Here is a 144,179-nt window from a genome sequence, read left to right on the forward strand (position 1 = left end):
CTGTATGAGGGCACACTACAAAGTTGGTCATAAATTATTGACAGGTGAATCCATACACAGTTGTGAGATGAGCTTTCTTGGGTTTTTGTGCTTCTGATTTGAAACCTGTTAAAGTATAATAAAGCAATTAAAACAAATATAAGAAATACTGTCTACTATCTACACAATGCTGAAATAAATTAGCAAGGATATGGGCAAGGATTTTGGTGAAAAAAGTTCCTAAGTGGTTATGTTATCCGAAAAGGAAACTTGAACTTAGGTTGCATTAGTTCTCAAATGGGAACAGAAGAGCCTTTATTATTAAGGCATAAAAATGACTCAAACATTTGTTAAGAAAAATACTATTAGTTACATAAAATTAAATAAAGCTTCTGACAAATAAAAAAAAAATCATTTACTATTCTATAGATAGTTCTTTATCTTTCAACCTCTTAACTAGAAGTATATTTATCAAATAAAACAACAGGTTCATGAAATTATCTTCATGTATATTTAGTGAGTAGACCAAGCAGAAGAGTTATTATTGAGAAGAATTTAGAACTAAATGAAGAATCATAGGGGTGACTGGGTGGCTCAGTCTTTTTAAGTATCTGCTTTCAGCTCAGGTCATGATCCCAGGGTCGTGGGATTAAGTCCCACTTTGGGCTCCCTATTCAGTGGGGAAGTCTGTTTCTCCCTCTACCCACACCCCCGCTTGTGATCTCCCTCTATCATGCTCTCTTTCTCTCAAATAAATAAATAAAATCTTGGGAAAAAAATAAATGAAGAATCGTACATATCAAGGCCATTTAAAGACAGGGAAAACAGTATTATATATATATTTTTTCAGCATTATATATTTTAATGCATTCTGAAGATGGAATTATATTACAATACAGTGATAGACAATTATGATAATTATCCTGGGGAAGTGGGAGTATGACTCTGTTCTATTTTCTCTTCAGTCTCCTGAAGGAGTGGTGATAATTAGTCAAGCTTAAAAGGTAACACTGAGCTTCACTGTAAAGGCTATGGACTAGTACTCTTCATCTTGTGTATCTAGCTCTACAAAGGCCCTGGGACTGGAGGGTTGAGAGAATTCTTTTGTAGAAATGGCTAGGCTAAAAGTATGAGACAACTTTGATTCAGGCCTCAGGGAGAATTTTGACTGGTGTTCTCTAAAATTTTCCTTGACGTTGAAGAGTTTTTTTGAGTATGGACAGAGCTACATGAAGTTACTGCCACCCAGGAAACCAAGGCATTGTAACATATCAAAGTGTCAATTTGGGCCCACTTCTGTGATTTTAGAAAGTGTCCACTAGTCATATGTTTAAATAGCAAAAGAAAACTCAAAGACAAACAAATGCTATAAAAAATGTAGGACATATACTTTGTTAAGATTGTTAGTAAAATCACTGTGCTTAGGCTGGTGGAAGTGAAATAGTTAAAAATCAAAATGTAATCATACTCAGCAGTTTGTATTATTAACACTCAAATAATGCCTACCAGAAGCAAATAAAAAGCCACTCTGTAAATTTCAAATCTACAAACATTTAAGATATAATGTTAAGCACACTATCAAAAATAATCAGGCATAAAAACAAATAATCTGATTAAAAAATGGGAAGAAGACATGAACAGACATTTCTCCAAGGAAGACATTCAGATGGCCAACAGGCACATGAAAAGATGCTCAATAACTCTCATCATCAGGAAAATCCAAATCAAAACCATAGTGAGCTATAACCTCATACTTGTCAGAATGACTAAAATATAAAATTCAGGAAACAAGTGTTGAAGATGTGGAGAAAAAGGAACATTCTTACACTGTTGATAGGAATGCAACTGGTGCAGCCACTGTGGAAAATGGTATGGAGTTCCTCAAAAAATTAAAAATAGAACTACCCTAAGATCCAGGAATCACACTACTAGTTATTTACTTAAGAATATGAAAGCACTAATTCAAAGGGACACCTGCACTCCTATGTTTACTGGAGTTTTACTTACAGGAGCCAAGTTATGGAAGCAGCCTAAGTGGCCGACAATAGATGAATAGATAAAGAAGAGGAAATATATTTATATGGATCAAGAAGAGGATATATAGTGGAATATTATTTAGTCATAAAAAGAATGAAATCTTGACATTTGCAATGGCATGGATGGAGCTAAAGAGACAAACCAAAAAACAGACTCTTAACTATAGAGCACAAATGGTTACCAGAGAGAATGTGAGTTGCAAAAAGGTAATATAGGTGATTGGGATTAAAGAGTTTACTTTATCATGAGGAGCAGTGAATAATGCATAGAATTAATGAATCACAATACTGCACACCTGAAACTAATAAACACTACACGTTAATTTTACTGGAAGTAAAATTTAAAAAATAGTAACCAAATAATCAGACATATAAGAAAAATCAACATGAATGAGAAATAGGAGTAAAACAATACAAACTGACATACATGAGTATAAGACATTGGAATTACCAAACACAAATGCTTAAACAGCTATATTCAGCATATTCTAGGAGTTAAAAGATAAATTCGAGAATGTTGGAAGAAAGCTAGAAATTATAAATAGTGACAAAGTAGATCTGACAAAGAGCCAAGTTTCAGTTATAGAACTGATAAAACCCACAAAACAAAATTAAAAACTTAATGAAGGCTTTTAACACCAAATTAGCCACAGATGAGAAAAAAATTATGAAATGGAAGATATATGAGAAGTAAATATATAAAGAAAAAAGGATTAAGGATTAAGCAAACGAGACATACAAAATGTTATGAATGGGTCTATAATGTATATAACTGGTATCCCAGAAGGGAAGAAAGATAGGATAGAAGCAACATCTGAAGCAATTTGGCTGAGAATTTTCCAAAGCTGAAAAAAGGCACCAGATTTAAAACATATATTACCTTCAAACATCTGACCTTTCAAAAATAGTAATAAAAAATGGGAAGACATTAGAACAACATCTTTGAGTGATGGGAGAAAAAAACTACATATTTCCAATTTTATCATCAAAGAAAAGTTGAAATAAAAATAGTATTAGATACAGAACTAAACTCTAAAGGAAATAGTAGAGAGTATTCTTCAGGTTTAAGGAAAATGGTTGAAATGGAAGGTAGGAGAGACAGAAATAAATAAGAACTAATGCAAATCATAAATATGCGGGAAAATCTAGATGAATTGTATATAAATCTATGTAACTACTGTTTTCTAGGACTATATTTTTACTAAATCTGAGGTGCCTTGTGGATAGATCATTTATTTAACTAATACTGTGAAATAAATTCATCCAGGATGGAATTTAGTAGAAAACCCTGCAGAACAAAGGACAATTCTTGTGTAGGAGTAAATGAAAACTAAAAACTACAACCAGAAAAGAGGAACCATGAGACGTGCCTGTCTCAATCTTGCCCCCAAGTGGAGGATGGGAGAAAAAAATTACATACTCTGAGAAGCTGAACCACAAGCTGGTACTTACAGGTCTTCTATTTGAATCCATAATACCAGTGTATTTAAAAAACAAAACAAACAAACAAACAAACAAACAAAAACAGGCAGAGTGTTTTAGTAATCTCAGGTTTGTGGTGCCTTTCATTGTCTGGCAGAAGCAAACACTAATCCTTCTTGACAGGGCTTGACTTCAGTTCAGACCTGTAGTGATGATAAAAGACCAGCAGCTGTAAGACAGGTGCCAATGTAGAGATTTAAAATGTGGGAAAAGATGTGAAAGCATTAAAGTACACAAAAATAATAGCATGTAAATTGGGGAGGGAGGACAGAGAGTAAAGAAATATTCTAATATATTTTTAAATTGCCCAGGAAGAACATTATAAAACAATTAATATTAGACTTTGATGAGTGAAGAATATGTGTTATAATCTTTAGAGAAACTTCAAAAAATTAGTAAGAGTAAATTCTAAATTGATGTAAGAAAAAATGGAGTCACAAAATTATTAAACGTTTCAAAGAGAAGAAAGACAAGAAAAAGTACTTTGAATGGCCTGTGTACTGTATGGTATAAAAATTCTAAATCTATATGTGCCTAATAGTACACCATCAGCCAAACAAAATCATTACAGAATTGTAAGTAGAGTCACAGTGGGAGATTTTAATCTACTTTTCTCAACAGGGGAAGAAGAAGCAGATAAAAGTCAAAGGATTGCAATCACATGTACTATGTTCTCCGACCACAATGGAATTAACTAACACCTGAAGCAAAGGGATAATTATAAACACACAGATATTTATAAATTAAGAAGTGCATTTGGAAGTAACTCATAGGTCAGAGAACAACTCACAATGGAAATTAAAAAGTATGATAATAATAAAAAAACATTGAAATATAGCCTTAAATAAACATACTTTAGAAAAAGAAAGGGGAATTTCAGGAGTCAAACATCCATAAAAGAAATTAGAAAGAAAATAGCAAATAAAACAGAAATTGAATGGGAAAAAGTAATAAATATGAGAACAGAAATAAAAATATATATTTTTAAAGGACACAGAGGAAAGAGAGAAAGAATCAACCAAACCTAAAATTCTTTCTTTGAAGAGAGAAATTGAGTTGGAAAATAAACCTACTGAGAATAATGGGAAAACAAACAAACAAACAAAAAAACAGACATTTGCACATATATAAACATGCTAATAACAGAAATTTAGAAGGAGAATATAATTTCATATTTTTCAGGTATGAAAAAGAAAATAAATGACAATTACAATGAGGAGGACCTCAACATTTTGTGATGGTTAATTTTCTGTGTTAACTTGACTAGCCACACCCAGATTCCACATTATTTCTAATTATATCTTGAGGGTGTTTCTGGGTGAAATTAGCCTTTGAATCAGTGGACACAGGAAAGTAGACTGCCCACCCCGTGTGGGTGGGTATCATCCAATCCACTGAGGGCTTAAATAGAACAAAAAGTGCTCAGGAGGAAGACTTTGCCTTTTCCTGCCTCACTGTGTGAGCTGAGGCATGTCAGTGTAGTTCATCTTTTTTCTTTCTACCTGAGCCCTGAGTTTTACACCATTAGCTTCCCTGGTTCCCAGCCCTTCATACTTGAAGGGAATTTATAGCCCCAGGCTATCCTGGGTACCAGCTTGCAGATGGCAGGTTATGGGCCTTCTTAGCTTCCATAATCTTGTGAGCCAATTCCTCTTAAGAAATCTCCATGTATCAGTTATTTCTCATTGTGTGGATCAGTCAGGGGTCTTCAGAACCAATAGATCTCTATAGATCTTCTTCTCTAAGGAACCCTAGCTGATCCACACACAATAAGGGAGAATTTATAATGTAAATGAGAAATATGTTTAAAATAAATTTATAGAGTCTGAAACGTGGTTGCTTTCAAAATCAATAGTAACGTGTGTCACAAATTTAGTAGGTGTTGGATGCTATGCTAAGTGATTTGACTTTTATCTCCTTTACCTTAAAATCCTAATAGAAAGGTTTTATTTTTATTCTTATTTACAGATGAGGAAAGAGGGGCTCAGGTAGGTCAAGCACCTTATCCAATTTCACACAGAGGGGGCCAATCATTGTCTCAAGCTGAGAACTGACTCCAAAGCCCATGCCCTTCACCTCAATTTTACACTAACAGTGATGACTCCTAACTGAACTACTTCAGACAGGTGCCAGGTATCCCCCTTGTAAGAAAGCTGAGAAACATTTGTGCTGCACTAGACGACCACTCAACTCATTTTGACTGGAAGGTTCTCCTCTACCTTGTTTCCTTCCTTCCTTCCTTTCTTTCTTTCTTTCTTTCTTTCTTTCTTTCTTTCTTTCTTTCTTTCTTTCTTTTTCCTGATTGACTCTTTTTCTCTCTATCACCATTTCTCTTTCTTTCATTCTCATAAGTGGCCCACAAATCAGGTCCTTAACTGCTTTGCATGCTCTTATCCTTCTGAGAAAGGGTATGAAGTATTGTCCTTCCAGATACTTACAAGTTAGAAGAGAACACTGAGCCATCCTCCCAGAGCCATGGTCCTTCAGTCTGATGGCGAGAAAGTCCTATCCAGAATGAATTATCAGGTTGAGAAGACAAGTGCCTTACTATAAATTCCTGTAGGAAAACATAAATACAAACACATGTCAAAGAGTCATGGAGAGAGCGAGACAGACAGAGACGATAGAGATAAAAAGATGGAGAGAGACTCTCATAGACATTGAGAGAGACAACAGATTGAATCACCTTGGTGAAGAACGCAGGCATACACTGGCATCAACCGAAAGAGAAGTACCAACTACTGATTGTCATTGAGTGTCTCGAAAAGTACATTTCATTTCTTCAAAGTCATTATTGTTTAGTTTTCCAATAAAAAAGAGACCTATAATGTCAAAATTATAATGCCTCCATGCAACCTGCTTGACAAGACCCATGAATGACAGACCTCCGAGGCAATTTTCATGGAAAACAGGCCACTATCTTCTCCAATTGAATATATGAATTTGTAACACTTTTGTCAAGAAATGCTCTGCAGAGTTAGATAAAAATATAAAAACAACTCCGTTCCACTTCATGTTCTATGAATAAGTAATTTGAGGTTTAATGCTGACATTTGACAAACAACAGGAACATCGAAAAGCCAGACAGACTTCCAGTATCATTCCTTTTCTTTGCTACACTCTACTTCCGTTCATTTTCATGAGAACTACAACTGTTGGGTAACACAAGACAGAAACACAGAAGTTGAAAGGAAATGAAAGTAAATGTAGGAGTTACAGAGTGTTTAGATTTATAGTGTAGAGTGTTTTCTGACTATTAATACCTTCTCCTAGCCCAAATGAATTCTACCCTTCATTCAAGATGCATTATAACTCTCACTTTTTCTGTAAAACTTTATGTATCTGGACATCTCTCTCTGAATTCCTATGTCATTGATTGCCAAAAGCAGATATTTAGCTTTTAGCACCTGTTGAGTTGTTTCTTTCTTCTTAGAAACTATGTCAGCATTGAATTAGCAAGGTTACTTTTTAAACCTCTTTGCCCTTCCCAGTATCTTGCAAGGAGTAAATGATTTATAAATGTATATTATTATTGCTGCTTTTTTCCTTGATAATAATGATGACAAGGGGGAGAATTTTCTATTTTACTCAACCAGATTTGAGAATTGAAATCCAAACCCACAAAAATGAGTAGTGGCCTGATTGTCATAGTCATGCAAACTTGTAGTGTGTTTGGATAGATTTGTTTTAAAGTAAAACACATTGGGGCCCCTGGGTGGTGCAGTTGGTTAAGCATCTGACTCTTGGTTTTGGCTCAGGTCCATATCTCAGGGTCATGAGATCAAGACCTGCATCAGGCTCTGTGCTCAGTAGAGTCTTCTTGAGACACTCTCTTTCCCTCTGCCCACTCTCTGCCTCATGCACACACACTCTCTCTCTAAAATAAAACAAATAAAACCTTTAAAAAAAATAAAGTGAAAGTATTCATTTTTTGAATTAATTAAAAAACCATATATTTTACCCACTTAATACATGCTGTTTTAATTATGGAGGATATTAAGTGTGACTTTCTCTTAGGGAAAAATTTTTTAATATTTTATTTATTTATTTGAGAGAGACAGAGAGAGAGAGTGCTAGAGATAGAGAGCGTCAGTTGGGGGGGCATAGAGGGTGGGTAACTCCTCACTGAGCAGGGAGCCAGATGTGAGGCTCCATCCCAGGACCTTGGGATCATGACCTGAGCGGAAGGCAGACACTTAAGTGACTATGCCACCCACGTGCTTTCTCTTAGGGAAAATTATCTTTACCTGGAATTATGTATTTTTCTGCTCAATATTGACCACAGATAATTATAACTGAAGTCCATACTTACCAGTTCTTCTGCACTGTCTATCTTCAGGAGGTTAGAGTACAGTTGAGAACACTGACTTTTACTTCTATTCCAGGAAGTTAATGATGTGCTAAATAGATAACAGTTGTTCTTGTGTATGATCCAATAAGGAGGACAAGAGCTGGAAAAATCTCCTGGAAATAAAATGTAAATACAATGAGGTTCATAACAGTTCATAATAATAGGGATGTGATTTTTATAGAAGACACCACATTGAAATCCCCTCATTCATTTAAAATTTAAAAATGAATTAACCATAAACAGTTTTAGAGAGTCAACCATCCTTTCCTTCTTGGCCTTTCCTCCATTCTTTCACCTTCAGTCCAGAACTCCCTTTCTTCATGATAACTTTTAAAATAAATCAATTCAAAATCAATCTTCAAGATATACAGTCATTTCATGTTAACTTATTTTAGAGTTGTGAGATCCATTTAAGAATGCAATTTTCCAAATGAAAAACATATAAGAGCAATTGTTCACATTATAGAGTATATCTACTTTCTATTTTTAGCTACTTGATATAAATAGTGAGAAAGTATGGGTCCAGAGATGGAAAATTGAAATAAAAATATTGGCATACTCAATTTTGATACAATGAGAAAAAAGAGGTCGTGTATATGAAGTTGCAATAAAATTAATGAAATTGTATGATTAAAGAAAAACAAATATAACTAGAGTTTTCAGGATTATATCTATTAGGTCTATATCTTTTGTGTATGTTTAATTCACATACAATTCTTATTTCTTAGCACATTTTCCCTTCTTTCCTTTTCTCTCCCTTTCTTCCTTTCTGACATCCAATTTCCTATTCTCTCTCTGTTACTTTAAAATGTCAATTCTCAAGGGGGGAGAACATATTTCTTTCTTTGCATCAAATTATAGAGCCTCCCACGGGTCTAAATATGTAGAGAGTGATATATTTGTTGCTGATTTGAAAAAAAAAAAAAAAACAACTTAGAAATGGTTGGCCAAATGCATGGGATATTTATATGACTTTATTGCATATATGACAGGGTCATACTATATACTGAGGTAATACTGATGTGTGCTTTTGTGAATACTCAATCCTTGCCTATAAAAGTATTGTCTTTACCCACCCTACTCCAGGTCTTAGCCCCAGTTATTAACCTTCCTGGATTAAGGATTCCATTCATCTTTTAACCCTGTCCTTGCCTGTGGTTCTGAGAGACTTGGTAGGAGTCACGTGGTCTTCTAAAGATGATTGTGTGGGTAGACTGTGGTTCTCTTTTCTTGATGGAAAGGTGTCGTTCTTCAATGGGTTGCTCCCTGAATTGGATTTCCAAATAGCTTCATATACCAACAACAATTATAGTGACAGGAAAAAAAAAGTCATTCTACTATATTTGAAATTATAATTCCAAGTCTATTTTTTTTTGGAATACAAAGGGGTATATTTTTACTAACAATAAATAGATAGCACATTGCTGATTGAGAGGTAAAATTAGATGGTAGATAGAGAGATAGATAGGTGATATGTTATGGAATAGATGATAGATAAGTAGATGGAAAAAAAAAATTACTTCCATGAAGGTGTAGTAAAAATTGGGAGAAAAACAAAGCAGATAAAGAAAGAATATGAAAAAGAAAGCAAGAGGCACATGAAATACCATCAACTGGACCCATGATAGATTTGAAATAGTAATAAATCTTCTACTTTTCTTCTGTTATTTAAAAATGAGAGCTCCTTGAGGAGACTCCAAAGGCGCAATAATATCTTATTGACAATAGAACATGTGAGATACAAAATCTAAAGGAATTCATTCACCCATCACAAAATATCTATTTAGTAAGTTCCTCAGGTAATCCCTGGTATTATTCAGAAGAGTTTAGATTAAAGATTAGGTATAAAATAATTTCCTTGGATCATAAAATTCGTAAAAATAGTTTGTAGTCTTATTAGGGATTTTATTTCATTAAGAAGATAAGCACCTTATTGTACTTCCTTCTTCACTTCCCCTGGTTTACTACTGTTAACGTATCTTGGGAATTTCACACCTTTAAAACAAGCTATTCAAGGAAGACAATAGAGCAATATAGTTAAGAGTATGCATTTTTTTAGGGGTGCCTGAGTGCTTCAGTTGGTTAAGCCTCCGACTCTTAATTTCAGCTCAGATCATGATCTCAGGGTCATCAGATGGAACCCTGTGTCAGGCTCTGTAATGAGTATGGAGCCTGCTCCAGAATCTTTTTCCCTCCTTCCCTCCCCCACTCATACTGGGATCTCTCTACTGGGAGAAGGAAGGGGAAGAGGAGGAGGAGGAGAAAGAGGAGGAGAGGGAGGAGAGGGAGGAGGAGGGGGAGGAGGGGGAGGAAGAGAAAGGGGGAAAGAAAAAAGAATATGCCTTTTTTCAGTCTAATCATGGTCTTACCACTAACTAGTTTATGGCCCTAAAAAATAAAATGCAACTGCCCCCACCTCTCACTTCTCTTATAAGTAAAATGAGAATGTGTAACACTGATTCAATTGGGGTAATATACAGATTCTGCATGTCAAGCTCTTAAGAGTGTCTGGCACATAATAAATGCTTATCGAATGTCTGTTATAGTTGTTGTTGTTGTTTTGTTGTTGTTGTTGTTGTTGATCTCCCTCACCAATACTCACCCATGGTACCCAAGATCACAGCTATGACCAGTTTTAGCAAGCATAGGATTCCCAAAGTCAGAGCAATGGAACGCCAATGAGGAGATGTAGCACAAGTTACTAAGAAGAGAGAGGGAAGAGAAATTAAAATGAAGAAATATGATAAATCACAGAGAACTTCAGTTCTACAATGCACCAAAATCTGGAAAATTCTAAAGTGAATTACTAAGCACTGACATACAGATAATCTAGTCATCTAGGATTATCTGAATTTTCCCTCACATTTGGCATACCTCCTTAAGCTCTGGAACTGCAATTTCAGCACAGTGCCCTGATATCAGCACACTCCTAATTTCAGGTTCACACTGATGGTCCTGACATTACCAGAGTTTCTGAAATCCCACTCATTTTTATAGAAGACAGCTGACTGTCTTCTATAAAATTAGAAGATAGCCCTGGTTACTGAGGACAACCTTCTCTTTTCCCTTATTCGTTGCACAGCCTTGGGAAAATTACTCCCTCTGTTTATGCATTTCTCTTTGTGAAAAACTGAGGTAGTAATACTCCAGAGTTTCGTTGTGGGAACCAAATGAGCTAACACATAAAAGCACCTAGTCTAGAGGCTACTAGCACATTATACATAACTTACTGTTTGTCAACAAATACATAGAAACATACATCTGCCTCCCTACCTCTTGCATCATCCAGTTTTTCTAGTCCTCCTCAACTGGTTGAGCAAGAAAAGAATTGCGTACGTGGTAAAGGGAAAATAATTGTGCAATGTGGATTACCACAAAGCAGAAGAGAGCAAATTCTCATGTCAAGACTTAGGAATAATCTTTCTCCTGATAACAGGGAACTCATTTTATGTTAATACCATTGCACCAAGGATATAGTTCTCCCTTTGAGAATAAGCATTACAAGCATTTCAGAGAATTGTCAAATAAGAGAGCCATAGAGGAAACCACATGACTCGTTCTATTAAGGGAAAGAGCTTGTAATGCCTTTCTCCGTATTTTATTCCTTTTCTATTATGTTTAAGACTCATGTTCTGCAAATGGAATCTTTTCATCCAGCACATATATTTTCCTTCACTAGTATACAAAAGACTCCAATTTGATTAAGAAAAACATCTAAATCAGTGTCTTACCTCAAAAAACACATTTTGTGATTCCAAACCCTATGACTTCTGAAGTCCCTTTGGCCTTTACCACAAAATCACAAATCTGTTTCTTTCCTCACCTATCTCCTCTCTTTTCATTCTTCTCTTTCTTATCTCCAATATCCTGGTGTTGTTCACATATATTTCTTTAAGTTTCCATGACTTCCATTCTATGAGTTATTCCTTGTTACCAAACAAACAACAAGTCACTCCTATTGAAATTCTTACATCTTTGCATTTCCTCACACTTATTTACTGTTCCTTACTGCTGAAGGGTCTATTTCTACAGAACAGAGAAATTTTATTTTCTTTTTTTTTTCCTTAGATTTTATTTATTCATGAGAGAGAGAGAGAGAGAGAGAAGCAGAGCGAGAAGCAGGCTCCCTGCAGGACTTAATCCCAGGACCCTGGGATCATGACCTGAGCCAAAGGCAGAAACTTAACTGACTGAGCCACCCAGACACCCAAGAAATTGTATTTTCTGCTATGATAATAATTAATTTAAATACTGATAGTCACCAAATGCTTGCAATGAGGAAAGATATTTCAAAATATCTTCAGTGAATTCTGAAAATTTTTTCAAAGGTTTTCAGCCTACATATCATAAATCTCTCAAATTTTCTCCACATAAGTGTTTTTGTTGATGAGAACAAGAACATTGAAGGTAGAAAGAAAAGATACCTTTCTCTAACACCACACGTCTCCCAGTGATGCCTTGAGAGTGGAAGTCTAATTGAGTATAACCATCTTCATCCAAATTTTCTAACTCAGCACGGGACTCCATTGTTCTACTGAGTTCCTGAATTGACACTGCATTTGAGAGTTCTCCTTTTCTTTTCTAAAGACTACTGTCTGTGGACAAAAGAGGATGTATGGGTCAAATCATGTGGGGTAGGCATTTACTGAGTTTTAACAAGTTGAGCTCAAGTAAGTAGTCCAACCAGATATAGCCAAAGGCAGGAAATGAAAACTATGCTGTGATAAGTTCCCATTTGTAACTTTAGATCTTGTTTCTAAGACTGATGAGTCTTAAGAAAAGTATAAGGCAGCACAATAGACAAATCTTTGTTTCAGACCAAATATAAGAAAAATAAAATGTGAATTCATACATGCATTCATTTATTCATGTACTTGTTCATCCACTAAACATTTATCAAATGCCCATCTTTTCAAATGGCAGAGCTGAGGAGCTGAGGATATAGGGATAAAAGATATCTGTGAAGAAGCTCATTGTGTAATAGAGGAAACCTACAGACAAATATGTAAAGAATGCGATAAGGAGGCATTGTAACAACAGAGAGGAGAAACAAATTTCTTTAGAATTTGTCAGGGATTGATAATTCAAAGTAGTAATTATTTATTGAAAATTACTCTGAGCTAGGTACACCCATTGTTCATATTTTCTCACTCAATCTCAATTTTCCAATAAGTCCATACGGTATATATTTATTTTATTTTTTAAAGAGTTTATTTATTTATAGCTTGAGAGAGAGAGAGAGATCACAGAGGGAGAGGGAGAAGCAGACTTGTCACTGAGCCTGATGCCAGGACCCCAAGTTCATGACCTGAGCCAATGGCAGAAGCTTAACTCACTGAGTCACCCAGGTGCCCCTTTATTTAATTTTCAAATGAAGACAAGGAGATATAGAAATTTTAGTCCCTTACCCAGTTTTAAGAAGCTAATAAAAATATTGAAGCAAAAAATCAAACCAAAGTGCACTTTTGTTGCAAAATGCATGATCTTTTCATACACTTATAAGTACATAGTCTCCCCCCTTTAAGTGTGGTTTTTGCTTTGCATGGTTTCAGTTACCCCCAGCCAACTACAGTCACGAAGAAGATCATCCTCCTGATGTATCATCAGAAAGTCAGTAGCAGCCTAAACCTACCTCACAAGGCCTATCACATAGGTACTTATGTACAAGAAGAAGAAAAAAAACAGTATATATGTAAGATTCAGTACTATTCTTGGGGCAGGCCTCCACAGGGGATCTTGGAACAAATCCCTTAGAGATTAGAAAAAATGAGTGTGACAACTTATGGAGAATTCTGGGACTAAAATATTATGCAAAATACCCCAATTAATGACATATGGAAAACACTTATCTTTACTGGAAACCAGAAAGTTACTCAATCAACTTACAAGACTATGAAGCAAGCAGAATGAAGGAGACATCTGAAACAAACCCAGACACTCATTAAGGCAGGGAGGACAGATTTCATTCAGTTATACAATTACAATGGAGAAGAGGGACCAGCATGAAGGAACTCAACCTCTCCAAAACAAAGTATTAAAGACTTTCTTTTTAAAGGCATGCAAAAGGAGAGACACTGAGTGGTATTAAGGGGTCTTAATTCATGTGAAGATTTGTTAGTTGGTACCTATTTAGGAGAGAAATAAACTTCTCTGGTCTTTATGATGGTGGCAGCCATACATGTCAAAGCAAGATGGTGCCCCTGGTGAAATTAGATCTTTATGCTCCCATAGGGACAGGGAGAGTGAGATTCCTCTCTCTTAACTCCCTGGATGTTTGCATTTCAGAGAGATGGCTCTCAGCTCCTTGAAGAAATAGCTTCAATTACTTTTCAAAGGTCAGAGAAAGGAATTATAGTTGCAAGATTTCTAAGGTAACTGCTCTAAGAGGGAATTAGAGCCCTGTCCTTCACCAAGTTTTGACTGGAACAAGCAGTACATTTTCCTGGAAACACTGAGCTTTCTCAGGCAAGCATTTCAGGGGATGGGGGTGGGGGGGTGGGGTTTCAATATCATCTGAGGGACATTAAGGAGCCAGATGATGTCAAGTCTGTTAGTGCAGAAGTTTGGATGGAGATACAACCAAGAGCTCTGAGGTTCTTACTAACACATATCAAAATGGAAGAGTTCAATGGAGAGTAAATAAGTGAGTTTCCCCCCCTCACTTAACTTGCCATGAAAGTTTTGCTAACTTTTTGTAGATACCTTGCAAAGTAGTCATGTGGATCTTAATCTCAATGTCCATCAGCCTCCCTGTTCTATAATGCAGTCTTTGCAAAACAGGGGATTTTTCACAGATTGCTTATCTGGTTCAAGGAAAAAAGGTCAGCCAGCTAACAGAACAGAAATGAGGCAAGCACCTTCCAGGCAATAATAAGAAGCTGGCTTCCTACTATCAATCCAGGCCCCTCCATTGGGTGAATTTTGTATAATAACTTTAATTTTCTAGGAATCTCTTCCTCTAATCACAATCCTACAATAAGGAGAACGGGCAGTGTACATAAATAGATAAACAGAGTTGTAAAACTTAACAATAATTGCAAAAATGATTCAAAACCTAGGGTAGCAAAAGGTATTTTCAGGGAATATTTGATCATTGGCATTGTTAAATAATGTTGATGATAAAAAAACAGACTGACTTTTTAAAAAAATTTTATTTATTTATTCTTTTACTTTTCAGGGTCCCAGAATTCATTGTTTATGCACCACACCCATTGCTCCATGTAATACGTGCCCTCCTTAATACCCACCACCAGGCTCACCCAATCTCCCACCCCTCCCCCTCCAAAACCCTCAATTTGTTTCTCAGAGTCCACAGTCTCTCATGGTTTGTCTTCCCCTTTAATTCCCCCAACTCACTTCTCCTCTCCAGCCTTACTGGTCTTCTTTTTTTATCACACAAATACACCGATTTGCTCCTGTCTGAGAGACTTGGCCCTTCCACTTTGGATATGTGCTTTGCCTCCAGAACTTTGCATGTGAGATTCTTCTGCACAATCAGTTCTCAGTTCAAACATCATTTTCTCTGGGCAGCCTTCCCTGATTCCTCAGTCCGAAGCAGAATACAACCAGGGAGCCCTCCCATCAATCTGAGTCAAATTGTTCTTTACTTTTTTCTTCAAAGCACTTCATGCTATTTGAAAATCATTCATCTGTTTATAATTATTCTCCCCATATTCACAGGTCTGTAAGCTCCATGAGTAAAGAATTTTGTTTGTCTTGTTCACAGAAATATCCCAAGAACCTACACTAGCTTCTGATTCATGGTGCATTAGCAATAAATACCTGTTAGGTCAATGTATAAATTTATTAAAAACCTTTGAAAGTAATAATATATGTGCAAAATATGTACATTTCCCTTCATATATTGTAGCCTAAAATTATCCAATTCTATTGTCTGATCCAGTTTATAAACTCCAAAAAGACAGGAATTCTGTCTATATGGGTATTCTGGGTCCAATGTCTACTACAGTGCTCCAGAGTTGTGTCTAATTGGAGGTTGGGGATAGAAAACAAGCAATTATAAGAACGAAACTACTGGCAATTCTAATTTCTAGTTCTGAATCACAGCCAAGTTGTCTTTAAATTTCCTTTGGAGAGCAGAGGAAAACAAAAGGCAGTGGGTGTCATTTTCAAGTGGGAAGTTTTTCTTCTGTGTTTATTCATTTGTGATGACTATGGCATTGTCCCTCTCTCTTCCACGCATGGTGGCTCTTATTTCTCCATTGTGTTTACTTTTACATTGCTACACTATAATGTACATTTGCTACATGTAATTACATTGGTATATTGGGCATTCATGTTTTAGTCAAACATGTCTGCATTGACTATATTTTCATTTTCTCCTGTACCCTTGAACTCATCATCTTTAATAGGGAGAAAGATACAGCAAAATGTGATACAGGAGAGGGTAAACGGGGAAATTTCTAGATTGCCCCAGTATTGATACAACCAGAGTATCTCTGATTTTGCTTGTGGTTGTTGTTTAACTAGTTCGAGTCCCATGACAAACAATGGGACTTGAACTCAGGACCCTAAGATCAAGAGTTACATGTTCTACTGCCTGAGCCAGCCAGGTGCCCTTGATTTTGATTGTATTATATGTAGGAACTTCATACATAATTTCATTTAGAAGAAAAGCAATTGAACCCACAAAATACTTAGAAGCTCTTCACCTGGTATATCCTATTTATCTATTTATTTATTTATTATTTATTTATTTATTTTGGAGAGAGGAAACAACCCAAGGTAGGGGACTAGAATTGCATAGGAGGAAAAAATCCTTCTCAGAAATTCCTATTGGCAGAAACTTCTTATTGGCCTGGCCACTCCTGATTCTGTCACTGATTGAATTTAGTATTTTGTTTAACTATTTTTTTTTAATCTGCCTTTTTCACCAATAAAATGGGTATGATGGGTCTTCAGGGCGGCCCTGCAGACGTGGGGCACCCGAAGCAAGTTCGCTGGGCATCTTCCGGCCAATTCTTGCGAACGTTCTGCCCAAACCATGTTGTGGCCGGCGTCTGCCTCCGACTTTTCGTGCAGATGGGGCACGGATAGTTGGGGCTTGCCTCAGTGGGTCATGAAGGTTTCTCTCGTTCCAAGGTTTTTTCTCAGCTCTGAAAGGCACCGTTTCCGCTTGCGTGGCCTGTGGACTCGTGGGGTTGGCCTAGAAGTCCCAATCTGGAAGGACAATGTCAGTGTGGCTTCAAACATTTGGAGGGTTTTCCCCGCTGCATTAGTAGTCTGTGGATGGCTCGGCAGTGCCGATTCATGCCACTGGAGGGCTGGTGAGCTGTGGTGCCCTAGAGCATGGTAGGGTGCAATGCTGCTTGCCACCACTGGGGCAGCGGTGAGCTGCTGTGGCAAACACACCAGATGAGGAGCCTGTGCAGCCTGCTGGCTCTGAGAGCAGTCTTGATGAGCTGGGTGAGAGACTCGGAAACAGGCACTGCAGCTTGTTTTTCCATGACAGAGTGTTGAGCTGAAGACTCTGTTTTCCCAGGCTCAAGAGTGGTGGTAAGAATTGCTGGAGCCAGGCCCCCACTCAGTCAGCACTGTGCCCTATTGCCCCAGGTTGGATGGGAATGTGCGGTCATGCTGGTTCAGGAGGGTCCTCCCGGTGGGGGTCTGGAGCCGGGGGAACCAAATTCAACCCATGGCGCCTTTGGAACCGAGGAGTAGTGTCTGTTTGGAAGAGTCTATTTGCTTCTCCAAAATGGACAAGGGCATTGGCTGGCTTGAGAATGAAGTGAATGACCACTTAAGAAACAAGCATGTGTCTCTCCTTCTCCCAGGAGTCAGAACAGGTGTGTAGGCTTTAGGTGGAAGGCGCCTACTTATCTGCACCTGACAACCCTTCTTTGCTATGGCTCCACGAGACCTGAAGATTGCTAATCAGCGTCTGAATCCATCATGCAGTTTGTCCCAAGACGTCAGCATTCAGAGAAAACAGCAGGCCCGTGGGGCACAGTGGCACATCCCTGCCAGCATGGGAGGTAAAACTTCTCTTTCACCCCAAACATCCTGGGTTTTCTCTCATCTCCAGTGGAGCCAAAAAGTCACACGAATGCAGCTGTCAGCAATGGAGAGTGGGTGCTAGGGTTCCTGAGTTTCCTTGCAGGGAGCACGTGGCAGGGGATCTCATTTTCTCTGCTTATTTCTGGCTCACAGAGGTATTTGGAACATCTCTTTCCTAGGCAGTCCCTTGGATTCTAAAAGGAAGATGAGATGGACTTGGTGTGTTTTTGGGACCTAGAATGCATTCCTTCATTGAACAGTGTTGATTCCATGGGTTCTAGGCTGTGGTAGAATGGCCAGCATCTAGAGTGAAGTGGCTGTTTGTGGTCAGATAGAGGCTTGGAGGATGGCTTCTAATGGATTTGTCTTTTTTATCCAAAGAGTTCCGATGAGGGCAGAGGGAACATTCAAAAGGATTCCTAGGAGCCTTGGACGATTGAAAAGGGAAGTTTGACTTTCTAGTTTCCCTTGGTGGACCCTCTAGAGAGTTGGCCATGGCATCCTTTCTCTGCAGTTTCATGGGTGGTGAAGTCAGAAGGAGAGTCTTTGGGAATTCCACTGGATAGAGGCATTCTGATGACTTCCCAGGGCATGGCGTCAGGAACCCTGGGATGAATTTCTGGGGCTGCTTGCCGGACGCTGTCTGAGTCATGTTATCCCCCCGGTTTTCTGTTTCCTCCTTAGGAAATTGCTGGCAGGGAATGTTCTGCTTCCAGTGGAACCCTTCTGCACTCTCGGTGGGCATACGGGTTGTTGCAGCCACTCTGGAAAAGAGCATCGTGGTTCCTCCGAAAGCTAAGAACTGAACAACCCTAGGATCCAGCAGTTGTCCTCCTAGGTATTTCCCTCAAGGGCACAAAAATGCACATTCAATGGGGTACAAGCACCGTGATATGGACACCAGCATTATCAACCATAGCGAAACGATGGAGGGAGTCCCAATGTCCATTCACTGATGAGCAATATGTGTGTGTGTGTGTGTATATATATATATATATATATATATGAACGTAGTTATCTAATCTCCCACATATTCTCAATGGAATAGGAGCCAGGTTCAGAAAGAATGAAATCTTACCATTTGCAAGATGTGGATGGATCTAGAGTGGATTTAGCTGAGCAAAATCAGTAAGAAATGACCAATTGCCTATAATTTGTCTTCTATGGAATTTCAGAAAGAAAACATGAACATAGTGAGGGGAGAAAGATAGGTCAATGAGGAAAGAGACTCAAACTTAGAGCACAACTGAGGGCGGCTAGAGAGCAGGGGTGTGGAGGGAAGGGTTCAATGGGTGACAGCTCTTAGGGAGGGCACTTGTTGTGATAAGCTCTGGGTGTTCTGTGCAGGCGAGGAATCATTAATCCTACCCCTGAAGCAAAGGAGTGAACACTGCATGGAAACAAATTGGAATGGAAGTCAAGGAAGGAAAGAAGAAGACCATGTTCTACTTCATGAAGAGTGAGGTAAAAATGGAGTGATTTTCTCTCTCTTGTTCTCTTGATGATCATTTGCAAATACATTGTGGTATGATACACTAGATTCGGTTTGCATAAGAAGCCCTCAGAAAGCTGCCAGGAAGATTCAGATATCAGAGCACGTCCATGTTCCATGGATATGTTCCTTCCAGTTTGCCCAGGTACAAAGGTAAGTGGAGAGAAATAGGGCAGAAGAGGAAAGGAGGTGTTAAGCAGTCAGGAGGTAGCCTTCCCCCTTTATCAAGAAAGCCTTGGGCTGATGTCAATTGAGAAGAAGGAGTGAGGATCCCAGAGCTTTGCGGCAGGCAGGGGAGTTCCAGGTCTGCCTAGAGCTGACAGGGGTCCCTGAGGAGAGCTGAGGTAGGGGTGCAGGATGCCTGAACTGCTGGTCTGGAGGTGGGTTCCCTGAGGAGTCGAGTTGAGGATGGTGGACAGGCGGCGGCACATCATGCTTAGGGGACTGCAGAACGTGGGGGAGTACTCATGGAGACATGCAATTTTTCACCAGTTCTGAATGCCCTGTGCAGCTCCAAACAGACTGATTACCTGCTGGGTGGCAGGCGGATTCCTATGGTGTGACTCCAGGGTTCCCAAGCCAGAGAGTTTGCGGGAAAGGCCTCTGTAGAAGGAAGCCTGAAAACACAATTTAGGGTTAGGGTCATGGCCTTGGGGAATGGCTGCTCTGATTTGCCGGAGCCAAGGCGGGCTCCCCCTGGAGTTGACTTGAGGAAATGCGTCCTGCAGTGTGTCAGAATCTGGCTTTCTGGCCAGGGGGCCCAATGCTAGTGGGGGTGGTTTACGAGGGAGACCAGGTTACTTCCGGTCCAAAACCGTGATGGGTTTGGGCAGAACGCTTGTGAGAATTGGCTGGCATTGGGGAGCCCTGTGGACCGCCCATAGCCAAGGGTACTTTCTCGCTCGGGGCATGTCACAGCCACCCAGAAAACTCCCCAGACGACTCAGCCCACCAGGGGACCCCAGCACAGGGGAGCTTTCCCAGAGCAGAGTTGAGGGAGGGGTTGTGGCCGGTCATCCGCCTAAGGCTTTTCGAGCGGCTGGGGTGCCTAAAGATGCGGCTGGCTTCAGTGGGGGCACAAAGGTCTCTCTCACTCCGAGGCTTGTCCGCAGCTCTGAAAGGCTCCATTTGCGCCGAGGCGGTAGGGGGCATCGTGGCGAGGGACTCAAGAGTTCTCCAGTTGGAGGCCCCGAGGGACAGGACCCTGGAAAAGGAAGGCTGAAAGCAGGTGAGGGTGCGAGCCCGGGCTTCCGGACTGTCCCGGCCCCATCTCCCAGCGGCCGGGAGGGGAACACTGGAGCTGAGGAGCGGGAGGCACCCGCCTCGCCTGCACCTGACTCGCGGAGGGCTTTCTGGCAGGGTTCAGACGCAACCACTCGCTATCCCAGGCCAGGCCCAGGGGGCGACCCTGAAGACGCCCAGTACCCAAAGCGAGTTCGCCAGGCGTTTTCCGGCCAATTCTCACGAACGTTCTGCCCAAACCGGGATTGGTTTGGAGAGAACGCTCGTGAGAATTGGTCGTCGTTGGGCAACCCTGTGGACCACCCTGTCCCCCGGGGTCGGGGGCCTTTCTCGCTCCGGCCATGTCGCGACCACCCGGAAAACGCTTGAGACAACGTTGTCCCAGCCCTGGCCCAGGCGCAGGGGAGCTTTCCCGGAGCAGATGAGGGAGGGGTTGTGGCCGGGTGTCCACCTCCAACTTTTCAGGCGGCTGGGTCGCCCAAGGATGAGGCTGGCCTCAGTATGGGCACGAAGGTCTCTCTGGCTTGGGCTTGTCCGCAGCTCCAAAAGGCACCATTTGCGCTGGGGTGGTAGGGGGTGTTGTGCTGCAGGACTCAGGGTTCCCCAGTTGGAGGCCCCGAGGGACAGGTCCCTGGAAATGGAAGGCTGAGGAAGCAAGCAAGCGTTCGTGCCTGGGCCTCGGGGCTGTCCCGGCCCCATCTGTCAGCAGCAGGGAAGGGAACCCCAGAGGCTGAGGAGTGGGAGGCATTGGCCTCACCTGGGCCTGACAACCGTAGGGCTTTCAGGCGGGGTTTCCACTCACGATCCTGGGCCAGGCCCAGGGGGTGACCCTGCAGACGTGCGGTACCTGAAGCAAGTTCGCCTGGCGTTTTCCAGCCAATTCGAGCATTCGGCCAAAACCGGGATCAGTTTTGGCCAAACACTCGTGAGAACTGGCCAGCATTGGGCGGCCCACGGACCACCCTGTCCCCTGTGGCCTAGGGCCCTTTCTCGATTGGGCCATGTCACAGCCTCCCAGAAAACACACCGAGATGACGCGGCCCAGCCATGGGCCCAGGTGCAGGGGAGCTTTCCCAGAGCAGAGTTGAGGGAGGGGTTGTGGCCGGGCATCTGCCTCCGACTTTTTTGGGCGGCTGGGGCACCCAATGATGGGGCTGGCCTAGTGGGGGGATGAAGGTCTCTCTCACTTGGAGGCTTGTCCGCAGCTCTGAAAGGTACCGTTTTCGCTGGGGTGTTAGTGGGCGTCGTTAGCGGGACTCAGGGTTCCCCAGTTGAAGGCCCTGAGGGACAGGACACTGGAAACGGAAGGCCGAGAAAGCAGTCGAGCATTCGTGCCCGGGCCTTGGGGCTCTCCTGCCCACATCTGGCAGCACCATGGAGGGGACCCCCAGAGGCTGAGGAGCTGGAAGCTTTGGCCTTGCCTGCACCTGACTCACGAGGGATTTTTGGCGGGATTTGGTTGTGACCACTCGCGATCCTGGGCCAGGCCCAGGGGGCAGCCCTGCAGACGAGTGGAGCCCGAAGCATGTATGCTGGGTGTTTTATGGCCAATTAACACGAGCATTCTGCCCAAACCAGGATTGTTTTCGGAAGAACGCTTGTGAGATTTGGCCGGCGTTGGGCATCCCTGCGGACTGCACTGTACCCCGTTGCCGTGGGCCCTTTCTCCTCGGGCCATTTCAGGACCACCTGGAATACAAGCTGAGAGGACACGGCCACGCCGGGGGCCCCGGCGCAGGGGAACTTTTCCAGATCAGAGTTGAGGGAGGGGTTGTGGCCAAGTGTCCATCTCCGACTTTCAAGCAGGTGAGGCACCCAAGGATGGGGCTGGCATCAGTGGGGGCACAAAGGTCACTCTTGCTCGGAGGCTTGTCCGCAGCTCTGAAAGGCACCGATTGCACTGCGGTGTTAGGGGGCATCGTGGCGCGGGACTCAGGGTTCCCCAGTTGGAGGCCCCGAGGGACAGGACCCTGTAAAAATGAAAATCAAGAAAGCGGGCGAGGGTTCATGCCCAGGCTTCACGGCTGTCCTGACCCCAACTTCCAGCCCCATGGAAGGGACCTCTGGAGGCTGAATACTGGGAGGCATCGGCCTCGCCAGTGCCTGACTCATGGAGTACTTTCTGGTGGGGTTTGGAGGCGATGGCTTGCGATCCCAGGCCAGGCCAAGGGGACAGCCCTGCAGACATGCAGCGCTCTAAGCGAGTTCGCTGGGCATTTTCCGGCCAATTCTCACGAGCATTCTGCCCAAACAGGGATTGGTTTGGGCAGAATGCTTGTGAGAATTGGCCAGTGTTGGACAGCCCTGCAGACCACCCTGCTCCCCGTGGCCGAGGGCCCTTTCTTGCTCGGGGCATATTGCTGCCACTAGGAAAATGCGCCGAGACGACGAGGCCCACCCAGGGGCCCCGGCGCAGGGGAGCGTTTCCGGAGCAGAGTTGAGGGAGGGTTTGTGGCCGGGCGTCCACCTCTGAATTTTCGGGCGGCTGGGGCGCCCAAGGATGGGGCTGACCTCCTTGGGGGCAGGAAGGCTTCTCTCGCTCTGAGGCTTGTCCGAAGCGCCCAAAGGCACCGTTTGCGCCGGGGTGGCAGGGGGAGTCGTGGTGCGGGACTCAGGGTTTCCCAGTTGGAGGGCCCGAGGCACAGGACCCTGGAAACGGAAGGCTGAGGAAGCAGGCGAGGGTTTGTGCCCGGGCCTTGAGGCAGGCCCGGCCCCATAGGACAGCGCCAGGGAGGGGCCCCCGGAGGCTGAGGAGCAGGAGGCGTGGGCCTCACCAGAGACTGCCTCCCAAAGGCCTGGCGGGGTTTGGCGGGGTTTGGACGCGACCACTCGGGATATAGGGCCAGGCCCAGGGGCGTCCCTGCAGATAAGCGGCACCCAAAGCGAATTCGCTGGGCATTTTCCGGCTAATTCTCATGAGCGTTCTGCCCAAACCGGGATTGGTTTGGGCAGAACTCTCGAGCGAATTGGCCGACGTTGGACAGGCCTGCGGACCGCCCTGCTCCCTGTGGCGGAGGGCCCTTGCTCGCTCCGGGCATGTTATGGCCACCCGGAAAACGCCGAAGCGACACGGCCCACCCTGGGACCCTGACCCACGGAAGCGTTCCCGGAGCAGAGGTGAGGAACAGGTTGCGGCCGGCCATATGCTTCCGACTTTTCAGGCGGCTGGGGGGCCCAAGGTTTCTCTAGCTCTGAGGCTTGTCTGAAGCACCGAAAGGCACCGTTTGCACCTGTGTGGGAGGTGAAGTCATGGTGCGGGACTCAGGGTGCCCCAGTTGGAGGCCCAGAGGCACAGGACCCTGGAAACGGAAGGCTGAGGAAGCAGGTAAGGGTTTGTGCCCGGGCCTCAGGGCAGGTCCGGCCCCATCGGACAGCTCCAGGGAAGGGACCCCCAGAGGCTGAGGAGCAGTGGCGGCAGCCTCCTCGGAGGCTGCCTCCGGGAGGCCTTTCTGGTGGGGTTCGGGAGCCACCGCTCGGGATGCCGGCCCGGCCCAGGTGGCGGCCCAGCAGACGTACAGTGCCTGAAGCGAGTTCGCTGGGCGTTTTCCGGCCAATTCTCATGAGCGTTCTGCCCAAACCGGGATCGGTTTAGGCAGAATGCTCGTGCTAATTGGCCAACGTTGGGCAGCCCTGCTCCCCGGGGCCGAGGGCCCTTTCTCGCTCAGGGCATGTCGCGGCCACCCGGAAAACGCGCCGAGACGACGCGGCCCACCCGGGGGCACCGGCGCAGGGGAGCGTTCCAGGAGAAGAGTTGAGAGACGGGTTGTGGCCTAATATCTGCCTCCGACTTTTCGGGCGGTTGGGGTGCCCATGGATGGGGCTGTAGTCCGTGGGGGTACAAAGGTTTCTCTCACTCCAAGGCTTGTCTGAAGTGCCAAAAGTCACCGTTTGTGCCAGGGTGGGAGGGGTGGTCGTGCAGTGGGACTCAGGGTTCCCCAGTTGGAGGCCCTGAGGCACAGGACCCTGGAAACAGAAGGCTGAGCAAGCAGGCGAGAATTCATGCCCGGGCCTCGGGGCAGACACGGCCTCATCGGACAGCGCAGGGAGGGGACTACTGGAGGATGATGAGCCATAGGCATCAGCCCGACCGGAGCCAGCCTCCCGGAGGCCTTTCTGGCAGGTTTCAGACACGACCGCTCGTGATGCCAGGCAGGCCCAGGGGGCAGCACTGCAGACGTGCGGCGCCCGAGACGAGTTTGCCAGGAGTTTTCCGGCCAATTCTCCCGAGCGTTCTGCCCAAACCGGGATCGGTTTGGGCAGAACGCTCGGGAGAATTGGCCGGCGTTGGGCAGCCCTGCGAACCACCCTGCTCCCCATGGCTGAGGGTTCTTTCTCACTCAGGGCATGTCGCGGCCACCCAGAAAACACACCAGACAACGCGGCCCACCCGGAAGCTCCGGCACAGGGGAGCGTACCCAGAGCAGAGTTGAGGGACGGGTTGTGGCTGGCGACTGCCTCTGATTTTTCCTGTGGCTGGGGTTCCCAAGGATGAGGCTTACCTCCGTGGGGGCATGAAAGTTACTCTCACTCCAAGGCTTGTCCGAAGGGCCAAAAGGCACCGATTGCACCTGGTTGGGAGGGGTGGTTGTGGCGCGACACTCAGGGTTCCCCAGTTGGAGGCCCCGAAGGACAGGACCCTGGAAAGGGAAGGCTGAGGAAGCAGGCAAGGGTTCGTACCTGGACTTTGGGGCAGGCCTGGCCCTATCGGAGAGCACCAGGAGGGGACCTCCGGAGGCTGAGGAGCAGGAGGTGTCGGCCTCGCCGGAGACTGCCTCCCAATGGCCTTTCTGGCAGGGTTTGGACGCAACCACTTGGGATATTGGGCCTGGCCCAGGGGTGTCCCTGCAGACGAGCGGTGCCCGAAGCGAATTTGCCGGGTGTTTTCCGGCCAATTCTCATGACCGTTCTGCGCAAACTGGGATGCGTTTGGACAGAATGCTGGTGAGAATTGGACAGCGTTAGTCAGCCCTGCGGACCGCCCTGCTCCCTGTGTCCGAGGGCCCTTGCTCTCTCGGGGCATGTCGCGGCCACCCGGAAAATGCGCAGAGACGACGCGGCCCACCCGGGATTTCCGGCGCAGGGGAGCATTCCAGGAGCAGAGTTGAGGGACAGGTTGCTGCCGGGCGGCCGCTTCCGACTTTTCGGGTGACTGGGGATTCCAAGGATGGAGCTGACCTCAGTGGGGTACGAAGGTTTCTCTCACTCCGATGCTTGTCCAAAGCACTGAAAGGCACCGTATGCACCAGGGTGGGAGGGGAAGTCGTGGCGTGGAAATCAGGGTACCCCAATTGGAGGCCCCGAGGCACAGGACCCTGGAAACGGAAGGCTAAGGAAGCAGGCGAGGGTTCGTGGCCGGGCCTTGGGGCAGGACTGGCCCCATCAGACAGTGCCAGGGAGGGCACCCCCGGAAGGTGAGGATCAGGAGGCTTCAGCCTCGCTGGAGTCTGCTTTCCGGAGCCCTTTCTGCCAGGGTTCAGGTGCGACCGCTCGGGATGCTGGCCAGGCTGAGGTGGCGGCCTAGCGATGTGCAGCGCCCGAAGCGAGTTCGCCAGGCATTTTCTGGCCAATTCTCAGGAGTGTTCTGCCCAAACCCAGATTGGTTTGGGCCGAACTCTCGTGCGAATGGCCAGCGTTGGGCAGACCTGCGGACTGCCCTGCTCCCCGTGGTCGAGGGCCCTTCCTCGCTCCAGGAATGTCGCAGCCACCTGGAAAACGTGCCGAGACGACGCGGCCCACCGGGGGCCCCGGCGCAGGGGAACGTTCCCGGACCAGAGTTGAGGGACGGGTTGAGGCCGGCCATCCGCCTCCGAATTTTTGGGTGCCTGGGGTGCCCAAGGATGGGGCTGACCTCCATGGGGGCATGAAAGTTTCTCTCGCTCTGAGCCTTTTCCTAAGCGTCGAAAGGCACCGTTTGCACCAGGGTTGCAGGCGGAGTCGTGGCGCGGGACTCAGGGTGCCCCAGTTGGAGGCCCCGAGGAACAGGGCCCTGGAAACGGAAGGCTGAGGAAGCAGGCCTCGCCAGGGAGGGGACCACCTGAGGCTGAGGAGCAGGAAGCGTCAGCCTCGTTGGAGTCAGCCTCCCAGAGGCCTTTCTGGCGGGTTTCGGACGCGACTGTTCGGGATGCCGGGCCAGGACAAAGGGGCATACCTGCAGACATGCGGTGCGCGAAGCAAGTTCGCCAGGTGTTTTCCGGCCAATTCTCACGAGCGTTCTGCCCAAACCAGGATCGCTTTGGGCAGAACACTCCTGAGAATTGGCTGGCGTTGGGCAACCCTGTGGACCGCCCTGCTCCCCGTGGCCGAGGGCCCTTTCTAGCTCGGGGTATGTCGCGGCCACGTAAAAAATGCGCCGAGTCAACATGGCCCCCCCCAGTGGCCCCAGGGCAGCGTGCGTCCCGGAGCATAGTTGAGGGACAGGTTGTGGCCGGCTGTATGCCTCCGACTATTCAGGCAGCTGGGGCGCCCAAGGATGGGGCTGACCTCCGTGGGGGCACAAAGGTTTCTTTCCCTCCGAGGCTTGTCCGAAGTGCCGAAAGCCAATGTTTGCGCCGGGTTGGGAGGGGTGGTCATGGCGAGAGACTCAGGGTTCCCCAGTTGGAGGCCCCAAGGGACTGGACCCTGGAAACGGAAGGCTGAGGATGCAGGCGAAGGTTTGTGCCCAGGCCTCGGGGCAGCCCAGCCCCATGGCACAGTGCCAGGGAGGGGACCCCCGGAGGCTGAGGAGCAGGAGGCGTCAGCCTCACAGGAGCCTGCCTCCCGGAGACCTTTCTGGCGGGGTTAGGGCGTGACTGCTCGGGTTGCCGGGACAGGCCCAGGAGGCATACCTGCAGACGTACGTCGCCCGAAGCAAGTTTCCTGGCATTTTCCGGCCAATTCTCTCAAGCCTTCTGCCCAAATCAGGATCGGTTTGGGCAGAACACTCCTGAGAATTGGCCGGTATTGGGCAGCCCTGCGGACCACCCTGCTCCCGGTGTCCGAGGGCCCTTTCTCGCTCGGGGCATGTGTGGCCATCTGGAAAATGTGCCAAGACGACACGGCCCACCCGGGGGCCCTGGCCTAGAGGAGCGTTCCCGGAGTGAGCTGAGGGACGGGTTGCGGCCCGGCATCCGCATCTGACTCTTTGGTCGGCAGGGTCTCCCAAGTATGGGGCTGACCTCCATGGGGGCACGAAGGTTTCTCTCACTCCGAGGCTTGTCCGAAGCGCTAAAAGCCAACGTTTGCACTGGCGTGGGAGGGGTGGTCGTGCAGCGGGACTCAGGGTTCCCCAGTTGGAGGCCCCGAGGGACTGGACTCTGGAAACGGAAGGCTTAGGAAGGAGGCGAGGGTTTGTGTCCGGGCCTCAGGGCAGCCTGGTCCCATCGCACAGCCAGGGAGGGGACCCCGGAGGCTGAGGAGCAGGAGGCGTCAGCCTCACAGGAGCCTGCCTCCCGGAGACCTTTCTGGCGGGGTTAGGGCGCGACCACGCGGGTTGCCGGGACAGGCCCAGGGGGCGTGTCTACAGACCTGCGGCCCTGGAAGCGAGTTGACCGTAGATTTTGGGCCAATTCTCTCGAGCGTTCTGCCCAAATCCGGATCGGTTTGGGCAAAACGCTCGAGAGAATTGGCCGGCGTTGGGCAGCCCTGCGGACCGCCCTTCTCCCGGTGTCCGAGGGCCCTTTCTCGCTCGGGGCATGTGTGGCTACCCGGATAACGCGCTGAGACAACTCGGCCTACTGGTGGGCCCCGGTGCAGGGGAGCTCTATTGGGAACATTGGATCGTGACTAAGAAAGGTACAGGATAACTAAAAAAATGAAAACAGATTCCATGGGGTGTGTGATCTGAGCGAAGTCAGGACAAACTAATCAAAAATATTTAGCAAAATTTGGCAGAACTGAACGAGGTAATGGTGCCATCTGCTACTTTGTATTAGGAATTTCAAGACAAGTTAGAAGAAGTGAATCTATTTCATTCACTTTTAAGTAAAACTGAAGAATTTCTGCAGGTTGGACCCGATTCATAATAAAAATGTGACTTTCACTCTGCTTAAAGGCATCTGTATTATTGCCATATATGCTTATTTAATTTTTTTAAAGATTTATTTATTTTTTAGAGAGAGATAGAGCATGAGGACATGAGAGCATTGCAGGGGGATGGGGGGTGGTCAGAGGTAAAGAATCTTCAAGCAGACTCCCAGCTGAGCAAGAAGCCCAACTCTAACAAACCATGAGTTCATGACCTGAGCTGAAACCAAGAGTGGGATGCTTAACCGACTGCGCTACCCAGGTGCCCCTAATTTTTAACTTCTTAACTTTTGCCACTGTATCATAAGTTCCCAGAAGGCAGGGACCTTGTCTTTTTCACTACTAATTCCCAACATCCAAAATAGTGCTTGCACATGTTAAATACATGAATAAAATTGTATACATGTAGCTATTTTTTTTATTTGTTATCTTTCTTTAGCCACTCTAGACAGTAAGCAGCATGAGAATAGGCTCTATGTATATTCATTACTGTTTACATTGTTAGTATTAAAGAAAGAAGGCACTCAAGAGAGCTGTTAAATAAATGAATAACCAAAAAAATGTAAATGAGAAAAATATTTAATCCACATCTCCCTGTGAAAGTAAATTAGAATAACTTGGAGAAAACAAAATATCCTGATACTATTATTTTGGTATTTCAGTTACTGAAATGTATAATCAGCTATTTTAAAATTAAATATTAGGTATCCTACATTATTTCCAAAATGTAACACATGTGCTTAATATCATGGTCATAATATTTGGAAAAATTTCTCACTCAAATCTTTTTCATAATGTTTGAGATTTGTTGCAAACAAATAGAAGACTTGGTCCCATATAAGCATATCTCAGAAAAGAGCTTAGTGAAGGCAGATCATTTGACATTTATGAATGTATTGAGGTGGATTTCTGCCATCAGTCTTATAGGCTACTTTACTGAACTTGAATAATTTATACTACTACTGGATTGTCTATTCTCTAATGGTAAAATTATAAATGATCTGTCAGCTGTGCTCTTAATGGAGTAAAAGAGCCAAGGAAGAGCTGAGCCTTGTAACTGTTCACTGATGTATTATATGGACCATTAAGTTTAATTGTGTCCCAACTAAGAACCAACTCAATAATGTTCAAAGCCGCTTAGATTTTCTTATGGTCCAGGTACAAGCCAAATGGCTAATACTCCTACTTAGAATTCTGAGTTTCCTAGCTATGCAAATGCTCAGAACCACTTACTTCACTCATATTTAAAATTTGCTTCTAGGAAACATGGTCCATCAAGTCTCTGGTCCATGGAATCCTTGGCAGATTAATACCATGCACACTATGGGGATGAAGATAAATGATCACGGTGGGGCTGAAGTTGGAAGTAAATGTAGGTGCAAAGATGGTACGTTTGGAGATACTAAGTTATGAAGATTGGATATGTAAAATTTGCTCATTTTACTCACTAAGATGTAAAAACTTGAGTGGTAGATTCAGGAAAGTATACATATTCTTCTCATGTCTCCAACCCAGCATAGATAGTCTAACTCTGTGAAGTACTCTAAGGTAACCCAATATCTGAAATAATATTCACTTATATACACCATCTACTCTCATACTGACTCAAATGCCTTGCAGAGCCCTGATTAACTCAGAAAATCTCTACAAAGTAGAAAGAAAGAAAAGTTGAAGAGTAATTTTTAAATTTAATTAATTATTTTTTTTTTTAATGGCTAAGGAAATAAGTGCCAAGTCAGGGTACATTCTACAGCACACTATTTCAAGAACAACAACAACAACAACAACAATAAATTCTAAGCAATGTTTACAAACACAATTAAACCTAGGTTAAGAAAGTCTTTAAGTTATTTGGCCAGAATTTATTGTAAGAGGTTGAGAACCTACTATTAGAAACACTTGTAGCACTTTATAAAGACAGGAAGAAAATGAACTAATAATATAAACAACTAACATTTCTTGAACTATTGACAAATCTTGGGCATGACGTGAAGTTTTATGTAAACATTATCTCATTAAATTCTATCTATAAGCTGCTAGATGTGATGTGAAGATCTATGAGTTACTAGTATGTTATTTATATCTTTCAATTAAGGAAATCAAGATAATAAGATATCAGTTAAAGATTTCAATTAAGGAAATCAAGGTACTAAGATATCAAGTAACTTGCCTTCGTTACAGAGATGGTAACAGACCAGGATTTGAACTCAGGTAGTCCAAATTCAGGGTCCTTGTGCACATCTTTAATGAGAAATAAACACGGCATAAACATTAAGTTTATATCAGGAGTCAGCAAACATTTTTATGCAAAGAATGAGAGTAAATATTTTAGACTTTGTGGATCCCTTACAGTCTTTGCTGTGTATTTTTTTTTAATAACACTTTAAAATGTAAAAACCAGCCTTTGCTGTCAGGGTATACGTAAATACGCTACAGACCAAAGGTTGTAGTGGTTTAGCAACAACTTTATTGATTAAAGTGGTTCAAAGGAAGCAAGAAACAGTCACTTAAACTAAGAAAGAGAGAGAGATCCCAAAATTGACCAGATTAGGTCAATTACCTCTAAATCTAAGGTTTAGGAAGACAAGCCACCAATGTCTGTAAGAACCCAAGACAGAAATAGCAAGTGTGACTGGTCGGGTGACTCATAGGCACTGTCAGCTTGGCTGACAACGACAGCTCTGTCATCAACTTGGATATAGAAACTCTACTAGACACAGAGGCAAGAAAGTCATGTTCTAGAATTTTTTTCCCCAGGGATTCTTTCAGCTCAAACTATGTTCGTTCAGAGATATCAGTAGCTCCAACAGAAAGAAAAATGTAAGTAATTAATTATGAAATCCTTCTCTTGGACTTTTACTTAAAGCCAACACGGATTTACCTTTTCACTTGAAACACAAACAAAACCAGGCAAATCATAAAGCAGCAGTTCTCAAAACACTGCTTATGAGACAACAAGGGACTGTGATTCATGGCAGATGGAAAACAAACAAGGTAAGCTCTGTTGCCCGTCATGTTTACAGTTTGCAGGCCACACGCAGGGAAGGGGAAATGAGGAGGGTACTCGAAAACACCTGAATTGAGAAAGAGAAAGATAGGAGTTTGGAGAAGGGTGAAAGAGAAACAGATGCCCAGAGAGAGAAGACATTTGCAGAGGGTCCACTGTGAGCAATCAGCAGGGGACAGAGCAGAGCATGCCTGTGAGGGAACTTCCAGGAAACTGGGAGAAAGAACCCTCCAAGAAGAAGAGGGGAAATACTACACAGTGTTCAGTCAGGGCAGGCAATAATGCCCTTTCTCAACAGCAAGGCTGAAAAAGAGCACAATTCATAGACCACTGAGAAGAATCCTCAGAAAATCTTCCCTTGGTTATGGAGAATAGTTAACCCCAGGGTGAGAACTTCTATGGTGCTGCCCAACAATCATAAAAAGAATAACCAGGAACATTGTACTCTTTCTATATAACTCAAATGCCTCTCACAATAAGATTTGGGAATACTTACAGGAACACAAAAATATCTGGCATTGACCTAGGTAAAATTAATGATGCCTGGCTTTCAAATGAAGATTAAAAGTCATGCCAAGAGTCAGAAAAACATGACCCTTATGGGAGATGAGGTCAGGAGGAGAAAAATAATCAAAACCAACTCAGAGGTTAGAATTAAAAGGTCCAGACATTAAAATAGTTCTATGTTCTTATTCATATATTTAAAAAGCTGCATAATGACATGGAAGATATTTTTTAAAATGATAGGGGCACCTGACTGGCTCGTTGATAGAGCATATGACAACGCTTGATCTCTAGGTTGTGAGCTTGAGCCTCACAATGGGTGTAGAGATTACTTTAAAATAAAATCTTTAAAAACAACAACAACAATAAAGCACACTTCTAGAAATGAAAACGATGAAGTGTAAGAAGAAAACCACACTGAAAGGTATTAATGACACATTCAGCAGAATAGATTAATGGATTTGAAGATATAACAATAAAAACTATCAAACGTGCAACATGAGAGAAATAACTTTAAAAAGGAAGGACAAGAGAAAGAAGGAAGGCCAGGGGGAGGAAGGGAAAGTGAAAGGAAAGAAGGAAGCATTAGGGTACTGTGAGACATCTTCTGGCCACCTAATATACATGTGATTGGAGTCCCTGGCAGGCAAGAGGGGTTCAGGGTGAAGCAAAATACATATTTGAATAGATAATAGCTTAATAGCTTCAATTTTGTCAAATGTGTTCAAAAAGCAGAAAAAATTCCTCACAGACCTTCTCAACAGGAAATGATAAAGGAAGTCCTTCAACACAAATGAAAATGTCACATGCTGATAATGTAGATCTAGAGGGGAAAAGAAGAGAATCAGAAATAGTAACTACATGAGTAAATATGTCTTTAAAAGGTGATTTACTCCTGGGGTGCCTGGGTGGCTCAGTCAGTTGAGCAGCCAACTCTTGATTTTGGCTCAGGTCATGATCCCAGAGTTGTGGGATCAAGCCCTGCGTCTGCCGGGGATTCTCTCTCCTTCTCCCCTTCTTTCCCCAGAGCATGTGCTCTCTCTCTCTCTCTCACACAAATAAATAAAATCTTTTTTTTTTCAAAAAAAAGATTATTTACTCTTTAAGTAAAAATAATAACTATGTATTTTAGTGTTCATATTATATATGAAAATGAAATATATGGTACCATTGGCATGACAGCTGGGAGAAGAGAAATGGAAGTATCCTGTTGTCGGGTTCTATTCCTATACATGAAGTTGCATAACATCACTTCAATAAGTCATGATGGTATTATAAATCCTGAAACTACAGAAATAACATAATGAAGAGATAGCTGATAAGCCAAAAGGGAGATAAAATGGGATAGTTAATTAATACAAAAGTGGGTAGCAAGGGATGCCTGCGTAGCTTATCAGTTAAACATTTGACATCGGCTCACGTCATGATCTCAGGATCCTGGGTTGGAGCCCCACATTGCCCTCCTCACTCTGAGTTCAGCAGGGAGTCTTCTTCTTGCCCTCTCTCTCTCCTTCTGCCTCTTCCCCTGCTCTTATGCAGGCACTCTCTCTCTTTCAAATAAAGGAATAAAATCTTTTTTTTTTTTTAAAGGAGGCAGGAAAAGGAAAAGGAAACAGAGGTTAAGTTGAAACAAATGGAAAACAAATATCAAAAAGATTTAAATCTAATTATATCAAAATCATATTAAATGTAAATAGTTTAAACACCCAAAGGATAGAAATTGTTAAGTTGTATAAAACAACAAGACTCAGGGCACCTGGGTGGCTCAGTCCTTAAGCCTCTGCCATGGGCTTGGATCAGGATCCCAGAGTCCTGGGATCCAGCCCCCCACCGGCTCCTTGCTGGGCAGAAAGCCTGCTTCTCCCTCTCCCACTCCCCCTGCTGTGTTCTCTCTCTTGTTGTGTCTCTCACTGTCAAATAAATAAATAAAATATTTTTAAAATAAACAAATAAAATAACAAGACTCAACTATATGTCACCTAGAAGAAACACATCCTAAGTGTAAAGAGAAAAAATGTTAAAAGTAAAAGCACTGGAGCACCTAAGTGGCTCAGTGGGTTAAGTGTCTGCCTTCAGCTCAGCTCATGATCTTAGGGTCCTGCCCTCAAGCCTTGCATCAGGCTCTTTGCTCAGCCGAGAGTCTGCTTCTCCCTTTCCCCCTGTGCTCTCTCTCTCTCACTCTTGGTCTCTCTCAAGTAAATAAATAAAAATCTTAAAAAAAAAAAAAAAGTAAAAGGACTAAAAAGGATACACCATGTTAACATTACTCAGAGAAAACCAGGAATGGCTATATGGCTACATCAATTTCAGACAGATAAATACACAGCAAACATTATTAACAGAGATAAAGAAGTTCATTTCATAATGACATAGGGGTTAATTCCTCAAGAGGGAATAACAATCCACAATACTTACGCCTCTATTACCAAAGCTTTAAAATATATGATACAAAAACTGATTGAACTACAAGAGAAACAGGTAAGACTATAATTTATAGTCAGAGGTTTAGATATTTCTCTTTCAATGATTGATAGGATAATAAACCCCCCAAAATCATCAAGGATGTGGTAGACTTGAACTAAGTTATCAACCACTTTCACCTGTTGCACATTTTAGAACACTCCACTGAACAGCAGAATACACATTCTCCTTAAGTAGACATGAAAATTTTAATAGGCCTCAATATATTTAAAAGTAAAGTCATAGAAAGTTTGTTTTCTGCCTAGAATAGAATTAAATTAAAAACCTATAGCACATATGGTGAGTGCTGTGAAGTGTGTAAACCTGGCAAGTCACACACCTGTACCCCTGGGGCTAATAATACATTATATGTTTATAAAAAAATTTTTTTTAATTTAAAAAATTAAAAAAAAAAAACCTATAGCACAATGATCTCTGGAAAATCCCCAAATATTTGGAAACTGAATAACACATTTCTAAATAACCAGTTGATCAAAGAAGTTGTTGGGGAAGGTTATTGGGAAAAAAAAATGTAACTCTTAATTGGCCTGTGAGCTCACCCCTGGGAAACTCCTCACCCCCTCCTCTGTTTCCGGATATGATTCCTCTTGCTTCCCCCATGCCCAGAGGCTGCTCCAAGATCATAGGCTTGAGATAGTGTGTCTTGTTGAGAACACCTGCATAGTGTAGGTGACTGGACCTAATTAGGGTCTCTACACAAACTTTTAAATTAGGGTCTCTACACAAACTTTTAAATTGGGGGGTTTAAAATTAAACTTTTTAATTAGGGGTGTAGAGACCCCTAATTAGGGTCTCTACACAAACTTTTCACTGTCTTATAACAGCCCAAGACGAGCTTTATATCTAAGTTTCCTTTGCTTATTAAACCTGCCCCCTACCAATCTGGAAAGGCCTGCCTGTTTCCTTCATCTCTCTCTGCCCTTGGTGAATATGGGTCTGGTTTCAGGGTACACGGAGGAAACTCCCAAGAGGGTTGCGAACCAACCACTGGTGAGCCAGCAACGAGACTGAAGGAACAAGCCACGGGAATGCGGGATCTCGTGGGTTTCCGTTGATTTTTATGTGGGGAGGGGTGGTCAGTACATCAGGTGCTTGTGGACCAGTGCATGACTCCAGGGACCACCCCCCTCCCCGGGAGTGCTGACTGCTGTAATGGACTTATTGGAGAAACTGCGGACAGCGCCCTCTGGCAGAGAAGAGAAGCACATGGGTGCCGCATCAGGCTAGTCTCTACAGTAGGCAGCTCGGCTGGCCACCAATGCCCAACTAGAGGCTGAAGCTCGGGTTAGAAAGTTGGAAAAGCAGAAGTTAGAGAAGGGTGTGTGGGTGTCCACTAGTCCGGCTAGCGTGGGCCAGCTGCCAAAGTGGGAGAGCAGGATAATCAGTTGGAGTGCTTAGCATGCTCTTTTGCAAAGCTAGGAGGGTGCATGCTGCCTCTGATTAAGATCCAGGCAGTGGTGACAAAGCCTGATTAAGAGGTGGAATTTCTGGGAAAGATGAAAATGAAGAGGAAGCTTTTATGGTGATTGATGAGGGAACAGACAAAATATCCCATGACTTGAGATCCTTTATACAAAGAACATTTTAAATAGCAATCACCCCAAAAGCCCCAAGAGAAAACTTACATTCTTTCTGTGTCCTTTTGAGTTGTAAACCTTATCATGTTTTTGAAATGTAAACAACCAGTAGATAACCTTTGCCCACAGAGACTGAAGGAAAAAGGGGGGAGAAGGTCTTTTTAAAATACACAGTGCTGGAGAAGTTCCCTTGCCCCAAAATTAACCCTTCAAAGATCACAAATATCCATGAAAAGCTTAAGCCATGGGAGTGGGTACCCAATTCACAGCTGGAATTTTGGAATGACAGTTGAATGGGTTTAGAAAGTTGTGGAAGGTTTGCGGAAAAGGAGTATTGAGAAAAGAATTTTACCTGTAGTCAAGCTAAGATTAGATTTGATTTCTGGAAGGCTTTTTTGTTTGTTTTAGAAGAGAGTTTTGATTTCACAAATATACCATAGTAAAATTAAAGTTTGGTTTTCTCTCTGTTAGGAGGAAAAAATTTTTGTAGATTAGTGGTCTGCTTTTAATAAGAAATTATAAACAAATTTTTTCCTTTACTCGTAATGTAATTACTGCCTAGAAAATAAAGATTCCATGTTTTTTCTTTACCAGGTTTTTTATTACTTAAGAAACTGAGTCTTATCTATTAAAAAAGTTAAGTTTTTTTTTTAACAACTGTTTAATTTTTTGTCTACGTTAAACTTGATGAGAAGCATTGCTGACTCAAAAGTGGTGCTAAACTTTCTTTAGGACATATTTGTATACAATTACTAATATCTGATATGTCCTGGTTTAAAGTTACCAATCACAATTTTTTTAAGATTTTATTTATTTATTTGAGAAAGAGAGGGAGATCACAGAGGGAGAGTGAGAGGGAGAAGCAGGCTTTCCACTGAGCAGAGAGCCTTATAAGGGGCTTGATCCCAGGATCCTGAATCATGACCTGAGCCAAAGGCAGACGCTTAACCAGCTGAGCCACCCAAGTGCACACCAATCACAATTTTAAAATGTATGTCATAGAAATAACCAAGTTCTCTTGTCAATTTCATCATAATGACCTCTCCTCCAGTCTTTAAGCATGGCCATTTTTAAGTTTTTTATCATTTGCAGTTATTGTTTTACTCTGATGCTTGGTTAAAAAAATAATAATAAAAAAATGTCTTGTAAAAGTGCTTCACCTTCAAGGAGATTCATGGGAAACACTTGGATAAGCACATGTTTCTGATAACTAAGATCAATTTGTCTTCATGTGGGAGAGACAATGATGAACTTTTCAGTGCTCCCTCAAGTCTGCCTACACAGCACTACCATATATGGGATGGTAACTGGGACCTGTCCCTGTTGTCCTTCCCCACATCAGTAAAATTGGCCCCTTAATGATGGTACAATATTAACGTGGGAAGACTTGCTTCTGCTGCAGGGCACTCGTAGCCTTTGCTAGAGCATCTGTAAGGGAGGAGATGGGTAATGGACCTACCGAAAATTGAAAGCCCAGGCACTGCTATAACATTTTGGATGTTGCTGGTGGGGTAAAACCCATGTTGCCCCAAAAGCTGTACTTAATAAGGTACAAGCCTTTGTAGGGATGATGGGGTTCTGGAAGACTTTTATTCTCCACCTGGCTCAGTGCCTCCATTCCTTATACCACCTGGTAAAGAAAGGGTACATATGGGACTGGAGATCAGAGCAGCAGTGAAAAAGCAAAAGTTCAAGTTAAGTAGATTAAATCTCTGGGCATCTCTCAAGCAGGGCTTCCATTTGAGTTACATGTGTGTATGACTCCAGAAGGGATGAGTTGAGCACTGTAGCAGAGATAACAGAATAGGGAGTGCCCCTAGGATTTTGGTCCTGGCTCTGTAAGGGGACAGAAACCCATTATACCCCAACAGAGCAACAACTCCTAGTGGTGATCCCTGTGTTTCTCCAGGGAGAGCCTCTCATGCAGCCAGTGTGCTGAGCTCAAAGCAGTTTGTCTGGTGATCACTCATGAGTCCTGGTCATTAACCCTTTGTACTAACAGTGGGGCTGTTTTCAGAGGGATTAATCCTATGACTTGGACAATGGGAAGCCAAGGGATGGATGATGATATATAAACCCTTGTGGGGGCTGGATATGTGGAAAGACATTTGGGTCCATCTGCAAGAGCCTGTGGCACTCTTCGCTGTCCTCCATGTCCCAGCTCACAAGGAACTGACACCCCCTGGCTGTCACAAAGCTAATACTCTAGCTCAGTTACAAACCCTAACTACTGACCCTTCAGTAGATACAGCAGATGGGGCGCATAGAAAGAGGAACCACTGGGGCACCTGGGTGGCTCAGTCGGTTAAGTATCAGCCTTCGGCTCAGGTCGTGATCCCAGCGTCCTGGGATCAAGCCCCGCCTCAGACTTCCTGCTCAGTGGGAAGTCTACTTCTCCCTCTCTCTCTGCCTGCCATTTCCCCTGCTTGTGTACTCTCTCTCTTTCTCTCTCTGTCAAATAAATAAAATAAAATGAAAGAGGGACCTCCACAGTGCCTGGTGGGATGGCATATTGCCGAGGATGCTGGATTGCCCTTGAAATACAGTGACTTGGTTCATGAAGTAACAGCACACCCTGTGTATTCTTCAACAATGCCCAGGACAATTGCCAAAAGATTCTGGAACCATCCACTGAAGTTTCCAAGCCGTAAGGGACTGACGAACTGATTATATTAGCCACCTTTCTCCAAGTGAGGGTTCCAAGTATGCCTTAGTTTGTGTGGACACTGAATCTGACCTAATCCAAGCTTTCCCCTGTCACTGGGAAACCAGACTACCACAGTTAGGAGATGAGAGAAGCTGAGTATTAGGAGAGATGGTAGTGAGGGGTTGGTCACATTTCAAAGGTCATGATGTACAAGACTGGGCAAAAGAATTGACATTGGCTATTCCATGTCCTCTATAAATGGCAAGCAGCAGGGTTGGTAGAAAGGAAAAATGAAATATTAAAACAGCAGATTAAATTAACAGGTAAAACCACCTTGACTGAGTGGACTAAAGTACTATCCCAGGCTTTAATAAATTTGAATGATCAATCAGTAGGGCCTGTCACCCCACATGCCAGACTGGGGACCCTGGCTGAGGCACAAATACCATAAAGGTATGGAAGTCCTGGGAAACAGCCATTGACTTGATTCTCACTGAGGATCAATGTTCCATGCTGCTGAGAGCACAAAGCCATGTTATGACTGGGGACAAAAAAATTATCTATTGGAATTTGCCATGGTATATCCCCCAAGATGAGTGAGCTATTTTCACCCTCTGGGTGAAGGGAATTTTTTCAATCTCCACTGAAATTCTGTTGTCCTGATGCAAGATGGACCATGTTGAAATATATACATGGAATAGAACACACATCACTGAAAGAGAGGAGAAGATAGGGGTTCTGGTCTGACATATCCTGTCCCCAGGCCATCTCCTCATGCCTGGCAGTGCTGCCTCCCGCAGAGGTATGTACAACCAGGTCAGGTTCCTAAAACTGCCAACCTTCCTCTCCTCAAGCCAGGTGGGCACATTCTGTTTTCTACTGGTTTCTGATTTGGATGCTATCTTTGCTCCCCATTGGTTTAGAGGAGGTTATGGAACACAGAGAAGCCCTTACTAAATTCACCCAACAAGCCTTAAATGATAGTCAACACAGCCTGTTCTTACTGAATGCCAAAATGACTCTAATGAGAGTCTTCAAAAAAATAGAATGGCCTTAGACATTATCCCTATGTCTCAAGGAGGCACCCGTGCCATTATCCAAACAGAATCTTATGTGTTCATACCTAATACATCTGCTAATGTATTATCTTTATTAAGTCACAGAATGATAAAGAAAATGCCCTAAATGATCCAACTCCCAGCACAGGGGACTTAATAAACCAGTGGTTGGGATCTTGGTCTCTTGGTTAAAAAAAAAAAAAAAGTGTCACTGATTTTGGACTCATTGCTTTCTCTTACATGTACCTGTGTTATTGCTGTGGCATCTGCCTCCAGGACAGCCAGAGGGCCACCAAAGGAGCCACCTGCATGCTGATGAAACCCCTTGCTGACTGCTCAGGGCACACTGTAGAAGAGGGAAGTACGTGAGATTATAAGATAAGAGACAGTCATAAAGGGTGGAGTTTTGGGGAAGTTCATGGAAAAGGCATGACCTTCAACTGACCTGTGAGCTGGACCAGCAATGTGTAGGTCCTCATACCCTTCCCTGTCTTTCAAATGTATGTTCTGGTTCACCTGGGTGGCTCCATGGGTTAAGCCTCTGCCTTCAGCTCAGGTCATGATCTCAGGGTCCTGGGATGGAGCCCAGCATTGGGCTCTCTGTTCAGCAGAGAGTCTGCTTCCCGCTCTCTCTCTGCCTGTCTCTCTGCCTACTTGTGATCTCTATCAAAAAAAAAAAAAAAAATTAAATCAAATGTGGGTTCTGTTTGCCTTTCCTGCTCCCAGGAGCTGCTCCAAGGACATGGCCTTGAGACAGTGATGTGATGAGAACACCTACCTAGTGTGCATGGTTGAGCCTAGTTAAGGCTTCTGTATAAATTTTTAATATTTGGAGGGGGGGTAGGGGATTAACTAGTCTTGCTGCTGCCTGAGACAGGCCTTGTATGTAAGTTCCCTTTGCTTATTAAACCTTCCACCTAGTAGCCTGCCTGTCTTTGGTCCCCCTCTTGCCCTCTCAGTAAGGGAGATGAGGGTGTTTCAGATTTCAACCAAAAACAGGAAGCTCCCAAGGGCGTTATGAGACAACAGAAACTAAAGGAAATTGGGAAGTATTTTGAACTGAATAAATATGAAAAATAAATCAGAATTTGTTGCATACCACTACAGTTAGTGCTAAAGGGGAAACATAAAGCACAGCACAGATATATTTAAAAAAGAAAAAATCTGAAATCAATGAACTGAGTTTTCATCTTAAGGAATTAGAACTAGAAGAGCAAACTAAAACATAATTAAGTAGAAGAAAGAAAAAAATCATTGAAACTGAAGTTAATAAAATAGAAAACAAAAGTAATAGACTTTATTTTCTACAAAAAAAGTAATTTCAATGAAGAAAAGAGTTTCATCAAGAAGAAAAATGAACTTTTTCTTCTAAACCAAACTAATTTAAAAAACAAAAGACAAAAATGAACAGTATCAGGAATGAGAGAAGTTGCATTAATACAAATTCTAGAGATATTAAAATGACAATAAGAAAATACAAAGAAAAATGTCAGGTTAAGAAATTAAATATTTAATAAAGTGGACGAATTCTTTGAAAGAAACTAATGCCCAACAAACCACACTCAAGAAAGAATTCTTTAAATGGTATTACATCCATGAAACTGAATCTGTTGTTAAAAATCTTATAAAAAAAGAAAACCTATGTCCAGATGACTTCAGTGATAAACTATATCAAACACTTAAAGAACAAATAGTACCAGTTCCACGGAAACCTTCCAGAAAATTGACATTGAGGAGTACTGCTCTAAAATGTAAACCAGACAAAGCCACTACACAAAAAGCAAATTACAATCAATATCCTTCATTAACACACTTGCAAAAATCCTAAGCCAAAGTTTAGCAGAATTAATCCACCAATATATTAAAATGATAACAAATTCCAAGAACCCAAGGTTGGTTTAACCTTTTATAATTATTCAATGTAATTCATCATGTTAAAAAATTAAAAAAACTAAAATATCGATCATCTCAATAGATGTAGAAAAAGCAGACGTAGACAAATCAATACCCATTCCTGATGAAAATCTCTCAGCATTCTAGGAATAAAAGGGAACTTTTTCAAATGAATAAAGAGCATCTATGAAAAATATACAGTTAACAGCATACTTAATTGTATTAACACGGATTTCTTGCAAGATCAAGAACAAAATAAGGATGTACACTCTCACCACATTCTTTCAATGCTTACTAGTGGGTCTATTTAGTATATGAAATCTAGCAAGGAAAAGAAATAAAAATCATCCAGGAAGGAAGAAATAAAAATGCTTTTATTTGCAGATGACATGATTATCTATGTAAAAATCCAATGGAATACACATACACACACACCACATACAAATTATTAGAAAAAATAAGTGTTTCAAGATCTACGGTTGATATAAAATATTTTATTGTAATTCTATACACTATCAAGAGACATTTGGAGATTAAAATTACAACTGATGACCATGCCATCTCTAGTAGCATCAAAAATATGAAATATATGCTGATAATCTAAGAAAATATGTAAAACATCTATACAGAAAAAATTACAAAACCTTGCTTAAAGAAATTAGAAGAAAACAAGTAAACGGAGAGCTATACCTTGTTTATGAGTTGAACAAATCAGTATTTTTAAAATTTCAGTTTTGCCCACATTTTTCTAATAGGTTCAATGCAATCACATTCAAAATTTCAACAGGATTTGTTTGTTTGTTAGGTTTAAGAAATTGACAAGCCAATTCAAAAGTTAACATGAAAATACAAAGATGTAGATTAATTGAAACAGCTTTGAAAAAGAACAACATTGAAGGGTTACATGATTTCAAGAAACTGATATTCATGGTGGTGTTGTAAAAATATATTAAGTAAGTCAACAGAACAGAATAGAGAGACAGAAATCGACCCATCCACATATGGGTAACTAATTGTTGACAAAAGTGCAAAGGCAATGTAGTGAAGAAAGAATAGTCTTTTCAACAAATGTTGCTAAATTAGTTGAGTATTTAAATGCAAATAATAATAATAATAGAGAGAGAGAGAGAGAGAGCACTTTAATACGTGACTCACAAACTAACCCAAAATAAGCTATAGATTTCCATGTAAAACCTGAAAATATAAAATGTCTAGGAGGAAACACAGGAGAAAATTTTGTCACTTTGAGTGTGGTAACAAGTTCTTAGAAACACCAGTAAAAACACGAAGATGGACTTCATCAAAATTTAAAACTGCTTTTCCAGAGAATTAAAGTCAAGCCATAAACTGAAAAACAAACAAAAACGATCAAAATGAAATCTGATAAATTTAGGACTTTTACCCAGCATATACAAAGGGTTCTCAAAATGTAACAATAAAAAAAAAAAAAACCTCAAAACTTCTCTGAAGATTTGTATTAACTTTATCAAAGAAAATATGTAGATAATAAATAAGCAATATAAGAAAATAAGAAGACCTCAAGATGATTTTTCATTTAGGAAATGCAATTTAAACCACAGTAAAATAGCACCAATTACAAGACTGACCATACCAAGTGTTAGCAAGGGTAGGTGGAATTGGAACATTCATACATTGCTGGTATGAATACCAAATGGTACAACTTTAGTAAATAGGTTGGCAATGTCTCAAACAGCTGAACATACACCTACTGAGTCATCCTGACATTAAACTCCTAAGCATTTACCCAAGAGAAGAGAAATTCTATGTACAAACGAAGACTTGTACACAAATGTTTATAGAACCTTTATTTGCAATAGACAAATACTGAAAACAACCCAAATGGACATCAACAGGTCATTTATCAACAGATTGGGGTATAATCATATAAGGGAGTAATACTCAACATTTAAAAAGAATGAAAAATTGATGCAAGCAACAAGATGAATGAATCCCAAAATGGTTATGCTAAGTGAAAGGAGCTAGACCAAAAATAAACAAAAAGGCATGCTGTTTGACTCCATTCATATAAAATGCTACAAAACACAATCTGAAAGCTAGCTTGTGGTTGTCTGAAAGAAGGGGATGATCAAAGCTGGAGGGATGATGGAAATATTCACTATCTTAATTGTAGCAATGATTTCAAAGGAAGATGTTCATATATACGAAGATTATTGTGTAATTCAAGTATGTTCAGTTTGTTATATGCCTATTAAACATCAATAAATGTGCTAAGAAAAGAAAATATCTCTTGTCTTCCTAGGAATGATACAATTTTTTGGTTTTTTTTATAAAGTTGGTACTGGATTATGTACAGTAAAATGGAAAGACTTCCTTTAAAAAGGAAAAGAACCTGTGAAGGAAGGTAGCAAGGGAATAAAAACACTGAAAATAGAGGGAATACTTCTGATTCCACCTGTTTCTATTCAGCTATATTTCCATACCTGGCTCAGTTTGTTTTTTAGTTGAGTATCTTCCTATTTTTGTCCTGTGTGTTTCTGCACTAACACAACAGAGTTGAGAAGAACTCATTTACAAATGGTGTGTACTTAAGGGAAAAAAAAAAATCTACTATTTTTACCTCAGGCCCCATGTTTCTAACAAAACTGTTCTGAAGGATTAAAGAGATTAAGCTGTCCTTTGATAAAGGATGAAAAAATAATTACAGATTTCGAAACCAATAATGAATTGTGATTAATTCGCTGAAAAGATCATTCAATTTGTAATTACCTCCTGGGACATCGCAAATGCCCCCAAAATGTGATGATGTGGGGGAGGGGGTGTTGTGTGTGCATGTGTGTATTTAGTGGAATCCAAAGAAAGATCACAATTTAAAAGACCAACAAGTGGTAGATTTTAACATTGAGAACCCAAGTTTCTGGATTCCAGCATGGCCTTTTCCCCTTTTCTGTTTCTTCGCGGGCTGTGTTCGCATGCATTTTTCCATGTATCCACCAGGTGGGCAAGTTCCATCTTCTATGTGGTTCAAGAAGGTGAGGGGAAGATGGTACTGAGGTAGAGGATTGAAGAGGAGTAAGACTTTAAAATAAAAAAAGGGAAGAAGGCAGGGAGACTTGGGACAAGCTAGGTGAAAAACACAGAAAGAGAGAAAGACGGAATTAAAATTTCTGATATCAAAGTGCTAGGCAGCCGAAAGCCCAGTCTCTGCTAAGGAGTTGTGCCGTCAGCTAATAACAAGCGGTTCTCGGGCCTCTCATAGTTTGCACCTCATTAATGAAGGACAACTTAAATTCCAGAAGAGAATTCTCCTTCTCTTCTTCTTCCAGAGTCTTTGACTTCACTGTGGTCTCAATAGATTGGCCTTCTTCTGACATATACTGAATGCCGTTAAAATGCAGTTGTCAGCAAAAACAGCTCCTCTTTGTAGATAGGCACAACTGCCTGAAGGATAGATCTGGGAAACAGGACCCTGGAGTCTGAACCTGCAGATGGGGGGAGGGGGGGAGAGGTAAATTGACTGCCACCTTGTGTCAGAAATTTAGCCTTGTCTTAAAGCTTCAGATCCGTAATGAATGTGGGAAGATAAACTGGAGAGAAGGTCTGAATGGCTCAACAGGCAAGTCCTTGTCTGACAGAGGTGGAGAAGGAGATGTTCCTGAATTTCCCCCAAGCTTCTCCCTGACAAGAAGAGGACATTATGTGGAATGTGGAAGCAACGTCACTAACACGTTCAGCAAAAAATAGGAAACTTACAAGTGGGGCATCAAAGGAGAGCCGTCCTCCCAGAGCCATGAGCTGCTGGGTTTCCTCAGAGACAACCCCATCCAGAACGGAAAATTGGAATGGGCACTCGCTTGCCGGATGAATTCCTGTGGGGAGGAATGTTTATCTAAAGTGATGATAAAGTCAGTGTGGTCATTTTACATTAGATTCACAAAACCAAAGAACCAAAAGAGATCTTCGACATCCTTTCCATGGTTTTACAGAACTATTTACTGAAGCCTAGAGATACTATGTAACCTCTCTATCTGAGGTCATGCAGTCATTAGCCAGATGAGGCTAGAAAATAAGTAATTTGATTCTCAAATATGTGCTCCTCTGCCAAGGGCGTAAACCCGATTTATTTCCCTATAATGCACTACTTCAGCCCAATGTACCACCATAAAAACTCACCAAATCATCTGTGCTATTAATTTTCAGCATCTGGGCATCCAAAGACAAGCAATTCTCCTGGCTTTTTTCCCAATTAAATGGGCCAGAGGAAAATCGGTAACAGTTTTCTTCATGCCAGAGCCAGTCTTGGGGACAAGGACCTAGGAAGTGTAGCATATCTCATCAGTGAGTGATGTCTGAGTAAAAATATTTCTACAATTCTTAAATCAATTTTCCCCTCAGGACTGTCATGTGCAAATCATCTATTCTTAATTAGAATTATGGAGTGGGGGGGCCTGGGTGGCTCAGTCCTTAAGCGTCTGCCTTTGGCTCAGGTCATGATCCTAGGATCCTGGAATCGAGCCTGGCATTGGGCTTCCTGCTCCACGGGAAGCCTGCTTCTCCCTCTCCCACTCCTCCTGCTTGTTCTCCTTCTCTCTCTGTCAAATAAATAAATAAAATCTTTTAAAAAAATTAGAATTATGTCCAGTCTTCAAAGACCTCAATAGATCCATAGTCTTTATTTCTCTTAAAGTATTCTGATTTAAGTAAATTAAATGAAAAATAAGGCTGTTCCAAAGCAAAATTTGAGCTGAGACGTAACTATAGAATGTGACCTATTTTTTATAATTATGTTTGGAAGAATGGAAGTAAGACCTCAGGGAATGGATCCATTAATAGTTACACTGCTATTAAGAAGATATGCTCCGGGTACTGAGCTGACTCACTCAGTGAAGCATGCAACTCTTAGTCTTGGTGTGGAGGCCCATACTGGGTGTAGAAGTTAATTAGAAATAAAATCCAGGGTGCCTGGATGGCTCAGTAGGTTAAGTGACCAACTCTTGATTTTGGCTCAGGTCATGATCTCAGGGTGGTAGGATAATGCCTCTTGGGCTCTGTGCTCAACACAGTCTGCTTCTGGATTCTCTTTCCCTCTGCCCTTCTCCCCCTCACAAAGTGTGTGCGCTTTCTCTCTTTAAAATAAAAAAAAAAAAGAAAGAAAATCTTTTTAAAAAGATACATTTACACATTTTAATACTTCAGGTTTTCAAATAATGAATTTATGCTTAAATGTTGTGTTTCCTGTTCCTAGGCATGTCTTGTCCAATACATAGCATATGTGGTATTCAAACTACCTATGTTTCTTTTAATTAAAAAAAAAAAAAACTTGTTTTAAGTAAACACTACACCCAAGTCCCCAAGGTGGGGCTCAAACTCATATCCCCAAGGTTAAGAATCGCATCCTTTATAGACTGAGCCAGCCTACGGTCCTTTTTTATTTATTTATTTTTTTAAGGAACATAATATCACTATGTTGGCAGTACTTTTCACACATTAACACATTTAATCCTCATAACAACAGGATGAAATAAATTCCATTCATTTTCTTCATCTGGCAGATAAAGGGGACCATGAACCTTGGCGGGCTTGCTCTCGTATCCACGTGTTTAATCACGACAGGCACTGCCTCTCAAACTTCCAAGTTTGAATCAATTGAGGAAATATCTTTTGGGGCCCTTCAAGATGTTTTGATACAGAATCTAGGGGTAAACCTGGAAACCGCCATTTTTAAAAAGCTGCCATAGTGATAATGTTGTCAACCAAAGACTGACAACCACCACTAATTTCCATCCTGAACATAAAGTCCCTGACTGAAGACTCCACGCCTTTCTGGCTAGACGACCTTCTGCAAACCACTTGTTTGGTAACTTTTCAGAATCTCTCTCTCTCTTCATATCTACACTGTGGACTACAGACTTGTTAGTAAGAAAGATAAAACTTGTCTCAAACTTAAGGAAACCGGTCTGCTTTTTTCCCATGCGGTATTTTATTATTAATATTTTTGAGAAACTTCTCAAAGCTGCTTGATGAAAAGCAGTACTTTATCTGCTATCTCTACTAATTGGCCTTTATCTGACACTGTCAAGGAATGGAACATGTTACCTGGGACATCTACCAGTGAAAAACATATTACTTAATATTTTTGATTGGTTGCCCATGCCTGGAATCTCTGGGAGATGGTTCTGGATGGTCCTGACGTAGATGTAATCTCATAAAACTGATAAAAAAATAAATTTTAAAAAACCTGTTTAACAGCCCCATCGGGGGAATAAATCACTGGTTGGTATGTAGCTATGTCTGTTTATATAAAGATTCCTATCTTTGCTAGATTAGTCTCCCTCCTTTATACCTTCTTAGAGACACCACATTCTTTGGTTTCCTCAATAGCTCTCTCCTTAATAAAGACATTAAATACAGGTTTGATACTTGCTAAAGGTCAGTTTGTCTAAAAATCTCTGCTTCTTTTGGAAATTTAAATAACCCTATAAATATTGAAGGGATTTATTAACTCCAAAACTTTATTTAAAAAAAGGAAAACTACAGGGGTGCCTGGGTGGCTCAGTGGGTTAAGCCTTTGCCTTCAGCTCAGGTCATGATCTCAGGGTCCTGGGATCGAGTCCCGCATCCGACTCTCTGCTCGGCAGGGAGCCTGCTTCCTCCTCTCTCTCTCTCTCTCTCTGCCTGCTTCTCTGCCTACTTGTGATCTCTCTGTCAAAAAAATAAATAAAATCTTTAAAAAGAAAGAAAGAAAGAAAGAAAGAAAGAAAGAAAGAAAGAAAGAAAGAAAGAAAGAAAGAAAAAGAAAAACTACTTATCATTATTATCACCACTTAACTTCTCTGGCTATCAATTTTTTTCCTCTATAAAATAAAGACCTGGGGTATTTGTGAACTGTTACTATATAATCCGTTTTCAAAGAAATTGCGTAGTTGAGATCAAGTGAGATGTGCAAGCAAGAAATTGGAGAAATCTCTGCTTATTAGTGGTAATTAGTTACTAATGCTGAGAATAGGTTACTCATTCATACACTGCCAAGAAAACAATGCATCTTTGAGAATAATTCCATCTCATATCCCTTAAATCTCCCTGTGATGAAAAGCATATACCTGATTTAATCACATGTTGTCCAAGACTAAATGACACAGATAACACTGTAATAACATCAGAGTTGACATCATCATCCCCTTCTTATAGATGCTAGTATTTCTACCTGCCTCCTAGATTCCTAGATTAATTTAATTCTTACATAAACTGACTTCCTGGGCTCTTTATATTTTTTTCTTACCTAAAGTATCTACCCAACACTTCCAAGTCAGCCTACCTCCATTCATTTTATTTAAATTGATTGTTGTATACTTTAAGAGATAGGGTTACAGAATAAAATTAATGTAGACCTTCCCAGAGACAAAGGAGACCCCATAGGGAAAGAAATCAATGATTAAGATATATTGGAAGAGAAAGAAATAAGAATTGATGGGTAAGGGCAGGAGAATTCTTCCAGAAAAATCTCAGATCTAGATTTTAAAAACAAAGAAGAGGTTCTTATGAGGAAAGAAAATTTAAATCTGCCAAAAAACTGCACTTAATTAAATCAGGTATCTCAAGAATTTAGCAGAGGGAAGGGTGGGGATGATAAAAATAGAGAACTTCTGGTGTCATACATTATGAATATATGTCGATATGTCAATTTTGTGCCTAGAGACATTTTCAAAACACAGTTAAGTTTAAACAGAGCAGTTTCTACTACTTCTTTTTACCTCTCCATCCCTCATACCTGAAAAGTTTGCTGCTTTCCTCAGAGCCTCTTGGAGATTGAGGTTCTGCTGATGAAGTTCCATCTGTTTTTTGGAATTTTCATCCAGCTTCTGGGTAAGGGTTTCTATCTTTTTTTTGAGTTCCCTTTCTGACTCCTGGGAAGCTTTTTCTGTCTGGCACTGTGCTAAGATCTGTCCCTCCAGTATCATTTCCTGGTTAGTGAGGTTGGCTTGCTGTTGCTTTAGGCGATCAGACACCTGTAATACTAAATGACAGCTGAAATAAGAACTCCATTACCAATCCTGAATAAAAATCCCTCCACTGGATTTTGAGGAAATCGAAGAATCAAATCAAATAATCCATTTTGACAATGATAAACTGCTGGAAAATTACTCAAAACTTATGGATTGAAAAGTTATTTGATATTCCTATACTATATTTTTTTAATGTCAGTAACTGTCACAGACACATTTGATTAAAACAACAACAACAATAACAACAGGATTTTACTTGTTACTGATGGTTCCAGACAAGTTTAAAAGCAATCATAAAATAAAGGTATGTCAATGGCATAAATAAAATGCAGACAATCTGAAATAGATGCCAACCAGACTCAGTGATTATTATTAATAGTTGTCATCAATGACTTACTCTATTTGTGTTTTTATTCCTCTGCTAACTCTCTACAACTCCAGACTTCCTAATTTTATTTAAAAACTGTGACACCCCTTTTTTGAGACACCCTCCCACAGAATTATTTTAAGTTGCTATGTCATAACAATTTCAAGAACTATTTGTTTCTTTCTTTTTTTTTTTTCCACAGTACATTTAGGAAGAGTGGGGATGAAATGAAGTTTGTGAAACCCGGCAGGCAACTAATGTTAAGGGTCAAATGTCTCAGTTCTAGAAGCTTGATGGTTGAGTACAAAACAGACCCTTTGGCTTGAAAGCTGGATCTGAGACTGTTTTAAAGTGATTCTTCTCATGGGAAGACTCATCCAATCACCACCACTGAGTCAAGTGCACTTCTCCTAGTTGTTAGGGAAGGCCCTAAGTGTTAACAGATTGAAAAAATAAACGGTTGGTGACTTTAACCAACAACTGAGAATCAAATAGCACTTCAAAGGCCTTAATCACCTAGATTCTAGATGGACAAAAGAACTCAGATCTACAACCCGAATACACAGGCAGATTATATGATGATCAATATCATTTTCATTCCTTTTTGGCCACTCTCCTTCTTATCACTTCTTTTCCTCTCAACATCCTCTTTTCTAAGTGGTCATATTATAAATTTGAATTACAGTTATTTTAAATGTCTCATTTATTGATAGGGTATTTCTTTAAATTGGTATTTAATCATCTCTATTAAAATTCAATGTAGGGGTGCCTGGGTGGCTCAGTAGGTTAAGTAACTGACTCTTGATTTCAGCTCGGTCGTGATCTCAGGGTGGTCAGATCAAGGCCTATGTCAGGCTCTGTGCTCAACATGGAGTCTGCTTGAGATCCTCTCTCTCCTTCTCCCTCTGCTCCTCCCCCCATGGATGCTCTCTCTCTTAAGAACAACAACAACAACAACAAAAACAACCTCAATGTGAACTATATAACATTTCTTTTCCTTTTGGGTCTCTCAGGGGATCTTGTGGCTTAGGAGTTTCAAATTATTTTCTTTTTCATCATTCCAGGATTTAAACAGACTTTGTCCACTAAGTTATAACAACAAAACAGAACAAAACCTACCATTAATAATCTTAAGTCCGTGTCCCAGTCAATTTGAGGGACAAGCACAATGTACTTATTCATGTTCCCACTCATTCTAAAAAGTTTGCCTAAAATGTATCTGAATCGAGTTTGTTTATAGTTATTATGAAACCAATTAATAAACCATGTTTGTAAGTTCTCACTTTTTCCCTCTCTCCAGTACTTACATTGCATTGTCAGTATAATAAGGGTTACCAGTAATCCCAAGCAAAGGATCCCCAGGGTCACAGCCATAGGGCACCACCACCGAGAAGAAAGAAAATGAAGACCTAGAGTGACAGAGGATAGAATCAGAAAGACATAAAAGATGGAAGCAAGTCATCAAACAATTCTTTGGAAACTATACCTTGTACTTTGCATTTCTTACCTTACTAGTCCTCCCAAGGACGACTCTGCATATAATTCATTGTCCATACTTACAGATGAAAAATATAGACAGAATTTAATTAATTTGCTCTTGGTCACACAACTGACACAATTTAAGAGCCAGAATTCAGTATCAGATATGTGATATTAAGTATCTGATTCTTAAGCTTATACTTTATCTACTTCTACCATAATGACTCTCTAAGAAACTCTCAGTACAGCTTGGCTGGATCAACTTCATCCAAAGAACAGACAGCCTGGTACTTTTAATAGAGACCATGTCAATGCACGCACACACATACACACCTCATACACAATATGTTTTATAAGCAGTATACCATAGAAGAATGTCAGACACCAAGAAAATAAGCTTTAGTTAGTTAATCAACAGATCACCTCAAAGAATTTAATTTTATGTTTTCAAATTTTATTCCACTAAAATTACATCTTAGAACTGAGGTTATTGACTGAAGAAAAGTAGGGATTAAACTTCAATATTCATTTGACTCATTAATGTCATGTCCTATACTTACACCAGCTACGGCTCTTGTTGTTATAAAAGTTCACCATTATTATAGAAACAATAAGTCCTATAGCTCACAGCTCCACCACTACAAAAGCACAGATATTTTGGTTCAATAGGAAAATATTTCATATAATCTATGTGAACTCCTCACCCTGTACAATAAACAAATAGAGTACTGGTAGTGTTATCCTCTACATGCAGATAAGGAAACCCCAAAGTCTCAGTGAATTGTATAAGATGACACTGATGTTAAGATACAAACAGAGGTCTTTAATCCAACTTTAATCGCTACATAGCTTGGAACGTTACATCACAAACTTTCTAGTGCAAATGTGTAATAATCTAAATCAATGAATGGTCAAATATATTCACAGAGTCAAAAGCCTTTCTGTTAGACTCTAGAGAAGAGACAGAAAAAATAGAAATTTTAACAGGAAGAAACACAGTTCATTCACTGATTTAAAAGTCATTAAGCTCCTGGAGTGTATGTAGCAAGCTGGCAGAAAAGTAGAGAATATTTGTGTCTCTTGCTTAGAATTCTAGCTTGAGGGTAGATATTTGTGTAAATCTGTCAACCAGTATTTCCCTCTGGTCAATATTCATTCTATACTATAAGTGTATGCCTACCACTCTTGAGTGAAGAAACTTCTGAATTTTTAGAAGCAAATCACAACTTCCACACCTGTGCAGGAAAGGTGCAACCCCCATTTTCTAAAGGACACCCTTTGTCCCATTTCTTCCGTAGGTAGAGACCATTAATCCAACCTGTTCCCATTAGTGATTTTCTGATCAGAAAGCAATTGGATTATTTTCGGTAGGTGACTGATCTAATCAGATTCTGAGAGATTTAGCTTCATAATTGTAGTGAAATTCGGGCACTCAATATTTACAACATGAAGAATGAATGAACAAACAAACAAATGACTCCTGTTAACTTGGATGTCTGCCTATAAATGCTGATTCAGAGAAATAATGCATGTAAAGTGAATAGCATAGAACCTAACCTATGGTAATGTTTAAAAAAATTATCTGAATCTATACATCATCATTCATACCAAGTTAGTTCATTCACAGATCATCATCATCATCATCATCGTCGTCGTCATTATCACCATTATATCTGAATTGTTTTTCTTTTAAGTAAATGTTATTAATTCTACAATATTTTTCCATCCTTGGGCATTTCAACTATCTAATCCTATATTCAGTTAATTTACATTTTTGAGCTAATCTTAGAATTCTGTTGCTGTGCTCATTCACCCACCCCTAGTACCTTTAGCTTTCTTTCCATTTGGCTCCTGATCAGGTTGATCCTTCATAGTCTTGTTCTTGAAGTCATCAAAAGTCATTTCTGAATTCATTCCAAGAATGAGAGAGTGAAGCAGTCAAGGACTTCTGCAAAGTAAAAATTTGTGAGCTTCTGCTGGAGTGTTTAAATAGCTACTGCTATCTAATAGAAGAATGACTCAATCATTGGTAGGAGGAAGAAGAGGTTTTGCTTCAGACTGGGAAGTTGGCTGACGCAAATTCTTGGGTTATGCCTATTGCAGGTGGGGAAAGTGGTGATTCTGCTAGTATTTCAGGATGTTTCACTAGGTAATTTATGAAAGGGAAAACTGTATTTTCTGTGAGCATTAGAGGAGAGGCATTTGTATTCACTCTTCAGATAGGGAAACTGAAACTCAAAAGAATAAGTCACATTAAATTTGTGGAGGACTGTGCATTTAAACCAGATTACTTAATTCCATTGTCCATATTTGTTTACTGCACTGTAGCAGACCCTCTATACTGTGGCTCTTGTGAGCCTCACATTTTCCTTTTTAATTTTGACTGTTTAAATCATCATTAGATTAGAAATTTTGGAGTTAATCATGTGTGACTCATCTTCAGCCATGGTGACGTGGGTAATTTTAGAAGTTAATTAGGAGAGCTGTTTCATACAGTGGCAGTATAACATAGCAGGAGTATAACAAAGCAGCAGAAATTTGAAGCCAGATGGAGCTGGTTTCGAATCTTTCCTTTCCTAGTACCTTAGTCTATAATCTTGGGGAATTACTTAATACTCTTATGTCTTTGTCCATAAATTGGGACATTGGAATTTCCACTGGATAATGTTGATAATGTTGCTATCAGGATTCATATGAAATAGTGCATGAAAATGCTAAATACTATACTTCAAACATAAGAACTCAATAAATGACAGTTATTAATATTAGTAGTAGTAATACTCAGCACAATTGAATTGCCCATCAAAGGATACATTTTACACATAAATAACTGAAGTCTCAAAGACTCTTCAGCGAGCTCCCCATAAGACTGTCTATATGAATTCATTGATAGAATTCTCACCTATTTTCCCTCCATAACCTCCTAACCAGAGAAGAAACATCTCATTGCAGTTATACATGCTTTAAAAAAAAAAATGTGTATTAAAGATATTTTCTGAAGTATTTACAGCCAAATGATATGATATCTGGAATTTGCTTTAAACTACATGACGAGGGATGCCTGGGTGGCTCAGTCGGTTAAGCCGCTGCCTTTGGCTTGGTCATAATCCCAGGGTGCTGGGATCGAGTCCTGCATCGGGCTCCTTGCTCGGCAGGGAACCTGTTTCTCTCTCTGCCTCTGCCTGTCTGCCACTCTGCTGGCTGGTGTGCACGGTCTCTCTCTCTGTGACAAATAAGTAAATAAATAATATCTTTTAAAAAATAAAATAAAATAAACTACATGACGAAAAAATAAAAGGAGGGGATCCATAAAAGAACATTGGAGAAAAACATACAAATAAAATATCTAGGAAAATATTTAGAAAAATCACTGATCTTGACAGCCTACTTAAGATTCCATTTCCCTCCTCTTTCCTGGATTACTTGTATTACCTTTTTCTGTGCAAGTATCTGAGACCAAATGGAAAATAGGTCACCTGTCATTTAAAGTTTTACTCTATGGGGTGTTTGGGTGGTTCTGCCTGTTAAGCGTCAGATTCTTGATTTCAGTTCAGGTCATTATCTCAGGGTCATAATCTCAGGGTCGTGAAACCAAGCTTCATGTCAGGCTCTGCACTGAGTGTGGAACCTGCTTAAAGATTCTCTCTCTCCTGGGGTGCCTGGGTGGCTCAGTGGGTTAAAGCCTCTGCCTTTGGCTCAGGTCATGATCCCAGGGTCCTGGGATTGAGCCCCGCATTGGGCTCTCTGCTCAGTGGGGAGCCTGCTTCCTCCTCTCTCTCTCTGCCTGCCTCTCTGCCTACTTGTGATCTCTGTCTGTCAAATAAATAAATAAATAAATCTAAAAAAAAAAAAAAGATTCTTTCTCTCCTTCTCCCTCTGTCCCTCTGCTAGCTTGCTCTCTCTATATAAAAATAAATAAATAGATAGATAAATAAATATTTTTAAAAATTAAATATTTTTACCCCATGATACAGTTCACTAAAAAAAGCTCAGCCTATAGCAAGTATATCCTAGTCAAACCAGCTTGTAACAAATAAATGCTACTTACCTTTATCACTCAACACCTCCCTTGATCTTGAGTGCCAGGAAGCAAAATTGCTACCTGCATTCACCATGCTGACTTTCACATAAGTAGAATCTCAGGGAAGTGTTTTTATTATTTATTTATTTATTTTTAAAGATTTTATGTATTTATTTGTCAGAGAAAGAGAGAGAGAGAGAGCACAAGCAGGGGGAACGACCTGCAGAGGGAGAAACAGATTTCCCGCTAAACGAGGACCCCAATGCAGGACTTGATCCCAGGACTCTGGGACCATGACCTGAGCTGAAGGCAGATGCTTAACCAACTGAACCATCCAGGCATCCCAGGAAAGTGTTTTTAATAATGAATTAATACTGAAATCATGTCACAGTGAAAAGAACACTTTTTCATTCCCCAGTGACTCAATTATTTTGCATGCCATTAGTATTCTAGTGGATTAAGATGTGATATGGAAGCACACTTGTTGATATGACACATTTTTTTCCTTGTGAGCTCGTCACTTCCTAGTAACCTTTTATGGGTTGTCCTAGGAAGAACTGTCTTGGAAGGACACATATGACAATATACCTAAAACATCCAAGGATACACACAACACTAGAAATAACTACATTCTTTAGAGAAGGTCTCTAAGATTGAGCTGGATCTCTCAGACTTCAGTTATTCACATTCATACCCCACCCATGAAACCCAGGAGAGAATAATCATCCATTGTGTTTTTGGGCCCACACTGATAAAAACATCACTAAGCAATCCAGGACCTGGTGATAAGGTCTACAAATCCTGTACTCCCTTCAAATACAATTCATTTTTTTTTCTTTAAAAAATCCTCTGTATTCAAAATCTCAAGGTAGGATTGCCAGCATTTTTTACTCTCTCATTTTATATACTCTGATAGTGCACTCTATTGATTTTCAATTCCATTACAATTATTCCCTCTCTAAAACCAAATTACAAGTTCTTTAGAAATAGATAGATCTCCTTCTATCAATAAAAACTCATTCTTTCCTATCACCTTGGTGTACCATATAAATTGTAATATTCTGTAATATTCTGCAAGCAGTAGATAGTTAACACTTGAGATTCTTAGTGATTAAGACATCACCCAAGTAAGTTGGGTTTTAAAAATATAAAGAAATTTAAGGAAAATATATCTCTGTTCTTATTTTGAGAAGGTGGAGATGAAGCCCAAAAAATGTAAATGATTTACTGAACATCTCTTTTCTATCTGATGCCAATTAAGAACTCAGCTTACTATTCTTCTTCTCCAACTAAAAAATCTGTATTCATTAAATAATAATTCCTGGATGTTTAGTTTTCTGTGTCAACTTGTCTGGGTCATGGGGTACCCAGTTATTTGGTCAAATATTTTTCTGAGTTTCTCTGAGAATGTTTTTGGGTGAGATTAACATTTTAATCAGTAGGGTAATGATTTCCCTCCATAATGAGAGTGGGCTTTATTTAATCAGTTGAAGACCTGAATAGAACAAAGACACTGATCTTCCTCCAAATAAGAAAACATTCTCCAGCAGACAGCCTATGGGCTGGCACTTCATCACTGGTTCTCTTGGGACTTGAGCTGGCTGATCCACATAACAGGTTTGGATTTGCCAGTCTCTATAGTTGCATGAGTCCGTTCCTTATATAAGTCTTTCTCTATAAATATTCACATCCTTTTGGTTCTGTTTTTTCTGGAGGACCTAATATAACTCTCCATTCTTTTTTTCTCCTAGTTCCTGGAAACCACCATTCTATTTTCTGTGTCTATGAATTTGACTAAGTACCTCATGTAAGTGGAAACATACAATATTTGTCCTTTTGCATCTGGCTTATTTCACTTAGCATAGTGTCTTCAAGGTTTATCCATGGTGTAGCACGTATCTGAATTCTCTTTATTTTTAAGGCTAAATAATATTCCATTGTATGTATATACCACATTTTGTTTATCCATTCATCCATTGAGGGACATTTGTATTTCTTCTGTTTTAAAAGATCCATGGGATAATTTCTATAATCCTGATGTAGCAGATAGTTGGACAGGTTTTACAGACTAAGTGGTTCTCATTATCCCTGCCTCATGATGTTCATGCCCTTGTGTAATCTTCTCCCCTTGAGTGTGGGTGGTATCTGTGGCTTGGAATGTAGCAAAGGTGATAGAACATATATGATCATGTATATCTGATTACCTAAGGTATAGTGCCTATCTTGCTAAAGGTGCTCTCACTCCTTTCTTCCTCTCTGGCCAGATTTAAAGAAACAAGCTTACACAAATCAATAGCCATAAAGAAATGAATTCCTGCCTGACATAGCTTGGAAGTATATCCTTCCCCAGTTGAGCCATCTGATGAGAACACAACCCAACAGCCATCTTTATGGCAGCCCTTGAGATTCTAAACAGAGGACCCAACTAAACTGTTTTTATACTTCTGATCCACAGACACTGTGAGATAAACAAAAAATGTGTGTTGTTTTACATTGTTACTCAGATAATTTGTGGTAATGTGTTAGATGGCATATAAAACTAATAATCTTGTGACAAACTTTATCCTTCTGTTTTGTTGAATTTCATATCTAATCCTGATGGTCAACACCTCTGAGGTTGTCACTCAGTGCTTATACTGCAATCTTGATTCATAAGATAGAGGGACTTCCTAGTGGAGAAGTTGCAAGATGGAACTGATCTCTTCTGCTTTATTATCTATTTTTGAAGCCATGGATATGGCCTAACTTATTGCTCAACACTCTATAACTCATGTTTGATGACTCACAGTGAGGGTAGTCCTGACCTCTATTTCACTGAGGCACAGAAATAAAAGAAATTCTTAGTTGGTCACCTGATATAGACAAGGTCAAAAGGAGAATAATCAAAGGGGCCAGAAATAAGTAATTTTTTAGCTTCACTTGTTACAACTTTTGTCTAACAATTTCCTGAGACATAGGTGAAAAGGTCTATGTACATGCACCCTCCATTGGTTCCACTCCAAGTCCTTAAAAACCTGGGTATAAGCTAATGATTCACTAACTTAATGGAAGTACAAGATTGTGTAGGATTGAAATGAGGTCATTCCCCTCTCCCTCAGCTACTTGCCCTTCCAGTGCGTACACTCTTCAATCTTCCTACAGGGACCTTTCCTCAGTCATCATTCCTGACATGGAGGCTTTGGCAGGGACTGAACTCAGCATTAAAATTGACACAAGCCATGATCACTTGCATTAGGATAAATAGGAAGTTCTATTCCTTCAAGGAATAATTCAGTGAGAACAACAACAAAATGGCAGTAATAATTCTGAGAAAGAAAAGTAACAAGGAGGTCATTAACAGAATCCCATTTTGTTCAAACCTGTTAGAAAGCTAGAGGGCAAAACAATTATGGCAATCACATGCAGGAAAGTGTAACGGGTAAAAATCTTGTTAATTGGCAAACCTGTTCATGCAGGTTTGGCTGGTATGATTGGGAGAAGATATGACCAGAACAGCAAGGGGAAATATTCAAGAACTGGAATACCAGGAAAGTTAAAACATGGTCATGGTAATAATACACTGAGAGGACTTCAATTATTCAGCATATTGAAGGTGAAGGTCATTGGCAAAACTGAATGGAAATCAAGATAATGCTGATTAATGCTTATAAAACACTTGTTGAATCAGGACAATTGTACGCATTTCACACACATTAATTTACTTAATCTCTATAAGTCTATGAAGTAACTTGAAGTAATTATTACTACCCCATTTTGAAAGAATGAAACTGACCCAACAGAGATATGGTGACTTGCTCAAGACTGCACAGTGAATATGTGACAGAGCAAAAAATAAATAAATAAATAAAAATAAGTGACAAAGCGAGTATTTAATCCCAGATAAACTAGCTGGATTCTTAGCCATGATGTTTTCCTGTCACTCTGACAAGAGAAAGAGCAGGGAAAGATTAGTGATGCTACTACCATGGACAGGCCAATCTAAGCAGAAAGATTCTAATCAAAATGACTTCATATCTCTGGTAGTATTTTTTCTATGAAACAACACCTAGGGCAGGTCAAGGGAGTATTCCCCTCCTGTTTTATAAATGGGACAATGAAGGCTTGGAGAAACCACAGAGAATTTAGTGGAGGGTCAGGATTTTTCTGCCCTGTTTGTCCTAAGAAATACCTCCCACCTTGTCAAGTTTTCTGTTGAAATTTGGAAAGTACTCTTCATCCTATCTCTGTCTTATTTTACATTAAAAAGAAAAATAATGTAGTGCTCATTTAGTTTTGGAACTTAATGATGTCCAATCACCAGTATCATACCGGGCTTTTCTGTCACTATTTGACTCCCTTAGCTAAGAGGAAAAAAAGATTATATTCACCATGCTGATATCATATTTTAATGCTGTGTGAGGACTCTTTGAATCAATCCCACACAACAGTTGCCTTCAACAACTCAGTAAAATTAGACTTTCAGAAGTATATATGTTCTGAAAGATGGTTTTATTCAGTTCTTCTGAGATAGATCAATCTTCATAAACTGATGTCTAATTTTCCTATGAAATACTTTGGATTTTTAAAAAAATTTTGAAATACTTTGCATTAAGCAAAAACCTACTGACTTAAGTATAAATCATTTATACAGTATTCACTCATTCCTGTAGGGATGTGTCTTGACAAATATTCTCTTTCCATGTGTGCTTATTATTACTCTGACCTTAGATTTTATTTGAGAGAGAAATCTAGAGACCCATAGATCTTGGAACCCAGTTTATTCGTTATTTTTTGGAATCCAGTTTAAAAAAATATGTGTGTCTGTCTGACTAATGTGTTTCAAAGGAAACTAAAGTCAGGGTAGAGGGGACCTGCTTTCCTCAAAGGTGGGAGTGCTTTCCAGTCCATTTGTCAACCTCTCAGGGCTACTGCAATGGTTAAAATAAATGACCCAGAACCAGGAGAGTTGATTATCAACATAGCGAAGGGGAGGGTTTCAAAGAGCAAGAGAGGAGGGCTAATCACATGGAGAGGGGAGGGAATGGAGATTGGCAGTTACTCAGTGGTCCCCCGTGAACTGCCTTAGCAAAGGACCAAAAATTTTACTCCTTTTTTTGATGGAGACGAGAGAGCTTGTTCTGTCACCAGCTATTTGCCTTTGAGCTTCCTCAAGTCAAGTTTCTCACCACTGTCTATAAGAATACCTAATTCTGAGGACTGATGTGTCCTCCCTGAATGTTTTCCTTTTGGGGACAGTTGGGAGAAAGTAAAAGACAAATAGAAAGAACTGCTAGTAGAAGGCAGAGAGAAGTCGATGTGGAGACCATAACAGCAGAATAGACGTAGAGAAAGAAGCCAGGATGGAAGGGGAGAGAAAGACCACAGAAAATAAAAGCCCAAAGGAGTAAGGGGCGAGAGAGAGCAAAAGATATATTGCCGAGATAAGTTTGTCTCCTTAAGTCTTCCAGGTCAAGAAGACAGACCGACACAGAGCATGGAAAGGAGGCAACAGACGTGGACACTCTACACCTGATCCTGGAGAAGCTGTTCGGCCCCATGGGGGTGCGAGCTCAGGCCGTGACAGCCTCTGTCCTGGTGTACTGCATCCAGGTGAGTTGAGAAAATGCAAAAATAAAACTTTTGTTTGTTTCTCAGACAAATCAACTCTCAGAAGGACCATGGGGGAAATGAATGAGGGGAAGGACATAGACTGAACCAAAGAGGTAGTGGGGAAAAGAATTACTAGAATGTTTCCTTAGTGTGATAAGGATTCATGGCCCCTGTGTGGCTGATGGCATTGGTGAAATGGGGGAACAGAAATTAGGGTAAACATAGATACATGTAGGATAGCTATGGTAATTTAGAAGTGCCACCTATCTATATTTCTCTCTTTTATAGGGATTTTATTTATTGATTTGACAGAAAGAGAGAGAGATCATAAGTAGGCAGAGAGGCAGGCAGAGGCAGAGGGGGAAGCAGGTCCCCTGCTGAGCAGACAGCCTGATGCGGGGCTCCATCCCAGCACCCTGAGATCATGACCTGAGCAAAGGCAGAGAGGCCCAACACACTGAGCCACCCAGGCACCCCCATTTCTCTCTTTTAGCATCTTACCATTCATCCCTCAAGATCCCAAATAAATGATCAAAATGAACACATAATTCCCCTCAACAGAGTTTCCACATCAGCCCTGATACAATTCTAGCAACTTACATGCTTCCAGATCATGTAACTCTTAAAACTCTTAAAAAATACTTCTGACCTTTTATTTCTCCCCACCAAAAATCAGAAGGCCCTAGGTAACTCATTAGCTGAGAAAAAGGTCAGTAGGGTGAGGATTCTGGACAATTGTCAAGGGGAAGTTTACACAGCGATGAACACTAGTAAAGAGGAAAAGCAGGGACACCTGGGAGGCTCAGTCAGTTAAGCGTCTAACTTGATCTCAGCTCAGGTTTTGATCTCAGGGCTGTGAGTTCAAGCCCAGAGTGTTGAGCTCCATGCTGAGTGTGGAGCCTACTTAAAAAAAGAGAGAGAGAGAGAGGAAAAGCAAATGAAGCACTGTCCTGTATCAGATTTCTGTACATCTCCTAGCGGAGAATGGACCAACTGTTTTGCTTTCTATATCCTAGTTAAATTATTGTCTGTAAATCCATTTCTTCTTGTATTTTCCTTTGCTTCCTCTTCTTTTCCTTGCCCTGAACTTTCTTTCTTTTTAATTTTCTTTTTTTTTTCTTTTTTGGCAATAGTCACAAAAAGAAGTATTTTCTCTGTTTAGCACTTGAAGCTTCTCTTAACTTTAGTCAGAAAAGAGAAACAGAGAACCAGAGGTGGGTTAGAGGAAGTACACACTTTGTCATCCTTAGTGGCCAACCATTTTAAATTAAAAGAAAAAAAAAAAAGGAGCTTCTCAAATGCTCCCTGCTTCACCTGGTATGTCTTGAGTTTGTGTGTCCCCTCTTCCTCCCATAAACTCTCAATAAGTACAAATATCTGTCCCTTGTGGGTCCCTTGTTGTTGATTTCCTGAGAATATTAAGTCATTTGATTTACTGGAAGAGAGATGCAGTTTCTAAACAAAAGTTCCTCTATGTGAGGGAAAAAGTCAACTGAAAAACAAGGTAAAAGAAGGAGAAGAAGCTTTCATCATCAGTCGCAGGAGGGGTTTGATAGCAATATCAAGGTGTTATCAGAGCAGATTTAGCTCTTGTCCTACTAATTCATTCAGCGCACATATATGACAGAGTTGGATTTGAATTCTGGCTACATCAATAGGAGCATGCGTTTGCTCATGTTAACGTAAACCCTTTTGCCTCTGTCATGTAACCTTTCAAAATAAGGTTAAATATACCCACCTACATGATTATTGTGATGAAATGTTATGACCTACTGAAACTTCTTAGCAGCCTGACTGGCATAAAGTGGGATATTCAATAAATACAATTGTTCCCCTCCTTTTTCTCCTTCTTTTTTTGGGGGGCAGGGGTGGGTTATTGATGAACTAAGGGAATAGAAAAGAGGAGCGGGGTAGAATTCAATTTGTAACTGGGAAAGATTTAGGAAGGTGATAACAATATCCTGAGGGATAGATTAGGACATTTCTAGGACAAATTGATTTAAATGTTGCCTCTGACTCTCATTCACAAAAGTTGTAATGCTTACCCACCGAAACAAACAAACAAACGAAAAACCCCCGACAGATTAGATATTTGCCCTTCTAGTTTCTCCCACTTCAGATATAATAATCCACAGGCATGAGAGCTATGAAAACAAACAGGGCTGACCCTATGACCTTGTCCTCATATTTTCTCGGCTTTCACCAAGTAAACTAACAGAGCAGAGTCATGGGGAAGCGATGGCAGGCTGCTGAGCAGAACAGATGAGACATTTCCCTGTCTGAGACTATTTCCCTTCTTGCAGCTTCCCCCAGCAAGATGTGAGGAGAACTGCGTGAATCCTGAACAGTAAGTATCTGAGACCAAACTGAAGAAGGAGAAACAGACAAAAACATTAGTACCCAAAACAGGAGGTCAAGAGGTCATTAAATATCTCTGACTTCCCTTTATCTTTACTTAAATGGACATCAACCCACCAGTCTGGTAGACGGATCATGCAAAAATAAAGACATGCCCTTGTGTCATCCTAAGTACTTAAAATAACATCACTGAAAGCATTTTTTCCAAAGCCTATCTTCCCATTAAAACAACAGAATTAATCTCAATTCATACAGTCACAGAAATTTGCGAATGGTTTTCCTTCCCATGCTTCTCAGTGACTCATCAGGATCCACTGGATTTAAAATCTCATCCCTGGCAGATATGTTTGGGTAATGCCAAACTAACCTCACCATCTTAACTATGATGAGCATTTTCTGTATTTTAGGGCATGTCAATACTTCCTGCAGACTTCATGCAGCTATCACATTGAGGCTGTAATCCCTTAATCTAAACCTATCACTATTAGGTCTTACACAGATACAGAGGACATAAAAGGGGAAGAGATTCATTCCACTTGGAGGTAAATTATTAAGAAAGCAGGGGCAGTTGGAACAAAACACTTGCTCAGCCTGAAGGAAAACAAATATTTAGCCATGGGAAGGGTTTCTCAACGGCCAAGACTGTTAAACCCAGGGGAAATGGTGGTGACCTGGGCTGCTTGTCACACTGTCTGAGGCTTTAGACACCTACCACTTGGGAAGAATCACTTTTAACAGACTCAGAATCATAACTCTAGAACTAGAAGAGGCTTTAAATAAATGGAGAATGTGAGAAACCTACAGGAGACATTGTTTATTGAAAAACAAACTGTATGTTCTACAACTGTGCAACCAAAGAGAGGATGTGAAAGAGAATTTCAATAGATTTCAACAGTTCAATATATCAGAGAGTATTATTAAGTTTGTTCATCTTCGAAGATAAATATTTCCTTCCTCTCCCCTTCCCACTCCTGAGTTATCCCATACTCCTTCTTCCATGCAATCCATAAAATTTTGCCATCTCTATAGAGAAAATTCAGTTAGTTAACTTTTAACATGGGGAAACTGGTTTCTACATTTTTCCTCCTTCCTATTTGGCTTAAGTGGGTGTGCATATCAGTTTTGATAATGGATGTGAAAGTTTAGGGGTTTTTTCATGGTGAGAATTTTTATGGTATAATGGTGACCCTTTTTGCAGCAATTTGCAAGACATAAATTATAAACTTCATTGTATTACTTTCATGCTTATAACTGAAATTTTCTTTATGTTTAAATTTTACTGATCTCAAGTATATATACAAACCTTAACTTTCATACCCATTTTCAAACTTTGTAATTTTACATTCCAAATTCTTTCCTGGTAATTGTCATCATAACTGTTTATAGTGGTCATGGTTATATTTTCTATTAGCACCATTTTCATAATCACTAGTCTATCTTAAAATGATTTACAAAAATATTTACACAATGCCATCTATAGTATTAAACACTTAAGGCATCCCATTTTACAATAGATTCTGCTGGTTATATTAAAGTTAGTATAACTTGTTGTATGTTAACTAATGGGAATTAAAATACAAACTTAAAATATATATATATAGGTTGTAATGCTATTATTATAACAAGGTAGCATACTATATTGTAACTCATATTCCAGATTATGGAACTACAATAGGCACCGACTATGTTTTCATTGCAAAAAAACTTTATTCTTTCTCCATAGTTGCCTGACCACAGATTGGGTACATCTCTGGTATATATGGTAAGTTTCAGCTATCATACCCAGAAAGACATTTCAAAGGAACTTTATTTTTCTCAGGGGCATTCATTTTTACTTTTTTAGCTTTTAAATAAATTGACATCAGGAAAAAAAAAAATGTATGAGACAGCCAGCCTACTTACTTAGTATCTCATGGAGTCAAGTTTCTTTACCTCATTTTTAACTGTGTGACAATATGCTAGGATTTCCTGTTTCAATACCTACCATTTCCTCAGCCAACATCAAAAAGTTATTATGTATTTTCTCAGTTCTAGAAATGTCTATAGAGAGGAGAATATAGAGTAGAAAGCAGACCCTCCAAACCATATTAGATCTCTTATTGTTTTAATGAACTGATTAAGTCTTGCTGACAAAATAAGTATGCCTGTGAAGTGAAAGTGTTGGAATTAAAATCTTATGATTATTGTGTAAAATGGTCAAACAAAGTCAAAATGTAGACACTGAAGACCAGTTGGGGCCAGGACTGGGAAACACACCAGATCACAGAGCTCTCATCGGGGGGCGGGGGGTCTTCCTGCAGGCTGCTGGTGGTCATCGGGGCGCTGCTTCTCCTGTGCGGCCTGACTTCTGCGTGCTTCCGCTGCTGTCTGAGTCGCCAGCAAAATGGGGAAGATGAGGGCCGGCCTCCCTATGAAGTGACAGTTATAGCTTTCGACCATGACAGCACTCTCCAGAGCACAATCACTTGTGAGTACTCTGATATTATAACCTGAGTGGGGGTTTGAAAGGATGATCAAGGAGGTGGATGTTTGGCAGTCAGTTAAGTGTCTGCCTTCCACTCAGGTCATGACCCTAGAGTCCTGGGATTGAGTCCCTGGTCAGGATCCCTGCTCAGCAGGGAGCCTGCTTCTTCCTCTCCCTCTGGCTGTGCTCTTTCTTGCTGTCTCTCTCTCTGTCAAATAAATAAATAAAGTTTTTTTATAAAGGGTATGATTGGGGGCGCTTGGGTGGCTCAGCTAAGAGTCAGACACTTGATCTCATCCCAGGACTGTGAGTTCAAGTCCCTCACTGGGCTCCATGCTGGGTGAGGAGCCTACTTAAAAAAAAAAAAAAAAAAAAAGACAAATAAAAAGAATGATCAGGACGATGAAACAATATAGAAACATGGATTGAATTGCATTAAAGATGCTAGAACTCAGGGTTATTTTAATTTCCAGAAGCCTGATGGTGTGGTGACCTGGACTCTCACTGATGCTGTGTTCTCAAACATTGGTCTAATGATAGAGTGAAGAAAAAAGTAGAATGTTGAAGAAAATATTGGAAAGGTCTTACAGGAAGAATTACCCAGTTCATAAAGTTATTTTGATAAAACTATTTTAAGCTCTGAGTGTATCCCTTTTTCAAGAATGTCTTGGATTTTGTGAGAACCTGTATTTTTTTTTTAAGATTTTATTTATTTATTTGACAGAGATAGACATAGTGAGAGAGGAACACAAGCAGGGGGAATGGGAGAGGGGGAAGCAGGCTCCCCACTGAGCAAGGAGCCCGTTGCGGAGCTCGATCCAGTACCTTGGGATCATGACCTGAGCTGAAGGCTGACGCTTAACCGACTGGCCACCAGGCGCCCCGAGAACCTGTATTTTTTATTACCTATATATTATTTTGTATCTTTGAAGAAATTAATCATGTGTACTTTCCATTCTTTGTTCTGTAGTGGATCTGTTGATACATTTAAATGTTAGCCTAACATCACCTTGATGATTATAAAACACCTCCTTTATGTCCTTCTGTTCTCTTCTTCATATTATATTCTTTCCTGAAATGGGAGAAGAGAGACCAGGAAAAACAGCAGTGGCACAACATTGTGAAATTTCTTTTGAAAAGAGGATATATTGCTGTCCACCTTTCCTGCTTCACTAACTGCCCTTTGGGAAAAGATAAATAAGACAGAAATAAATATTTCTAAGGAGTCTGCGTTATCAGTGGGTTGACATAAAGGGCCCCGATTCTGTAAAAGGGAAGGACAAGGTGTGAGATATGGGGTCACAATTTAGATTAGCTGAAGACCCCAAAGAAGACAGGATCTCTCAGCAGAGTGAAGCGGTTTTCCAAACAAGCTTCACAGCATTTTCATAACATTTGTGGCCGAGAGTGACAATGGTTTGGACACGCGCTAAAAATGAAGGGGAGTTAAGTGTGTTGTAAGTCCCTGATTTTTGAGGATGTCACAGTTACTTTAGCTCTATTCCTTCTTTCCTCCCTAGCCCTGCAGTCAATATTTGGCCCTGCAGCTCGAAGAATCCTGGCTGTGGCTCACTCGCACAGCCCCCTCAGCCAATTGCCCTCCTCTTTGGACACCCTCCCAGGGTACGAAGAAGCTCTCCACATGAGTCGCTTCACTGTGGCCAGGTGTGGACAGAAAGCACCTGACCTCCCCCCCGTGCCAGAGGAGAAGCAGCTGCCTCCAATGGATGAGTTTCCTCGGGTAGAACACCCTTCAAACTGATGGCAACTCTGGTTTTATAAATGGGGTGGGGGTTTCTCCGCCTTTGCTACAGACAGACAAATGTAACTTTTTTTTCCCCCTAACTTTTGGAAGATTTAGGATGAAAACTAAACATTATTCAGTGAAAAGGATGGGTTCCAACCCTTCATTTCCAGCCGCATCTATTTTCTAAGATGAAATTGCTCTAATTGGAAACTCTTATTCTTTATTCAGTGACCAAAGTTTGCAACTAAGCTCTAGCAATGCTGATTACAACTGAACCAAGAAAGCATCAAAAGTATCTTGAATTCCTTTAGCAGTTGAGTTCCTTCACCCATAGGGTACTGCAAGTGTTTTTCCCTCCTACCAGCTATAGCACAATAATAGATCGTAATACACAATAGCGTAGGCACAGCCACAGACAGGAATGCACCAAAGTCATGAATTCTTCCTCTTAAGAAAACATTCCCTTTTATGCTGAGTGACAGTGATACTCTTGGACATCATACAATACCTATGTGGACGTCCATGATCCATCCTTACAGATACGGGCTAAGAGAACACAGTATAGTATCAAAGAGCCAAATAATCAAGGTCTTTCTTTCACTCTGGTCCTACCCACTAGCAGTGTGAGAAACCGCATAGGGGGCAGTGAGAGTTTCTATTCATTTTTCAGTTCCTCTGCCTAGCAAACACATGTGTGTGCGCGCACACACACATACACACGCACACGCGTGCTGGCATGCACATGCACACGCAGTCTTTTCCTAAGTGTGAAAGAATGGCATTGTTTTGCTTTTCTCTTTTAGTGACACATTATAGCGGGGTGGCCTTCACTGCCACCTAGTGGAGACATGGTAGAAATGGCTGTCCGCGCCGCTCTCCAGTTCCTAGAGCAACTATAGAGTTCCTGGAACTCAGCCTGGAGGGGATCCTTCCCGCCCGGGACACATTCCTGCCGTGTATGCTAAGCGTGTAGTGCTAAGCTGTGCACCCCATGTAATACTGGACATACGAGGATTTAATGTGTTTTACTGGACAATTGAGGAAGTGATGTGTATCGGGGAAAAATGACTTGCCAGTCACCTTAGATAAATCACTGAAAATCTCTAAAGCAGTTTTCCCACTTGTAAAACAGGATTGTTGTGCAAATCAAGTAAACTAGATATAAATGACAAGATTTGTAAAGTATTATGCACACGTATTTGGTACTCTTACTATTGACATCAAATTTTCCCCTTTTTGCTAAGATTCTCCTGAGAGTTATGGTCTTATTTTTCCTTTCGCCAGTCAGCCTGTTATGTTATCACTAAGTCGCACCGAAAGTCACTTTATTTCATCAATAAAGATTTGTTGATACAGGTTAACAACTAAAGATATGTGATTCCTTTGAAAATGGTCTGTGTAGAGGTAAGGAATATTTGAGAAAACACGTTTATTCGGCAATTAGCTTCAACACTCATAGAGAAATAGACCCAGGGAATGGCTGGTTAGTATAACACCTCATTAAATACGTTCTTGGAATGCTCCCTTAGCCCAAGGGGGAACATGTTCTGAGTATAAGTTGCTGGTGATCTGAATTTATCCTGAGTCATTTATCAAATTGCCTCTGGAAATTTTAAGATGCTTGAATTGTCGAATGACCCTGTGGTGGCCTTGTTTTGCTCTGGCCAAATGAACCACTTCATTATCACACATTCCATAAAATATTCTAGGCTCTTTTGTCCTTCAAGACACCCAGTCTTGAGGAAGTTAAAACATCATTTGGTAGAAAAAGATCTTGGAAGAAATCCTCCCGTAGGTATCTTATTCTGAAGACATCTCTCAGCCCCACCTCTCTCCTCGACCTCTCCCTCTCCTCAGACACCTGGATACTTGCAATCCTGTAATCCTCTCATTTGGCAGAATATTAGCAGCCGTTTGGCTTTGTCTCTTTCTCTCTACTCCATCTAAGATCTCTGTTAATCAGTGCCATCACTTTCACCACTGTTCTCAATTTTTTTAAATGCCTTTTTACTCCCTTTCCACCTATCCTTCAAACTTTAAACATTGGTTCAGTGAAGCTGATTTCTCCCCAAATCCTATGCTGTGAGCAGTGCTGCAGAAACTCTCAACTCTACTAAGAGAGGTCATGACAAGATCCTGGTCCCCAACACCACCTGTTGAACCACCTGTCATTTCTTCTAGAGTTTCTTTTGTAATTCTCCTACTCTTTTTATTAGTTATTCAAATTTCAGTGGCTCTCAGGATGCTTGGGTGGCTCAGTTGGTTAAGCAACTGCCTCTTGATTTTGGCTCAGGTCATGATCTCAGAGTAGTGATACTGAGCCCCGCCCAGGGTTCTGTGCAGAGTCGGCTTGTCCCTCTCCCTCCCTCCACTTGTATTTTCTCTTTCCCTCTCAAATAAATAAATAAGATCTTTTAAAATTTTTTCAGGGGCTCCCTTCAAAACCCATACCCCCTCTTCTACTCATTAATTCTAGGCAGGGAACTTGTTCTCATTCAGAAAGGAAATCAAGCCTTCCCTTTGATAACTTCCTACCCCAGAACTATAAGCCCTTAAGACCTTCTCTTTCCTCCTTCTTTCCAGTCTCATTAAAATAAATGTCCTTACTTCTTCCCACTATAACACTTCCAATTAGGTTTTGCATCACATTGATTCAAAGTTTCTGTGTTCAAAAGGTACTGTTTAAAAAAATTACCTGCTGGGAATAGTGCAGAGGCAGCTGGGGGTAAAAGAGTGGGCGAGACAGTCAGGGACTCTGACTCATGGTCATCACAGAGCTTACGAAAAAGTCACAAATTAAATGATAGCATCATGAATAGCGCAGAAAACTCTTGGAAAAGGCAGAGTGAGGGGAGGATCTTTTCAAAGATGAGGGAAAGTTTGATAAGTTTGAGGAACTGAACAAAGAGTAGCTGATTCTGGTAAGCTAAAGAGAGAACTCCCCAAATGGAGTCAGAGGGGAAAGGAGTCTTGGGGGCAAGGAGTCTACACTCTATTTTACACTGAGAAGCCACTGGAAAATTTTAAACATAAGTCACTTGATACAAGTTGAATTTTTTTTTTTTAAGATTTTACTTATTCATTTGACAGAGGGAGAGAGAGAGACAGAGAACATGCATAAGCAGAGGGAGTGGCAGGCAGAGGGAGAGGGAGAAGCAGGCTCCCCACTAAGCAGGGAGCTCAACATGGGGCCGGATCCTAGGACCTTGGGATCATGAACTAAGCCGAAGGCAGATGCTTAACTGACTGAGCCACCCTGGCATCCTCAATGCAATTTGAATTTTAAGGCAAAGATTCTTGAATCTATAGAAGAATGGACTGGAATAGGACAAGTATGAAAGCATGAAGACTAGATGGGAGATATTAAGGAAGAGTAGACAAGAGACAAGAGGTGATTGTGGCTAGGAATTGCGATTGTGGATAGTCCATGACTGTGGACTAACATGGTGCTGTTAGAAGTGGAATTAGAGATAAATGTAGGAATTTTAAAGATATGTTGGGGATAGGATCATCCACATTTGCTGATGGATTGAGTAAAGTATGTAGTAAGGGAAAGGAATGAAAAATGACTCCTTGAGCCAACACATGGAAGGTGTAGCTGTTGATTAGTGTTAGGGAAGGTGTAGCTATCTGTTGATTAGGGAAGACTGCACAAGACTAGATTTAGGGGAAAATTCAAGGTAGTGATTTCTAAAATGGGGAAAAGGCATTTCATGACAAAACATACACAAAGTTAATCTAAGGTAATGCCTACTTCACTAAAGCAGCAAAAAACATTCAGATGTTCCAGTGGGAAAAATCAAAGTTTTTCTTGAGATTAAATGAGGAAAGTCTCAATTTGTGAAAAAGAAAATAAAAAGAAATTTCATATTAGGCCTTCATAATTTCAATATTTATAAAATAATCTACTGGAAATGGCAGAGATTATAGGATATACCTATCTGGGACAGTGGGGTCTGGATAGGAAGGTGCAAGTTTAGAAGCCCATCAAGTTAAAATGTCCATTTATAATGTGGAAATAAGTCCAAATGGAATTCGGAAGTCCTGAGACGGGAGCTCTCAAGAATGTACCCTTCATTATAGCCTACAGAACCAGCAGGAAAACGGAAGATAAGAATTATTTTCACAAGGGAGGACATTACAACTCCTGATTTTTAAAAAAGGAAGGGAGAGCCCTCCCTGCCCCAGCAACAACACAATAACAACCACTTGTGGACAATGAAACACCACTACAACCTTGAACTCTTATTCTTCTCTAAACTTGTTCAAACAACTATTCCCAGGTTCCTCCTAAAACCTAATAAAAGCTAACCTTCCCTTTGTCTCTTCAGACCTCCCTACAGTTCACCATAGCTTCCTGTTCTGAATTGTAATTCCTCCTCTGTTCCCAGATAATCTTGTTTTTTTTTTTTTTACTTAAATAAAATCATCTTTGTTATGTTTAAGCTTAATAATACACAGTTGACCCTTGAACATCAGTTGGAATTGTGTGGATCTGCTTATACATGAATTTTTTTTTATATGGTGTAATACTATAAATGTATTTTTGCTTCCTTACGATTTTCTTTCTTTTTTTATTTTTAAGATTTTATTTATTTATTTGACACAGAGAGAGAGAGAGATCACAAGTAGGGAGAGAAGCAGGCAGAGGGGGAGGGGGAAGCAGGCCCCCAGCTGAGCAGAGAGCCTGATGTGGGACTTGATCCCAGGACACTGGGATCATGACCTGAGCTAAGGCAGAAGCTTAACACACTGAGCCACTCAGGCACCACACTCCTTACGATGTTCTTAATAATATTTTTTTTTTCTCTAGCTCACTTTATTGTAAGAATACAGTGTATTAGATATATGTTAGATAGAAACATAGAAAATACACGTTAATCAACTATTTATGTTATTGATAAGGCTTCCAGTCAATAATGGTCTATTAGTAATTAAGTTTTGAGGAAGTCAAAAGTTAAACATGGATTTTTGACTGCATGGGAATCAGCACCCTTAACCCTTCCCCCTTCGTTGTTCAAGGATCACCTGTTTATGGGTATAAATGAGGTAATTAGTTCCCCATCTTTATCATCCTCCTTCTTCTCCCTTTTTCTTATTCTGTAATTATTTACTTACTACTGGCTTCCTTCCTTTGTTATATAGTATTTTAGAACAAATTACATATTGCAAAACATGGAAGCTTGGAGTTAAAGAAAAATGTCATATTGTTAAGGCTTAAATTAAGTAATTCAGATACTGAACTTGAAGACAATGAGGACTACTTAATGTCTTAATAATGAGAGACTTTCATAACGTGATCAATATTTAGAAAGATACTCCAGTGAAAGTCTGAGGTCTTGGGTGAAGTGTAAGGAATTCAAGTCTTCATTTCAGCTAGGAACATATTGTAAAAATCCTAGTTAAAGATGGTGAGAGTCTGGAAAGGAGCATTGCAGGTGCTGATGAAAAGGACTACAGTTATTTCTTTTCGTCAGCAGAATTCTAGGTTCTTTCGGTCTTTCTCCAAATCTTTCCTCTGATTTTATTTTATCTTTTTAAAGATTTTATTCATTTATTTATTTAAGAGATAGAGAGTGTGAACCGGGTGAGAAGCAGAGGGAGAGGGACAACCACACTCGGCACTGAGTGCAGAGTCCAATGCTTGGTACCATCTCACAACTCTAAGATCATGACCTGAGCTAAAATCAAGAGTTGGATGCTCAACCAACTGAGATACCCAGGTGCCCCTTTCTTCTAATTTTAAGCAGTAGAGATTCTCTCCTACCTCTTTCTTAGCCCAAATGACACAAATATGTGTGAAACCTTCTGCAGCCCGGCAGTGAATCTGCACTATCCACCCTCTACTGGTTACTTTGGGCTTGTTGGGGTGATTACACTGGACAAACCACCACCCCCATATTTTCCACAGTTGTTTTCTTTTTTAACTTGGCCCAACTACAACTCTTGTAAAGGGTAGTGTCTAGTGGGGTATCACTATCTGGGAGAAGGTGTCTGTACCTACGCAGTGGAAGGAATTGACTCTGATAGCACAAAGCTTCCAATACAAGAGGGAGACCTGAAAGATGGACATGTATTGATTTACAGAAGAGCAATACAGATTCTCCCTCCTGGGCCAGGTGGATGGGTCTGAGAAATGATTGACTGTGCTATGCTGACTAGTTTATCTGTGGTTTGGAGGCAAATAGAACTGTACAGGTTGCTTTGCAGTGGCTTGTGGAGAGAAGGACAAATAATTTTGCCTCTATGTTTCTAGGTTCTTGGCTGAGACACCCCAGGGGTAAAAAAAAATCAGATTAACAAGAGAAAAGTAGAAATTTAATAATATGTATACCTACTGTATACATGGGAGAGACCCAAGAAAATTGAGTAACTCCTTGAAATGGCCCAAGCCATCATCTTGAATACCATCTCCAGCTAAAGATAAAAGAAGATTGGGTGGGGTAGGGGGTGTATGAGAGGTTACCTGGAAAAGCACCGTAATCAAAAGTATGGTTGTTATGCAGATTTAAATCAGGGTCTTCTCCATTGTTGAGAGTTTCTAGAAATTTAGTCATCCTCCTTTTCTTGGGAAAGAGGAGACACCCTTACAAATGGAGATTTCCCTTATAAATGTAAATGTCTCTTACAAAGTTTTTAGAATTTCTCCTGTCTGTTGTTTTTAAAAATAATCAGTTTAGGATAATCCTTATGCCAAAGAAACCTATTTTGAGGTGGCAATTCCGCTACCCTTCATCTGTCAGGAACTACAGTATTGAATCTTATTGAGTTAGTTTATTAAGTGTGGTCTGTAAGAGTTTACACATTAAGAGTATACTTGATTATGAGAGTAAGGAAATAAAGCAAAAACGGGATTTATGTAACGAATTTAAGAGGTTGAGGAGAAAAATTGCAGAGACAGAAAATAGCAAGTTTTGTTTTCTTTTCCTTGGGTAAGCAGATTGTCTGGAAAGCAATAAGACCAGAATAGGAAGTTTGCCCTTGAGCTGGCAGACTGACTGGGAAAACAATTACAGTGATTTATGGACTGTCCAAGATACACTGAGAGTTCAGTTGTGGGAAATATTTTACATGCTGTCTCTGAATGATGTTGGCCAGTGTCTCTCTTGGCACCTTCACCTTAGTTAACCCATAATTGCACTATATGCCACCTCAGAATTCCTCATAACATTAAACGTTTGGAAAGGGCATTGTGAACGTGGTAATATTTGAGTTGAACCCTACAGGATGATAAAATTTTAAACGTCGAATATACAGTATAAGAGCATTTTTTTTTTCTTTTTGTCTGTGAATAAAGAGGAAAAATGAAAATGTGAAGCATGGAGAATGTTAAAAATACCAGGAGTGATATAATGGGAATGAATCTGGAAGGACAGGTTAGCATCTTTGTGTGGAAGGCATTACATGGGAGCTGAAGCACTTTGATCTTTATCATGCATTCTCTGAAAGCCATTGTAAAGTTCTGAAGACAGAAAAGAGATCCTGTAACTTGTAAAATGGTTTGGCTGTGGATAGAGCATAAGTAAGAGGGGAGATCTGTAAAACAAGGAGACCATTATAGTCCCGAACTACCCCAAAGACAATACTTCTTCCCTGTGTTTCATAAAAGGTTAGTTATAAGCAAAACTATGAAATAAGGCCAACTAAATATTATGACTCTTCTCTATATTTCAGCATCTCGGTACTTCTTCTTCTTCTTCTTTTTTCCCTGTTCTTATTCTTTAATTGTTTCTGTTGCCCTTTGGTTATTGTGATCCTTATTTGACAAATGTTAGCATTGTTCCAAGTGTCTAGAAACTTTCTTGAGTCCCAGTTTGTATGTCAATGGGTCATCTCCTGTACCCCTTCTTACACTAAACTTAGAACCTGCTGTCCCCCCATGATGTTAATACTAATTACTATAGTTGGTAAAGCTGGGCATTGCCCTTTCCCTCCTCCAAAACGGTCAAAAATTCAAGTAAATAAATACCAAAGTAGATCATAGAAATTCAATTTAAAGGGGACAAAAGTCCATCAGGAGTCAAATAACCGGTAAGTAATCATAACTATTTGAATGCCTGAAGTGCAGCATTTAATTCATTAATCATCAGCTTTGGAGGCTGAATGCCAGAGAAGGGATACACCCTGCAGAGAGCTGAGTTGACTGGACTGGTTTTATACTCAAATTACTTAGACCTCAAACTCCAAATTGAAAAAATCTGCTGCTCTTCTTTTATTTAATTAAAGCTTTATTCCTTTTAATCAAATTTAGCCTTTTATACAGATTAAATTAAGGATTTCCTTTCTGAAGTCTGTTATTGGTCATTTGTCACTCTTCTTTTTTAGACTCTAAAATGGTTTTCTATTTTCTCTCTTTCTCTCTCTCTCTCTCTTTTGACTTTTTGAGTTTTGACTTCTTTTTCCTTGTACAGTCTTTACAGTCTGTATTTGTTTCCTCCAGCTGTAGGATGCTGACACCAGCTCCCATGCTTGGGTTTTTCCCCCATACCAAGCAATTCTCTGACACCAACACTGTGTCTTGAAATTCAACTCAATTCAGATACTATAGTCATCTGAGAAGAGTGGCAAAACTGAAAAAGAACAAAGGTCTTTATTTGAGGCCTCTGAATTGAAATTTGGGGAGCAGACCCTCAGGTAGAAACCCAAGTACTGTCCCACTGAAGGAGTGAAATTGTCACTGGCGAGTTCCTAAGACCTGACTGACTTTCACTGCCCACCCGCTAGTACTCACTAACCTGTGTTTTCCTTAAGCTCTCCTTTCCAGCTCACCTCTTAACTCAGGCAAACAAAACGTGAAGCCATCCCTCAGGTGATGTTGCCTGCCCTGACAAGACCTCCCCTGGCCCCGACCTTTTGAGCTAAACTTGTGCTGCACAGATGGACCATGGGGTAACCCCAGAATGACTGGAAATTGCCTTTACGTCATTATAATACTAAAAATAATAATAAAATGAAAAAATGAAAAAATAAAAATCTCCATACAAGGAGGAGCCTCAGCCTCATTTACATAACATACAATGTTTGTAGAGGCATGTTTCCTTAAGGCACACATGAGACCTTATGCCCACCTCTACATATGGTGACAAGGCTTCCTTATCTAAATATTCATCCTAGCCTTAAATAAAAGGAATCCATTCACCCTTGTGAGGGAGTCGCAGTCTTTGGAAATTATTCCTTGTGATCTCCTTATTTGTTGCAAGTAAAGTTTGTTTTGTGGGATAACTTGTCTGATGTATCCGACTCACTGAAGAGCAAACTCACATTGGTCCGGTTATAAAAGCAAGGGGTTGGGGTGCCTGGGTGGCTCAGCAGGTTAAAGCCTCTGCCTTTGGCTCAGGTCATGACCTCAGGGTCCTGGAATGGAGCCCTGCATCTGACTCTCTGCTCAGCAGGGAGCCTGCTTCCCCACCTGTCTTTGCCTGCCTCTCTGCCTACTTGTGATCTCTGTCAAATAAATAAATAAAAATCTTTAAAAAAATAAAAATAAAAACAAAAAAATAAAAGCAAGTGGTTTTTATCAGAAAAAGGAAAGAGGGCAATTATATGACCTAGATTAAAAAAGAAAAAATAAGTCAATTGGCACCAACAGGCTGAGCTGCTTTTGTTTGCACATTGATGGACTATTCTATTGGTGCTAAACAAAATTATTCCTGGTATGCGTTAGCTAACTATCTTCTCTTCAGAAAGTCTGCAATCAAGTCTTACCATCAAGATAACTCTGGTCCTGTTGACTTTTAAAAACAACTCCTTGTAAAAGAATTGTTGCTTCTGGCCCAGTTCAAGATTCTTTTGGCCCAGTACAAGAATTCATTAGTTTTGGAAAGGACAACGGAGCTTTTCTCAAAATGGAGTCTCTCATGTCCCCAAGTCTCATACAGTTTTATTCTATCTGCCTGGAAATGGTGTGAGAACATATAGGTTAAGGACTCAGTTATGTAAGACTGCTCTCCTCAACCCCAACTTCAGATGCCAGTTGCAAATCCAGATTGTCACCTGAACTTCTGTAGTTTGGAGGTTCTGAAGACCTCCTCCTTGGGTGATTAATTTGCTCCAGTGGGTCACACAAGTTCGAGAAATATTTTACTTATGGAATTGATGCAAGGGGAGGGTATGTGGGAAGAGGTGCTGAATTTCCGTGTTCTTTCCAAGCACGCAACTCATCCAGGACCTCCAGGAGCTCAGCCAACCCAGAGGCTCTGAGAACCCTGTCCTTTTGGGTTTTTATGGAGTCTTCATTATCTAAGCACAACTGATTAAATAAGTCATTGGCCATTGGTGACTGAACTCAATTTCCAGCCCCTTTCCTCTCTTCGGAAGTGGGGAGGTAGGGTGGGACTGAAACTTCCAATTATTTAATCCCTTGGTTTGTTGCTCGGGTGACCAGCCCCGTTCTTATGTTGTCTAATGGCATTCCAAAAGTCACTCATTAACACAACGAAATACACCTTTATTGCTTTCCTCACTTAAGAAATTCTAAAGGTTTTTAGGAGCTCTGACAGGAACTAGTTAAAAGACCAAATATATATTTATTATTATAAATCACAATATCACAGACTTCCATAACTAAGTACCACAAACTGGACGGCTTAAACAACAGAAAGATATTCTCTCTGTTCTGGAGGCCAGACATCTGAGATCAGGGTATAGGTACAGCTGGTTCCTTTTGAGGTCTATGAGAAAAACTATTTCCTGCCTCTCTCCTTACCTCCTGGTAGACTCCTGAATTTTGGCTTGCAGATGGCATTATTCCTGTGACTTCACCTACTTTTTTCACTTATGAGTGTCTGTCCCTATATCTAAATTTTTCTCTTTAAGAATGACATCAGTCGGGGTGCCTGGGTGGCTCAGGGGGTCAAGCCTTTGCCTTTGGCTCAGGTCATGATCCCAGGGTCCAGGGATTGAGCCCCGCATCGGGATCTCTGCTCAGCAAGGAGCCTGCTCCCCCCTCCCCACCACCTACCTCTCTGTCTACTTGTGATCTCTGTCTGTCAAATAAATAAATAAAATATTTTTAAAAAATGACATCAGTCATAATGGATTAAAGCCTACCTTAACAGCCTCATCTTAATTTTATCATCTACAGAGACCATTATTTCCAAAGTCACATTCACAGATACTGGGGCTTAGTATTCAGCAATTTTTGGGGGGATAGAGTTCAATCCATGACACTGTTGCTTTAGGAGAGTTTCAAGAGACAGCAAAAGCAAATATATCATTTTTCGTCTGCTATCTTAAATTTAAAAATCTACCCTTTGTTCTCTTGACTATGACATACTCCACATTTTTTGTCCTATTTTGCGTCCAAAGCACTCCGGATATAAACACAAGTAATGTTAGCGTAGATGGTAGTTAGTTCAGGTCGAACAGGATAACTGGAGGCCAGCAGAGAGGAAGCCAGGGCCGGGTATCAGGAAAGTCAGAGCCTGTCCTGGCAGCACTCTGCAAGGACCCAGATCAAACTAGACAGGTCCAAGATGGCGGGTGCCATGATAGGAAACCCTTGACCAAATGAGGGAGAAAAGGTGCAAAACCCTCTTTTCAAGAAATCCCTGCCCCAAGTAATGAGTATTTCACCCCTCTGTTAACAATTACCAATAAAAGATAGAAACCCAAACACAAGGGTACTCAGCTTTCTCTCTCTCTCTCTCTCTCTCTCTTGAACTTCCCTATTCTTTCATCTCAAGAGTGTACCTTTGCTTTAATAAATTTTAATACTTTTGTTGCTTGTTAACTGTGCTGTGTCTGTTCTTGAATTCTTTCTTGTGACATGACCAAGAACATTCCATGACATCTTTGGGATGGGGGGTCATAGCCCCAAGGCTTGGCATCTCCCTAGTTCACTGGGCAGCAGTAACATGCCATCAAATAGCACAAAGTGGGGCACCTGGGTGGCTCAGTGCGTTAAGCCGCTGCCTTCGTCTCCGGTAGTGATCTCGGGGTCCTGGGATCAAGTCCCGCATTCGGCTCTCTGCTTTGCAGGGAGACTGCTTCCTCTATCTCTCTCTCTCTGCCTGCTTCTCTGCCTACTTGTGATCTCTGTCTGTCAAATAAATAAATAAAAAATCTTAAAAAAACAAACAAACAAATAGCACAAAGTCTACTGGGAAAGACGACCTGGAGCTAAGGATTTAGATGCCATTAGGACTCCCTCTAACTCTGTATTTATCTCTCTATATCCCTTGCATCTCTGAATGTCACTTTCTTAGTCTTATCTCTGACTGGTACATTTGGACTGCATGAAACTAAAACGATGCCTATTGTAAACCTCTGATCTTATAACATCCAATTTCATCACCAGAGAAGAAGCTTACTTTGTTAAAAAAGAGACAAGCCCCGGATGCCTTGGTGGCTCAGTTGGCTAAACGCCTGCCTTTGGTATAGGTCATGATCCCAGGGTCCTGTGATCGAGTCCCACATCGGCCTCCTTGCTCAACAGGGTAGCTGCTTCTCCCTCTGTCTGCGACTCCCCCTGCTTATGCTCTCTCTCTCTGACAAATAAAATCTCAAAAAAAAAAAAAAAAAAAAAAGAGAGAGAGAGAGAGGGAGACAAGCCCCAAATGGTGTGACTTGTACTAAGCCCACATCACCATAGACTTAATGCCTAACCTAATTGCAGTTTCACCTTCTCCCAGGAATATGACCTTTCCCCAGTCAATCTGGAACTACCTGGTAACCACTAGTGACGTAATCTGCCTAACAGACTCCCCACTTTCTCCCAAAGGAAGGTGACCTTGCCAACACTAACCCCTCTTTGTAAAAAACTTTTTCTTCCTCCTTCTGCCATAAAAACTTCCTACTTTATACAGCTCCTTGGAGCTCTGTTCTATCTGCTAAGATGGGATGGGATACAGCCTGGCTCAAAAATCATCAAATAAAGTCAATTATATCTTCAAAGTTATTCTTCTGAATTTTTCTTAACACGTTCCTTAGTTCATATGTAAGAAACTTTAAGGAAAGATTCTGATTAGTCTTGTTTAAGTCATGGGGCTTTCTAAATAGTCAAGACTATCAAGTTTAGTGGGCCCCACCGGAGGAACTATGTGTTTTCAGTGTGGGAGGTGGAGTCCCCTGAAATCCTGTATATGCCCCCCCTCCAATGAGGAGTAATGGGCATTGTATTAGCTAATGTACATCATTATAAATACTAAGACAAGATAAGAGCACAGGGCTTTGGAAGTGCTCTGAAGAGTTAGAGAACCCAGGCAAGTGAGATGAAAAAGTTTCCCGGGGAAGGTGAACTAAACTAAACCTTGAACTAAACTAAGACTGAACTAAACCTTGAATGATTTACAGGTATTAGAGAGAAAAAAAATGGGAAGAACTTTGAGAATATCCAATGGCCAGAAACAAAGGCAGTATAGGGGAAGGAGTGGCTTCAGTCAGTCAGTCTGCATGCCTGGAATGCAGAGGGCAAAATAGGCCGTGGGTGAACATGAGGCCAGAGGGAGAAACAGCAACTAGATCATAAATAGTCGATTTTTCTAAGGAATTTCCACTTTTCCCAAAGACTATGGAGAGTCTCTGGCCACTGAATGATATTAAGAAGAGAACTGATGCAATGAATATGGCTTTATTGCATTTATTCTGATATCAGTGAGCTTTCTCTCTCTGTCTCTCTCTTTCTCTCTCTCTCTCAGGTGATATTAAAGACTAATTAAAAATGGGTTTGAGTAATATTAGTGGTTTAAAAACATGTCCATAAATTCTTTAACACTTTTCCATCTGAGGAGGTATGATTGTCCTCTCCCTCTGACTCTGGGCAGGACACTGTGAGTGCCTTGAGGAATAGGATGAGGCAGAAGTGTCACATCAGAGCTTAAAAGATGAGGTTTCAAAGGCCATGTGCTTTCTGCCAATTTCTTGGGGGGAAATTTGCTCAGAGAGCCTTCATCTGCTATGGGAAAAGCCTACCTAACTTGCAGCCACTATGTGAAAGACCCGCGGTGAGACTCCATGAAGAAAAAAGGTCTTGGTCAACCACAAGATGAGTAATAAATTCTGCAGTCTCACCTCCCTGAAACCTGCTTCTGTGGCCCTAGGGAGTGGGGACTACGTGCTGGGAGGCCATCCTGGAGGAAAAGGCTTGAGAATAGTGCATCTCCAAAGCAGATCAAGGATGTTATGCCCCAAGGCTGTACTTTAAAGTGTGGTTAAGCAGAAGGAAAAAGAGAAGGGGCAGGCTCAAGAAGGTTGTGAGTCACAGAGCATCATCAGGCAGATTTGTCCAAGATAGCTGTAGTCTGGGTCATACACATCTCCTAAAGGAAAGTGACCCTGCCACAAACAATCCACTCTCTTTAATAACTTTTTTGTCCCACCCTTTTTTGCCTATAAAAGTCTTTATTCAAGGGATGCCAGGGTGGTGAAGTGGGTTAAGCTTCCAATTCTTGTTTCAGCTCAGGTCATGCTATCAGGGTTGGGAGATCAAGCCCCATGGTGGACACCACGCTCATTGTGAAGTCTGTTTGAGATTCTCTCTCCTTCTCCCTCTGCCCCTTCTGCTTATGCATGCTATCTTTCTTTTTTCTCTCTAAAATAAAAAAGTAAATCTTAAAAAAAAAAAAAGTCATTTCGTATAGATCTTCAGAGCTCCTTTCTATCTGGTGGATAGGGTACTGCCCAATTCAGGGATCATTGAAAAAAGCCAATAAGATCTTTATTATTATTTTTTAAAGATTTTATTTATCTATTTGTCAGAGAGAGAGAGAGAGCACAAGCAGGAGGAGTGGCAGGTAGAGGGAGGCTCCCCACTGAACAAGGAGCCTGATGTGGGACTCAAACCCAGGACCCTGGGATCAGGCCTGAGCCAAAGGCAGATGCTTAACTGACTGAGCCACCCAGATGTCCTACAAATAAGATCCTTAAAACATACTCAGTTGAGTTTTGTTTTTTAATAAAACTAAACTAGCATAGTGACACTTGGGACAGAGCAAAGTGAGCACATTCAAATTATTAAGAAGGAAGATCCACCTATGCACAGTCCTGGGGCAAGAAAGTTTCCTGATCTTGGAGCCAACCAGGCTCATCCTGATGGTAGCTGGCACTGTTTTGCCGATGGCAGCTTATCTAAAAATTCAAATTAACTAACTGCTTTGTTTAAATTCCAAGTTTATCAAACAAATTTGGCAAATGGTCGTGAGTTGCTGAACTTCGTTATTGTGTTTCTCATTTGAGATGAATACATGGAAATTCTGGTTTTATACATGAGTTCCGTTTTATTAATTTATTTTTGATTAAAGTTCAGTTGACATACAATGTTATATTAGTGTCAGGGGTACAACATAGTGATTTGGCAATTTTATGCTTTACAGCCTGTTCATCATATTAAGTATAGTCACCACCAGTCATCATACAACATTATTACAATATTATTGTCATTATTATTATTATTATTATTGTTTTGAAGAAGAGAGAGAGTGAGAGGGCAGCAGAAGAAGGGAGAGACTCTTAAGCAGGCTCCATGCCCAGCATGGAGTTCGACATGGGGGTCAGTCTTACAAACCCGAGATCATGACCTGAGCTAAAATCAAGATCCAGATACTTAACCAACTGAACCACCCAGGCACCCCATAATAACCATTATTACAATATTATTGATTCTATTCCTTCTGTTGTATTTCTCATCCCTGTGACTTATGTATTTTATAACTGGAAGTTTATATCTCTTAATCCCTTTCACCTATTTTTTCCATCTTTCCAACCCCTCCCTGATGGCAACCACCAGTTTGTTCTCTGTTATTTATAATTCTGTTTCTGTTCTTGTTTGCTTATTTGTTCTGGATTTTTGATTCCATATAAATCTAAATTCCAAATCATTCCATATAAATCTAAATTCCAAAATCACATGATATTTGTCTTTCTCTGTCTGACTTATTCCTTTTAGCATAATACTTTCTAGGTCTATCCATGTTGTCATAAATGTCTCCTTCTTTTTTATAGCTGAATAATATTCCATTGTATGTACATATACCTCCTCTTCTTTACCCATTTATCTATTAATAGACACTTGTGTTACTTCTGTAACTTGGTTATTATAAATAATGCTGCAATAAATAGGGGTACATTTTTTCAACATAATTTTTCAAATTAGTGTTTTCATTTTCTTGGGGTAAATGGTCAGTAGGGGAATTATTGGATCACATGGTATTTCTATTTTTAATTTTTGAGAAAACTCAATATTGTTTTCCATAGTGGCTGCACCAATTGACATTCCCACCAGTGATGCACCAGGTCCCTTTCTCCACATTCTCACCAACACTTATCTCTCGTCTTTTTGATACTAGCCCTTCTGACGGGTATAAGGTGGTATGCATTTCCTTAATGATTAGTGATATTGAGCATCTTTTCATGTGCTTTTTGATACACATTAGTTTAAATGTGATAATATAAAAATATCCTGAATAAAAAAGAAATCTGACCTACCTATATGGTCAATTCCAGCTGTTTCCATGTTTTGATGACTGTGTGAGGGGAAAATATAAAAAAATATTTTAAGAGTAATTGAGAAAATGTGAGTATAAACTCTGTATTAATTTTGAAAAATATTGGTAATTTTTTTAGGTGTAATAGTATCATGATTATGTTGGAACATTTCTTATTCTTAGCAAGATTATATTGACTATTTTGAGGTGAAGAGTCATGAAGTTTGTATTTACTTTCAAGAAAAAAATCAAGGTGGTGGGTATATAGGTGTTCATCATACTATTTTTTGAAATTTTTTACCTATTTGAAAATGTTCATAAAAGATCAAAAAAATTCTCACCCTTGAGAATATAAAAAATTAGATTACAAGAAAAAATTGAATTATATATTTGAGAAAATGTGACTTTTAAAAAAAAGACATTATTATTTATTTATTTTCTTTTTAAGATTTTATTTATTTGAGAGAGAGAGATCAAAAGCAGAGGGGAGGGGCAGACAGAGAAACGGCTCCCTGCTAAGCAGGAGTCAGATGTAGCTCCATGGGGGGCTTGATGCGGAGCTGGATTCAGGCCTGGATGCAGGGCTGGAAGTGGGGCTGGATGCGGGGCTCCATGCGGGGCTCCATGCGGGGCTCAATCCCGGGATCCCGGGATAACGACCTGAGCCAAAGGCAGACACTTAACTGACTGAGCCACCCAGATGCCCCAGGACCTTATTATTTTTGGAGCAGTTTTAGGTTCACAGCAAAATTATGATATAGAAGATAGAGGATTTCCCATATACCTACTCCCCCCATAACCTCTCCTATAATTAGTATTCTCCACCAGAATGATATATTTGTTACAACTGAGGAACCTACACTGACACACCATAATCATCCCAAATCCAAAGTTTATATTAGGATTCAGTTTAGGTGTCATACATTATACTGGTTTGGACAAATGTTTAATGACATGTATCCATCATTGTAGGATGATCACTGTAGGAGAATGTTCACGATTTTCCACTGAGTCACCCACCCGACCCCCAACCCCTGGCAACCACTGAACTTTTTATTGTCTCCATAATTTTGCCTTTTTCAGAAGGTCATATATGGTTGGAATCATACACTATTTAGCCTTTTAGATTGACTTCTTTCACTTATATATATGTATTTAAGATAGTTTCATGTCTTCATAGTTCATTCCCTTTTGGTACTGATAATATTACATTGTCTGGATGAATTACAGTTTATACATTCACTTACCAAAAAGCATCTTGATTGCTTCCAAGTTTTGGCAATTATGAATAAAGCTGCTATAAACATCTGTGTGTAGGTTTTCATGTGGACAGAGTTTTAAGCTTCTTTACATAAATACTAAGGAGGATGGTTGTTGGATCACATTGTAAGAGTATGTTTAGTTTTCTAAGAAACCACCAAACTGTCTTCCAAAGTGGCTATGCCATTTTTCTATTTCTCTCAGTAATGAATGAGAATTCCTGAAATGTGAGCTTTTTAATATAGTATTTTATCTCTGGTTAAAAGAATGAATGTTGGATATTTTATCTGATTAAATGTGTTAATTTGTAAAATTACTGTTTGCATAATATTTTAAATGTTATGCTGATAATAAAGGTAGAGAGCAAACTTTGGAAGATACCAAATTGTGTATTCTAAGATTAGCTTGTTTGAAACTTTGAGTTAATAATACTAATTAAATTTTATCTTCAAATTATCTTTCATATGTAAGTTGCCTTGTGCTTAGGATTTTTTTGAAATAAAAGTTAAAATCAGCATTTTTAACGAGCTATGATTTGATCAGAGAACCACACCCTCAAAATATTAATCTCCATCATGATTACCTTTCTCAATTGGTTGTGAAGTACTTCCTTTACAAGATCTTGGCTATATTGGGTTAAAACTGAAATGAGCTAGTAACTTCAACTTGAAAATAAGGACTAAAAATGACAAACATATAATGTGATACAATAGTTCCTGGATTTTAATGCAAAAAAGGACTGAAAAATGCCATAGAGAAAAGTAATTAACATCAAGAAGCAAGGCTATGTTTTTCATTTTCCTTTTTTCAATGGTGAAACTTACATATACATATAATGATGAAACATACATATATAATATATGTAAGCATATTTTATATATATATATGTGTATGTGTATATATATATATGTATATATACATATATATATTTATTTAACTTTTTGGTTTTTTTAAACTAGACACTGACGCCGTGATAAAAGAAGATAGGTGACTGGGACTGCCATTGTATATTTCAGAGCTCCGTGGACTCAATCAGAGTAAAGCGGTCCTTCCTGTCTCTTCTGTATCTTTTATGGTCTTTGCTGCCCTCGCCCTACAAGTCCCTGGAATCACAGCAGTGTGGTCGCAAAGGCCTTAGATTTTTAGGAGAGGAGAGGGTCAGAGGGAGGCAACGATGTCACCTAGCCCACCAATTTTCCACCAGCTCTTTGGGTGGCACTTTATTTTCACCTTAGGGACACTTCACAAATAGTACCATCCTTTGGTAAATTTTTGCAGAAAACAGAACTGTTTAAGGAGTATCGAGTTAACCTTGATATTTTCTTTTACAGGAGACAGGCCCAACTTCTGAGTTAAGAGGAGAAAGTGAATCATTTCTATATTGGAACATGAGCGAAGCCCTTAGCAGTCGTGACTGACATCATTTCTCCAGACCCTGATTACATCGCTTGCCCTTCACCTTGTGCATCTCCTCAAATTCCTGAGTCATGCTTTGTTTTTGCTGCTGCTCTAGGAGCAAATTGCAGCAAGGACCCAAACAAAATGACGCCAGCGTGGTGAAGGAGGGGTCAGGGTCGAAGGGAGCCAGCCCAGTATCCCGGGAGCTGGCGGCGCGACGGAAGGAGCCCAGGGAGCCCAGGGCAAAATGCAAGCACCCGGCAGTTCTGTACTGGTCAAAGGAATTACAGGACCCCCATTCCCTCCTTCCCTACACTCCAGATCCCAATAAGCAGGAAAAAGCTGGATTTTCGCCCTCCGTGTTTGTTTTTGGATCAAACCAAGAAACAGCGAGAAGAGGGAAGAACATATCTTTATAACGTATTTTTTTGCACTCAAGGCCTTTTTAATATCACAGTCACAATAAGAATTCGAGATAAAATTTTTTTCCTGTTTGCAACAAACTGGACACAGGAAAGTTTAGATTGAAAGAGAACTCCTCGAAAATAGATCGCGTTAGTTTCTTCCCCCCACCCGGCGCGGTCCAAACGCTGGGGGCGGGGCGGGGAGGCGGGACGTCATGACGTCACAATGCCAACGCGCCGCCGTGTTGTTTTTGTGCTCCCGGCTCTCGGGAAAAGCCGCCGGGATTTCTCTACCTGAGCGAGTCCGTCCTGCGTCCGAGGGGCCCCGACATCCCTTCTGAGAGCTCTGCCAAGCAGCGTTGCGACGGGAGCTGACATTTCTGAGGCGGTTCTCATACCTCCCGAAATTTGGCGGAGGGAAGGGAGACGGGAGACACGCAACCATCAGCGAGGAAGGCAGGCCCCGTCCGGGGATCTTAGAAACCCTGCGGTCCATCATGAAGTTCCAGTATAAGGAGGACCATCCCTTTGAGTATCGGAAAAAGGAAGGAGAAAAGATCCGGAAGAAATATCCGGACAGGGTCCCTGTGAGTGCGAGGGGGAACGGGGAGAGGGAGGGAAGAGGATGAGCGGGGGTTGTGGGGACGGGGGGAGTCATGATGGCTGCCCTTAGGCACAGGAAGAAGGGTGGTCTCTGTGATGACTGAGCCCTGAACGCCCTTCACTGCTAGGAGAGTCCGTGGAATGGATGTTCTCACTGCAGATTTTTCAAAACGCATCTCCCCAGGGCCCGTCATCTTTAGAGCTGACCGCATCTTCAGAGCGGAGCCTACGTTTGAGTGACTCAGCAGTCTTCAGAGGATGTGCAGGTTGAGATGTGTTCAAAATGTGGCCCTTTTATGAGAGAAGGATCGGGTTGGGACCCTATATTTGTTCGCCTTAAGACCCCAGGGAAAATGTTTTGGAAATAACTTGATGCGATGAGGATTGCGTCCATCCGTTTCTGCCTTAGGGGCTTCTCCCTTAAGTTGACTTTGGCCCTCATAACATTGGGTTTGGGAGGGAAAGATTCAGAAACCAGGGGATCCTTCCTTTTATTCCATAAGAATTAGAAAAGTATGTGTTGGGGGGTGGGGGGGACGACACAAGACAGGCCTGGCCCAGAAAACAAGGTCACGTTCTCTGCGCAACAGCCGGATTGCCTCATCATTCTTGGCTCCGGGGGCATTTGTGGATGCAGCAGCCTCTCTCCGGTACTCATTCTACTAGATTATACCTGGACGCAATAACGAGGACTGAGGCCCTTTTCTTGACGTCTTGGAAGCTAGTTTATGTGGTTAAAATGAGTGCGGGCAGTCAGGAGGAACAGAGGAAACATTAAGGTAGCTTTCTGCATCCGGGCGCTTTTCCCGTCACCCCCTCCCCCACCACTTGCCTGGTTTTCTGTAATGTAGGCTACGCACCCGGATTGGAAGGCAGAAGACTTTTAAGTGTGGTGGGGGGAACAACCCTCCTTAGGTTTTGAAGATGGTGGAGCAGAGACTTTCAGACTGTGATATATTCAGGCGGGGATATTAGGATAAAGATTATATATTATGTACAGGTAAAGTAATTGTGATTATCTGGTGTCAGTTCTTGACCTGCGGGGACGGGGGGGGGGGTACTCTTGGGGACTCTTCTCCAATCCTTACCTGATTCTCACGGTATTAAAGCTACTGGAAGCCACTTGGGCCTTCTGCCAGCAGTACAAATGCCCTGCAGTGCTTTATAAGGAAGCCAGACCTTAGGGCTGTTCCATTCACCAGAAATTGCACACATGGGTGTTCCGGTAAAAAGGAGAGCTAGCCCAGTTACCCACTGACTAAATGATCCTTCTACTTGTTTAATCTCTGGACCTTGGGTGGCTGCTTCAGAAGTTCCCCTGAAATCCTACTTTCTTAAAATATTTTAAAATGATAGCTTTCATTGATTGATAGTTAACTCTGAACCTGGCAGTATTGTATGTGCTCTGACTTTATTCAGTTCAACCCTCACACCATTATAATCCCATTCTACAGATGAAGGATCTGTAGCTCAGAGAAATCAAGTATTCCTAAAGGTTTCCTGTGGGCTGGTGTGTGGCAGAGCTGAGATTCCAGCTCTGGTTGTTGGATTCTCCATGCCGTATCGTTTCTCAATTTCTAATACAGTTCTATCAAACAATTAAGGAGGCACTGTGTACCTCACACTGTTAGGTGTTGGAAATCAAGAAAAAAAATCACAGCCCTCAAAACGTGAGAGTCCTATGATGCCAGAAAACATCACGGACCACTGTTTACTCAGAATTTTCTTAAATATGAGGCTCTGTACCAGTAGCTCTGCCTAAGTCACAGACTTTGAAATGTACCTGTTCCTAAATCTAGTTAGAATTCCCATGTGTTTCTTCACAACTGAGACCTTCCTATCTCAGTCATTTACATGAATTCACCTAGAATATTTCAACTCATCCTTCCTATTTTCCTGCTTATTGTTTGATGTAAAAAGTGTTTTACCTGTGAGATAATTTGTAAGCTGTTAGAATCATCACTCAGATCTCATGGTTCCTCCAGTTGGATTTTAATTTATAAGCCTCCCAGCTGCTGCTCGGGTGCTCACCCTGTGACCACCTTTGTAGTTGTGATGCAGGAAGAAGAGATCTCTGCTCTGAGTTGGGAGATTTTTGTTCTAGTTCTGGGCAGGATCCTTAACCTTGCTGTACTAAAGTGTCCAGTATACAGAAAAAAGGCTTAAGCATAAGTGATTTCTAAAGCTCCTTCCAACTAGACCATTGGTGTTACCAAAGCAGTCAAGTACCCTGACTGCTCACATAACTCAATTTCCTTTGGCCTCAACTTACCTCTTAGCTATCATGAAAGAACAGAGGGCTCATAACTTGGGAGGCTTTCTTGAGATCTTAAAGTATCTTAATAGCTACAATGTATTGAAAACCTGGAACACTGTAGGAAATTTAGGAACAGATTGTCTAGCCTTTAAACTTTGTCAAAGGCCCTGTGGAATATTGACCACATTGCACAGAAGAAAAACCTTAGAACCAAAGAGGAAATGGATCTAGCCAAGGGCCCACAGGTAGAGGTGGGATTCCTGGAAACCTCAAGTATTTTCTGGTAAGCCAAAGCCTTAATGATTACCCAACCCCCTCCTGTTCCTCTCCAAATCCTGCCCTCCTGTCTGGATGTCTTACTTGCTGTATATTTTATTGCCCCCCCCCCTTTTTTTTGCTCTCTGCTGTTTCCATCGCTTCCTACTGATGGGAGCTGGCAGCTCTCAGGGTCCTTTGAGACATTGCTACGCTCCCTCTCTTTTCCCTTTGATTTTAGTAACCTGCTACCTTCTGTCCATCCTCATTGTTTGGCCTTCACAGGTCTCTCCCTGAACCTCTTCTTACTTTTTCTTTTAAATTTCTGATTAATGTATTTTTTTCTCCAGTTTGCATTTTTAAATTTTTAGTGGGATCATGTCCCTCTGATCTTCCTGGTTCAGTATTCTTTTTCTCCAGAAACAAAATAATGTTTTTTACTATTTTAATGTGTTTCACTTAAGAACTTCAAGCCACAAGTCCCTCCCTTTCAGTCAATTCATATATTAAGGTAATTCTTTATAATTTACAAGTCATTTTCACATAAAATTTCATGGATCAAGGTTATTGTAGCAGTACCGTGACTGTAAAATGCCGGGAATAGCCCACAATCCCTGTACTGACAAGCGGAACGCTTGTTCCAGACTTCGCTGTAAAAGAGAAGAGAAGGCAAAGGGGTCAGTACTCCAAGAGGAAGACCCTTTGCTCTTCTTTGCTCCCGATTTTATTGGTCCTTCAGGATAGTCACAAATCTTTATCACTGTTTTTCAAGCACAGGATGTGTGACTAGGGGTCTTACTGAACCTAGGAGGATCTGTTTACAAGAAAGATACGCTATGCTAATCTGCATGGTCTATGAGTTCTGCTAAATTTAGCCTAAGGGACAGTGCGTACATCTGTTCGATCTCAGGGTGGCTGTTGGGACTAAGAACTCCCCGCGGCATTCTAGTGGCAGAGTGGTCCCAGGCCCGGCATTCCAAAGGAAGGCCTACGCCCTTCTCAGAAACCTCCTATGCCCTCAGCAGCCTCCATGTTAACATTTTAGCAAGCCAGGTATTATGGCTGATTCCATCCTTTACATTAACCCCAACAATAAAAGATGTGTTGGAGAGTTACTGTCGGCTCAGAGAAGTTAAGTGACCTGTTGAAGCTCACACAGTTCCTCAGGATACTTGCCTAGTGTTACTTCTACTTCTGTAACTCTCCATGTGTTTGATCAGGAATGATTGTATTTTCTAAACTAAAAATCTAAAGCTAATGGTTTTACAAAACATTTTAAATATTTATGATTTCCATTATGTAAGCTATAAATACTAAGCGTATTTTTGTAATTATTCCATAAATATAAATGTTATTAAATGAATATTTAAAATTTTATGCTTAAAATCTTTAATTTTTGTATATATACTTTTTTCTTTTTTGTTAACAGAAATATATGATCTGTAAAATTTCAAGTAATCTAGAAATATTTAATGTAGACATTGAAATCCCTTTAAAATACTAACACCTAATCAATGTTGATAAATGGGTTATTGGAAGTGACATCATAATACAGGATCTCATACTCTTAAGTATGATTTGGTACTTTCTTTCACATAAAATGTGCCTAGAACATTTTTTGGCAGTTATTCTTGAAAATTTTAATAAAGTATAAAATTGAAACCACATTTTATCTATACCTTTAATAAGCAGCATTCATTAGTATAAAACTAGTAGGTACTCGGGAGCCTTGGAGGAAATGCACAGTCCTCTTTTTTTTCTTTTTCTTTTTCCCTTTTTTTCTCCACCTCCCCCTCCTTTTTTATTGTGTTATGTTAGTCACCATACAGTACATCGTTAGTTTTTGATGTATTGTTCCGCGATTCATTGTTTGCATATAACACCCAGTGCTTCATGCAGTCCATCCCTCCTTAATACCCATCACCAGATTTATGCATCCCCTCACCATCCTCCCCTCTGCAACCCTCAGTTTGTTTCCTAAGTCCATAGTCTCATGGTTCATCTCCCCCTGATTCCTCCCCTTCATTTTCCCCTTCCTGCTTCTCATGTTCTCTGTGCTATTCCTGAACATTCCACAGTCCTCTTTATGCTCTCATTAAATACCGGGAAGTACAGATCTGTACCTGACAGGTAGCTTGTAATTACTTAAACTCAAGGTTCTGTTTACATTTTGGCACTCTCCTTCTATTCTCTTCTTACTGCAGTAATAGAACTATAACCTTACTATGGAAGTCCTTGTTCCCATAGTTTTTCTAAGAGGTAAAGGGGGATGAAAAATGGGAACATTTTATTGGGTCTAGACAAACGTACCTCAGTAGGGTAACTGTAGAATGTGGAAGGAAAAATATTAGATTGAGTCCTGTATTTTTCATTCTCCCCCTCCTCTCTCCCAGGTCATTGTGGAGAAGGCTCCCAAGGCCAGGGTGCCTGATCTGGACAAAAGGAAGTACCTGGTGCCCTCTGACCTCACCGGTAATGCTTTCTCCCTCCTCAGACCCTCCTTCCCATGGAAGAGCCTCTTTGGTCCCTCCTGTGTGCGTGAAATTGTGGGATTGAAAGGAAGTAGAGTTGAAGAAAGTGGGTGGGATTCTTCCGAGAGAGGGGGACTCAAACAGGAATGACTCAACCGTTTTCCTTTGCCAGTTACCTTACTCATTTCCTATCACAGTGTCTTGTGTGATTTAGATAAAGCAGAATGCGCAACGTTGAAAGCAATGACCAGATGCCTGTGTTTTAGAATCTGCTTTGTTACTGTACTAACAATTTATTCCAAAAGGAAAGTTAGAGGGAGGATCACATTTTAGAGATTCTTAGCTGAGTACTTTGTCTCCTTAAACTACTGTTTGTGGGAATATGTTTTGTAGATACTTTTGGGGGTTACAAAGACTATATTCTTCACCTTAATGATCCTTAATGGAATAACCAGTGAATCCAGAAAACCCTGGAAAGATTTTGAAGATGTATTTGCTCCAGAGTTGTTAGATTTGAATGTCAGTCTTCGAGAACTTTTTCAGTATGTTCGATAGAAGGTGCAGTGTTGAACCCAACCCCACTTACTGCCCAGACTTTGGGATGAGTGACCATGCTGAGATTACTGATGTCCAGTAGAGCCCCCAATAACTTGTTTGTCATAAGGTGGGAATGGGGATGGAAGTGCCTTTCAGATCCCATTTAGACAATGATGGTCTGGATGTACATAGGATTCCCTCAGAGTCTCCTCGGGCTTTGAGTGGAGGTGCTGACATGATGTCTGAAATTGAGTAAAGCGGGAAAGGATTGAAGGGTAAACTTCTTGGTGGCACATCAGGGAATATAGAGGCTTCTTTGAGCTGTAATTCCATTTCTGAAGTTACAGGACAGTATTTGATTCTGCTGAGATTCTGTTTACTACTTTAAAGGGCACAGGTGCAGTACAGTCCTGTGTCCGTCCCACCCATCCCCCTCCTCCGACCCTTCCCCTTACGTAATCCTTTTCTGAAACCTTCCTTTTTCCAGTTGGCCAGTTCTACTTCTTAATCCGGAAGAGGATCCACCTGAGGCCCGAGGACGCCTTATTCTTCTTTGTCAACAACACTATCCCTCCCACTAGCGCTACCATGGGCCAGCTATATGAGGTAAGTGTCCTGGTCACAACAATCCCGTGCAGGCTTGTGTTCTCCAGCCTTTGTTCCAGGGTCTGCTGATAACACGCCTAGGAAGTAGGGCAAGAGGTGTTACTGTATCCTCTTACACACCACAGTGTACGGCTGTGGGCGGTTAGATGTCACTTGTCCTCTAGGGATTGAGCAGCCTACTAGATTCATTCTTTTTAAATTCTCAGTTTTGCCTTATTCTAGGGTTCTCATCTTGGATCATCTTTATTGAAAAAGCAAGAAATTGTTTCCGATTGCAAATTCCAAATAAAATGAAATTTTAAAGTACAAGGTGAAGCGTTTAAATTGTTTCATGTGTCTTAACAGATAAACTGAGTTGGAGACAATAATTTGCTGACTTCATTTGGTTTAATTGGTACACTATTCGGAATCTAATGAAAAAACTATTGTAAAGGACTTGCTCATGCTGTATCACCCAATTTTGTGGCTATATTATTCCTTAAAGGATTTCATATAGTACTTCCTTCTTATTATGCCCTGTGAGTTGTGTAAACTTGTTCTAATAATCTCTTAATCTCATTTTAATTCTATAGCATATATTCTCTGTTAGTGTATATTGTAGTATATATATATATTTTTGTATCTGTGTTCCCTTGCTGGAATGAGCTTTCTCAAGGGTCATGTTCTTATCTCTGGTAATCTGTATGTACTGATGTTCTCCTTGAAGATTCTTTGTGAACTCAAAAGTTGAATTCCAGTCACTTCTGCATATTCTTTATTCTTTTCTCAGTGGAAGCTAATGATGCCTTGCATACCTGCCTACCTTGTGTGAGGCTCAGAATCCTGAAGCTAATGAATGTTATGTTTTCCTCTTGTCTCTTCCCTCAGGACAACCACGAGGAAGACTATTTTCTGTATGTGGCTTACAGTGACGAGAGTGTCTATGGGAAGTGAGTGGTGGAAGCCCAGCAGATGGGAGCACCTGGACTTGGGGGTAGGGGGAGGGGTGTGTGTGGGGCTTGGGGAAAGAGAGGGAGGGCTCCCACCGTGGAGGAGACAGAGGGGAAGACATCTGGAAACACTACACCGCACACACCGTCATCATATTTTCACACGCTCAGTTGATATTTTTTGCTGCTTCCTCAGCCCAGGGAGAAAGCTTGTCAGGACAGAGGTGTTGGATTGGCTTTGATAGAGGAATGAAGACGATTTAATTTCACAACCTTCCTGTGAATTAATTTTTGTGTGACTTCACAGAAGAGGCAGGAGGCAGGCAAGTTGGGGCCAGAGATGATTGTGGACCACCAGTAACTTCCTGCTCTCCTTCCTCTTTGGGCAGAGATTCTATTTTTGACATTTGCACAAGATAGGTAGGGAAAGGGGATGAGGATGTTTTAAGACTACTGGTAGTAGATCATTCCTAGGGACCAAAAGAAGCCCATTGTAATTAGAGCATTGTGACCCTGACCTATCTCCATGCCCCCACCCCATCCCATTCATAATCCCACAGCCAGACATCACAGCGCCGCCCAGTGATGCTGATAGACATTAGGCAGACATTGAGCTGGCGCTCTCAGCACTGGAAGATGGGGGCCAGGCATGAGGGATGGTACGGTTTTGAAGATGGTTTTGGTAGCATTAAACTGGAATTGACTAAGTTGAGCATCTCTGTCTAACCTGCTCTCTCTCTGGTGCCCCTTATCCCACACCTCTGTGGGACTGCAGTGAGCCACAACCATTTCCAGTTACGGGCTAAAACCACTCCTTCAGCATTTCCCAAACTTCGCTCCATGTATAGGGACAGAGATGTCTTACGTGTGGAAGGGGCCGGTATGAGGTGAGACAGGTTGTCTGTGCCTCTCGCTCGGCCAGGATTCTTGCTCCCTTGTTGCTGTCCCTCAGTCCCAGGCACACAGAACTGCTAAGTGATGGCCAGCTGCCTCCTGATTTAGGTTTTCACGTACTGCAGCTGCTAGTTAGACAGGTGTGAGGGGATGATGTAATACTTCACAGGGATTCTAAGGATTCGGATTATTGTCACTTTCGGGGTTGTGTGGGTGGGGGTGGGGAGCAGGAATCACACTCAAGACATGACATTTCAGTTCATCTCTGCTAATGAAAAGGGTCCTTCCTGTGGGAGAAATCTGTGTCCATTCTGTCAGCTGCAGATTTTTGTGTAATGAAGTTTATGCTGTCAGGCCAAGGAAATAAAATAATTGCATACCTTGGAAACCAACCGTGTGTTCAGAAATGTTGCTTTTTTGGACTGTACATGTGAGTAGATGGTGTGTGGACTAGGAGCAGAAAGCTTTGAGTGAGGGCAGCTGTTAGAAATGAACGCTCCCGTGTGGTCAGACACAGACAGGTTTACTTAGCCTTTAAAGTTCAGAGGTGAGTGTGGTGGGGCAGTGTGCCTGGTGCCTGGGTGACATGTGTGTGATGGTCTGCTCCACAGATAATGCCTTGTCATTGCTTTCTGTGTTTCTCCAAGCTGAGGCTGGAACACTGCCTGGGTGAGACTATAAGGGGTAAGGCGGGGGTGTGCTCATTGAAGTGCAGATATCTGGGCCTTGTTCCAGGTTTAGCGGACTCAGAATCTCAGTGGAGGCATCTGTGCTGTTAACCAGCTCCTGATTTCTGCTGCACGCTCAAGGTGGAGAGGCATTGCTCTTTCTACCTGGTTTTAGTCTGAGTCCCAGCCAAACCTGTTCTGTCACATCTTGGTCATGAGGCCACCATCTCCCAGAGGAATAAATGGCACAGAGGTAAGGCTTCCGGGATTAGAACAAGCTTGATGTCTTCTGACCATATGAGTCTCTCATTTATTCATTTGGGACCAAAATGTAGGTGGGTAGTGAGGGTGCAAGTTATGAGACCATGAAAAACCAAGGAAGTAGTAGAAACTCCTTTTTTAATCTTAAAAGCTATTTCTGATCCTGTTTCATCTCTTGCAAGCCATGTGTCCAAGCGGTGTCTGTCCCTGCAGACTTTTATGGACAATATCACAGTCACCAGATGGATAGAAACAGGTGGCTACAAAAGACCCATGGGGGGATTCCACCCACCACCAAACCATTCCCAGTGCACTGATGGAAAAAGTTAAGTCAGGATTGAGAGAAGGACGAAGCCGAGGCCCCCAAGCAGAGAATTATGGAAAGCTCACAGGAATTCGGATGTTTTACATGAAAGCCTTAAAAATGAACACCTTGTTGGTACTGACAGAAAAACCTCAGGGGGGTGTTTCTGATATAGTCAAGTGGAAGCTAGTATTTGAATTGACAATACACACTATTTTGCAATGAGTAGACTTAACCCAGTAGTTAGGAATGAGATTAGGTGAATGGTTAGAAGCTAACAAATGTATGGCAGATCCTGCTCCCTGCATGTTGGAGACAGTCCCCGTAGCACAGGAGACCTGTCATTGCTAAACCGAACTTGAGTTTGGAGACTCTCCCCGAGGTGGCTTTTTATTTCTGTCCTCCTCATATCTGGATACTCCTGGTGGGGCAATGCCCCTTGGGTGGGACGTTTCACATTCTTTTAGATCAGCCTTCTGATTTAAAAGGTCTGTAAAGTTGAATAACTTTTTTTTTTAAACATTTTGTCAGAACACAAAGAGGGGGAACAGCAGGCAGAGGGAGAAGCAGACTTCCTGCTGAGCAGGGAGCATGAAGTGGGACTTGATTCCAGGGCCTTCGGATCAGGACCTGAGCCAAAGAGAGACATTTGCTTGACTGAGCCATGCAGTCCGTATAAAGTTGCAGAACTTAGCTCAGGTCAGAGCCATACCAGATACTTGAATGCTGTGATTTGGGTATGCTGCTCTTTTGTGAACAGTATCTCCCAAGCCTGTCTCCTGTGTTTCCTGCTAATGAGGCTTGAAAGCCACTTTGTATCCTCACGCCATTGTGTCAGTCTTGAACTAAAAACATATTAGGAAATATCCTTTTCATTAACCTTGGCCTCATGTCCCAGGTAATATTGACTTACTCTGATGCTTCCTTCTGGAGACCAAGGTTGAATGATGTGTCAAAAGCCCACTCTTCCCTTGGAGGCCAGTGTGACTCAGCAGCAGAGCTGAGTGAGTCCTTTGCTGTATTTGCTACATTTGCTGGTAGAAAGATCTCCTAGTATGTCAGCCGGGCCTGGATCTCGCTTTCCCAAGGATAGCTTTGGTTCATGCTCATTGTCCTGATTTATTAATGGTTCCATACTTTACTGTCACAAGTTTCCAGTGGACAAAACATGGTTCTACTCCTTATACTAAGTTTAAAAAAAAAAAAAAAAAGGAAGTTTCTATCCCCATCAAGAGAACACCAGTGCCATCTAACATAGCATGCCCCAGTACAGCTCTGTGTGGGGGACATTGAGAAAAAATGCCACCTCGGAATGGCAGAGTGGACTGCTTTGTTCCATTTTTTCTTCCTCAGTGCAGATTTGTGCTCTTCCTTTAAAGCACTGTGCACTTAAAAGCATAGTGGTGGCTAGGGAAGCACAGGCACTGCCTCGTGTCACTCCCAGATATGCCTCTGTGGCCACATGTGAACGGTGTCCCCAAAGTGGTGCTGCACAGTCCTCTGGCTGGTACAGTGATCTTCGAACACAGTGTTTTATTGCCGGTTGCTATGGAAATACATTAAGCCGTTCTGCATCTTTTTATCATTAAACAAATGCAGGTATGGGATGATTTTGATATGTTGTGTCTGGGCTGGGGGTGGTGATATACACTTGAAATGTACATGTACGGAATCAAGTCTGCTGTAAAGAACAAAGTCAGTTACTTCTGGAAAGAAACGAGTTGGTACATTGATTCCATTTTGTGTTGATCAACTATCCATAGCTATGTTTTCTTTTGGATCTTTTTTTACTCTGATAGATTTGAACAAACTGAGCATTCATTGTTGTTTTGTTTTTTGTTTTTTAACCCCCTGTATGAAACCACCAATTATCTTCAGAAACTGGCCCATTTTGGCCGAGGTGGCTGTAAGGCCAAGTTGTCTCTTCAGTGCAGCCCTGAGTAACCAGGTATGTCCTTCCTGTCCCTTGCCTGCCACACACCTCCTCACCTGCCCCTCTCTTCACCTGGATATTACTGTGTGGGGTGTGAAGTTCAGTCAACTCTGGCCTGTGGCACATGGTCCTGTGGGTAACTCGGGGCTGTGGAGCTTGTTTTTCTCACTTTGGAACATGTTTAAAAATAATAATAATAGTAATAATAATAATAATAATAATAATAATAATAAAACAACCAAAAACTCAGAAACACAAACAAGAGAGTCCCTGTTGCAAAGGATGTGACAGGCTGTGGTGATGTGAGCCTGATTGCTTGTATATTATAGGACCATTTTTTCCCACTTTCTATTACTATATTACAGCTGTGAGCACTTCGGTACTTCATAAAAATGCATGCAGATTATTTTCCAGGTTTGAAGTAGCAGGAAGTGATCACCCCTAGAAGTGGTCAGGATGACAATTCAATATGCCATTGTTCGAACAGTGACTAAGAAGCCCCAGGTCATTCTGGCGTGGGTCCAACAGCGTGTTGGACCATTTATTTTGACCGTTCTGTTTGCAACCTGGCAGGGTGTTGAAGATCTTTATGGCTTTGTTTGAGAGGTACTAAAGCACCTTAAACTTGAATAAAGTGATCTTGAGATCTTGAGTGGAGGGCTGAAGTGCATTTTCTATTTTTCGCACTTCTAAGTAGGTTCAACATTACCCCAGATTATTCAGTGAAAGTGTGCGGGTTGCCTCCTGCTGGGCATTCAGAGGCTGAAAGTAAGCTGTATTTTAGGGGCTGGCATTAGCTAACTCCCTCTAAGTCTTTGTTCGCCTGTCATCTCAGGACCACGCTGAGCACCCTTTTAAGTATTTTAGCAACCTGCACCTACTCACTGCTCTCCCACTCATTCCTACCATGCTTGTTTCTTCACTTAGCACAGATTACTTTTTTTTTTTTTAAGATTTGTTTTAGAAAGAGTACATGCACACAAGATTGGGAGTGGGGGAAGGGATAGGGAGTGGGGAGGGGAAGGTCCCAGGGAGGAGGAGAAACTCTGAGCAAACTCTGTACTAGGCCTGGAGCCTGAGGTGGGGCTTGACCTCACCACCCTGAGATTAGGACCTGAACTGAAATCAAAAGTCTGGTGCTTAACTGACTGCACTTTAACTTTTTTTTTTTTAATTCAAGTCTTCTCACTAGATAATAAGTTCCACAAAGGCAGCAACTTTGTTTTGTTCACTGATTCACATGAACTGGGGATAACCATGCTGACAATATAGTTTATGCTCAAAAGTAGTGAAAGAACAGTAACTTTTTATAACACAGAAGGTCTCAGTTCCAGGACTAGGTAATTCTGTTAAGAACCAAATTAACCCTAAAAGCGCAGATTAGAAAAGGGCCACTCAAGGAACTCTGGGAGTCCCTTGGAGTTTACTAGGAGATCTGGAGCCCAGAAATAGGGCTTGAATCTCAGTGCTGCCACTTCACTAGGTCTTGGACAGGGGCCAATCTGTCTTTTGTTCACATGAAATTCTGACTTCCTTTTCTCTCAGCTATAGCAATAATTACATCTTAGGTTGTGAATATTGAATAAATCCTTTGCAAACCGTTAAATAGCATTATTGCCTATTTGGAATATATCTTATCTATAATGACAATAACAGGCTAGCTGGCAGAACAATTTAGATTTTCACTGTTTTATTGACATTCACTGACAATTACCAGATATGGCATGAGTCAAAATGAAGCCACCTATATTTAGCGGCATGTCTGTAAAGACAGCTCTTAGATGATGGAAACACCACAGACAGGGTTTTTGGAGGTTTTTTTTTTTTTTTTCTGTTAAACTCTCCTTGAGGATTTATTTTCTTGACAACAGTAGCTGCCACTCAGCTTGCATTCATCCTCAGGACTGTGGGTCTTTTCCACAGCACGCAGTAAAACATAGACGTGGGACAGAATAGCTAGACCATTTTCCAGCTTGATCGAGCTGGAATCAATATCATGAATCTTTATTTTGTTTTACTCTTTTAAAGATTTTATTTATTTGACAGAGAGAGGCACAGCGAGAGAGGGAACACAAGCTGGGGAGTGGGAGAGGGAGAAGCAGGCTTCCCTCTCAGCAGGGAGCCCCATGCGGGGTTCCATCCTAGGACCCTGGGATTAGGACCTGAGCTGAAGGCGGATAACCGACTGAGCCACCAAAGTGCCCAAGACCTTCCAAAGATTCATCTAAGGTATCTATCCCTCTATATTAGTCACGTTTCTCTGAAGAAACAGAACCAATAGGCTTAAATATAGAGAGATACACATTTCTTTACAAGATATTCAAGTACTTACACAGATCCTACTTGTTCTTCATAATTGTCCCTCAAACAAACATGAAGAGTCAAAATATTAACCATGGGTTTATCATCTGGTTTTACTCCCTTGTCTTCTCGAAGCATAAAATTAGAAATTCCGTCATTTGCAAGAGTTGTATATCGGGGAACACCCAATAAGAAAAAGAAAAAAAAAAGTAGCATTTGCAATAGTGCAGAAGTTTGTGTGGCTCCGTTATTTCCTCTTAGGATGATGGTGAAGACCCTTGGCTTTTCCTGGTGAGACACAGCTGCAAGCCTTTCTCGCAGGGATCCAATCCTGTTAACTACAGCCCAGAAGGACACCTGTCACATGTCCTGCAGGCAGTGGTGGCCTGTCTAGCATGTCTAGCACTCACCTTCTTTGGACCACAGCATGACATTCAGTAGAGAGAGCAGCAGGCAGAAATTATTATTATTATTTTTCCCAAAGCTTCTGAAATAGCTGCAGGATTCTCATTAGGAAGGCTCATCTGGAAATTGAAGACTGTTATTTGTAATGGTTGTTCTAGGCCCTTCAGGGCAAAAGAGAAATGGCATCTCTGTGCTCCTTTCTAGGCAAGGTCTCTAGCCTCCCCCTTTGCCCAGCAGAACTGCACATGTTCCGCTCTGGGTCACCTGGGATGCCTGAGTCAGGAGAGAATGCTGGGTCGTCAAGTCACCCAGTCGCCTGGCCGGCTGGAGCCTTGGGTTTCATCTTTTTTTTTATTAGCTATTGATTTTTCTCAGCTGAAGATCTGAGTGTGCTGATTCCACCCAACCTACAACACTACTAAGATAAATATACAAACATAATATTACCTTTTATGAACCTTTTAAAATTCCAGTGCCTTATTTAACCCTTAACCACAAACTCACGGAGTCTTTGTCCACATTCTGGAAATAAAGAAACACTGCCAAAGGGTTTGTGTCTCATGGATCTGGGTCAGGTAAGCACATTCACCTTTCGTCTTTGTCTCGGTTATCTCATCTATTAAATTACAAGTAATGCCAATTGCAGCTGACAAAGGAGTTAATGCTTCAAGCAAAATTCTTGACTCTGCTGGATAAATATTCCCTTCCTTTCTAATGTTTAATGAGGAAATCACTCTGAGATTAAAACAATTTATGCATGCTTTTATTCCTAGTAATTGACAAGAGGTGGGATTCCCATCCATGTCTTGTGATTTCAAATACGATACATTTCCTCACATGTTCATATACAGCATGTTCATACACATGCTTCCTTCCTAACGATGTGTTAGGAGGATGAGAAAAAAATTCAAAGAACAAGGAGAAGCTACACCAAACAGCCATAAGGGAGGATGGATGGTTTGGCCAGTGGTTCTCAAATTTAAGAATATATCAGAATCACTGAAAGGGCTGGTTAAAATACACTTTGGGGGCCTCACCATGAGTTTCTGATTCCATAAGTCTAGAGGGGGACTAGGATTTGATTTTTTTTTTAATTTTTAAAGATTTCATTTGTATATGTGACAGAGACAGACACAGCTAGAGAGGAAACACAAGCAGGGGGAGTGGGAGAAGGAGAAGCACACGTCACACTGGGCTGAGCAGGGAGCGCGATGCAGGACTGGATCCCAGAACCCTGGGATCATGACCTGAGCCAAAGGCAGATGCTTAAAGATTCAGTGCCCCACGCACCCCAAATTTGTGTTTCTGCACGAAGTTCCCAGGTGGTGCTGATGTTACTGTACTGGTCTAAGGACCACACTTTGAAAACCACTGTAGTAGAAATGAAACATAAAAACATCTCTTACCTTATCTTACACACTCCCAAGCCCTTGGTAAATTAGTAAGCTGCAATATGGCTAAGCCATACCTCCTTGAGATCCGTCTCTGGATGGCTTGTTAAGTAAAGAGATATTTCTCCTTATTACTCCAAACTTACTTATGTGAATTTCTGAAGGGTAAATACAGAAAGCTGCATTTTAAACAAGGCTTTATGTATGTAGATAGAATCTAAGGAACCTCTAGATTAAGTGTCACGCTTGCCAGAGAATGAAAGAAATTCACAATTAGTATAATAATGTCCACAATACAGTGTATCTAGGCCCCCAAAGGAATGAAGACCAGGAGACTCATCTGGGATACTTTCTTTGTAGAACAGATTGCTTGGAGTCTCTCCAAGGAAGTTCTAAAAATTTTTATTTTGGGTTTCTTTTCATCTTCTAACCCTTTTAAAAAACTTAGATAATATTGGTGTGTGATAATCTGCTGTAATATAGGGGGTTTTGTTTGTATATCATGGAACAAAATGACCTGTGGCTTTATATCATCCATCCTACTGAATGGGGTTAAGGAATATGGTGTTTCCATTTCTGGTTACTCTAAGGGCCTACTTAGCCAGAGTGAGCCATTTTGTTGTTTATGCAGTAAACTTAGATTGAACCTGCCCCTTCCCCCAAGAGGAAAGCGCTTAGAAACAGAATTGGTGAAATACGGCCAAATAGCCCCCGATAACGGAGTCCAGATTCAAGAACGTGTCCGACCAGATGGAAACGTCCAATCAAGGGAAAGCGCACGTATTACCTCCCTACCCGCCAAGGACGTGTTCAGCCAGGTGGGGACGTCCAATCAAGTAAAAGCACACGTATTACCCGCCAGGGAGTGTGAGCCCCCGCCTTTTGGGCACTAGACAAAGGCGCCAAATCTAGCCAAGGTCATAGGCTGAATTAGATGACTATCATGGGGTAGACTGTAATTCAATTGGCCCCCTGTGTGTGGCCAGGCTCAACCACATGGCCTTTACTCTATAAAAGTTAGTCTGTGAGACTGGGAAGGGTCGCCTCTTTGCAAGAGACGGCCCTGGCCGGTCCGTTTGATTCTCGATGCTTGGCGCGAAATAAAGCTTTGCTTGACCTTTGCTTTATATCAGTCTCGTCCTTTTGTCTACGGACCCTTTCAGTTACCCATAGTGTAAGTGGCAAGCATTTAAAAACCACTGATATAAGGGCCTCACTTCACCATTACTCCTGGGAAGGGCGGGGGAGAGTCTAAGCATCTTTACTTTTTACAAGCCCCTCAAGTGATCTCCAGTTAGGGTTGTGAGCAATTTATTGGGCTGCTTTTGATGAACAACACATCGGTATCAGTTCTGAAACTAGAAAATTCTCTCCTGAATTTGCTTAATTTTTCTTCTATGTAACAGACAGAATAAGTCTGGCCAGATCCTTTTTTTCCTGGATGGAGAAGGATCCATTTCCTTCTCCAAGTCTTGCAGTGCTGCAGACCCTAAGACAATTTTGGTTAGTGAATTTGATTTCTGCTGTAGATGAGTAGAGGTTATAAGCATGAGGCTTCTTGCACATCTTTAAGAAAATAAGCCACCTGTCTTCTGTCAGCAGTGGCTTTGATGCTACGGTGATCTTTGATGAACTAACTCGCAAGGTGTCCTGATTGCCAACTCTATCACAGCTAGGGGGTCTAGGTTTCTGAAAAACTTGCCAAGTGTTTATATGTATTGAACACTTATGGCCACAAGGTGGCAGGCCAGATCCACTTAATAACTCAATGCAGTCACTCGCCAAAGGTGGAGGCTATCCTTTTCCCATTTGTCACTAATAAGAGAATGTGCCACCTTACTGTAATCAAAGGCCATATAATCTTAGTATTAGACAGATATATGAGAGATCATCTTGCTCATTTACTGTCAACTTAAAAAAAAATCTTTTCCCAAGGGAGGGAGATACAGTACCCATTTTTCATTGTTATTCCAACTCTGGTATCTCTTTCAGAATCTAGATAAATACTAACACCCTTATCTCAAACACATGGAAATGCTTCTGCTGAAAAAAATTAACAGTAACGTATTGCTAAGAACTCAATGGCTGAAGGAAATAGAGGCCTAATAAAAAGGAAATAATGTCACATTAATTTGTTCCCTCACTGGCTTTGTTTGAGCTACCTAAGAGGTAGGAAAAAAGTGGAAGACCAAAGAAAGATTTATAAGGGGTAAAGCAAAACGCTTTGTTTCATCTCTGATGTTTACACCTCTGAAAGTATTTGCCTCTGCAAAAGGTGAAGTTTTATTTGTAGACTATCGTGACAATTCAAAAAGCGGGTTCTAATTACAAATTCTTTTAAATGTCTCTGGAACTGACCTTGCCCTCATTTCCCCCACCTATAGAGGGTTACAAGTTAATGAAGAATTTCCAATGCTAAGGTGGCTGCCAGAGGTTGAGGCTGGGAAAGAAGAGAAAGGAAAAAGAAACATTTTTGTATCTTTTCCCCCAAACGTCCTCTACACCTTGTTTGTTTAGAAATTGAGCTTTCCTGTAAGGATAAAAAGACCAGAATCACATTTTGGTATTGCCTTAAAAAAGAAAAAAAAAGGCAAACAACAACAAAAATAAAAAGACTTCTGCACCCACAAACTATAAACCTAAGTAATGTTCTTCATAATGTCCAAATCTAAAGAGATCTCATGTATACAGCTGTAGCCCTCTGCTTATCTCTCCAACAGCATGCATTATATGACAATTGCCCTTTCATTAATTAATCTTAAACCACAGCAGTCTTGCATCTGTTTCTGGAAATATACTAAGCAATTTCCTGTCTCAGGACTCTGCACATGCTGGTATGTTTTGCTGAATTGCTCTCTCTTAGCTCTCTGCATGTCCCCCTCATTCTTATATTTTGTCTTAGCTTAAATTATTACAATCTCTGATCACCCAATTAGTGATTGTCCTTTCCCTCTACTATTGCTCTGAAGGTCAAACTCTTTTTGCTTCATTTATAACACTGATTGGAACATGTATTTTTTTTTTTTGCCTTTAACTTAGATTTTGTAACTTTTTTTAAAAAGATTTATTTATTTATCTTACAGAGAATGAGCAGAGAGAGGGTCAAAGAAAGAGAGAGAGAGAGAGAGAGAGAGAGAGAAGCAGACTCTGCACTGAGCGGGGAGCCAGTGTGGGCTCAATTCCAGGACCCTAAAAATCATGACCGCAGGTGAAACCAACAGTCAGATACTTAACTGACTGAGCCACCCAGGCACCACTGTAATTTCTTTCATTAGGAATAATATAGTCTCCCTGAAGACAGAGGCCATGTCTGTTTTTCATTCATACATTGTCAAACGAATATTTAATTTGTGCCTACTAAGTGTCAGGTACTATGCTGATAAGCAAACAGTAAATATTCATTAAATAAGTAACAATATCTCTTTAGGAGGAATGCTCCCTTTTAAAATTTTCTATTTATGAATTGAGAAACAAATAGTAAGAGTTTACACTCTTGAATTTAACCTAAGTGGATAATTTCACTTGAATCTCAATGAGAAAGAAATTTAATAAATATGTCTTTTAAATAAGATGAATATATGAAAAAGGGGAACAATTAATTGACCTAATGATTTATCTATGTAGAATACATACCACAGAACCAGATACACTGTAGCTGAGAACCAAAATAATCTAGCGTACATTAGTTTAACAAACGTTAGTGATGAGTTGAAGTTTATTGAAATGAGACAGAGCCAGTCCTTTCGGGGTCAAAATTAGGGGGATCTTCCAACCTTAACATACGATTATAGTGACCTTTCCCTTTCTTTACATCTGACAAAGGGTAACAATGAGTGGTTTGAAATTCATATTTGTGGTCTCTGGGCCTGAGAATTTTACAGTTCATCTCCCTGTCCAGGCGTTCAGAACTTCGAAAGTGAGTCTTGGGCACTCCCTCATTGTTGTTAAATTGTTCAAGAAGCTCAGGAACTCTGGAATGCCTGACTAGGCAGATGAGTCGCTGCCAAAGACTTTCCGTTATTTTATTCCTGTTGTTTTTGCTGTAGCTTGTCACTTCACTTCACATAATTGAACAAGATCCAAAAATATTTATTTAGTAGCATGTGCCTAAAATAGGCTTCTTCTGGGCCAATGGCCAAGGATAGGCAGGGGAATACAGGACAGCTAACACACTCAAAGAACATCTGTTATATAGCAAGCAAGCTTGGTCTTAAACAGAGGCACCTAAATAACCAATGTCTAGGCATGTGAGTTCTAAGAGCCCTGGGGTACTATGGAGATAACTGGAGAATTCTTTTCTCTGTCCAGGCAAAAGACCCTAAAGGCATGACCTGCTCTCTGGGGGTGATAACAATTCAGCTCCTCCATTTCTCGTCCATTTGGCAGTGCCTCATGGGTTCTGATGGTGCTAACTGATCCACCATCTCCCTGTTCTTCTCCATTACTGTAATGCAACTTCTGTAATAAAGCTTTTAGTTTAATTTTGTCAATTTTAAGTGAATTAATTTGCTTCCATGAACACTGTGAGATCATATAGTCATGGAAGCAATCCACCATCAGTGTTTCTTATGCGCCATTTATCTACCCTGGGAAGTGACCATGGAGGCTCTGATCAGCTCTGGACATGCCATTAGATACCCTGATCCAAGGCTCTGGAATGGGAACTATACAGTCAGAGAGGAGTGTTTAGGTACTGAGGGGTCTGCCAGCTGGGTCCAACCTCTTCTATGGAGGCCACAGCCGGTATGGTTGAGGTTATGTATGTAGGTTCCAAAGCCAGGCTGCTTGTGTTCAAATCCCAGCTCCTCCACTTACTAGTTGTAAAACTTTGGGCAAAATATACATCCTCTCAGCATTTCGGTGTGTTCTGTCTGACAAATGGGGATAACTAGGGCATCTGCTTCATAGAGTATTTGTGGGGGTTAAGTATTTTACTACAGGAAGAGTGTTTGCCACTTGGAAAATACACAATCAATATCATTTTTAATATTATGTATTCTACTTTTTTTTTTTAAGATTTTATTTATTTACTTGACAGACAGAGATCACAAGTAAGCAGTGAGACAGAGAGAAAGGAAGGGAAGCAGGCTCCCTGCCAAGCAGAGAGCCAGGGGCAGGGCTCAATCCCAGGACCCTGAGATCATGACCTGAGGCGAAGGCAGAGGACCAACCCCCTGAGCCACGCAGGTGCCCCTGTTTTCCACTTTTAATTGGGTCTTTCTGCTCCATCTTTTCTTTCTTAACACCTTCTGCCTAAGGCTGAATTTCTTTGCTGAGCTCCACCACTAATTTTCTCTAGAAGAAAATTACCAAGGGTGAAGCTTCAAGGTGTTCTAGGATGCTCGTTTCTACTTTGAGTGTCTTTTCCCCTCACTCTTGTTGCTCAGACGCCTGTTATGATCGTGTTGTGTGCTACGCCATTTAGCAGAGCACCCCTCAAACATGTTTTCTGTACCCAGTGACCAATGGAAAGAAATGTGTTTCTGTATTCTTTAACCTTCTGTTGTGGAAAAGAATTTTTTTTTTTTTTTCTTTTTGAGAGAGAGTGTGAGGGAGGTGATGGGTTGGGGAGGGGCAGAGACCTATAGTCTGGAAGGGTGACCATCTCACAACCTCTAGTCAAATGGAAGCAATGAGAAAATGGGAGAAAAGTGATTACTTTAATTCCTTGTTCAACTCCCCATTTTGATATCTCCTCTAGAGGGTCCTCCGTCGTATTTACAGCTGCATTTGGAATGTCAGTGCTGTGCTGATTTTCTTTCACTAGTGTAGAATAAGTTTACAGTTTTGTTTTATGGTGACATTAACAAAATCATCCATAAATATGAACTAAAACACATTACACAAAGTAATTTTCACTTGCCTCAACCTCATCTTTGGACAGAAACAGGAAAACACATTCAATCCCTCTTCTCACAAACCAGCCAAAATGTTATCCAGTCCACTCTCTGGTGGATAAAGAATCATTTACTCGAAATCAAATGGAAGATGTGGAACAATGTGTGAGATCTGGGCACAGCTATTTTCCTTATCAGTGCTTGACACTGTTGAGTGACAACGTCACAGAGCGAGACATCCCCCAGGAGAAGAGATGTGCCCTTCTGGATGCTATCAGGAGGAACGTTGGTCTGTTAGGAATTCTCATCAGAAGAGGGTTTATAAACCAGAGCTGAGAAGAACATGATTTCAAAATACAGTGTTTCCGTGTTGATTTCGATAAACATGTGATTCACTAATCACTTACTGTAAGTATGTGCGGCTAAAATAAGGTGTCAACACCTCAGGCAAGAACTTCAAAGCGCTCCCCTGCCCCTGTGGCATCTTGCAGAAAACCACTGTTCTGGGTGAGCTGTTGGTGGGCTTCAGTTTTCTCACACTGACGGAGCCAAACAATTGTGGCAACTAAGTTACTACTCTGTGGCCAGAAGCTCCAACAATTGACTAAGCATCCGGGAAATGGTTCTGAACTCCCCAAGCCAGGAGATTTAAGGGAAAATCTGTTTCATAAAACTTTGTAGTCTATGATTTTGCTGTTAAAACTTGAGTGTTAAGAAAAAACAAAACAAAAACAAAACAAAACAACATGCAAATGCCTGAAGAAAGATCAGGGAACAACTTCAGGACTAAAAACTAGAACTTAATTATTCAATTAGTACCTACCCCTCAGGCTCAGCAAATCACCCATTTACTTACCACTATCAGTCAGTTTATGGGGTTTCAAGCACCAGAGACCAGAAACAAAGCCACAAATAAAGACGATGGAAAAGGACAGATTACCAAGAAAGTCAATTACATTGAAGGAGCCCATGCTCTTTCAGGGAAGTTTTAATCTCATTGATTTAATTTAAATATAACCTCCAGTGATAGTTAACGCTGATTGATGTTCCCTATGTGCCTGGCTTTGTATTAAGCATTTGCCCGCATCAGTTCAGATGATCTTTGTCATGATACAATGAGGTAGATTACTTTAGCTCTCTGTATTTTACACATGAAGACACTGAGAGTTAAACATTAACATGCTCAACTTCACCAAGCTAGTAAATTGCAAGTTAGTAAATTGTAAGTTCATCGTCTAAGAAATGTTTGTTGCACTCCAGGTTGATAAGCGCACAGAAAGACAATATGCATAATTACATTAAAATCCAGTTTCTTTTTGCCTCAATTATCCCAGCAATTTTGCAGCTTTCTGGTTGCACTTGGCTGTATAAACAAGCATGTACATATTACATGTATATTGATTATTTAATCATTAGTTGCTGTACATATACTTGTCCACGTACTATCTACCTGTTCTCATTGAGCCAAAATATAAATTTGGTCATATAATATATATCTTTGCCTATAACCAAAGTAGTTTTAAGCGTGTTGACACATTTTCATTGCATGACTTATTTCCCAGTTTCTTTCTTCCCATGTGTTCTGTCCTTTAAGGAGTATATACTTACTTGAAAAATAATCAACTCTCCCTTTCTTTACATAGAATTTTGTGAGGCTTTTTGACATAATACATTTCACCTTATTATTGTATTGCTGTTGAGTGGGCCAAATTTGTGATTTCCTTAGAATTTATTTGACGTTAACTTTTTTTTTTCCCCTCAATTGTACATTGCTCCCTCTTTCAGTTCTCTGTGTGTGTGTGTCTACAGGCGTGTAAGGAGAAAACTCTACTGGAAAGATGTAAGTGCAAAGTTGTCACTATAGTCTGAATAAAGATATGGTAAGGAATTTTCCATTCAATATAGATGAGTTTTATGTTTACAATGTTCCAGTAAACATAAAATTACCAAGGGGGTAAAATTATGGCAACATATGGTATCTCTTTTTTAAGAGCTCAGTCCAGCAGAAAAAGTAATAAACACACACCAGTCATAATGCGTTGTAGTAAAACAACATAGATGAGGTGGACGCGGCATACAGTCATTAGAGTGTTCAAATCATCCCTCTTGCCTCACCCTGACTGCTTCATCCAGCCTGCTGTTGGAACCCTCTGGTGTAGTTTTGCAGTTCAGTTATTGTATTCTTTAACTCAGTGACTTCTGTTTGTTACTTTCTTATATTTATCTCCTTGTATTTTACTTTTTAAAATTTATATTTTATTTTTTTAAATTTTTTATTAACATATAATGTATAATTTGTTTCAGGGCTGCAGGTCTGTGATCCATCAGTCTTACACAAGTCACAGCGCTCCCCATGGCACATACCCTCCCCAATATCCATCACCCAGCCACCCCATTCCTCCCACCCTCTCCCCTCCAGCAACCCTCAGTTTGTTTCTTGAGATTAAGAGTCTCTTATGGTTTGGCTCCCTCTCTTACGGTTTCATCTTTATTTTATTTTATTTTTTTGTGGGTTTTTTTTTTTGTTATGTTTTATTATGTTATGTCATGTTAGTCACCATAGAGTACACATTTGTATTTTTTTAACTTAAATTCAATTAGTTAAGGTAGAGTACATCATTAGTTTTTTATATAATGTTCAGTGATTCATTAGTTGAGTATATCACCCAGTGCCCACCATATTACACGCCCTCTTTAATCTCTTTGCAGAAATTCTTTGGTTTTCATCCATTCTTTTCCAAGTTTGGTGGGCACCTTCCATAACCTGGAAGTCTTTCATTTATCACTTAGATTACTTACCTCCATTCCATTAAGGTCTTTTCTGAAGTTTTATTTGTTCTTTTATTTGGGACATACTCTTATTTCCTCATTTGATGTGATTCTGTATTTGTTTCCATCTGTTAGGTGAAACAACTACCCTCCCGGTCTCAAAAGAGTGGTCTTGTGGAGGAGGTAAATCTTCCTGTTCAACCTTGCCCTAGCTCTTGATCGGCTCTCCAACCTTTGTGATTATCTAAGCAGCTTGATTTAGTCTGCGCGCCCCCCCCCACACAATTTCAACTTCATTTTATTGATTTAGTCTTGATTGATCCCTTTGTTGAGGATGTGGGAAGACCTGTCAGTCTTCCAAGGGAGGGATCTCAGTTAGCACCTAGTTTCAGGCTGATTGGAAGACACGCCATCAGCTAATTTTTGGTTCTTTTTCAGAAAGGATTGCTCCATATATAGCTGTAGATCTAGTGAGTCCATGGGAGGAGCTGAGCTCAGGATCTTCCTATGTCACCAGCTTAAACTGCTCCCTGACTGCTTCAAAAATAATGTAGGAAGCAATCTGTGGCTTGTCGAAAAAAGCCTTCCATGCCATCTCCTAAGTTGAATTTGCCCTATAGACTTTGGATATCCCCAAAGTATATTTGCTGGTGTTTAATAAAGACTACAGTTTGTGAATTTAATATGAATATATTCTCTTTAAAGGTAAAAGTATAGAAAAACAGAAAAGAAAACTTAGAAATGATCTATATTCTGTATACTCTGTCCTTGGCTTTTTAAATATAGTTGATTCATTCATAGAACCAAACTTTGGGTATTATGTGTAGTCATCCTGGTTGACTACTAGATCAGTTACCCCTGCTATTTCTTTAATGTTCAGATTTCATACAGTAGCTGCAATACTAAGGCTGCTCTATATTTTGGGAATTCATTGGACCTTTCTTCTGTACTCTTCCTGCAATATGGAAGGGGTCATATTCAAATACTTATCAACTGGTATAGAAATGGATATTGGCATACCATATCATTCAGTAGACAAATTAAAAATTTATCTTCCCTTTTATTCAATTATATGTTATAAATGAAATAAGGAAAGAACATTACATTTATCAAATCATTTATAGAATGTACAATTTTTTTTAAGATTTTATTTATTTATTTGATAGACAGAGATCACAAGTAGGCAGAGAGGCAGGCAGAGAGAAAGGAAGGGAAGCAGGCTCCCTGCTGAGCAGAGAGACAGATGAAGGGCTGGATCCCAGGACCCTGAGATCATGACCTGAACCAAAGGCAGAGGCTTAACCCACTGAGCCACCCAGGCGTCCCTAGAATGTACAATTTTTCTTAAAGAAAATGTTGATGTGAGTTTTTATTTTTTCTTCTCCTTCTTTTTTTTTTTTTATTTCATCTAGCCGTATTTCACATGTGTGAGGCTGAACTGAGATAGGGAATTGGATTGAAGTCTGTCTTTAATAGTCCATTAAATTGAGAATCTTCAGCTGTTTATATTTCCATAATAATTTTCTACATATTTCTGCTGAGCTAAGAGCAACTGTATTTGAAACTTGTTTAGCTCTTATCATACTGATATTTTAATATTTCTAATGTCATTTAAGTCATCAAACAATTTATTGAAATGCCATTTAGTCAGCAATATAATTTTTTTAAAAACTTCTTGTCTGAGTAGGTTTGCAAACTTCATTTTGCCCTATTTCATAGCTCAATTAATTCAAAAACTAAAAAGTTTATTCTATTTTTCACAATTGTCATCAAAAACACAATTTTTATTTAATTTTATTAGATAACTTAATAGATTTATACATGGTAGACTTAACATTGTATTTTGCTTCTTTAAAATTTATCATGTTTATTTTTATATTTTGCTTCATTTTCATATTTTCCTCCCATTTCAATTTCATTTCTATTTCAATAAGCCTAAGATATGTTGTTTTTCTCTGAAATTGGGATACCTCTTTTTTTGTTGTTGTTTTTATTAACATATAATGTATATGTTTCAGGGGTACAGGTCTGTGATTCATCAATCTTACACAATTCAAAGTGCTCACCATAGCACATACCCTCCCCAGTGTCCATCACCCAAACCCCATCCCTCCCACCCCCCTCCACTCCAGCAACCCTCAGTTTGTTTCCTGAGTGAAATCAGGATACCTCTTAAAATATCTGGAAGCTTGTAATCACTGTGGGTCAGAAGAAATATGTTCTCTCTTTGTAATTGTGTGCACATAACTTGACCTTCATCATTGCTGGTGATAGTGCCCTTACTTCAAATAAGTTATATACATTGGTTGTCCTGTATATTTTTGTCAACAGACTGCTTAAGCACCATTCAAGAATGGAATATAAAACCTCTTTTTTTTTCTATGAAATTTTTACAGACAACTTTGACAAAATTTTCACAGATCAAGTAATTATTAACATAAAGCCTGAATAATGAGTGTCAAAAGCTAGAAAGAAAATCTTTACAGACAGTAGAAGGCACTCTTTTAAGAAATGCTGTAAGATTCTTGACAGAGGTCAATATTCTGTTGAGAACAATTCTGATGACAATAAATACATTCCATTTACTTTACTGACAGTAATCAACTATTTTAAGATTTTATTTTATATATGTTTTGTTTTTGAAATGAATTATGATATTTAAATATATTTTCTTATTTAAGATAAAAATTTATTTGAAACGTGAACTTTAATAGAACATCGTTATTGTTATGTTACAATAGAAAACTTTTTAACAATTTCATACTTGAAAATACTAATTTTGAATTCCATTTGCATCACTAATTATCAGGTATAAATTCACATATAGTAAAACATACATGACTGAGAATGTATACTCTATTATCCTTGCCATAAAGTAAGCGTATCTTTAAGCATGGGACCATTAACATCATCAAACCAGTGGAGAAAGTTCTATATTGGGCATAAAGGGGGAGGAATTGGAGCTGGTAACATTTCTTACATTGGACAACTGAGGCAATTCTTGATGCCAAATCCTGAGGCCCTTACTATATATAAAATGTTCCCAGAAAGAAAAAAAAATGTAGTAAAACTTATGCAAAAGGAAAAAAAGGTATTGAATTAAACAAAAGACAGTAGCAACAGTTCATGTTATTTCATTAATACCTAGAAGAACCCTTTGATAAAGGTACTCTTTTTCTCCTCTTTTTACCAGTATGGAAATACTGAATTGGTGAGGTCAGCTGGACCAAAATTATACAGGTTTGAATGCACAAATGGAATTAATAGTTTGCCTTCTCTGATACCAAAGTTGTGCTCTTAATCACAACATCAAAACACTTCCAAGAAAGTTAAAGAGAGAGCTTGGAACCAGCATAGAAAGTTAAACAAAAAATTCTTTTATTTATTGATAAGCAATCATGAAAAAACTTGAAAATGGATAAAATAATTTCACACTTGATTTTCTACAAAGAACAAATAATGAGTCTCGTCCCACATGTATCACATATACATGGTGAGTGGGTGTCTTGACTGTGGGATGTGACAGTGCCTTTCACCCAGGAAAGGCCATTTACTTTGAATTCTGCTGGCAGAGGCGTGGGGCTGTGTCACGGTGGTTAAGATGATCCCCTTGACTCAATGACTTTCTTTGTGGTTTCATCTGAACTCAGAAGAGCTGCCGCTGCTCTGTCTTTTTGGCTCTCAACTCTTCGCAAATGAAGAGGATGTCAGTCTTCATGTTTTGTACAAGCCAACTTTTGGGATTCCTTACTGTATAGAACTTGTCCATCATGCTCAGGTTCCCTGGGGTTTAAACTTCCACTCTGAGTCTTAGTCTATTTCTATGCTGGTGAATTGGACTGTCAGCCTAAAAGGAAACTTCCCCATCTCCTCAAGCTCTCTTCTTGAGGCTGTGTCAAGTTCCAAGGTGTGATAACTTTCTGCTTTCCGTTTTAGACGGTCTTATTCCGGTCCCTCTGAATGGTGCTGGAAGCTAATAAAGGGTGAACAAAGGCAAAAGCACTGCTTGTTTTTTTGGCCCCCAAATTTTAACATATTAAAAATCATCCAAAGCCCCTCTTATAATCTCTGCGTTTCCTATTGAAGAGCCTATCCTGGGTTTGTTCATAGATGAAGAGAAAGCCAGAGGCATCTTCTCTCATTTTGCATTGTCCCAAACTTTCCTACTTAACCTAGATAAGGCTTGGCTATTAATTTATCAGTTAACTTTTAAAACGCCACCTTTGCTACAACCCCTGATTATTCATCCATTATATGTTGAAACAAGTCAGTAGGAAGCAGCTTCAAAATCAGATAATACTCTTAGAATGAGTATTTAGGGTAGTAATGTAAGGTGTCTTGGGTCTGTAAAGCTAAACAAGATCTACTCCAGAAGAAAGTTTTAGGCATTTAAGACCATATTAATGACTCTGCACCTAACATTCCAACGTGTGTGGTCCCCGCCTTCCCCCCAATACAACCAATCAGTTCTCAGACACCAGCTGTTGTTTTCTGTGTTTGGTTCTTTATTCTTCCATCCTCTTGTCTTAGTGGGTAAATGCTGTCATTCTGAATTTAGCATTGTTTCTTGTGGTCACTTTTAAACAGAATGATAACAACACAAACAATGGCGTTAAAGTGATAATGACCACCCACATTCAGGCTCGCACACCTCAGTTTTGGGTCTCTTCTTCTCCTTAAGTTTTATCTTCTGTTCCTTGGCCAGGTGCAGTGCTTTGATTCCTAGTGTATTTTTCAGTTGTTCTTTTATTTTTTTTTATTTATTTTTTTTATTTTTTTATTTTTCTTGTTCTTTTAATCAGAGCCCTGGGTGTGGTGTGTAAACAATGAATCTTGGAACACTAAAAAATAAAAGAAAATTAACAAAAAACATAAAACAGAAATTCTGTTCCCCTCACCCCATCCTCATAAGACCTGTGTAGGTATTAAATATTTCAAGCAGCAATGACTCTGCAATCAGAAGTATTCTCTACTGTACAGTATGATTTGTCAGCCATCCATGTTGGACACGCTGTATTAAACTCACTGAGTGTATTGAACTAATGCATAATGTCTGAAGAATGATAGGTTGATTGATTCCAAATGATAGGTCTGTAATTCTCCTTTATGGTGGAGTCCTTGTCTGGTTTGGGGATCAAGGTAATACTGGCCTCATACAATGAGTTTGGAAGTTTTCTTCCCAACATTTTCAGAAGAATAGGTATTAGTTCTTCTTTAAAAGTTTGGTAGGGGGCACCTGGGTGCCTCAGTCATTAAGTGTCTGCCTTTGGCTCAGGTCATGATCCCCGGAGTCCCACATCGGGCTCCCGGCTCAGGGGGAAACCTGCTTCTCCCTCTCCCACTTCCCCTGTTTCTATTCACTCTCCCCCTGTTGCTCTCTCCCTGTCAAATAAATAAATAAAATCTTTATATATATATATATATATATATATATATATTTGGTAGAATTCCCCTGGGAAGCCATCTAGCCCTGGATTCTTGTTTGTTGGGAGATTTTTTGATTACTGCTTCGATTTCCTTGCTGGTTATGGTCTGTTCAGGTGTTCAGGTTTTCTATTTCTTCCTGTTTCAGTTTTGGTAGTTTATATGTCTCTAGGAATGCATCCATTTCTTCTAGATTGCCCAATTTTTTGGCATATTGTTGCTTATAATATGTTCTTATAATTGTTTGTATTTCTTCGGTGTTGGTTGTGATCTCTCCTCTTTCATTCATGGTTTTATTTATTTGGGTCCTTTCTCTTTTCTTTTTGATAAGTCTGGGCAGGGGTTTATCAATCTTACTAAAATATTTGCAAACCACAATCTGGCAAGGAGTTAATACCCAAAATGTATAAAGAACTCCTACAACTCAGTAGCAGAAAAATATTCCAAATTAAAAGTGGGCAAGGCATCTTGAGATTTCATATGAGTTTTAGGACAGTTTTTTCTATTTTTTACCAAAAACAATAAACAAAAAACCTAAAAAACAAAAAACAACTCATTCATGCAAAGTAAGCCACAGATTCAATACAATCTCTATAAATTCAGAGTGAGTTATTAAGTGTTAAGTTTTCTTATCCATAAACAGGATACCTTTCCAATTATTTATGTCTTTGTTTCAGCGATGTTTTATAATTCTCTATATATAAATCTTTTATCTCCTTGCTTATGTTTATTCCTAAGTATCTTATTCTTTTTGATTCTATTGGTAAATATGACTTCTTTCTTGATTTCTGTTTCAGATTATTCATTGCTAGTATACAGAAACACATCCCAATTTTGTGTTTTGAGTTTGTATTATGCAATTTGTTAAGTTTCTTTATTAGTTCTTACAGTTTGTGTGTGTGTTGTGTGTGTGTCGGGTGTGGAAGATCTTTGGTTTTCTCTATATAAAATCATGTCATCTATTATATCTTTTTTTCCAGTGACTTTTTTTTTTTTTTAATGCTTTCTCCTTCTCCCCTTCTTTCTCCCTAATTTCTTGGGCTAGAACTTCCCCATACTATGGTAAATAGAAGTGGCAAAATGGGCATCTTTCTCTTGTTTTGAGTCTTAAAGGAAAAGCTTTGAGTTTATTAGCTGTGGGCTTTTCATATATGAATTTTCATGTATTTTCTTCTATTTCTAGTTTGTCAACTTCTTCATCATGAAGGGATGTAGAATTTTGTCAAATGTTTTTTTTTTGCATAAATTGAGATGATCATGTTTTTTTTTTCTTCCTTCAGTCTGTTAATTTGATGTATCATGTTAATTGATTTTCATATGTAGACCCATTCTTGCTTTCCATGAATAAATCTTACATGGACAATGGTGTATAATCTTTTTAATATACCACTGAATTTGGTTTGCTAGTATTTCTTGAGGGTTTGTGATGTTTAATTTTATGTGCCAACTTGATTGGGCCATGGTATGCCAGATTAAACATTATTTCTGGGTATATCTGGGAAGGTGAATTTGTAGATGAGTTTAGCATATGAATCTGTCAGCTCTGTAAAGTAGATTTCCTTCCAAATTGTGGATGGTTATCATCCTGTCTCGTGAGGTCCTGGTTAGAACAAAGAGTGGAAAAAGAAAGGATTCATTCCTCTCCTGCCTGCCTGTTAGAGATGGAACATCGGTCTTCTTTTGGCCTTAGCCTGAGATTTACATTATTGGCTCATCTGGTGTGTATGTTTTCATACTTGCATTAGAACTACACCCACTGTCTCCCCTGGGTCTCCAGCTTGTAGATGGCAGATCATGACAAGATCTTAGATGGATCTCACTTCTCCAGCTTGCAGGTTTCAGGTTCTCTGATTGTGTAAACCAATTCCCATCCTACTGGTTCTATCCTGCTTTGTGATAATACTATCCTATTTTGTTTTTCTGGAGAACACTGACTAATACAGATTCTGGTAGCAAGTGTGGTTCTAGAGGAACAGGATTTTAAGGATGAGTTTTTCTGAATTGGTTTTGGGGTTACTAGATTTGGTTCTGTAACCTGATTCAGTTTAAAGATGCCTGGATAGTATTTTTAGTAATAAGGAGAGCACTGATAGTCCATGGCCAGGTGATAGAGATATGCAAAATATCTGCATTGGATACTTCTAAGCAATGACTTAGAAGAATCAAGGTGCTGAGTAACTCTGTACATGATACTTTCAAGCACTTTGGGAAACTGTTGATTAAAATGATGTTGAGGTTGCTCCTAATGCCACTGGCCAAAGTGATAAAGGAAAAAGATAAACCCAGGAGGTTCAAATTTTGAGCTCAATATTTTGCCACTCCCACCAGACCAAGGCCATGCTCTATCAGGGATACTATGGAACAATGACAAGCACAAATGCCACAAAATGTCCTACTGTTTTGAATGTGGCTTTTTTTTTTTTTAAATTGGACATTCTGAAGGTTTTTGACTGTTTCCTAGAGCACTTATACAGTAATTTTAGCTAGTCTTTAATCATCACTTTCAATATTTTTTATGGGGGAAACAAGGGCCTAGAATGTCCTAGTCTGCCTTTTTGTTGACATCACTCCAACTCCCTCCAATTTTTTGTGATGTGTATATATATATATATATATATATATATATATATATATATTTTGTCTGTGAACAAAATACTTTTTTAAAATCTTTCTCTACCTTACATTATAAGTATTTTTATGGTTGTGGAGAGAGAAGTTTTTAACCTGCTAGATGACTTGGTGAATCTAGCTCAGGTCAGATGATCCCTGCCGTTCTCATTCCCTCTATAAACATATGAATCTGAAGGAAATCAGAAATCCTTTCCTGTTGTTCAATCTATAGTGCATTCAGTTATGCTCAGCCCAAGTTCATCTTGCTTTGGTCTGACCAAAGGCTGTGACACCATGTATTATCATTAGTTTTCTTGTGCCTTGTTTCATGAGTCATTTGTGGTCTTTGTCCTATTGAATTACTAGATAATTTTTTTTCCATCATGGGACATAAACTACTCTTTTCCAAAATAATGGCCTTTTGGGAGTGGAGCAAATTCTGTACAGCAACTTTGGGGTGAGAGGCATCTTCTTTTGAGGGAACAAAGGTGAGGCATTCAGCCTAAATAGGATAGTCAGTGATAAAATGATAACAGGAATTATGTCTGGGGACTACGTAATCCTGGTTCAGAAGATCTATTGAAAATAGAAATTAAGATAATAAGTACGCTTGAAATCTCAGCCATTGAAACTATTGGAAGAATCAATTGCTACCAGTTCCACATAGGGACAAACTACTCTTTAGAAAACAGTTATGTCTCAAGGGGAGGAAATACTGCAAAAGAGCCTGATGCAGAGCTCAATCTCATGACCCTGAGATCATGACCTGAGCCAAAATCAAGAGTCAGACGTTAAACCGACTGAGCCACAGTACATTGCCTCAACTTGCAATGTACTGTAATTTTACACAATATTAAACCATAGACATTAAATATTATGGTTTTATATAATCACTGGTTCAAATTATACCCACATTTACCTATTTCATTGCCTTTTATGCTGAATCTTTGAGGTTTCATTTGGAATAATTGTCTTATACCTAAAGAACACATTATTGTTTATATTCTTAGCGCAGACCCAAGGTCATAAATTCTTCTTTCTCTGTCTTTAATTACCTTTATTTAATCTATGAAATATGATTATGTACCCATATGATTCTTATATTTTTAGGATATTTCCTCTGGAAATAGAAATTTAGCATGGCACTTGTCTTCCAATAAGTATGTGGCTTTCATGTTATTTATTTATTATTTTTAAAAAATTTATTTATTTGAGAGAAAGAGAAAAGGAGTGGGGAGGAGGGGCAGAGATAAAGAGAGAAGCAGATTTCTTGCTGAGAAGGGAGCCCAACATGGGACTTGATCCCAGGACCCTGGGATCATGACCTGAGCTGAATGCAGATGCTTAACCAACTGAGCCACACTTGCACCATCTTTGCCTTTAAAAGTTGGCCCCCAATTGCTCATTTGAAGGTAAATTCTATTTTTCTCTGACTGCTTTTCAACCTTTTCCTGTCTTTGATTTTCAGCAATTTACATGATACCCACTTTGTTCACCTTCCTGGGCTTCATAAGACTTTGTCGATATGTAATTTGATGTCTTCTGTCAGTTTTGGGATATTCACAGACATTCTCTCTTTTACTCTAAGTTAGAGGTAAACTGATTTACAAAAGCGAATTTTGAGATAATAGACCTTTAGGAGACATTACCTTAACAAACTCACTACTCTCTATATATATTTTTATGTGTTTTTCTTGAGGGAGTTCACTGATGTTTGTTATATACAACTTCAGTTTAAAGCATAATGTGTAGATGAGATGAGAGCATCGCAACTAGGGAACACTTAGGTGTGCTTTGTTGAAGATTACTCAAAGTGGAGTTTAGCCTCAGTAAGGAAGAGTGTTTTAATTATGGACGTGCCTTCCCAAGAGCACCATGTAGAAATCGTCAGCATATATGCTACAGATTTACCGTCACGGGTGTAGACTGAAGTCTTTATTAAAGACAGTAATAGAACCTGAATACAGTGCAAAAGAAGCAACAATATAAAGGCAACAGCCACGTATTGGAGGAGAACTAAAAATAACAGAGGTCTATATTCTTCAGGCTTGCTAGAATCTACTAGGGGTAAAATCCCTTTTATTAATTTTTTCTCATATTCCAAGGAATAATTAGTATAAAAATGTCATTGCTCATGAACAACCATTATGATATTTCATTCTTGAAAGTTCTTTTTCTTATTTGTTCCTTTCTGAAAGATACATCCACGGGAGAAAAATGTAAATCTGCTTGTAGAAGCAGATGTGACTATTTCCAACAAAAGCAATATTCTTACTACTTGGTTTAAACTACTTGGTTTAATACTTGTTCTGGGGTTAACATAGCGTAATGATTTGGCTAATGATGATCTCTAGAGTAAGATTATCATGGCTTAAATTTTGTTTCTAATTCTTACTAACTACATAATCTTGGAAAAATTTCTCATCCTCACTGGGCTTCAGTTTCTTTATTAATATGACAACAGTAATGATATCTCATAGGATTATTGGGACAGTACCTGTTTTAATATACATAATCAATCAAGTATTACTAGGAATATTAGAAGCAATCAATAAACATTAGCTATTTTTTAGTTGCAATTATGACCAGACTCCCTTTAGTTTATATGCCTTATGTGATTTCTGTTCCCCCCATTTATTTACTAAGATCTGAAATTTTTATATTAGTATGTATAAAAGTATATATGCAAATATATTTAAATTTTAAATTTAAATATTTTAAATTTTTAAATCACACAAACATTTTAAGTCCATTTTTTAGCATTTTCAGTTTGAGATCTCTGCTTATAATATGTTGAACTAAGCATGCTTGAAAGCACACAGAATATTAATAAGTCTATTTATAACTATCTTCTATATAAGAAAATATGGAAATGAATATCATGCCATACACTTCCAATTCTTCTTTGCCCTTTCCTTGATAAGACTGGAGCTCAGTGCTTCAGAACAATTTCCTTGTTGCCAAGATTTTATTTTTCAGCAGAAATAAAATGTCAATTTTCTTCACAGAAAGACCAATTCCCTTGAAAAACAAAAAGTGCATGCATGAGGAAAACTTTGTCACCATGTTTGTTCAATGTATTATAATTTTTGTATTATTATTTTCAATTATGCTCCCTAATTTCAAGAGTTATCTGAGACTTTTTTTTCCTGACAACTATGCCATGGTCATCTAACTTTGATGTTGTATTTATTAATTGCATATATACATCTGGATTTAAACAGTTTATATGTGATACCAAGATTCCCATTGCAATCCAATACATACCTCTGCTTTGCTATATTATTTTGCAGTACGTACTGCCATTTTGCTTAAGGGTTTCCTCTTTCATCAGAATCCCTTCTAGACAATGAACTGAAATTCATAAAATTTGCAAAGGAAATTATATTTTAAGATTATTATCATTTTCAAACAGTGTTGCAAATAAAATAGAAATCTAGCATTTCTTCAATACACTTATCCATTCATTTCTTATTATTAACTGAGGAATGAATTATAAATTATCATTGGCAAGTAGCTGATCTTAAAGTATGAACTTTTCCTTATGGCACATATTCACGGGTTAATGACTGGTGCTTCAATAATTGTTAAGTTTCTACATCTGATTGATGCCATTCTAAGCAGTTAGTAAATCTGGACAGTCAGGACATAATGACCTAAGCTGTATTTGAAGCAAACACCTTTGACATAGCCCACATCCAGTCAGCCACAAAGTACTATTTATTCTATCACTACATTGCTTCATGTACCTGTTCCCTTCTTCACAGTACCATAATCTTTTTCCTACTCAGATTTTCATTATTTTTGTATTGAGCTATTATAATACTCTACACTGTTTCTATCTCCACCTCTAGTGCTTCCTTGTCACTATTTTCTTCAAAATGCCCCTAGAGTTAACATCTCCCATGCACAGCTTGACTTCTGCTACCCTTTCTTTCCTTCTTTTTTTTAAAGAAAGATTTTTATTTATTTATTTGACAGACAGATAGAGAGTACAAGTAAGCTGAGCAGCAGTCGGAGGGAGAGAGAGAAGCAGGCTCTCTGCTGAGCAGGGAGCCCCATGCGGGGCTTGATCCCAGGGCCCTGGAATCATGACCTGAGCTGAAGGCAGCCGCTTAACCAACTGAGCCACACAGGTGCCCCTCCACTACCTTTTCAACCATCTGCAGAGACTATCAGTTGTTTAAATGCTAAAATTCAAACTCACTAAAATGAAAAGTTTACAAAATTGTTATCATTTTTCTTCACAGCTCCATGTCAAATTATCTTAAAATATGAAAATTTTTACCGGCATTATTTCACATTGATGTGCTTTGTTTTATTTTGAAGGATCTGGCGTTGCAGATGGCATGACTTGAATTAAAAAAAATAATAATAAGTGGTGCCCGGGTGGCTCAGTGGGTTAAAGCCTCTGCCTTCGGCTCAGGTCATGATCTCAGAGTCCTGGGATCGAGCCCCACATCGGGCTCTCTGCTCGGCAGGGAGCCTGCTTCCTCCTCTCTCTCTGCCTGCCTCTCTGCCTACTTGTAATCTCTGTCTGTCAAATAAACAAAATCTTAAAATAATAATAATAATAATGAGTGAATGGAATGTTCCTACCTTAAATGTATTTTAGTCCGAATGGCTTATGGTTACTTCTAACAGATTTTGGAGACTTCACACAAATTATAGAGAAAATCTTCCTGCATGCTCGCCTTACCCAGATTTGATTCCAGTTCAGTTACAAAAACATGAAACTTGCTGGACATGGGGCTTCAACTTAGTCACGTGCATTATCATATCGCCATGACTTTATGTTCTCTGGACCATATTATTCCAGCTTCAGTCCTAAATGCATTTCCGGACACGTGGGAATTAATGTAATAAATATCGCGGGTCATTCCCTCATCAGACCACTTAGAGTATTAAAGCTGAGTATTTTTCCTATGTCAGTTCAATGTATAGAGAAGAAAGTATTATCATCAACTTTCCATTCCCTCAAACTTGCATCTTTCATATCTGTTTCCGAAACTGAACTATTACATATTTTACACATATTCTCTTGTGAAGGATGCTGCTAGTCACTAATGTGATGTTAGTTGAATATAGACCTACAACTTTTCTTTCTTGTTTAAAGTGAGAAGCCAAATAATTAAGCTTAATCTTATCAATTGAATAAGCAAGCCATACTTAACTAAATTTTCCACCAAGTATATTCTTGTTTGTTTACAAAGTTGTCCCTCCATTTCTGCCATATGTTTATTCATGCATGGTTCGTTTATATACTAAAGCCTAAGTATCCTGGAAGATTTTCCTTCTGATTGGTAATTCACTGATAAGATTAGCTATTTGACACAGGGAAATACTTCTGCTAGTGCAACTTCTTCTCTCTTCTCTCTCGCTTATTAAGCCAAAGTTAACTAAAGTAAAACAGAAGAAAAAGGTGAGTTTATTAGGATATTTCACACATTCATTTTTTATTTCATTCACAAGTTAGTATTCCATACCAAAATTATGTTAGTATTTTCATGAATTTTCCAGGATATGCTGATCAAAATAGTATGTGCAATTACTACAAAGCACAGCTTGGTCCTCAGAATAAAATAGTCTTCTATACTTAGTGATAATTTTAAAACAGGTTTTAAAAGTACATGTCTTAGATGAGTACCCATCAGAATCCTAGTTATACCTTATTTTTATATTTACTACCCTATGTCTGTCATACCCAAATACAACTTCTTCATTTCTAGAATATAGAGTTTTTCTTTTTGAATTATTTTCTCTTTTATACAAGTAATACATGAATTTATTTTATTTTACAAAAAAATGTGAGAAACTGTATACACTGCAAGGAGTAGAAATGAGTCCTTTTCAGATTCCCTACAATACCACTTACTGAAGTAAGACAATTACTGTAAATAGCTTTATACATATCGGTCTGATTGTTTTCAAATTGTTTACACATCTACTCTTTAATATTTCCATCTTCCATATTAATAGGCTGTTGCTTGCTTTCATAGTAATAATTGTTTCCATATTAATGGATTATTGTATGTCTTCCTGATTTCTTTGTGTGAATTTATATAGGTGTATTGTTTGTATGTATGCATGTATACTTCATCCTTACTTTTTTCAAAATAAGCTTGATAATTTCATACATCAAATGTATATGAGGAAAAAAATGTGTACAGGAGGGTTTACTGTCCATATATTAACCTAAACCTATTGTTAAATATCTGTCATTTTGAAGAGCCTACTGTACTATATACTAAATATTTATATGCCACAGGTATGAGCATGCATGTGATTTTATCTTCTCTTATTTTGATGTGTTTATTTTCTACCAGAACTATAATGTTACCTATAGCTTCATAGTTTTATAGGCTATTTTGATAACTGATAAAGCTAGATCCCTACCTTTCTTGTCAATATATTTCAATCTGTATTGTGTTAATCTTATACACTTTTACTTCGATGTATAGTATTAATTAATTTATTTATCATGATAATATATTTGCATTGGAATCCATACATCTTAGATGAATTTAGAAGAGTATTATAATTTTCACACTATTAATTTTCTTACCAAGGAACATTTAATAGTTACTCAATTCATTAATGCCCTTCTTTATGCCTTTTAGTATTATAATCTCATATATTTATTAGTATAAGTATTATAATCCCATATACATTAATCAAGTGTTTTATTTATTTAATCAAATTTATTTATTAAATTAAATAATAAATTAAATATATATTAAATATATATTTAACATAGATAAATAAATTAATTAAAATAAATAAGAAATAAATTAATTAAATCAAAATTTGCTTATTTATTTAATCAAGTGTTCACTAAGTACACTAAGAACATTAAGTTCACTAAGTCTCAATATTCAAATGCAAAGGATAAAATGGACTTTATAACCCATGTCAAGGATTTTTAGATTATATTGAATTTAGACTATTAAGAAGCTAATAGTAAAAGTATGGTGAGTTTATAAAATTTATATTTTGAGGAGGTTACTCTGGAAATTGATTAGAAGTCATGAGTGAATGTAGTTAGATCACTTGGTGGCTTACAGAGTAGAAAGAGAGAGGAAGGGAGAAAGAGAGACAGGGAGGGAGAAGTTAAGGGAGGAAGAGATTGTCTTGGATTAGATGGGTAGTAATGCAAATGTAGAGAAGTGTATTAATTCACTACGTTGAGATAATTCATGGCAGTTAGAAACAGAGAAGATGACTCCTAGGTTCTTTTCACTAGACATCAAGCACCAAGAAAGACAGTAGTATTAAAGCATCTGATTTTTTCTTTGATGTTGGTAAAGATCCAGGTTGGAAAGATCATCTGTTTGGAAATATAGTGTGTGGTCGTTTTTAAAGGTATCTCAGAAGAAATCTTAGTAAGAGACTTAAAATCAGGACCTAGATACCGGACCTTAGTTCTTGCTTGTATATAGTAAGACTAATTAACCTTGTATCTAGCTTCCTTATTGAGGTGTTCTTTTATTCTGATATTTTTCAATAGTTTTTTTGTAATATCTGGGTAAGAATGCACATCATCTGCAGGTAATTTCAGTATTTACTTTGTAATATTTATATTATATCTAAATAGTTTCTTCTGTATTTTGCTTTTCTTTTGCCAGGACATCAAAGAAATGTTGAAGAATAGTAGTTCTATCAGTCATCCTTATCTTCCTGATTCTATTGAAAATGAGTCTAAATTGTTACTATGAAATATACTATTCGTCTTATGAATCAAATTAAATACATTTCCTTCTACTTGTAGGTATTTCTCTTTCTCCTCAATATGACAAATTTCTTGATAAATGTACAAACTCATCCCTGATTTTAACCAGAATTTGGTTATCATATAGTATCCTTTTAGTGGATTATGTTAGCTCTTGTATGTAGGATTTTTTACATCAGTGTTTGTCAGGGGTGTTGTCCTAAAATATTTTCCTGTGAATGGAGATAACTTGGAATAGTGCTATGCTTCTCTTCCTGACCTGGGGGGGGGGCACTTTTCTTTTTTGTTAGTTTATAACCAGTTTATCTAGGAGTCAGATTAGTTATTAAGATATTTTCAAATTCATCCTTTAAAAGTTATCAGTCAGGTATATACTTGGAGGTACATCACTGATTATTTATCTACAGAATATAGAATATATTTATCTATAGAATATAGTCACTTTATTCAATTTTTCTACATTATCTTGAACCTATTTATCATGTGTCTTTGCAGGAAATCATACATTTAAACAAGTTTTTCATGTTTATTATTAAAAATTATATATTCTGCTTTATTCTGAAACAATTCACTTTGAGATTATAATTGTTTTAGATGTAATTATGCTTTTTGAATAAATTTCTTTGTTATGTGTTTTGAGTTGCTCTTTTCTCTGACTTATAAATCTTATTTATCTTATTTTCTACATTTGATGAAAATTTTCACATTTCTGGCTTGCTAATATTACTGTGTTATAGATTTATTCTTTTAAAAGCTAAAGATTTTTTATAATGTGATGACATATTGAGTTTGAGCAATGTGTAGTCTCTACCCAGTATCCTGATCATTTTGCTTTATTTTTTTTGATGAATACCTACTCACCATCTTTTCTTTCCTCTGTTAACTTCTCTTTTCCAAATAACTCGATTTGCTACCCCCATAGTTCAATTTAAACTGCCCTGACCTATAAATTCTATAACTGTTTTCACTTTTTATTACATCTCACAGTTGGTGAATCTAATATCATTATGATATTACAAAATATAGAATGCTGCTATTATTTTCCACTTTTATTAAAATACCCAACTATTCACTGACATCTTTGATAAGATCACTTGGGTGTTTGCTATTGATAATTCAACAAACCACTGAATTGATAAAATACTCATATAATCAAAATATATAATGTAAGAAAATATCTTAAGGAAATTCTTGCAATCAGTTTAAAGGCCTTTAAAACGATATTCTAGTAATTAAAAATAAATTAATGAAATAGCTCTAAAAAATGCTTACCCTTAGCTGTCATAACCGCAGCTAGTCCCAGAAAAATAAGATAAAGGCAGGCAAATATTATTGCAACAAGGCACCATGGAGACTCTGTCCAAAGAGAGAGAAATGAGCTACTATGATGATCGATGGAAACAAGATTCTGCAGTTGGGATTAGAAAGAATTTTAGACAAGAATACTCAACTCACTTGAATTGAACTGAAAACTAAGCTTATGAGAGCACCAAGTTGTGGAAAATAAACCCCAACCCGAGAGGGGGAACTCTCAAACTTACTTTGCAAATTTGGAAACAGAGAATATATGAACATTTTTATGTAGGAATGGGCTATGGACTAACAAGTTGACCTACTAAAGAAGTCTTTTGCAAACTACAAATGAATACTTCAGAAATCCTACTAGGAATTTTTAAAAAATGACTTCTTTCTTTTTATAGTAGATCTAGATTAAGAATAAAATTCTTGCATTAGTTATTGGTCTAGACTGATATTCTGTGACAGTTTTGATAAAAGTCAATTTATCATGAGATATCTCACAAGCTTCATTTTTTTATAGAAATACTCTAAAGGGACACTTTGCAAGACTAAAATATCAAACTGATTAGGTATATATGAAACATTTTTTTAAATTATTATTCTCTGGCTGTGGTACATTATTCTAAGCCATGTGGCCATCAATGGTTTATTGTCGTTGGCTCTTAATGTAGCCCTCCTGTCACTATGACCATTTAAAAAGTGTTGATATGGGAAATGAACTCTACTTCAGAGGTTTGTCTAAAAATACTTGTTTTTATAATTGGGTCATTAAAATATTTAAGCAAAAAAGGAGAATCTAGAATTTTAAATGTTTTTTACCGTTTATCTTCGAATTCTTAGTTGTTTTTCTCTTAATATTTGAAGAGCTATGAACTTTGACTTCTGAGTACATTACATTTTCGTCACAAAACTCTAGAAAATATGTAAGAAAAATTTATAACCACTATTTATATATAATTAATATATGTATGTGTATATACATATCTGATACATAGACATACAATGGAAAAGCATGCTAAAAATTATGAACAAAAATTACCCAATTTTATGCTTATGAGAAAGTATTAAAATTTGCTCAATCATGTAGGTGCTTTGTGAAATATCACAATTCTTTTTCTTTTTTAATTCTTAGTTTCTTTATAAAATAAAGGTAACAGTATTCATTCATAGATATATTGTGGATATTAACTAAGCGTATATAAAGTCAATAGTATAGTGTTTGAGACAATCATGTACAAAGGTATATGATGAAAAAAATCATGTAATGCGTCTTATTATTATAGAAGTACTAATAGGAGCAGTGTAGAATAGTAATTGTAAGAATATAATGGGGAGTAGCATTAAGAGTAAGACTGGCTGCAGAAGCAAGAGTAGAAATATAAAATTTAATCTAAATGTCTATCTTGCCCCTTCCTATAGTTGAATTTAATCTGAATTAAAACACCATGAAAAAATTCATCTCATTCTCATTAGGTAGATAAATTCTCTTTGCAATATATTGCATGTACTCCTTCGTACAAGTGAAGTAGAACTCAGCCAATAAGTTAGTAACTTTTTTCTGAATGATGTTAACTCTAACCCCATTGTAAATATTTACTTATCAAATGATGATTGTCTGAAATTTAAATCATCTTCAATTGGAAAATCTTAAGTTGACTCATACAGAGAAAATATTTTCAACTTCTCCTCCGAAGTATCTGGCTATGAACTTTGTTATTTACAATATTATTTTCTCATTAAATAAAGGGACTACTTAGCAATAACGGCAGTATCTGATTTTACCTGTATTTATTTCGTGAATTTCTACTGGTGAAGAGTGAAGATCAGGATAGGGGCTGGATGGTGCTGATGTGTCTGGTTCCATAGTTTAGCTCAGATTGCACAGGTGAGAAGATGAGCAGACGGTTGGAATGAGACAGAATCTAGAAAACAGATCTCAATATCGCATCATCAGACAGGATGTTTACTCTAACTTCAATATGTAAACTACTTTCTCCACTTAAGAAAGTAAAAGACAATGTAATGCAGTCTCTATAGATTAAATTTGTTGTTGTTCTATGCATAATGAAGCACATCTTTACTCCCAAAGATAATGTTTAAAATGATTTTAACCATAATAATTTCTTCTCTGCCATATTTTTTGAAAAGAATGAATAAACAATAAAGACTAAAACATTTATGAAAATAAGTGATATATTATATTTGAATAGGATTGTTACAGATGCTGATTTTGGGAAATATCTTTTTTATACTTATAAGTATCCATGCTCATTACAAATAATTGAAAAGATACTAGAATACATCCTATAGAAAATGAAAATGATACAACCCTGTTTCCTCAATGTAACTATAAACATAATTATTCATAACTTTCTAATTTTTCAAGTGACCAATGAATGTTTTGTTTAAGAAAGTAAAAAGAACGATTTAACTATCAGTATATTAAATAATTAAATGAATTATTATGTCTTCCTACAGTAAAACTTGTACAGTTATTAAATATAAATAAGAAAGTTCTTCAAATACTGATATGGATAATATTCCATAATACATTAAGTGGTGATAAGTCAAAAGTATTTCACAATATGATTTTATATTATATTTTATAGAAAAACAAATGTTATGTACATGTTTCTAATACAATAATACATGCCCAAACTGGTAATTTAAGATTGTAATATAATAATATTTAAGTGACTAACTTGATAAATTTTCAGTTTACATATGTGGTTTTCCACTTTTGTGTGATTGTTGAGCATCATTTATTTTTATCATTAGAAAGAATAAAGTGTTTTATTTTCAGCTAATGTAAGCTTTGATATATTCACACCACAGTGACCACAGGGGCCCCTGCCCTCATCTTTGGTCAATAGATTTAAACTTCATCACAAAAGCATGTAATCTGGAAGACCATAGACTGTTTTGGAAGAGTGTAAAGATAATGGTCAATTTCAGACACTGATAATTTGAGTACACATGCATCAAATTCTAAAGTAAATGCTGACAGGATGGAAAATATAACTTCAAAAATTAGGGAAAAAAACATAGATTGAGAAAAATAGATACAGAAGAAGCTAGAGAGGAGGGGGGAAAGCCCATGAATAAGTAGGACAAAGAGGAAGCATAAAATTATGATATTGATAAAAAAGAAAATATATCTGGGATGCCTGGGTGGCTCAGATCATGGTCATAGTGTCCTGGAGTTGAGTTCCACATTGGGCTCCTTGTTTGGTAGGGACCCTGCTTCTCCCTCTGCCTGCTGCTCCCCCTGCTTGTGCTTAATTTCTCTCTCTCTGACAAATAAATAAGATCTTTTTTTAAAAATTTTTTATTTCTTTTCAGCATAACAGTATTCATTGTTTTTGCACCGCACCCAGTGCTCCATGCAATCTGTGCCGTCTCTAATACCCACACCTGGTTCCCCCAACCTCCCACCCCCCGCCCCTTCAAAACCCTCAGATTGTTTTTCAGAGTCCATGGTCTCTCATGGTTTACCTCCCCTTCGAATTTCCCTCGACTCCCTTCTCCTCTCCATCTCCCCTTGCCCTCCATGCTATTTGTTATGCTCCACAAATAAGTGAAACCATATGAAAAAAAAAAGAAAATATATCATCAATAAATGTGAAACCTCTAAATGCTCCAGTAAAGAGATAAAAATGAACACATGGTTTTAAAAAATTGTTATATACTATTTACAAAAGCTACATTTAATAGATAAGTATGAAATGTTTGAAAATAAGAGATGAACATATGTATCATGCACACAAATTAAAGCAGTCATGGCTTCTAATATATCTGACAAAATACACTGTGCAAAATGTAATATTTAAGGTAGGTTTCTTAATAATAATAATAAAAGTTTCAGTTTGATAGTAATATATCACAATTTTAATGTAATTTTTAAAAAGACTTATTTATTCATTTTAGACAGAGAGCATGAGCAGGGGGAAGGGACAAACTGGGGGGAGAGAGAGAATCTTGAGTGGACTCCTCACTGAGCACAGAGCCAGACACAGGGCTGGATCTCACCACCTGAGATCACAACGTGAACTGGAGCTAAGAGCTGAGCACTCAACCCACTGAGTCATCAGGCACCCATAATATAATCTTTTACTATAACTTCAAAATATAACAAAAATAAATGATATGTATATACAGAAAGAGAAATAAACATAATGTAATCATTTGAGGAGATTTTAACTTACTTCTGCCAAACATCAAGCAGACCAAATGGACCAGATTTGGACAATCTACAGAAGATTCAAACAATACTCTTTCTTTATTAAATGAAAATGCCAATTTCTCTCATGTTTTGTTTGAAAAATATGTATTTTTTCTCTCATGTGTTGAAAACCTGCCTGGGTATTGAGTTTTATCTTGATTCATTTTCTGTAAACATAGTGCATGCATCATTCACTTTCCTCTTATTTCCATTTTGCTGTTGAAAACTCAGCAAGTAGAATACATGTTGCTTCTTTGCAGTAATTGCTTTTTCCTTAGTGCTGCTTTTGGAAATTTATCATTGTTCTTGGTGTTGCTCTGTTTCTACTATAATGTGCCTTTTTTGTGAAATTCTTTTCTTTCTTTTACCCTGATTGATGTTGATTAGACTTCATAAATATGTGGGTTGGTGTGTCATCAGTGGATTGAAAAAGTCTTCGCTATTAATTTCACAGAGACCACATCTTCTCCTTTTGCTTTTCACTCTGAAATGTTACCTTTAGGCATCTACTGAAGTTGCTTCATATTTATCTTGTTCTTTTTGCCTCTACATGCTATGTTTTGAACAGGAGCTTCATAAATGTCTTCCAATTCATTCATTTTTTTCTTTATCTGTGCCAAGGTAGATGATAAACTTATCATCTTATTTTATTTTATTTTTTAAAAATTCTGTTTAGTACCTTTTCAAACCTATTTGCTTATTTTAAAAGTTTCTTTTTCTCTAAACACATTTATAAATTTGCGCTATATTTTTAAAACATAGTAAATACAGTTAAAATTTAAAATATATATATATATAAATTTATATAATGTGTTTGATAATTGCAGTAATGATTTAGAATCTTCAGCTGTCATTCTATTCCTACTAATTCTTTCCAAAGTGACTGTTTACATTTGTGCTTAATTTTTCAGTATGTTTGTTTCTGGCTCTGAGCTTATCTGCCTCACTAATTTATTTATGGGAACTTAATAAGTCTGGGATGAAATGAGTTGTTCTAGAGAATACTTACATTTTCTTTTGTTAGGTGACAAAGAAAGATTACTAATTTTGGATACTTTTAAAATACTGGGGGAGTGGTGTCATCAGGATGATAATAAAAGTCATTTCTGACTTCCAACCCTTTCAAAGAAGACCAACCATCAACTATGCATGACACCATAGGGAAAACCCTAGAACACAACAGTGAGGGTAAAGTACCCTTTTGGACTACAAAGACCAAGAAGGACTGCATTAAAAGGTTAAGAGTAATGGTTACACTCTGACCACATTGTGACACATCACATTAATAAAATGAAAGAAAAAAAAACCCATATGATCATATCAGTAGATGCAGAAAAAACATTTGGTGAAATAAATCTCTGTTCATGATTAAAAACTCTTTAAAAAGTTAGGTAATGAAAGAATGTACCCCAATATAATAAGGCTATATATAATAAGACCACAGCTATCATTGTACTTAGTGGTGGAAGGTTGAAAACTTTTCCTTTAAGATTCGGAATAAGACAAGGTACCCACTCTCACCACTTTCATTCAACAGAGTATTGAAAGTCCTTGTCATAGTAGTCACACAAGAAAAAGATATAAAAGACATCAGAATTGGAAAGGAAGAAGTAAAATTATCTTTATTTGCAGATGACAGGATTTTATATATACAAAATCCTAAAAACTCCACCCAAAATCTGTTAGATCTAATCAGTGAACTCAATAAAGTTGTAGGATACAATATTAACATCTAAAAATTGCAGCATTCCTATATACTAACAACAAATAATCTGAAAAAGAAATAAAGAAAAAATCTCATTTATAGTAGTAGCATCAAAAACGAAATTATACTTAGGAATAAATTTACCCAAGGTGGTGAAAGCCATGAAACATTGATGAAAGAAGCTGAAAAAGATAGAAATAAATAGAAGGATATCTCATGTTCATGGACTGAAAATTTAATATTGTTAAAATGTTCATACTTCCCAAAGCCATACTTCCTGATTTGAAACTATATTAGAAAACTGAATTGAAACAGTATGGTACTGGCATGAAAACAGACACATAGACCAAAGGAACACAACTGAGGACCAAGAAATACACCCTTGCATATATGGCCAACTAATATTTGATAAGGAAGCCAAGAATACTCAATGGAGAAATGCCAGTCTCTTCAATAAATAATGTTTGGAAAATTGGATATTCACATGCAAATGGATGAAAATCCACCTCTCTCTTAACTACTCACAAAATTAACTTGAAATTGATTAAAGATTTAAATGTAAGACCTGAAACCATAAAACTCCTAGAAGTAAACAGAAGAAAAAAATCTTTACATGGGTCTTGGCAAAGATTGTTTGGACATGGCATCAAAGAAGAAGCAACAGAAGCAAAAAAAAAAAAAAAAAAAAAAGCATTCAAACTCAAGTGAATTTCAACTTAATATAGATTGCTACATGCACAAAATGTTATACACAAACTTAACGATAATGACAAATCCAAAACCAGTAATAGATATGCAAAAAATAAAGAGAAAGGAATCCAAATATATCACTAAAGAAAGCTAAGTTATGGTGTGAGAAGAGAGCAATGCAAGAAAGGAACAGAGAAGATCTATAAAAACAACCACAAAAACAATTAACAAAATGGCAATAAATACATAGTTATCAATAATTACTTTGAATGTAAATGGAATAAATGTTCCAATCAAAAGACATAGAGTGATGGAATGTATTAAAAAAAAAAACTATATGCTGCTTACAAGAGACTCATTTCAGACCTAAAGACATGCAGATTGAAAGTAAGGGGCTGGAAAAATATTTATCATGCAAATGAATGTGTAAAGAAAGCTGAGGTAACAGTAATTATACCAGAGCAACTAGACTTTAAAACAAAGACTGCAACAAGAGACAAAGAAGGATACTATATAATCATCAAGGGGCAATCCAACAAAAAGACATAACAGTTGTAAATGTTTATGCCTCCAACATAGGAGCATCCATAAACATAAAACTGTTAATAACAAATATAAAAGAACTAGTCATGAGAGACTGTGGACTCTGATAAACAAACTGAAGGTTTTGGAGGGGAGGACCGTGAGGGGTTGGTGAGTCTGGTAGTGCGTATTAAGGAGGGCATGTATTGCATGGAGCACTGGGTGTGGTGCATAAACTATGAATTTTGGATCACTGAAAAAAAATTAAATTAAAAAAAAGAACTAATCAACTATAATACAGTAATGGGAGACTTTAACACCCCACTTATATCACTGGACAGATCATCCAAACAGAAAAATCATTAAGGAAACAGTGGCTTTGAATGACACCCTGGAAGATATAGATTTAATAGATATATTCAGATATTCTACACTAAACCAGCAGAATACACATTCTTTTCAAGTGCACATGGAATGTTTTCCAGAATAAATCATATATTACGTCACAAAACAAGTGTCAACAAATTTAGAAAGATCAGAGTTACACCACACATCTTTTCTGACCATGATGCAATGAAACTAGAATTCAACCACAAGAAAAAATTTGGAAAAAGCACCAATAGATAAATGTTAAATAACATGCTATTAAACAATAAATGGGTCAACCAAAAACGTCAAAGGAAAGATAGAAAAATACATGAAGACAAATGAAAAAGAAAACACAATGGCCTAAAATCTGGGATGCAGCTGAAGCAGGTCCAGAGGGAAATTTATAGCAATACAAGCTTACCTCAAAATGCACACACACACACACACACACACTCCCCCCAAATAAACAACCTGATCTTACACCAAAAGGAGCTAGAAAAAGATGGATAAATAAAACCAAAGTCCAGCATAAGTAAGGGAATAATAAAGATTAGAGTAGAAATAAATGATATAGAAATAAAAACAATAGAACAGCTCAATGAAACCAGGAGTGGTTCTTTGGAAAGATCAACAAAATCGGTAAACCTCTAGCCAGATTCATTAAAAAAGAAAAAGAGAGAGCAAGAGGACTCATATAAATAAAATCAGAATTAAAAGAAGGGTAATAGATACATACATATATATGTATGTATCTAGATATGCATAGATACAACAGAAATACAAAGGATTATAAGAGACTTTATGAAAAATTATATGGCAACAAACTGGAAACCTAAAAGAAATGGATCAATTCCTAGAAACATATAACCTACTAAAACTGAAGCAGGAAGAAATAATTTTGAACAGACTGATTACTAGCAATGAAATTGAATCAGTAATGGAAAAACTCCCAAAAAACTAAAGTCCAGACCCAGATAGCTTCACAGGTGAATTCTACCATACATTTAAAGAAAAGCTAATACCTATTCTTCTCTAACACTTTCAAAAAATAGAAGAGGAAGGAAAACTCCCAAATTCATTCTATGAAGTCAATAGTATCCTGATACCAAAACCAGAACAGGACACCGTAAGAGGACTACAGGACAATATCTCTGATGAACATAGATGCAAAAATCCTCAACAAAATATTAGCAAACAGGATCCAGCAATACATTCAAAAAATCATTTGTCATGATCAAGTAGGATTTATTTCTGGAATGCAAGTGTGGTTTAATATTTGCAAATCAATCAATGTGATACATCACATCAATTAGGTAAAGAATAAAAATCATATGATCATTTCAATAGATGCAGAGAAAGCATTTAACAAAGAACAACATCCATTCATGATAAAAAAAAAAAATCAACAAAGTAGGTCTAGAGGAAACATACCTCAACATAATAAGGCCTTTTATGAAAAACCCACAGTGAACATCATACTCAATGGGAAAACAAAACAGAGCATTTCCCCTAAGGTCAGGAAGGAGACAAGGATGCTTAGTCTCACCAATTTAATTCAACATAGTACTGGAAGTCCTAGACACAGCAATGAGACAACAAAAAGAAATAAAAGGCACCCATGTTGGTGAGGGAGAAGTGAAGCTTTCACTATCTGCAGATGATATACTATATAGAGGGAGCCCTAAAGACTTCCCAAAAAACTACTAGAACTGATAAATGAATCCAGTAATGTTTCAGGATACAAAATCAATGCACAAAACTCTGTTGTATTTCCATACACTAACAATGAAGCAGGAGAAAGTAAAATTAATTTAAAAATCCCATTTGCAATTGCAACAGAAATAATAAAATACCTACAAATGAACCTAACCAAAGATGTGGAAGACCTGTACTCTGAGAACTATAAAACACTGATGAAAGAAATTGAAAATGATACCAACAAATGGAAAGACATTCCATGGTCATAACTGGAAGAAAAATATTGTTAAAATGTCTGTACTACCCAAAGAAATGTACAGATTTAGTGCAATCCCAATCAGCAGCATTTTTGACAAAGCTAGAATGAACAATCCTAAAATTTGTATGGAACCACAAAAGACCCTGAATAACCAAAGCAATCTTGAAAAAGAAGATAAAAGCTGGAGGTATCACAATTCCAGACTTCAAGTTGTATTACACAGCTGTAGTAATCAAAGCAGTACTGTGTTGGCCCAAAAGTAGACCCATAGTTATATGGTTAGCGAAACTTCAAGAAAGGAGGCAAGAATATGCAATGGGAAAAAGTCTCTTCAACAAATGGTGCTGGGAAACCTGGACAATGATGTGGAAAGAATGAAACTGGACCACTTTCTTACACCATATACAAAAATAACTTCAGAATGGATTAAGAACCTAAATGTGAAACCTGAAACCATAAAATCTTGGAAGAGAGCACCGGCAGTCATTTCTCTGACATTGACTTTAGCAACATCTTTTTAAGTATGTTTCCTGAGACAAGGCAAATAAAAGCACAAATAGATTATCAGGACTCCAGCAAAATAAAAATCTTCTGCACAGGAAAGGAAACCATCAACAAAACTAAAAGACAACCTACTGAATGGGAGAAGATATTTATGAATGACATATCTGCTAAAGGGTTAGTATCCAAAACATATAAAGAATTCATAAAATTCAACATTCAAAAAGCAAGTAATCCAATTAAAAAAAATGAGGTGAAGATATGAACAGACAGTTCTCCAAGGAACATGTACAGATGGACAACAGACATATGAAAAGATGCTCAACATCACTCATCATCAGAGAAATGGAAATCAAAACAACAATGAGATATCATCTCACACCTGTCAAAAAAAAATGTGTGTTCATGAGGATGTGGAGAAAAGGGAACCCTCTTGCACCGTTGATGGGAAAATTCCATGCTCCACAGGGAGCACTCTGCGGGGCATTGTCAATGTGTTGATGGCACAAGTACAGAGTCAGAAAGCTAAAGAGAAAAATGAAGTTTTATTGAGTAGCAAAAAAAATCCAAAGGCAAATGAAATGTAAAAAATGTGTAAGTAGGTGATTCTGGGTGGCACAGTCAGTTAAACATCTGACTAAACATCAGACTCTTGGTTTCGGCTCAGGTCGTGATCTCAGGGTCATGAGATCCAACCCCGTGTTGGGTTCTGTGCTCAGTGTGTGGAGTCTGCCAGAGATTCTCTCACTTTCTCCCTCTGCCCCTCCCACTATGTTCTCTCTCTCTCTCTCTCTCAAAATAAATAAATAAATCTCTATAAAAAATATGTGGATAAAGTAATACAAAAACTCACATATCTATGCATAACCACAGCAAATACCAACTCATTACAGATTCCTCCATGTATGAAAAAATTTGAATATCCAAAAATTCAATCAAAGTCCATTTAAAATCAGTGGCTTGAGGGATGCCTGGGTAGCTCAGTTGTTAAGCCTCTGACTCCTGATTTCATCTCAGGTCATGATCTCAGGGTCGTAAGATCGATCCCTGGGTCAGGCTCTGTGCTCAGTGAGGAGTCTGCTTGAGACTCTCTCTCTTTTTCTTTTCCTCTGTTCCTCTCCCTACTCACACTGTCTCTGTCAAATAAATAAATCTTTAAAAATTTTAAAGAATAAAATCAGTGGTTTTGGTTTGATAGTCATTAACAGATATCCTTCCCTCCCCACAAACAAAAAATTTCATGGGATTCTCTAACACAGAAACCAAATAGAATATTCTTTTTGCTTATAAATTATTGCCTATTAAATTGTATCTAATAAGGCTCTGTTTGATAGTCACCCATGCCATCATGACACCAAATCTTTTGAAGAAAGGGTACAGGCTAGTTTCAGCTGATGGAGTTGGTAGGGTTCACAGTGGGAAAGCAATGTTAATAGGATCTTATAGCCGGGGACTTCAGGGCCAATTCAGTGTTCTGCTCTTGTTGCTTCTATGTATGAATGTATAGTGGGAATGGATATATTCTGTGCTTGTGCTCCTCCATTCCATTGGTGTCAGATGGATTCTCTTGATCAGAAGAGAACAATGTAGAGCTGTTTGAGAGGAACAAATTCCCTGGCATTTGCCACCAGTGTATATGTGTGTGTGTATGAGGATGGGGTATAAATCAGGATTTATAGGGAATGTCTTTACCCACCAACATCCAAAGTTTTCACCATATAGATGATGCTCTCTTGGTTGGAATGTCGGAAGCCTTGGCCTCACCAGACCTGGCTGCAATATTATTGCATCTCTGTCAACAATGGGGAACTGAAAGAGATGCTGATGAATCCCCACCAAATTCAAAATTTGGCTTTCCAACCTAAGTTTCTTGGGGCAACATGGATTGGGTCACAATACTTAATTTCTCTGGAAGTCAAAGAGCACTGCTGTCTCCTCCTCTCTACTTCCATATCCAACAAGGAGGCCTGACATCTTACTGGGTTGGAGAAGGCTTTCACCAACCCAGTGGGTTAACCTGCAAATCAACAAACTTTAAGGGCTTGTTGGGAGCAGTCCAGCCAGCTCTAGCTTGTTAACTTCATGGCCTCATGATCTTAGTGATACCTTGGAAGCACAACTTTCTACAACTGATGATTTTGCTGAATAAGTCCTTTTAGCAAAGGAAGCCTCCACCTGAAGGTGTCCTTTGTGATTTTAGATTAGTTGTCTCCCTAACATGGCTACCTTTTACAGTCTTTTTGAAAAGGACTATAAGCTATTAATTTGCTTTAAATAAATTTTTCTTGGAAAATGGAACATTTTATCCATGGGCCCTTGTGATTCTTTTTGGCTTGTCAGTCCCATTTTGGGGTGATTCAGTTCGGACTCAATATTAGCAGTGTGAGGCAGACACAACAAACCTTCCTTCTCAAAGGGAAATTTTATATTCAAAAACACATATAGCCTGATTCCAGCATTGTCTTCGCTTTAACTGGAAAAGTTATCCCTGTCCCTTTGGTGGAAACTCTATTCTCAAGCTCATCACCTGAGGAAAAGTGATGAACTCACTCACTCAAGAATGAGTCACAGAGGTCCCTCAAATACTAGGGCTGACTCACTGATGCCTTGGTTATTTGAAATCTGATACTGGCATGCTTATGTTGGCACAGTGCTGGCTATGGAGAATGAAAGCTGACCTGGTCATGACACTCAGTTGGCTGAACTCAAAGCCGTTGTCATGGTTCTAGAAACTCCTCTATTCCTTTATTCCTTTGGGTGAATCTTACTATGTTTTGATTGACTCATGGACAGACTGTTACCAGTGGTCTATGTGTGTGGCTTAGATGTGGAAACCTATCCTCAGAGGGCCATTAAGACACTCCACCTCTGGCCTGTAAACTGTAGAAAGAATCTACAGATACTCATTTAACTGTCTGTGTCTCTCATATAGATGCTTATATTTTTTGAAAAGAATGACCAGAATCAAGCTGTTGATTGAATCTGTGCCATCTGATTGCTACCATTGCTGCCTGGATCCAACCTCATACTGGACACAACATAGGGCCATTGTAGACTGGCCCAAAGTATGGGACTCCATTTCTGATTCAGAGATGCCACTGTGTGCCAGACTTGTAACCCCTGGCTAAGGTGATCCTATTGTTTTCTGGTGGAGGAGACGACAACACATAGGGCATTGCCCCACCCACTACTGGCAGATTAACTACGTCATCAGGTATTTTCCTCCCTTGGACTCATCAGTAATAACTCATTGATGTCAGCATGCTTCTAGACAAAATTGCTACTATTCTATTCTGATTAGCCCAAAATTTGAAAATAATCTGTGTCAGGTTTTCAGCTTTCCAGACCATTTGCTAGTCCGACAATGGTGCACATTTTATTGTAAAGTCATTCAAAATGACCACTATTTAAAGTATTTGAGGGGCGCCTGGGTGGCTCAGTGGGTTGAGCCTCTGCCTTCGGCTCAGGTCATGGTCTAAGGGTCCTGGGATCCAGTCCCACATCGGGCTCTCTGCTCAGCAGGGAGCCTTCTTCTCTCTCTCTCTCTCTGCCTGCCTCTCTGCCTACTTGTGATCTCTGTCTGTCAAATAAATAAATAAAATCTTTAAAAAAAATAAAGTATTTGATGGACCTTCTACCATCCACAGGTTTCTGGTATTGTTAAGCTTTGGTATGGCCTCCTCAAAAATCCAAAAAAGAAATATCTGCGTCTACCTCTCTCACCTCCTCTTGGTCCACATAGTATGTATTTAAGAACAATCCCTGAAATAGGGATGTTCCAAATCCTTTTTATTTTCTGACACTGTTGCTTCCCTTGTGCATTCCATACAGGCTGTGTTTCATGATAACCATGGATTTATAAGCCATTAGCACTATTTGCAAAGTAAGTCCTTAGTTTTAAATTATATTCATCCTAAAACTGCCACTTAAATGTAGAGTTTTTGTTGCTGACTGTTAAGAAGGAAGTGTTTCTTTCAGTATATTCAGCAAACCATGATTATTTTACCTACTTATTATTTCAGAAATTATTTTTATTGTGGCCTAGCTTTCTATTTCTCTAATATGAATGCCTGAACGTGTTTTCCCAAACCTTTCTCATCCGTCAATTTATTTTTATAGAAATTTAAGATTATGAACAAGTGTTTTATATAAATAGACAGTATGACAGGAGTTCTTATAGGCATTTACTTGCTCACTATTTCTGTTTACAAAAATATGTTACTTATACAGGTCCCATTGAGAAGAAATTTCCAAGAAAGACATATTGGGGACACGATGGTAACATTTCCATAGTTGATGTAGGACTTGCCTCAGAGATATTTTCATCCTCATGTTCTATCTCAGTCTCATTATATCAAAGACTTCTCTAGCCTCATGTTATTCCACGTTGCTAGGTTTCTCTTCATTCCTCCCTCCTTCCTCTTTCAAAGAAAAATCCAGTCATGATGCCGGAGCTAATGTTGTCCATTGTGATGATGCGTATCCAACTGAAAAGGATGCCAATGTGACTGTCCCAGTGGTAGTGATCCCCAAACCCAAGCTTGTAAATCCCAGTCTCGATGTCCTTTTCTTCTTCAAAGAGAACTCTCCTGCTTCTTGGCCCTTTACATAGGTTTCATGCAGGTTTTACTTCCCATATCTTCTACAGGAGAATCTTATTTTTCACCAGAAATTTCAATCTCCTTTTTCATAGACTCTCTTGTGATCCCCAAGAGTCATGACAAAAACATCAACAGTGGTTTAGGTGCTAAACACACTTTCAAATACTAACAGCACTGTGGTTGGAAATATTCTGTGCAGAGGAATGGACAGTAAGTAGCTCTGTCAGTGACAGCTTTACTCCTTTGAGCATACTGACTGATGCATGATGGTTAAACTAAAAATAACTGCTGGGTTAAATGCTAAAGAAAGTGTCGCATCTTTCTGAGAAACGGCCACATATGCCATATCAGAATACAAGTGGTTTATTTATTTAGTACTTATATGACAAGTATTTTTTTAGGAGTCAATATTCTAGAAACTACCACTTTATCAGGACTTTATCAGGACTTTAAACAGCACTTTATCAGGATTCAGTTTTTATTCCTTAATAAATAGAATACATTGTTTTTTTAGTAATGTATATCCCAGGCAATGTTATGTAGGGCTTCAGGGTAATGATCACATATCGCTCCACTGTGGAGTGTCAGAAGGATGCTGGGGGTTCACAAGGACAGATTTTAGCCATTGCCAGGACCTGAGTCATCAAGGGGAAACTGAAGAATTAAATAATTTGCCTACTTTCTCCTCCTACCTTCTGATTTCCTGTCCATGTCTCCCAGTGGCTGAAACTGGCCAGAACCCAGAGGGCAAGGATGCCTGAGGGATGCAGTTGTTAAAAGTTCAGCTTCCAGGAGCATAGACTGCAACAAAGAATCATGGAGAATGGATGTGGGTGTGACATTTTGAGTAAAAGAAACTGGCCTCGTGCTCA

General features: G+C 39.5%; 4 protein-coding genes and 1 long non-coding RNA gene across 9 annotated transcripts in view; 2 read left to right on the forward strand and 3 right to left on the reverse strand.

The window, feature by feature from the left end:
- CLEC7A (C-type lectin domain containing 7A) overlaps window positions 1–12,429 on the reverse strand; it is a 12,479-nt gene extending 50 nt beyond the window's left edge. Inside the window, exons 1-6 of one of the 5 annotated variants that reach the window (XM_032854966.1) lie at window positions 12,273–12,429; window positions 10,451–10,549; window positions 9,001–9,114; window positions 7,810–7,961; window positions 5,936–6,054; window positions 1–105 (exon numbers count right to left, since the gene is read on the reverse strand). The exon at window positions 1–105 is cut by the window's left edge and continues 50 nt beyond it. In XM_032854966.1, coding sequence (XP_032710857.1) covers window positions 1–105; window positions 5,936–6,054; window positions 7,810–7,961; window positions 9,001–9,114; window positions 10,451–10,549; window positions 12,273–12,375 — 692 coding nt within the window. In that variant the 5' untranslated portion in view covers window positions 12,376–12,429. Of the gene's footprint in view, window positions 106–5,935; window positions 6,055–7,809; window positions 7,962–9,000; window positions 9,136–10,450; window positions 10,550–12,272 lie in introns of all 5 variants that reach the window. The other 4 variants (XM_032854965.1, XM_032854967.1, XM_032854968.1 and 1 more) reach the window with 4 other exon arrangements.
- Window positions 12,430–44,754: 32,325 nt separating this feature from the next.
- Window positions 44,755–53,584, reverse strand: LOC116866199 (oxidized low-density lipoprotein receptor 1-like). The gene is made up of 6 exons (XM_032854970.1): window positions 53,422–53,584; window positions 51,424–51,525; window positions 49,515–49,760; window positions 45,920–46,059; window positions 45,500–45,615; window positions 44,755–45,228 (listed from the first exon to the last, which is right to left on the reverse strand). The coding sequence occupies exons 1-6, from the start codon at window positions 53,507–53,509 to the stop codon at window positions 45,084–45,086; spliced, it is 837 nt and encodes a 278-aa protein (XP_032710861.1). The 5' UTR covers window positions 53,510–53,584; the 3' UTR covers window positions 44,755–45,083.
- Window positions 53,585–61,065: 7,481 nt separating this feature from the next.
- TMEM52B (transmembrane protein 52B) lies at window positions 61,066–68,494 on the forward strand. The gene is made up of 5 exons (XM_032854971.1): window positions 61,066–61,205; window positions 63,509–63,552; window positions 65,287–65,325; window positions 65,864–66,030; window positions 67,548–68,494. Exons 1-5 carry the CDS (start codon window positions 61,152–61,154, stop codon window positions 67,787–67,789), a joined length of 546 nt encoding a protein of 181 aa, XP_032710862.1. The 5' UTR covers window positions 61,066–61,151; the 3' UTR covers window positions 67,790–68,494.
- Window positions 68,495–87,477: 18,983 nt separating this feature from the next.
- GABARAPL1 (GABA type A receptor associated protein like 1) lies at window positions 87,478–96,201 on the forward strand. The gene is made up of 4 exons (XM_032854972.1): window positions 87,478–87,844; window positions 92,766–92,844; window positions 93,868–93,986; window positions 94,854–96,201. Exons 1-4 carry the CDS (start codon window positions 87,755–87,757, stop codon window positions 94,917–94,919), a joined length of 354 nt encoding a protein of 117 aa, XP_032710863.1. The 5' UTR covers window positions 87,478–87,754; the 3' UTR covers window positions 94,920–96,201.
- LOC116866202 lies at window positions 91,197–100,381 on the reverse strand. The gene is made up of 3 exons (XR_004382356.1): window positions 100,371–100,381; window positions 98,314–98,317; window positions 91,197–91,303 (listed from the first exon to the last, which is right to left on the reverse strand). It is a non-coding gene; the product is annotated as an uncharacterized LOC116866202 (long non-coding RNA).
- Window positions 100,382–144,179: the final 43,798 nt, after the last annotated feature.

This window comes from Lontra canadensis, unplaced genomic scaffold (genome assembly GCF_010015895.1).
Source record: "Lontra canadensis isolate GAN:19392208 unplaced genomic scaffold, GSC_riverotter_1.0 scaffold9, whole genome shotgun sequence".
NCBI lineage: Eukaryota > Metazoa > Chordata > Mammalia > Carnivora > Mustelidae > Lontra > Lontra canadensis.

What these genes read in the sequence shown, in the direction of transcription:
- LOC116866199 (XM_032854970.1), bottom strand. Translation starts at nt 53,509, where the DNA reads ATGAATTCAGAAATGACTTTTGATGACTTCAAGAACAAGACTATGAAG. An exon ending in GAAAGCAGCAAACTTTTCAG is followed by an intron (nt 46,060 to 49,514) that starts GTATGAGGGATG and finishes TACACTTCCTAG; the next exon opens with GTCCTTGTCCCCAAGACTGG. An exon ending in TCTCCTTTGATGCCCCACTT is followed by an intron (nt 45,229 to 45,499) that starts GTAAGTTTCCTA and finishes CCCCATCTGCAG; the next exon opens with GTTCAGACTCCAGGGTCCTG.
- TMEM52B (XM_032854971.1), top strand. Translation starts at nt 61,152, where the DNA reads ATGGGGGTGCGAGCTCAGGCCGTGACAGCCTCTGTCCTGGTGTACTGC. An exon ending in TCCTGGTGTACTGCATCCAG is followed by an intron (nt 61,206 to 63,508) that starts GTGAGTTGAGAA and finishes CCCTTCTTGCAG; the next exon opens with CTTCCCCCAGCAAGATGTGA. An exon ending in TCTCCAGAGCACAATCACTT is followed by an intron (nt 66,031 to 67,547) that starts GTGAGTACTCTG and finishes TTTCCTCCCTAG; the next exon opens with CCCTGCAGTCAATATTTGGC.
- GABARAPL1 (XM_032854972.1), top strand. Translation starts at nt 87,755, where the DNA reads ATGAAGTTCCAGTATAAGGAGGACCATCCCTTTGAGTATCGGAAAAAG. An exon ending in AATATCCGGACAGGGTCCCT is followed by an intron (nt 87,845 to 92,765) that starts GTGAGTGCGAGG and finishes CCTCTCTCCCAG; the next exon opens with GTCATTGTGGAGAAGGCTCC. An exon ending in CCATGGGCCAGCTATATGAG is followed by an intron (nt 93,987 to 94,853) that starts GTAAGTGTCCTG and finishes CTCTTCCCTCAG; the next exon opens with GACAACCACGAGGAAGACTA.